The 144179-nt window shown below is 33.6% G+C and overlaps 6 protein-coding genes and 1 pseudogene across 10 annotated transcripts; 3 read left to right on the top strand and 4 right to left on the bottom strand.

The window, feature by feature from the left end:
• Window positions 1-2081: 2081 nt before the first annotated feature.
• LOC117919899 lies at window positions 2082-5833 on the top strand (annotated as a pseudogene).
• A 1395-nt stretch (window positions 5834-7228) lies between these two features.
• Window positions 7229-45600, bottom strand: LOC117919898 (RNA helicase aquarius-like). 3 transcript variants are annotated; one of them, XM_034837186.1, is made up of 15 exons: window positions 45049-45600; window positions 44480-44572; window positions 43114-43176; window positions 36847-36933; window positions 36588-36740; window positions 36328-36488; window positions 25197-25431; window positions 24932-25042; window positions 19885-20943; window positions 19504-19767; window positions 11942-12127; window positions 10654-11805; window positions 9842-10192; window positions 7729-8106; window positions 7229-7624 (listed from the first exon to the last, which is right to left on the bottom strand). In XM_034837186.1, the coding sequence occupies exons 1-14, from the start codon at window positions 45454-45456 to the stop codon at window positions 7771-7773; spliced, it is 4659 nt and encodes a 1552-aa protein (XP_034693077.1). In that variant the 5' UTR covers window positions 45457-45600; the 3' UTR covers window positions 7229-7624; window positions 7729-7770. The 3 variants fall into 3 exon arrangements, with proteins under 3 accessions (XP_034693077.1, XP_034693076.1, XP_034693075.1); XM_034837185.1 differs by having other exon boundaries at window positions 7723-8106; XM_034837184.1 differs by having other exon boundaries at window positions 7229-8106.
• An 8104-nt stretch (window positions 45601-53704) lies between these two features.
• On the top strand, window positions 53705-75897 carry LOC117921325 (protein DETOXIFICATION 24-like). 3 transcript variants are annotated; one of them, XM_034839192.1, is made up of 11 exons: window positions 53705-53837; window positions 53981-54075; window positions 55363-55612; window positions 71513-72054; window positions 72618-72704; window positions 72794-72850; window positions 72947-73185; window positions 73368-73486; window positions 73656-73742; window positions 73921-74054; window positions 75200-75897. In XM_034839192.1, the coding sequence occupies exons 3-10, from the start codon at window positions 55367-55369 to the stop codon at window positions 73999-74001; spliced, it is 1458 nt and encodes a 485-aa protein (XP_034695083.1). In that variant the 5' UTR covers window positions 53705-53837; window positions 53981-54075; window positions 55363-55366; the 3' UTR covers window positions 74002-74054; window positions 75200-75897. The 3 variants fall into 3 exon arrangements, with proteins under 3 accessions (XP_034695083.1, XP_034695084.1, XP_034695082.1); XM_034839193.1 differs by having other exon boundaries at window positions 53981-54040; XM_034839191.1 differs by lacking the exon at window positions 53705-53837 and having other exon boundaries at window positions 53844-54040.
• Window positions 75898-85154: 9257 nt separating this feature from the next.
• Window positions 85155-85836, bottom strand: LOC117920993 (mini zinc finger protein 2-like). Its single transcript, XM_034838730.1, has one exon. It carries the CDS (start codon window positions 85828-85830, stop codon window positions 85387-85389), a length of 444 nt encoding a protein of 147 aa, XP_034694621.1. The 5' UTR covers window positions 85831-85836; the 3' UTR covers window positions 85155-85386.
• An 11311-nt stretch (window positions 85837-97147) lies between these two features.
• Window positions 97148-102356, bottom strand: LOC117919906 (probable arabinosyltransferase ARAD1). Its single transcript, XM_034837207.1, has 2 exons — window positions 100691-102356; window positions 97148-98078 (listed from the first exon to the last, which is right to left on the bottom strand). The coding sequence occupies exons 1-2, from the start codon at window positions 101600-101602 to the stop codon at window positions 97524-97526; spliced, it is 1467 nt and encodes a 488-aa protein (XP_034693098.1). The 5' UTR covers window positions 101603-102356; the 3' UTR covers window positions 97148-97523.
• An 18594-nt stretch (window positions 102357-120950) lies between these two features.
• LOC117921026 (protein DETOXIFICATION 24-like) lies at window positions 120951-130565 on the bottom strand. The gene is given in 10 exon segments (XM_034838778.1): window positions 120951-121095; window positions 121266-121352; window positions 121559-121677; window positions 121809-122027; window positions 122030-122046; window positions 122145-122201; window positions 122294-122380; window positions 126952-127493; window positions 128907-129153; window positions 130482-130565. Coding segments are annotated over 9 exon segments (1452 nt in total). The 5' UTR covers window positions 129150-129153; window positions 130482-130565; the 3' UTR covers window positions 120951-121014.
• An 11409-nt stretch (window positions 130566-141974) lies between these two features.
• Window positions 141975-143511, top strand: LOC117921252. The gene is made up of 8 exons (XM_034839094.1): window positions 141975-142140; window positions 142227-142311; window positions 142424-142501; window positions 142611-142718; window positions 142811-142942; window positions 143026-143129; window positions 143237-143312; window positions 143421-143511. The coding sequence occupies exons 1-8, from the start codon at window positions 142025-142027 to the stop codon at window positions 143508-143510; spliced, it is 789 nt and encodes a 262-aa protein (XP_034694985.1). The 5' UTR covers window positions 141975-142024; the 3' UTR covers window position 143511.
• The last annotated feature ends 668 nt before the right edge of the window (window positions 143512-144179 follow it).

Raw genomic sequence — 144179 nt, forward strand, 5'->3', positions numbered from 1 at the left:
CATAAGCTTGTTGAATTACACTCCTCTGCAAAACACGAGTTAATAGATGATATAGAGAATAGAGAGAGTTCAGCATTAATTGAAATAGAAACTTAGAAGCAACTATGATTCTAGAAACAAAAATTCAAAAAGAAAAGCTTAGTGTAATAAAATCAAAACTCGTGGATTTTTCTCCACAATCTTTGTTTGTTGTTTTAATCATATATTCTTCAGTTTGTTAAGGGTCCCACTAATCCATTTCTTTTTATCTAGATAAGTACCAAGATGCTATGCTCCAATTAATGGATGGCTTGATTCTTGTCCTCATTCCTGGATTAGGTAAATTGGTAGAACCAACAACTCAAAACCAGACCTGTTTAGGACCCACTAGGAGGAGAGGATGATCATGGTGTTGGAGAATGGTAGTGAATGATGCAAGGATAAGGCTGTTTTAGCAAAATCTCACCTTATTGCAGTGCAGGGGTCTGCTAGCACAAGAGTAGTGCATGTATATTTACTGTTGAGAACCCATTAACTTATCTTTAGGTGAAACTTATGTCTATGGCTTTCTTTCTCTGGTTCTTTTTCTTTGTTTTACCTTCTTTGATGCTATGTAACCCGATACACAAACAACCAATCTTTCCTTAACCCAAAATTTGTTCCTACAAACCTACTCTTCCATTGTAAACACCCTCACTTTTAACTCAACACCTCAATTCCACTATTTCCCTCCTGTCCAGATATTTCAGCAAGCATTTTTCTCTTTGTTTTAGCTCTTGAGGTATCTTAAAGCATTGCCAATCTAATTCTACATTCCCTCGATAAACCATAAAAACCATAGCTCTAGTCCACCACTATTTGATTTAAGTTAGCTACTATAAGGTCCCCCCTGCATCAGTACTTGGCATTGAAACAGAAGCATATGGTTGAAAGTTGAAAATAGACACAACTAAGAGGTGGGTTTTCCCTTTTCTTTGCAAAAATAACTGTGAATGACCAAGATGTTTATTGAGCTTGGTTGGGGTAGATTTTATCCACACAAATATAGAAAGGAGAAAATAATAAATATTAACTGAAAATTTAAACACATGATGGAGCCACGTGAAGAACAGGGTAGAGTCCATTTGGCATAAAAAAAAGTGATAGTAGAATAAGTTTACCCATAAGGGTTACAGCCCTCTAGCAGTTCTCAAAATAGTTTTTTCTTGTTATTCTAGAAATACTTAAAAATTTAAACAAGTCAATTATGTGAGGAGAAAAATATGCTCTATAGTAGATGACTTTTAGGGAAACTTGAAGCTTGTGGTTTTTGAAAATCAGAAGATTCACTTATAGAGGCTGAATTGAAGTGTGAAGCTTATGGTGTTTGACCCACTCTATTGAATCAATCAAAGCTCATATAGGACTATGGAATGAAATCGAATTATAAATGAAAACCCCTTCTTCCTACTAATTATGAGCAACCTTCATATAGTGGGAAGGTTTTTTTCTTAAACAAGGAAAAGAGTCAGTTGAATCAATCAGTCGATTTATTTGGAGGCGGGTGTGAGAAAATGAAGCCCAACTTGCTGCCTGTTACAAACTGAGGCTACAAATGGAGATTTTGCTAGAAATCATAGCCATCCACAGACAGGCTAATGTGTATAAGCTTGCACTCCAAGCTGAAGTATCAATCAAACCTCATTCCTCTATGTTGTTTTGGGTTTCAAGACAATGGGTCGAAGAAATCTCCACTGGAAGAGAATTTTTGCAGAACAAGCTACTGGTTTATTGCAACCTCATTGAAATTTAAAATCCCAGCTTATTACAGTGCTACTGAACTTGTCACATGTTAATTGCATTTCTCAGCTGCATATTACATTAGTGTCAATTTGTGTCATTTGAACGTTGATAGAGATTCTATGATGAAACTCAACCAATAATTTTTGTGATGATTTAAGGCAACAAATGCATTTAGATGATTTGAAGGAATAGGGACAGAAAATGTATCATCTTTGCATATTAAATTCATCTTGAATTTAAAAATATTATGAACTAAAAGCTGAAAGCCCAATTCTTACTTGATATATATCTTCCCTTTGTTGTGTTCTTATAACAGGATCATGGATAACAATATGAAAGAAAGACTTTTGAGTTTGGAAGCAGAAGGTGCAACTGATTTAACGGAAGAATCTGGGAAGAGTTGAAGAAGACATGGAGGATTGCATTTCCTTAAATTTTATTTAGAGTTTCATCTCATGGAACACTGGTTGTGGCACATTCATTTGCTGGTCACATTAGTGAACTTGATCTCACTGCATATGCTCTTTCACAAACCATCCTTGTATGTTTGGCCTATGGGATATTGGTATGCTCTTTAGTTGTACTTCTTGTTCCTTTCATCAATAGTATAATTGCGAATTGGTAGCTTATTCTTTCAATTTCAAATCACACCCTAAAACTTAAGTAATGACGATAAGACCACTTATTTGGAAGTCTATAACTTGCAAATTGTTAAAAATAGAGATTTTATTTTATTTTCCAATGGCTTGTGTAGAAACTATGCATACTGAATTTATGAAATTTTCTATGCAAATAGTAATATTACCTCAAATGAGATATGCATTTTGATACTAGTCTAACTTCTAAAATATATTGTCACAAACAATTAACTCGACATGCATATCCTCATATAACATTTTCTTTTCTATTGCAGCTGGGCATGTCAAGTGCAACTGAAACTCTATGCAGGCAAGCATTTGGAGCAAAGCAATATCACATGATGGGTATATACTTGCAACGATCGTGGATTGTTGATGCTGTTGTTGCCACAATTTTGACCTGTTTATTCATCTTTGAGACTCCCCTGTTCGAACTACTTGGCCAGGAAGAGGAGGTAGCAATAGCTGCAGGAAATTTCTCTCTGTGGTTCATTCCCATTCTCTACTTTTATGTTTTTCCCTCGACCATCCATATGTATTTACAAGCTCAACTCAAGAACATGATTGTTGGATGGTTATCTGCTTCCTCATTTGTGCTTCCTGTGTTGTTGCCCTGGATCTTTGTGATCAAACTGAATTTAGGGGTTCCTGGAGCATTGGGTGCAATGATAATATCCACATGGTCAATGGTCATTGGAGAGTTAGTGTACATTTTTGGAGGCTGGTGTCCTAAAACATGGAGAGGATTCACCACTGCTGCCTTCACTGACATACCGCCTGTGGTAAAGCTCTCAATATCCTCTGGTTTTATGCTCTGGTAACACCAAATCCTCAACATTTTAGTTTACATACTTCATTTTTCCCCTCTCGAGACAGATATGCTTTGTTATCATTAACAAGGGATCATTCTTAGTATAAATGTATATCTGGTAACGATTTCAAGTGAATACAAACTAAGGAGACAACATTTCAGAGAAAAGCAAACATGTAGAAAATGCTTTAGAACAGGTGCCCAGGATGGAGCGGCAGATATGTTTTGGTTGTGTTTTGTTTTCACTTCAACTTTTTTCAATTTAACCTTTCTAGTTATATAGATCTGGAAGAAGCCTCTAGGCCATATTGAACAACAGGAATCAGTCCTAGAGCCAGTTAGGGAATTTTAACATGACCAATTCAGGAAATCCTAGAAGTTTTCATATGCCCCAGGATAACTCCTTTGCAAAGTCTATTCTTGTAAATCCTATAAGATGCATTTCAAAGAAGAAAATGCTTTATGATGAAAGCTTTGTTATTTGGACAACCAAGTTTGTGTTATTAGCAAATTATCCGGAAGGAAGCATCCTGGCCTTGTCTGCCTAGCATGTGTGTGGGCTTTACAACAATGATGCTACAGATCCTGTAATTCCCACCAAATCAAAAGTTGCAGCCATTAGAAGTTGCAGGTAAGAGGATGATCCTTTTGGATATTTGGCAGCCCTATTTGCTCCCCACACATCCAAACTTTGAGGGAAGTTTGATCATTAGTGTTTCCAAATGGAAGTATTGTTTGCATATCAAGCCTGAGTTAGCTTTCATTGCAATTGTCATGGAGCCTGTCCTAACTTTAGGTAGATTCAGTGATGACATAGACTGGACATATAGCCAATATACTCGTCTTTGAGGTTAAAAAACTATGTATGCTCATAAATATCATGCACTCAACACAAGCATGCAGGAGCTCACACACATAACTTGAATGAAGTCTTAAAACTAATAGGGAATCCACTTATTCTGGAGCCTATTGCACCAAAGTACATGGAACCAAATTCTGAACATTCAGTTCTACTTTACAAGGGGCGTTGAAAAACCCTCAAATGTTTAAAAAAGAACAAAAAATTATTTCTCATTCATCCTTAGCTCTGAGAGGTGCAACACCATTTATGATAGCACACACTAATTATGGTATGTATTTAAATCTTAACAGCTTGGAGTTATGGTACTATGCTAGTGTACTCTTATTGGCTGGATATCTGAAAAATACATTGGTTGCAATATCTGCCTTCTCTATTTGGTAAGTTTTATTCAATTTCTTGTTATTCACATTTTCATTTCTCCTTTTCAAGAAAATTGCATTTATTTTGATGACTTTGCAGCATCAATATTTATGCATGGGAGTTGATGTTAGCCCTTGGCTTCCCAGGTGCAGCATGGTATGGCTTTTATTAACAGAATAACTCGCCTTCTTTCTCTCTAGCGGTGGAATCACTTTTCTTCCTCTTAAGATAAATTTCTATGTTTGTATTTGTATAGTGTAAGGGTATCAAATGAGCTGGGGAGAGAAAATGCTGCAGCTGTAAACTTTTTTGTTAATGTCATCCTAAGTACTTCAACTCTTATTGGAGCATTCTTCTTGATTCTATGTTTGGTCTTTGGTCATGATATTGCATACTTGTTCACGAGCAATGATGAAGTAGCAGAAACTGTTTCAAGTCTCTCCGTCCTCCTTGCTTTCTCAATGTTGCTTAATAGCGTTCAGCTGGCACTCATAGGCAAGTGTTTCCTTCTCTAGTATAACAATACTAGCTACTGTTTCCACATTGCTTACACACTATATTGACCAAAGAACTTCATCTCCATTCTAAAATAACCAGAAAACATGCTCTTTTCTTACAAATATAAGGACATTCCCCAAATTCATTTTGATCTTTAATTTCTTCTCAGCAGGGGTAGCTGTAGGTGCTGGTTGGCAAAGCTTGGTTGCATTTGTCAATCTCGGCTGCTATTACGTTATTGGGGTTCCATTTGGAGCCTTGCTTGCGTATGTGGCCGATCTTTCAGTTAGGCTAAGGAGATTCATGTCTAAATATCGGCCTTTGAAATTTTGCATGTCAAGTTATAGAGCAGTAATGACAGTCTACCAATGAGTAGATTCTTGGACTTCATCCAAAATAATCAACCTGATTTTATTTCTATGTGGCATTCCTACATTGAATACGTCCACAAAATCTTTATGATGCCATTTGTAGAGCACAAAGTAGGGTTGTATGCTTCTACATTTTTACTTATTTCGGTATTTAAGCAGAATTTCTTCTTTGTTTTTAAAGGCTATGTGGATTGGAATGCTGTGTGGAGTGGGCATGCAAACCCTTGCACTTACCTACATCACATGGAGAACTAACTGGGATGCTCAGTCAAAGATTTTTATTATAGAACTAGTGCATCAATACTGTGATTTTGCCTCAATGGCTTGAGGGCCATGTACCATTCAATAACAAGTACTGGTTCTTCTTGTAGGTTGAAAAGGCATCAGAACGTCCTAAGTAGGTGGTTCTTGCAGTCTTCAGAAGAATCTCATGGGAGCTCCCATCAATTCTGAAAAAATCAATGAAGGATATGGGAGAAGAGACTAAATGAGAAGTTGCAGGGAAAGTTATGTGGAATATGAGATTAAATAATTTGGGTATAATTAGATTTTATTTTATTTTATTTTATTTTCTTATTATCATCATTTTTTATTCTTTTTACCATTTGCTCAAGATTTTGATTATTGGAAGGATAACTTGTTTGTAGAGAGTTGATTAATATAGCTTGGAAGCAGTAGTGTCATTTTGGATACACTTTGGCTAAGATTGGTTCCGGGAAATTTGAGGAAAAATGTGAGGGAAAGAAAATAGAGAGTAAAAGTGGAAAGAAATAAAAAGCGAAGGAATATAAAATATATATTAAAAGTAATAAATTATTTTTATATGGTTCTTTAAACTCGTTTAACTTGTTTTTTTTTTTCATGATATTAAAATTAAATAATTTCAAATTGCATACATTTCTAATTAATTTTAATTATATTTGATTTTTTTTTTTTTTTTTTTTTTTTAATGGTGAAACCAAACATAAGAAACTTCTTGTATTCAGCTTGATATAAATGGACTGTAGATGCATACACATTTGATAAGGAAGGACCTTACATTGGGCAAGTTCAAGACCCTGTGGTGAACAGAAATGACGGGAAGCTCATTCATGACCTTGCCTACTATTGGGCCCATTATACACCTATTTATGCTCAAGCTGACTATGATATCAAGGCTCTATTTGGCAACTATTTTTAATAACATATTTTTATTTTTTTAAATAAAAAAATTTTAAAAACATGTATAATAATCAAAAACTGTTTCTGTTTTCTATTTTCTATTATAAAAAAACAAAAAACATGATATTTTCAACGAACTTATTTTAATTGTTTTCAGTTATTTTTTTAAAACTGCTTTAAAGAATAATTATATAAACATATATAATGATTAAAACTAAAGCTATGGACATAATATTTATTTTTAGAACATATTTAAAATATTAAAAATAGGTTAAAAACAATTTTAGGTTCTCAAACAGATTTTTATTATACAAAATATCAAATAACAGTTTTCAAAAACTATTTTTTTAAAACTATTTTAAAAACAATTACCAAACAAAACCTAATATTTTATTTTTCAACCCTTTACTATGCATTGAAAAACTATTGAAAGAAATGTATTATAAATTCATTTATTAAAATATGAATTTATTATTAATTTATTAATATATGATAATTACTAGTTCAATGTAAAATATTATATTCTTATTTTTTTATAAAATATAAAAATTATATTTTAAATATAAATTTATTATAAATTATTGAATTGATAATTAATGTATTAATCTTATTTATATCAAAAAAATATTAATTAATATTATAAATATATGAGTCATCAATTTAAAATAAAACCCATATTTTAAAATTAATTAAGCATTAACATTACATAAAAAGAAATTAATTTTTTTTCATTATATTTTTTTGTACAATATATAAAGATGTTAAATGAATTAAAATAGTTATTATTATTCAAGAGACCATTGAAAATTATGTGGTGATTTTTCTGATCTGGCGATTTTTCTTTTCAATTATTTTGATGTGATCAAAGTGGATTTGAACCTGAGACAAAAGGTCAGTCAAATCTCAAATATTACAAGATTTCTCATGCCGGATCAGTAACACGGCTGCTGGCTTTCATCTCTTTCTCCCATGGAGAGGAATGTGGATCTTTGCATTCGTCATTCCTTAAGCACAGCCACAACATGCATAAATGACACTTCCATTTTCCTCTCTTTCCCACAAGATGAAATTGGAAACTAGCTTCAAAACTCTTGGCCCTGGAATGTTGGTCCTGATGCCTTCAACCGAAGATCAGTAATGACTGTCCTTTCTCGTTTACCACCTAAGTAGTTCAAAAACTTGGATTAGAACTGAGCCAAGAACTCTTCCATGACTTAGCATCAGCCAATATATAGATGCATTGGGGCCCAAAATTCTTACACTCACACTCTGAGAAGAATCGTTCTTCTGGGCTCAACCCATCTGATACTACTCCATTCTGTTTTCATCATGTGAACTGCTTTCAACTGGTGCACCTCCCCTGTCCCCATTCATATCTGTTTTTTCCTTCAAATTGTTCTCAGGTGATGAATCCCCATCCTGACTGTTTTCATGGATTTTCATTTCTGTAGCTTCCCCTGATTTGCTTTCAGGAGGCAAGTCCCCATTTGCATCATGTGAATCGGCAGGCCTATCAGTGTCCATGGGCTGGTGTTGGGATGTTGAATTCAGCTGACTGTTTTGCTCCTCCCATCCACCCAGGGATGGTGCTACTTGTCCTGAATGAGCCGAAAACTGATCAAATTGATGGCCCATTACCCGCGCCTGGGGATCAAGGAAAGACCAGTTGTATTAACTTCAGAATTCAGTGAATAATAAAGATAAAAAAAAATATTACTAGATATAAGGCCATCCATTAGGCATCTAAACTGAGCACAAATTCAATAAATTCTCAACAACCTTGGCCTGTTGCCTGATCAAATACAAATGAAAGACGAGGCTTGGATAGGCTTCCTCTAAAGAATGGGATTAGCCTCACTCCCACATTTGTATCATTTTTTACTAGAGGATAATAAGAATATAGAGAAGTTCTAATTACATCATTCACAAATAGACAAAGATTTGACGATGTTGTATTCATAACCAAAAAAAAAAAAAATCCATGTCAGATTTTATTTTGGTGAATGTCATTAACACATGAAAAACCATGATCAATCCCAAGATTCTCAACAAACCAAAATCCTCCAAAACATTTATTTTGAAGTTTTCATGCAAAATATGGTTAAAACAATTGTTTTAAATCTTCAGCTAAACCAAAATAAAATAAATGGATTCACTTGAAAAAGGTGAAAAATGAAAACAAAAAAAGAAGACCAACAAAACAAACAGAATGGAAAGTAAACAACAGGCATGGAAGATTATAAGATTATGCTTATTGACATGTGTTCCCATCAACAACAGATACATTGTACAAAAGCAAGCACTGCCTTGTGCTTTCAGAGTGATGAAGAATAGAAAGCATTTGAAACTGGACAAATGAGAATTCAAAGCCTCCTGGTAAAAGGACAGTTCAGACTAAAGAAAGATACAAGACAACAAGAGCAAAATCATATTTCACTTGTAAAAAAAAAATATATATATATATATTTCACTTAAGGAGCTGAGAAGCCCTTTTCTCCTAGGGTGGCTCAACTCCAGGATGCAGGAATGGATTATATTTCAAGGGTAAGATATTTTAGTTCACCCATAAGAGCCAGAGATCTTCATAGTATAAAATGAAGGAACCAGGAGACTAAAACTCAAACCCACCTCCGAGACCTACTTAATACATGAGGTAAGGCCTGCATCATATTTGGGGCACAGGAACCTCATAAGCAACACAATTTTTAAGAACAATCCTCTGTTGTTGAAGCACATAACTAGAGGCCTCGCTTCAACTCATAATTTTTAAAGACAAGTGAGAAAGCTTTTTATCATGCAAGGCAAGGCATTAAACAATAAAACATATCAGTATCATAATTTATCCAATTTATTTAAGCATAAAATCAGAAATATAGAAATAAAAGGGTACCAAGAGGAAAATATAAATTAGGATCTATGTACTGAGTGTACTGAGTGCATTTTCTACCACATTGTGCTTCCTCAACCTCAATGTTTCAATCTAAGCTCCATAAACAAATTATCCATTTGAATCTCCAAGAACTTTCTGAAGGCCAGAAAGCAACATGAAACTCATTCAAATGTCAATTCATCATAGACTTTTAGTAGTCCGCACATACATTCACTCACAAGGCAAGTTCCAAGATTTGAGGCACATAGCTAATGAGAACCATACACCTAGGGGTAGCCTCAAATTTAGGCCTCAAAATTGAGCCTCCTTGCATTCACCTTGGACAATGATCCCTCATAAGCCTTTTAAATTTCTGCCCCAAAATGGAATGTGATTTTCAACATACTGCAACCCACCAAAAAAGCTAAGCTACACTTTCAAACAAAGTTTGCTCCCAATATGCGCAAATTCCAAAATTATGCAATAACCAAGAAGTCAAGAAAGGCATACCTGATACACCTGATGCATTTTGAAATTAACAATGCCACCCATCTCTTCAACACCACTGACAAGCTGGACTAATCCAGGATCGGCAACATGACGATCTGTAAATGATGTAGTTTCATTCAAATTTAGGGCAAGATGATCTGGTCTTTGAAGCAGAAGTTGAAATGTAGGCTGCAGTTCATAGCATTGTTCAAACAGAGAACGACGGCAAAACACATAGAGACCAAGTCGAGCACGAGACATGGCAACAACCAGTCTTCTAACATCACGAAGGTGACCCACAAAGCGAGTACGAACAAGAGACAGTAAGATAAAATCATTTTGCTGACCTTGAAACTTATCAACTGTAGTAACCTGTAAAGAAAAAATCAATCAACTAAGTGATGTGATTATAGCCATGACACATGCCTTTATTGAAAATAAAGGAATGCACAGGAAATGGTTCCTGCAGATTCTACTGCCCTAGTACTGTACACAAGCTAAATAAAAATCAGAACACCATCAGTGGAACCCAACAGAGCTCATGTTGGCCTTTCTTCAAACTGAGCAGAAGAACCCGCCATAAGGTAGTCAAACATTTAATGATGGGCAGAAAGTAATTCAACATGGATGGGTGGGCTAATTCAATCAGGTTTGCAGTTGTGCAAACAAGATCTCATAAATGGGATTTTCAATTGACAATTCCAACTATAATTCTTCTGTTCATTAAAAAGGTGTATGTTGCAAAACCTGAATGAGTGAATAGCCTGAGCAATGAAATTGATGATTACTGCAAATTTAAATGTAGAAAGTGTACAACCATCTCAATAATTTACCTTGCTGGGAGGACCTATGAAATCATATGGAATGCATCGTCTGTTGATAACATCACGTATCAGCAGTTTCTGGCCATTGTAAGTTGTCAGGATGGATATCTTACTTGCAGGGTACCCTAGTAACCGCATATACATATAGACACTGACAACATATTCAGCCTCTCCCTCATTTTGATAAAACCAAGGAGAAGGGGCAGTTTCACCTTTCCCAAGGTAATCAGGGACATCAATTAACTGATAATCATAGGAGAATCCAGCATTTGCTTTATGGAAAATACCTGCCTCCTTTACATATGGAAGGTCCCCCAGTTCTCTGTACCTCCAATTGTAAAGTTGAGCAATACTTGGCCTGGCTCTACCCTGGGCATTAAGCTCAATATATGGAATACCTAGACGGACAAACCTGGTAAACAAACTTTGATCCATGTGACTATACTTTTGGAAAGCCATATTCTTGACAACAGGAGGCAACTGGTGATGATCACCAATCAATATGCAGCGTTTAAGCCGCGCATACCCATCTTCCTGTCTTTGAAGCAACATTGGAATGAAAGTTTCAATCTCTAATATTTGGGCACTTTCTTCCATCAACAAATTATCATACTTGAATCCTAACTGAAGAAAATCTTTCCTCTTCAAAGCAGCATGGGTACAAGTCATTGCTACAATTTTTGCCTGCTTCGTCATTAGATAATTCGCTCGATCAGCTGTCGACTTGAGCAATTCAAATGCCCTACACTCTTCAAGCTCTTGGAACATGATTTTAAGATGGCGGAAGCAACCCTTTGCTGCACGCATGTCTTTTTCAAAGGACTCACCCATGAAAACTGGCTGAGTGTTGGAAAAGAACTCCTTGAAGGGAAAACGATCTTGGACAAATGTTGGTTTGTCCTCGTTACCAGAACAAGCAGCAAGGAACTGTTCCCAGTGTGAATAGACATGAAGCAACCAAAAATATCCAGCAGTTTCACAAGTATAACCTACATCCTCAGGAAGCTGGAGAGATCTTGCAAGCCTTTCTACTTCACTAAGTAGTTCCAACCGTCGAACAAGCATAGCATTAACACGTCCTTGACGGCTAAAGTCAAGATCAGTCGCAAGTTCTTGTTCTCCTTGACCCAGTCGAAGAAGATAGCGAGCAGGCACATCCCTCTGACATAGTAAACATATAAATGCTTTAGGAACTTGATTCTAACTGGAGAAGCATTAAAAGTTTCTTCTTCAATTGTAAAAATAAAAATAATAATAACAATATCATCTTCAAGTAATTAAACTTAATGCCTCATACCTGCATTATCTTCTCAAAAAGATCATTCAAAGCCTGATTTGAATGAGTGATTATTAATGTTCTCTGAGAAGGGCAATTGTGATAAAGAACATTCAAGATCTGCACAGCAGTGTCAGTCTTTCCTGTACCAGGTGGACCCACAACCATTGTTAAGCCAGGCTGAATACCTGAATTGATTGCTACAATCTGCATAGCAGACACATTAAGGTAAATAGTAAAAAAGACAAAGTCAATAGCAATGAACATTTTCCCTCCCATTCAAAAATGTAACTTTCACAATCCATAAACTGCCGTCCACAAGACATACTAGCTAGCTAGCTATATTCACACAAACACCAACAGCTATGTTGAATAGAAATCAGAAATATAATTAAAATAGTTTTAACTAAAACATCCCTTTGTTTCCAATGTTTACAAAGATATTTATCACAAGACATTTAGCACTGTGGTACTTTCTATAAAATAATCGCACAACCTTCCAATTCCATGACACTTTCTTTTAGGCTGAAGTGCTGCTGACTTCCAAGTGAGGATATCAAGATCATATAAAAGTAGAAAATTACCACTAATATAAGTATGATCTCATCAATATTTATGCAATACATTTATGATCACATCAACTGGAGGTTGTTGCCATCAGTTCTTAACAAGATGAAATTTGATTAAAAAAAATAATGGATAGTGTTAGCCCAAGGGTTCTCCTAATCTTGCTTTGATGATAACAAACCATGGTTAAGTTGCTAATCATTTTGAATTATAAAGAATTTCATGCATTACTTTGAAAATTCATCAAAGGAACCAATATATGCAAGATCAAGACATATGGAAGACCCTTTAATCATAGGAAACATATGTAAGTTGAATGCATGGGTGCATTTAGGATTTCCATATCTTTTCATGCATCTTTAAAAACTCAGTTTATACATTAAAGTTATATTTCCATTAAAACCTAAGTTTTATCAAATTAACCTTAGGCAAATCATTTCAAAGTTGGCATACTCATTGACCTAAAGACATTGCCTTAAGTGTTAGAAGTAAAAAGAATAGAAAAATATAGGTTTTCGGGCCAAAAATGGTGAACCGATCGAGGCATTGGTCAACCAGCTCAACTGGTTATACCTTCCCAGTTGAGGTTCGGTTAAGAGATGCAAAAATAGCCTTTCATTCCCGGTCGATGGCTATGCCTTCCCGATTGAAGCCTAACAGTTACCTGTCATGCATTTATTGCCCAACGGCTAGTCAACCGGTCGATCCCCAGCTCGACCGATCGAGGCTGCTTTTTAGCATTTTGGCTCCTAAGGCTAGAAACTTATAAATTGAGAGTTCCATTTCATTTATGAGTATAAGAACACTTGCATTTATTTGTTTAACTACTTTTTCTTGACTCAAAAGCTCTCATTCTTTCCTTGGTACATTAAATCTCCACTTGCATATTCCTTAGGGCACCCTTGTCATTCATCCTAACATTTGAGTTGTATTTGAGCCCTTGTTGAGCTAGGTTGAGAGATTTAAATTTGTTGTTTGAGTGTTAGAAGCTTCAAGTGAGTAGAAACTTCAAGAGATTGTGTAAAAGTTCATTGAAGTCGGAATCCAAGTGTAAAGGTGTTAGAAGCTTGGTTGAAACTTCAAGTATAGTAAAACCTTCACTTGATTAGGAGCTTGAGGAGAGTGGACATAGGCAAAGGGCGTTGAACCACTATAAAATCTGAGTTTGCTCTCTCTAACCTTGTCTCTTTATATTCGTCCTTCTTTTGCTTAAATTTATTTTGTTTGAAAAAAAAATTAAAAACCCAATCGACCCCCCCTCTTGGGTGTTTTCCCTATTAAGATCAATCTTTATTTTCTCAAATAGGATGGACTAAATGGTGCACTTCTTCTGCAAAGTTTATGTGATTGTTAATTACAACATTTCTGGTTTGTTCCAAAACTCTAAGGTTTGAGGCAAGGGGACTTTCTATCTCCCTATTTATTTATAGTAGCGATGGAGGCCCTTAATTGTCTCCTTAAGAGGGCTAGAAAGGGAAATTACCTCTCGAGAGTAAGGATGAGTAGGAGAAGTGGTGAAAGGGAAGAGGTGTCCCATTTGTTGTTTGCGAATGATACTCTCATTTGATGAGGCTTCCCAAGATCAAATGGTCCATTTATGTTAGGGGCTAATGTTGTTTGAAGTTATATTACGGCTAAAAATTAACTTAGAAAAGAGTGAGTTGATTCCAATTGAAAGAGTGAAGAATGTAGTGGAGTTGGCCTTTGAACTAGGGTGTAGAGTAGGAGAGCTTCCATCTACCTACATGGGTCTTTCCTTGAGTGCACCTTTTGGATCAATAGCAACCTAGGATGCGATGGAAGAGTGGTTTCGCAAAAGTTTGTCAATGTGAAAAAGACAATATATCTATAAAGGGGGAAAGCTTACATAATCAGAAGCACATCATTTAATCAACCCATATACTTTGTCTTTGTTTAGTATTCCAAGGAAAGTCAGATTGAGGCTTGAAAAGATTCAAAGAGATTTCCTTTGAGGAAAAGAGGTTTTAGAGAAAAAATTGCACCTAGAAAAGTAGTTAATTCTCTACATAGAGAATGGTACAAGAGGATTAGGCATAAGATGTCTTTCTTCGCTTAATAAGGTTCTTTTGTGCAAGTGGAGTTGGCAATATGCAAGTAAAAGGGGAGCTTTTGAAAACAACCCATAACTAGTGAGCGGTTCTTTCGAGTGGGAAGCAAGGGAGAAAGATGGAGGGTGGCAGTCTTGTGAAGTGAGAGATTGGTATGGGATCGTGCTATGGAAAGTTATTAGGAAGGATTGAGACACCTTTTATGGTAGAACTTCCTTTTGAGAGTAATGGAAGGAGGGCGAAGTTTTGGAAAGATAAATGATGTGGAGATGAGCCCTTGTGAATATCTTTCTCATCTTTACATGCCTTAACCACATCAAAAGGGCTAGGGTGGCAGTTTTATGGCACCACACAAGTGAGAGGGTCATTGAAACTCTTGTTATTCTAAACATTTGAATGATTGGGAGTTGGACATTGTAGAAGAATTATTTTCCAAGTTACAAGGAATGTCAATGAATAATGAGGGGGAGGAAAAGGTGGCATGAATAGACTCGAGGAATGATAATTTTTCAGTAAGGGGCTTCAAATAAAATGAGGGGCTTCCATTCCCTTTTTTATGGGTGTAATTTGGCATCCATGGGTGCCATTTAAAGCAAGTTTCTTCACCTTGGAAGCTAGTTGAGGAAAGGTGTTGACCCTAAATCAACTTCAAAGGAGAGGGTAGTTGTTACTTAATAGATGTTTTCTTTGTAAAATTGAAGAACAATCCATTAATCACATCCTTCTTTGTTTGATCATGGGGAGGACTCAGATAAGGGTTTGAAAAGTTCTTTCTTTTAAAGGCTTGAGGACATGTTGGTTATTACTTTTAAAGGCTTGGGGAACTCATTAAGAGGCAAGACACTTTGGCAAATTGTTTGCCTTACTTTGATTTGGATGGTGTGGCAAGAGAGAAACAATAGGATCTTTGAGGATAAAAGGAGAACGGAAGAGATGTTATGGGATTTGATTCGGTTTTATTCTTCTCTATGGGCTTCTTGTACTGAAGCTTTTAGAGGAGTTCCTCTAAATGTTTTACAACTCAACTGGATTGCGGTTTACGCTTCAAAAGTTTGAAGATTGTTGGGGTTTCTCTTTGTTTTTAGAGTTCTATTGTTGGGAGTTTTCTTCTTTGTTCAATTTGTGTAGGAAGGACCTCTCATCCTTCCCTTGGTTTTTTCTCTTTCTTTTGTTTCTTTTATCTCTCCTGTATCTGTTCTTCTATTAATATATTCTTCTTCATTTCTAATCCAAAAAAAAAAAAAAAAGTTCTTTCTTTTAGTAATCTTTTTTTTTTTTATAGGTAAATCAACAAGATATAATAAAAGTGTTTGTCGAAATGAGCAACAAAGCACACACGGAGTAAATAGAAAAGGCCAAAAGGCAAGGAAGGGAAAAGAAAAGAAGAACAAATACCCACCATCCTAACATAAAAACAAAAAATAAAAAATAAAAACTGCTCAATCAACCCCCAAAGAAAAAACCCTACCAAGGACCAAAAAATGAAGGTGTCCAACTATGCCCCTGAACCGTTAAACCCTAGCACCCCTCCCCTTCCTCCTTCCAATGGACAGTGAGCAATTGCAGTTGATCGAGAACTCTAGATTGATGAAGCCAAGGGTTTACTCTTTCCCCTTAACACCCCAATTTCCTAAGAAGAGAATAAAGCTCCTTCTCATAACCCTCGACTGGCACCCCTAATCAAAATGTTTAAACCACAATATCATCCAGCAACCTCAATCAGTAGTATTGAAAACCAGGAAAAAAAAAAAAAAAAAAGGGTTCCCTCTGGTAACACACTGAAAAGTTCTTTCTTTAGTTCCTTACATTGTAAAAGACCATTAACACACAAGAGGACTAATGAGTTGGGTCTTATTCTTCAAAGAAATCGCAATACAGTACCTGTGGGTTCAATCATACAGAGGGCAAACCTGAAGAAAGTGACCAGAGTCCAGAACAACAACTTTTAAACCTTACAAGTAAATTACAATCAGACATTAGATAAGGAATAATTAGCAGATTATCTTAAAAGAAACTATAAGGCACTTATCTTCAAATATAATTTTTTTCTCATGTTTGATAGGTTTTTATGTTTAATCTTTTTGAGGAGTTAGTAGGAGATTATCATGATTGAGAAGATAGCACTTTTTGGTCAGTTTAGCTGTCTCTCATAAGGAGCTGGTTTGTATTTCTAGGCCCCAATTTGACTGTCATGGTGGTTTCCAGTTTACTATCAGAGTTGTTCTGGTGTAGCAGTCATGGAAGCGCTTCACACCCTCTTTCCCTCTCCAACTTCAATAAAATCTACCATTTAGTAGAAGCGATGCCTAAACAAGGACAGTCAGATACCTACAATAATATAAAATTAAAGTTTGATTTTAATTCATTTAAAGAAATCATAGCATAGTATTTTTTTTCTTCTCCCTCTTTTGGTAAGAACAAAAAAAATTATGAATTCTAATCATATAGAGGTACAAAAATACAATGTGCAGAATATTCACTTTAGAAAACAAGCAAACCGAATGGGAATTATGGTATCATAGAGAATAGGAAATTCTTAATAAATGACTAAAGTTTAACAATTTAACTAACAAATAATTCAAAAGAGAAACTGCAGATGCTAACCCCAAATAGTTGAAGGCATCACTCATTTGAATAGATTAAAATTTAAAGCTAATTCCAACCTTTTAGATGCTGTGTTGATAGCCAATGAAGTGGTGGATGAGAAAAGAAGGTCAGGGGAGGAAGGAATTGTTTTCAAAATCGATTTTGAGAAGGCCTATGATCATGTGGATTGGGGCTTCTTAGATCATGTGCTTCAAAGGAAGGGGTTCAGCCAGAAATGGAGATCGTGGATAAGGGGCTGTTTGTCTTCTTCTAGTTTTGCAATCCTAGTTAATGGGAATGCAAAGGGTTGGGTTAAGGCTTCTAGAGGTTTGAGACAAGGAGACCCTCTCTCTCCTTTCCTTTTTACTTTAGTGGCAGATGTTCTAAGTAGATTGTTGTTTAGAGCAGAGGAAACTGGGATTACTGAGGGTTTTTCTGTGGGGAGGGATAGGACAAGAGTGTCTTTGTTACAATTTGCAGATGACACTATCTTTTTCTCTAAAGCCTCTGTGGAACATCTTCAAAACCTCAAGATTATCCTTTTGGTTTTCGGGCAAGTTTCTGGTTTAAAAATCAACTTAGAGAAAAGCACCATTGTTGGTATTAACACTAGGCAGGAGCTATTGTCTAGTCTGGCTTCGGTTTTTGATTGCAGAGTGTCTGAGTGGCCTTTATCTTATTTAGGTCTTCCTTTGGGAGGGAACCCAAAGACAATAGGCTTTTGGGACCCAGTGGTTGAGAGAATTTCGAGAAGGTTGGATGGTTGGAAAAAGGCCTATTTGTCTTTGAGAGGGAGGATTACTTTAATTCAGTCTTGTTTGTCTCACATCCCTAGTTACTTCCTCTCCCTATTTAAAATCCCAGCCTCACTTGCTTCAAAGATTGAGAAGATGCAAAGGAATTTTTTGTGGTCTGGGGCAGGGGAAGGGAAGAAAGATTATCTTGTCAAATGGGAGGTTGTTAGCAGACCAAAGGAGTTGGGAGGTTTGGGTTTTGGGAAGATTTCTTTGAGAAATATTGCTCTCTTAGGGAAATGGCTTTGGAGGTTCCCTAGAGAAAGGAGTGGTCTTTGGCATAAGGTTATAGTGAGTATATATGGGACACATCCTAATGGATGGGACGCCAACATGGTGGTTAAATGGTCACACAGATGTCCTTGGAAGGCTATTGCTCAAGTTTTCGAGGAATTTTCCCCTTTTGTTCGCCTAGTGGTGGGCAATGGGGAGAGAATTCGCTTTTGGGAAGATCTTTGGTGGGGTAACCAATCTTTGTGCTCGCAATTTGCTGATCTTTATAGAGTTATTTCTGTAAAAAACTTCACTGTTTCAAATGTCCTTGGCAATTCCTTTCCATTGGCTTGGAATTTAAATTTTCGCCGCAATCTTACCGATTCAGAAATTGATCTCCTTCAGAGATTAATGTCCTCCCTCAGTTCAGTGCGTTTCTCTCCTTCTTTGGCAGATTCTAGAGCGTGGTCTTTGTCTTCTTCAGGCTTGTTTTCAGTGAAATCTTTTTTCTTGGCCTTGTCAAAAGTCTCTAATCCTATTTTGTTCCTTCCGGCCAAGTTTTTGTGGAGTTCAAAAGCCCCTTCAAAGGTTAAGGCACTGGCTTGGTTAGTAGCTCATGGGAAGGTGAACACCAATGACAAGTTGCAGTTGAGAAGACCCTACAAGTCCCTCTGTCCTCAATGGTGCATTCTTTGCAAAGGAAATGGAGAGTCGATTGATCACCTTTTTCTTCATTGTCCTGTTACCATTAGACTCTGGAACAAGTTGTTCAAGCTAGCTGGGCTGGTGTGGGCCCCTCCAAGGAGGTTTGTGGACATGTTGGTTATTGCTTTTAAAGGCTTGGGAAACTCCTTAAGAGGCAAGACTCTTTGGCAAGTTGCTTGCCTTACTTTGGTTTGGATAGTGTGGCAAGAGCGAAACAATAGGATTTTTGAGGATAAGGGGAGATCGGAAGAGACGTTATGGGATTTGATTTTGTTCTATTCCTCTCTTTGGGCTTCTTGTTCTGCAGCTTTTAGAGGAGTTCCTTTAAATATGTTACAACTCAACTGGAGTGAGGTTTGCGCTTCAAAAGTTTGAGTTTAGGGGGGTTTCTCTTTGTTTTTAGCTAATGTTGGGGGTTTTTATGTTGTTCAGTTTGTGTAGGAAGGACCTCTCATCCTTCTAGTGGTTTCTTTTGTTTCTTTTTTCTTTCTTTCTCCTGTATCTTTCCTTCTATTAATATATTTCTCTTCGTTTCTGATCAAAAAAAAAAAAAAAAGACACCAAAAATAATAATACACAGATATACACAGAATAAAATCCCTCCAAAATATATGAAGTAAATATTATGGATAAAAGAGTTGTCTTGCACCTGTGTGGGCGTAAATCTGACAGAGTTCTGTTTGGGCTGATCTTGAGGATAAGGACCTGGGTCAGGAGGAATATATGCCTCAACAATAAGCTTTTCCTGCTCAGAACCAGCATCCGCCATACTGACATCATTCATTGAAGCTGTAGAGGACTTTTTATTCCCTGGAAGAGCGTGGATGTTTCCTTTCAGCGTTCTGGGGAGCCTAATTCGAAAAGGGGGCCTCGGATGCAAATTTTCAGTACCATCCGGATTTATGAATTGAACCTTAAGAAATACAGCGAAAAGTTATAAGATTACCATTTTTACAGTTCATGAAATTGTGGAAGATACAAGCAAACATAAGTAACTTCACAAAATCAAAAACGTCAAAATAAGATCAACCTGATAATCCGAAAAACTCTCTCTCAAATGGTCCGCATCAAGGAAAGTATCTTTGAAATCCACCGTCTCCAGAAGATCAGGCATATTTGTCCACTGAGCTGCAGATGGATTCCCATAACCGAGAAATATGTTGTGCAACCAGTCAGGAACAATACAAGTTTCATTCATAAGATCTCTTATGGATTCCAAAATGGCTTTGAAATTGTTTTCCTTGGGCTTCCTCCTCATCAATATATTGAATGTCCCATATACATCTTCTGCATCTTTCTCTGCAATATCACCGACATCCATGTGATATTGTGCCGTATCTAGAGCAACAGTCACAGTTCTCAGTTCACCTTTTGGAGGCTTCCATTCATCTCGTTTAATTCTCCCAGTGAAATCATTCATAAGAGTTCCTTCCTCATCACGGATCTCGATAACTTCACATCCACGTACAAATTGAAGACCAAGCCTTTGGGGTACACTAGCCTTTGCAGCTTCTTCTGCACTTAATGGCTCAAAGGAAGGACGAATAGAGAGTAGAAACAAAACATCATGCTCTTTAAGGGCATTCCATTCTGATCTCATTCGCGCTTTATAACTGGAAATACTGAAAGTAACTGCTGCAGTCACAGATGATGGCTTGACTTCTCCAATGTTTGGTTGCTTAACTTCAGTAATTTTAAATTCTCTAATTGGCACAGCCATCCTTGACCAACCACGAAAAGCAGTTTCTCCTTCATGATTGATGTAGGCAAGGAGATGGGGTACAGCCTCCTGAATATCTTCACGAATCTCATATGTTGATTCAAGACGGAAGAGATTGAAATTTCTCAGAAGATAATCGTGAAGCGTTAGAAATTGTAGATTAAGTTTTGGGAGAGCCAGACACCCTTCCCCAGAGTAGTTGATACTTGGTACAAGGCTTTCATCCCACATGATCTGCTCATTCGGATAAAGTGGAAGAGCATTTATAGCTTCTTTTTGAGACTGTTGCTTCTCAAAAAAGGATACCATGACCTCAATAAGAAAATCAACCCTTTCTGACCAGGGATCTTCCATTGACACCAATTTTAGCTGAAAGAAGGGGAAAATATCAACCAAGAGAATTTAAAATATGCTGAGTTTACATGTTACAACAATAAATTCACATACATGAACATATGGGCAAAGGGACAAAGAGAGGCAGGGATGAGAAGTAAGGGGACGAACAAAGCAAAAGGAAAAATAAAAAAAGAAATCATGATAGCCGGCAATTTTGCAGAAGATTTTGTGACACAATTCATAAGTAGACCTTTTATAAGCAAATAATGCAAATATATTAAAAAGCACCAAAAGATAACGCTCCAAAGTACATAGGATGTATACAAATAGCACCTAAAAGCACTTCAAACAAAAGAGAACACAAAAAACAACTACCTCCCCTAACAAGAACTCAACCAATCTATAAAATCTAATAAAGACAGAACCTATATCTATGTACATCTTCACCCATGAAAACAAATTTTTAAGAAAAGAGTTGTTCAAATCTTAATCTAAATGCTCCCCATTAGAAAATGACCTTTGATTCCTTTCTATTCATACAGTCCAAAAGATACACAAAAGGAGCAGTTGTCAAAATCTTCTTGTGTCTTTTACCCACAAAGAGACCATACCACCCTAAGAGAGACTCTTTAATAGTAGTAGCTTGCACGTAATGACTACCAAAAAGAGCAAACAACTGCCAAAGGACCCTGACCTTGGCATAACGGAGGAGGATGTGATCTTTGGATTCTTCCATGTCTTTAAAACATCTATTGACCAATGACCACCCTCTTTTCTGAAGCTGATCTATTATCAAAACCTTTCCCAAACTAGCCTCCCATGCAAAAAAACTTACTTTAGAAGGCACCCGAGAGTTCCAAATTACACTCATTGGAAAGGAAATTGATCCCCTGGTTCCAATATGGCATATAAATACTTAACTAAAAACTTGTTGTTTTTGAAGTTCATCCACACCACCTTGTCTTCCCCTGCACTATCAACCACATCTCCTTGTAACCTTGAAAATAAATACTCTACAATGTCCAATTCCCAATTATTTAAAGGTCTAGACAAAATAAAGGTTCCAATGACGTCCCTCCCCTGTTTGAACCCATAGATCCACAACCCACACCTCTTTGAAACAACTAAGGCATATAAAGAAGGGAATGAAATACACAACGATTCATCCTAGCACCATTTATCCTTCCAAAACTTCACCCTCCACTCATCACCCACCACAAATGAAGAACTACAGCAGAAGTTATTCCACTCCTTCCTAATAAATTTCCAAAGCTTGACCCCATACCCAACTCTCACTTAATGAGACCATCATCCTCCCTCTTCCTCCTCATATTTTCCACTAATGATCTGATTCCAAAAGGCTCCTCTTTTAGTTTCATACCGCCAATTCCATTTGCACAAAAGTGCCTTGAAGCCTAATACCTAACCACCTCCCCCCCTCCTTTTTTCTCCCTTTCTTTACTCTTCTCCATGGACATTGTCAACCACTTCATAAGATGCATCTTTATCTCCAACGCACCACCTCACTAAAGGAAATCCCTTTAAATTTTCTCTAGCCTCAATATGACTTTCCTCAAAATACTAATAAAGACAAAAAAAAATATATAATAAGTACTTTTGATCAACGTAAGCCTCCCCCAATTAGAGATGTATTGCCTTTTTCACATTGAGTCTTTTGCAAAACCTCTCTTCCATTGTCACTGATCTAAAGGGAGCACCTAGAGATAGACCTAGGTAAGTAGATGGAAGTTTGCCTCCTTTGCACCCTAACTCTAAAACATGATCCACTCTACCAATTGGAATCAGCTCACACTTATCCAAGTTAATTCTCAACCTTAATAAAGCTTCAAACCACATGAACAACCAGCTTAAATGAACCATATAATCTTAAGAAGCCTCTCAAAAAACAAGAGTGTCGTTTGCAAACAACAAATAAGACACCTCCTCCCCTTTACCACCTCTCCCCCCACCCTAACTCTCATAAGATAACCACCCTCCTTAGCTCTCTTGAGGTAAGGGCCTCCATTACAACAACAAATAAATGGGGAGACAAAGGGTCCCCTTTCCTCAAACCTCTAGAGCTTTGGAAGAAACTTGAAGGGGTGCCATTAACAATCATTGAAAACCTTGTAAAGGATAGCACCATTTATTCCATCCTACCCATTTCCAACCAAAATTCATCTTTTCAAGAACTAAGATCAAGAAATTCTAATTAACAGGATACACCTTTTCAATATCTAAATTGCACAAGATTCCACATGCATTGATCTTCAACATAGTCTATGGTCTCATTTGCTATTAGCACCACATCAAGAATCCGTCTACCCTCTAAAAAAGCTTTTTGCAACTTGGAGATCACACTGCCAAATTAAAAAAGAAGAGCCTTAGAGATTTTCTAAGCCATTAACAATCACGAAAAACCTTGCAAAGGATAGCACCATTTATTCTGTCCTACCCGTTTTTAACCAAAATTCATCTTTTCAAGAACAGAGATCAAGAATTCCAAATAATAGAGTCATATGCCTTTTCAATGTCCAACTTACACAAGACTCCACATGCATTGCTCTGCAACATAGAGTTTAGCGTCACAAGATGCTTCAAATGACCCTCCTCATGGGCTTATATAGGAGGTGAGAAGCTTTTAGAGACCATTGGAGACATCTACACTTAGCTACAAAGTGGAAGAGTATGGAAGCTTCTAGAGAGGGCTAGAGATGTCCACACATCTCTACACTTGGCTATGAGAGGAGTCCAAGGCTTTCTAGAGAATTCTAGAGATCTCTTGTATATTCTTGTACATAGGCTTGTACATAGAACTGTCTAGGGTGTTCTAGAATCTCCTTGATTTGTAAGGAACCCCCCAAGGTTCCAGAAACTTCCTAAGGTGCCTATAAATAGGTGAGGCCCTCATTTGGCCAAGGCACCACCCAAAAACCACCCAAATCACTTCCTAACAAGTAAATGAGTTCCCAAAGCACTTGTAAAGCTTCCTTTAAGCAATAAAGCTTCCATTCTTTAAGTGTTGCCTACTACACCCTCTAAAACTTCTAAGTCGAGTGCATCTTAGCGTAGCAAACTAAGCATCGGGAGTAAGGCTGACTTAGCAAGATCAAGTGTCTTAACTTGTCTAAGTATTGCACGAGCTTAGGAAAAAACTATGTCTGTGACATTACGGTCTCATTTTCTATTAGCACCGCATTAAGAATTTGTCTTACCCTCTACAAAAGCATTCTACAACTTGGAGATCACACTGCCAAACTAAAAAAGAAGAGCCTAGGGGATTCTCTGAGCAGCATTTTTAAGGAAGTCCTACCCACCATCAATTATCAAACAAACAATTGTCGTCTCAAAATGCAAAAACTGGGGTATGAATAACCCAATACCCTTCCAAGAAAGACTCTCAATATTAGACCACCCCTTAAATCCCAAAAGCAAATTCTTGGAACCAACTAATAACAGAGATGACAAAAGAGGAAACTAGATTCTAGTGACTCGTACAACTGTTCTAGTATGTCAACCACCAAACAAAATCCTGCACTTCGTAAAAAGGTTGTCCATACACCACTTGCAAGAAAACTACATTGCATACCTACTCACCGTCATACTTTTACAAGTTCATTTAGTCTTAGGATAATGGAACATAATGAGTGACTGGACAAGGTTTATATATGTTTAGGTAAGAGAATACAAGCATGAGTGTACACGCCCCCTATATTTGTTAATGCCCATATTTAGTTTAAGAGAGAAGAGAATCAATTCTTAAAAGAGTAATCATTCAGCAATAAAATACATTTGCATTAGTTACACACTGCACATAAATAAAAACCTCAGAATGAAATAATCAAGAAAAAAATGCTAGAAAATAAAAGCATAGCAAGGTTAATAAAAATCAATTTTGAATCATACCTAAGAAACACCTATATAAACAAAAAATAAAAGATCTATTACAGCAAAACAGAAGGATCTGATTTCAAAATGTTAGCACTTTAAAATAAACCTGTCAATCAGTCAGTTTACAGACCTTACAGCAGACCAAGTCTTTTAACTCTTCAGGAGAAAGTACAGACAACCTCTTTGAGAGATCAGCACGCCTATGAATTCCACCAATATTGGCCAGTGCAAGTTCTCGCAACTACAAGGACCAATGAGAATGGCAATTGAGACACAAATTAAAATGAAAAAAATATATATATTTAAATTGTTCCAATTCATGAATTGTATTTTAATCAAGGAGCAGCTCTTTTCAAGTGAATATCTTTGTAAATAACTCCTACTAATGAACATACCTTGGGAATCTTCTTAAACGCAAGTAACTGGAAAGACTGGAGACGGTCATAATGAGATTGAAGTACCTCATCATCATTCAGTTGTGTTCCTACATGATCATTAATCTCAAAACCTTCATAGAACTGAAGCAAGTCAACCAATTGTGCAAAGAGTTTCCCCTTTTCATGAGTATAAAGAGCACTCAAATGACATTTGGCAACCACAGCCACATCTGATACAATAGGTCTCAGATATCTGTATGAAAATGAGAAAAAGGAATTAAAAAACAAAACAAACCTGACTATTAAGAAAGAGAAGGGAAAAGGAGGGCAGAAAGCATCCCTTGATCATTGTGGATAGGAAACATCCATCTTTTTTTAGTATGAAAGCATTTAATAACTTTTGGCAACAACTAAATCAACCAAATCACAAATGAATCATCAGGAATGTTTATCATTTCCAAAAGGAAGTGGAAGGGAGAAAAGGACAGCAAACATCCCTTCACAATTTCAGGTAATTCACCTAAAATTTGTCTTACGCTTGCTTCTTCGTTTTCACAAAATATACTTCTAATGGAAATTTTTTGGGCTAACTAGATGGACACAATAAATTTTCCCCAAACCTCATGACAATACGTGAACTGTGTTAAAGAGATCCTTCATGTATCATATCACATATCACATGCTTTTTCACATATTGAAAAATATATAGATAAAAAGTTTATATATGCATAGAAATGTGAAATGCATGTCTATTGCAAAGAGTGGTTAAAAGATGATGACATTCAACATCAATGTCATTCTCTAACACACTTACATAGTATCATTATCAATTTTAATTGAAGAAACAAAGAAGAAAAAGAACCAAAATAATGACTCTTGGCTCAAGTAGCAAGGGATTGCAGTGGGAAGGTGGAAGTTCAATGTTATGTATCAAAAAAATTACATATCAAAGAAAACAGAAAATAAAAATAAAAATAAATCACAATTTAATGGTCTAATCTCAAACAAACATCAAATTCTCAGACTTGTGTCTGCTCAGGCATAGAAACACATGGTGAAAAATGAAATTGGACAAGCAGTTTCATGGAGAAAGAAACTAGAAATTTTGGAAGATGGAAAAGGGAACCCTACAAAATTTCAATTTCAATAGAAAGAAACTAAGAGTTCATGTCAACTGAGGTGATCAGAAGTTGAGAGTGTGTTGGTGAAGTGAAGACCCATTGATGCAAGGGGGCATCAGAAAGTGCTGCAGTTTTCTGGGACAGCAGAATTTTGGAGATGCTGGAGATGGAAACAGGGGCTTTCTCTCTAAAATGAAGGTTCAGAAACTGTGAAGATGGTGTTTGTTCGGTTTTTTCAGGTGTTTATGACCAGGATACTGAAAGAAAGTTCTTTCTCTTTTAAGAGTTAAGAGCTATTAGAAGTTTATGGGATGACCATTGTGCATTGGAGGGCACTTCAATACAGAGCAGATTGCCCCATGACCACAATAATGGTGAACAAAGCCTTGCTTGGCAAATGGATATAGAGATTTGCTTGTGATAAGGAAAATCTCTGGAAGCGGGTGATTTTGGCGAAATATGGGCAAAAAGGTCTTGGTTGGAGGACAAAGAAGGCTATTGGGGCGTTTGGAGTAGGGGTTTGGAAGGAGATCTTAAAGGAAACTGATTGGTGCTGGGATAATATGGTGTTCATAGTTGGAAATGGCACCAAAATCAGATTCTAGACTGATCATTGGTGCAGATGTACAACCCTGTCCCAAAGCTTCCCTCATCTTTTTGCCATGGCTCTGTACATAGGAACGCAACGGTGGAGGAGATGTGGGACCAGAATTTCGGTCAAGGAGGATGGAATCTAAGATTTCTTAGGGATTTTAATGACTGGGAATTGGATATGGTAGGTAACTTGCTCCATGTATTGAGGGGTCGCAAGCTTACCTTGGAAGAAGACTCAATCTCTTGAAAGGGAGGAAGAAACGGGCAGTTCAGAGTCAAGGAAGCGTACAGCTCATTGGTCAACCCCATTGTCACCGCCTTCCCGAAAAATTGCATTTTGGTGGATAGAGTTCCAACCAAAATTGCGTTCTTCGCTTGGGAGGCTACGTGGGGGAAGGTACTTACTCTAGACAAGCTCCAGAAAAGAGGGTGGCAGCTCCCTAATTGTTGCTTTTTGTGTGGTTGTGAAGAAGAAACTGTAAATCATATTTTTATACACTGTACAGTGGTCAGAGTTCTATGGAATATCGTCCTTGTTTTGTTTGGTGTTCAGTGGGTCTTTCCAGAAACTGTAAAAAAAGTCTTAATTAGCTGGAGGAGCCCTTTTGTAGGGAAAAAAAAGGAAAAAGATATGGAAGTCCATCCCGTTGTACATTTTTTGGACGGTTTGGAATGAGAGGAATAGACTAGCCTTTAGGGGGGATGTGTTAGCACTTCAGAAACTCAAAAATTCTTTTGTTTGTAATTTATGGAGTTAGGCAAGATTGTATATTGGAGAGGAGTCGCTCTCCCTTATAGGCTTTTTGGAGTGATTAACTTCCAATTAAGGGCTGGTGAGGTTTTTTGGCTTTATTTCTTCTTATATGTGAGGTCTTAGCTGCCTTGTATACTCCCTGCATGTTTTGTGGCTTTTTTGCCTCTTGTTATACAATTCTTGTTTATCTATCAAAAAAAAAACAATAAGAAGCTCAAGTAACTCTATTGAGGATTGCAATTTGATTGATCTCCTGATTGGTTGGCAGTTTACCTAGAATGGTGACCAAGATGGTCAAGTTCTGTCCCGTCTTGATTGTTTCATTATTTCTTTAGATTGGGAAGATCAGTTTCCAATGTGATTCAGAGCATTTTGCCAAGGCTCATTACCCTATCCTCTTGATATTGGAGGCTTGAAAGAAGGAAAATATCCCTTCAGATTTGAGAACATACAACTTAAGGAGGAAGGGTTCAAGGAGTTAGTGGTTGATTGGTAGTGTAGCTATGACTTGGGGAGTCTGCTATATACCATGATGGGTGCCACCACTTGTGTCATAATGCGTGACTAATGATTTAAAAGGCTAAAGGTGATTTTGAGGCATTTTGCCAAAATGAGGCAAGGCATAAGCCTAAAGGCAGAATGAGGCATCAACTAATAAAATTATCAAAAATAAAATATAAAAAATACTCAGAGTCAAAAGAAAATTGAATAATAATAAAATTGTAAAAAAAATAAAAAAAAAACTCAAAGTCAGAAGAAAATTGAATAATAAAAAAGACAAACTTCATAATGATAAAATTAATTATTTGTCATTATTAATAGTTTCTAATTTAATTTAATTTTCTCTTGTATAAAATTTAGCTCCCATGGTTTCATCAAATAAATTTTCAGCATTATTGTCTAGTAAGATCCTCTAAGGTCCCCATTAGTGACAATATCCACCCATTCTTCTTCGTCATCCACCAATTGCAATGGTAATTTTTCTTATCTATCAATGATAAGATAATGATTATATATGAGATTAAACACTAGGACAATCAACAATTTCCCTATTCTTTCTTCTCAATCACTCTTTTTCTATTTCATTTAAAAGGTTAATTGGAAGTCAACTAAACCCTTATTTCATTAAAGGTTCGAGCAAGTTGAGATCAAATACAAAAATCATGAAATCTATATCAAAAGCACACAAAAGTATATAGAACCCATTAAAATTCATTGAATATCAAGGCATAAACCTCTAATAGAATGTATACTAAAAGTCCATAGAGACGAAAAACCCTTTGAGATTTAGGCTTCAACAACCTTGAGGCTATAGCCTCAAACCTGTAAGCCTCGACAGGGTGAGGCATAAGCCTCAATTACCCTAAGGCTATAGTCTCAAGCCTAATTCGTAGAGCCTTATCTTAAGGCTATAACCTCAAGGTTTTTGTAGAGTCTTGCCTCAAGGCATAAGCCTCAATAGCCTTTTAAAACACTGTGTAATACATGTCACAACATGTGTCATAACTTGTGCCATGACCCACGTTGTAATGTGTCACACATGCCACAATCTGTGCCATGACTCATGTCATAGCCCATGTCATAACCCTTGCCACAACTCGTGTCATGGCCCATACCATGATATAATGCCGCAGCTCATGCCATGATGTGTGGTTTGCAAGCAAACCTGAAGAGAGTGGCCTAGAAACTCTTAAAGAGGATATGATGCAATGAAGAAGGAAGTATTTGGTAATATTGCTATCCACAAAGTTGGTGCTTTGGACTCCATAAGTACATTGGACGAAAAAGAAACAAAGGGTGGCTTATCTCTTCATAAGCAGGAAACCAGAAATTCAAGAATTAAAAAACCCAACAAGCTGGCTGTGACGGAAGAAACATCTTGAAGACAAAAATCTCATGCCCTTTATCTGAAGGAAATAGGTAGAAACACCAGATTTTTTTTCAAAAGGTGGTCCATGCTCCATAGAAAATCCAACTTCATAGGCAGAATGACGATTGAGGGCTCTTGGTGTTCTGATGACTGTTGGATATTTTTTTAGATAATTAAGATTATCCAAATCAGTTGAAGAAGTTTGAATTAATTCAAACTATCCAAACAGATTTGGATATTTGAGTTAATTTGAATTATTTTAAATTTGTTTTATCCATAGAGTAGTTAGAGATTAATTCAAATTAACCTCCTAGTTTTTAGGATGTTTCTGGTTTCCTAAAATAAAGGACTTAGATAATACCTAAGTCTATAAATTAGTTTGTAATTCAGTTCAATAAAATATACAAGCAGTGTTTGAGGTTTTCTTCCTACTGCGTGGAAACATGGTATCAAAGCAGGCTGTGTAGTTGAAGAAAATACCATGGTAAAAACTACCATGACAGGGACAAGCAAGGGCAACGACTCAAAGGTGTCTTCGAAACCTTCTCAGTCAGCCTCTACAATTGTCCCCATTGCTATTGATCACTCATCCGTTCAAATAACTACTCATAAGCTTAATGACAAAAATTTCCTTTAATGGTCGAGGGCTGCTCAAATGGTTATTCACAGATGCAGGAAGATTGGGTATCTCCATAGCACAATACAGAAGCCAAAGGAGACTGATCCTACGTTTCATACCTGGGATGCCAACAACTCAATTGTTATGGCATGGCTTGTGAACTCAATGGAAGAAAACATGGGCGAAAATTACGTGTATTACTCAACTACAAAGGAGCTTTGGGACGCTGTAAATCGTGCTTTTTCAAACCTTGAAAACTCAACTCAAATGTTCAAACTAAGAAACAAAGTTCGAAATCTGAGACAAGGTGATATGGATGTAATATAGTACTTCAATATTTTCAACAAATTGTGGCAAGAAATAGATATATTTAATGATTGTGTGTGGAGTTCTGCCGAGGATGGTGAAAGATACAAGAAAATGGTCGATAAAGAACGAATATTTGATTTCCTTGCTGGACTTAACAAGGAGTTGGATGAGGTTTGAGGACAACTGCTTGGAACAAAACCACTACCCTCAATTGATGAGATTTTTGCAGAAGTGAGGAGAGAAGAGTGTTGTAAACGTGTCATGCTTCGAGAACAGAAACCACTACCCACATCAGACAACTCAACCCTAGCTGTTCATGGTTCAAACTCGGCAAGCAAAGGAGATTCTCACAGCAATCAGAGGGGAAATCGGCTATGGTGCGATCACTATCAACATTCCCATCATACCCACAACACTTGCTGGAAAATACATGGAAAACCAACAATTGGAAGGAGAGAGTCAACAAATCTGGTCCAAAAGGTTATCAGACTGCAACAAAACCGAGTCCTAAGCCAAACGATAGCAAAGTTAGTGTTTCTCTTACTAAGGAACAAATGGAACAGCTCTACAAATTGTTGACACCAACATCATTGCCAAATAATTCGAGTACATCACTATTAGCTCAAAAAGGTACTTTTCATTTGCTTTGAATGGTGTTACACAAAGACAAGAATCATGGATTATTGATTTGGGTGCAACAGATCACATGACAGGATGTGCAAATTTGTTTTCAACTTATACATCCAGTCTAAGAAATTTTAAGGTTAAAATTGCAAATGGTTCCCTATCAACGGTTGCAAGCATGGGTACAATCAAGATTGGCCCAAATTTGATTCTCCGTTCTGTACTACATGTTCCAAATTTGACTTGCAACCTACTGTCTATTAGTAAACTTACACGAGATCTTAACTGTGTTGCAAAATTCTCACACTCTACATGTACCTTTCAGGACTTGACTATGGAGAGGACGATTGGCAATGCCAGGGAACACGAAGGACTATACTATCTTAAGAAAGAAGACTTCATAAATAAACAAGCTCAAACAATTGGTTGTAAAGCTTCTAGTTTGTCTAGAAAACAAGAACTAATGTTGTGGCATTGTAGGCTAAGCCACCCCAATTTTCCTTATCTAAAAGATTTGTTTTCTTCCATGTTCAAGAAAAATGATTTGTTTCAATGTGAAGTTTGTCTAACAAATCATTTTTCTTGAACATGGAAGAAAACAAATCTTTTAGATAAGGAAAATTGGGGTGGCTTAGCCTACAATGCCACAACATTAGTTCTTGTTTTCTAGACAAACTAGAAGCTTTACAACCGATTGTTTGAGCTTGTTTATTTATGAAGTCTTCTTTCTCAAGATAGTATAGTCCTCCGTGTTCCCTAGCATTGCCAATCGTCCTCTCCATAGTCAAGTCCTAAAAGGTACATGTAGAGTGTGAGAATTTTGCAACACAGTTAAGATCTCATATAAGTTTACTAATAGACAGTAGGTTGCAAGTCAAATTTGGAACCTGTTTTCCTTATCTAAAAGATTTTCCTTATCTAAAAGATTTGTTTTCTTCCATGTTCAAGAAAAATGTTTTGTTTCAATGTGAAGTTTGTCAATTAGCAAAACACCAACGTTCTGTTTTTCCTTCTCATCCATACAAACCTTCGAAACATTTTGCCTTGATTTATAGCAATCTTTGGGGTCCTTCCAGAGTTCATATTGTCACCGAAAAAAATGGTTTGTGATTTTTATTGATGACCACACCAAGGTTTGTTGAGTTTACTTGCTAAAATACAAATCAGAAACTAAACAAACATTTAAAATTTTTCATCTAATGGTCCAAAACCAGTTTAACTCAAAAATACAAGTTTTTCGTACCAATAATGGAGGTGAATACTTTAATACAATTTTGGGAAAATATTTGTTACAAAATGGGATCATACACCAGAGTTATTGTAGTCACAGTCCCCAACAAAATGGGATTGCCGAACGGAAAAATCACCATCTTCTTGAAGTAGCCCGTTCCATAATGTTCACCGCCAATGTACCTAAAACCTTTTGGGGGGATGCAATTCTTACGGCCTGTTATTTGATCAACCGTATGCCTTCTCGAGTTTTGGAATTCCAAGCACCTTTAAAAAACTTTCAATCTTGTTTCCCACATACACGAACCTTCACCTCTCTTCCACTAAAAATATTCGGTTGTACCTCATTTATCCCACATTCATGACCCTACCCGTAGCAAATTGGAACCTAGAGCACTTAAGTGTGTATTTCTTGGTTATTCTACCACTCAAAAGGGATATCGATGTTATTGTCCAGAAAAACGAAAATATTTTGTCTCTATGGATGTTACATTTTTTGAAAATCAACCCTTTTACACCAAAAATTACCTTCAGAGGGAGAACTTAGGTGAAGAAATTTTTTGGAATGTTACGCTACCTTCTGTTCCACCTTCTACAGGTATACCAGCACCCTTGCCTTTTGTTCCACCTTCTGCAGGTATACCAACATCACCAAATCAATCAGAAACACTGCCTTCTGTTCCATCTTCTGTAGGTATACCAGCATCACCACAATCCTTAAATCGACCAGAAACTCCAGAAATTCCAAAGCTGCTGATACCATAACCTGAACCACCACCAAATTCACTGTCCAGTCCACAAATCAGCTTACCTGAGTCTTCCAGTCCATCCCGGCCAATGATGACTATGCACAACAAACCCTCAACATCAACGACAAGGGGAGATTTGCAGCTACAACCTGAGTTACGTGTTTATTCACGGAGAAATATTTCAAAAGGAGTAGAGAATTCGGTGAACCTTCAACATGGTCACTTGTCTAAACCGAATTCAGGTATACATTCATCCCCTACAAACCTTAATATCGATGAGCTTGATGTACCCATAGCATTGAGGAAAAGTGTGAGAACCTGCACTCAACACCCAATGTCAAATTTTGTCTCATATGATCATTTATCACCTTCTCTTCAAGCTTTAGCAACTAATCTAGCAGGTGTTGATATTCGGAGAACAATACAAGAAGCTTTGAAGGAACCAAAGTGGAAAAAGGCAGTTGAAGACGAAATACATGCTCTTGAAAAAAAATGAAACATGGGATTTGGAAAAAAAAAGCCTGAAGGAAAAATTCCAGTATGTTGCAAGTGGGTGTTCACAGTAAAATACAATTCGGATGGATCGATTGAACGGTACAAGGCAAGGCTAGTTGCAAAAGGATTCACTCAAATGTATGGGGTGGACTATCAAGAGACATTCGCACTTGTAGCTAAGCTAAACACCATCCGGGTCTTGCTTTCTCTAGCAACAAACAATGATTGGCAGCTTCAACAATTAGATGTAAAGAATGCCTTCCTTAACTATGATCTAGAAGAAGAGGTATATATGGAATTACCACCAGGTTTTGATGTGGCAAGGAAAGATGGAAAGGTGTGTAAACTGAAAAAATCTCTTTACGGACTGAAACAATCACCAAGGGCCTGGTTCAATCGATTTACTAAGACAATCAAACAAATGGGGTACAAACAAGCTCAAACGGACCATACCGTGTTTTACAAACACAAAGATGGTAAGATCATAGTTCTCCTTGTTTATGTCAATGATATCATCCTTATAGGAGATGACAAACAGGAGATGGAAGATTTAAAGGAGAAATTGGAAAGGGAATTTGAGATAAAAGACCTTGGATTGATGAGGTACTTTCTCGGCATGGAAGTGGCTAGATATCAGAAAGGTATATATGTTTCTCAAAGAAAGTATACCTTGGATCTTTTAAAGGAAACCAGAATGATGAGGTGCAAACTGGTTGATACTCCAATGGATCCGAATTTAAAATTGACAGAATTCCAAAACAGCAGCCTAGTAGATAAAGAAACGTACCAACGTTTAGTGGAGAGGCTCATTTATCTCTCTCACACTAGACCTGATATTGTGTTTTCAGTTAGCGTGGTGAGTCAATTCATGCATACACCATACGAGGAACATATGGAGGCTATGTACCGAATTCTAAAATATCTCAAAGGGACGGTTGGAAAAGGTTTATACTTCGCGAAAAATGAAGCAAAAACAGTAGAAGCTTATACGGATGCCGATTGGGCAGGTTCAGTGGACGATAGGCGATCAACTTCTAGATATTGTACCTTTGTATGGGGAAACTTGGTAACTTGGAGAAGCAAAAAACAAAATGTCATGGCTAGAAGCAACACGGAAGCTGAGTTTAGAGCTGTTGCTCAAGGCATATGCGAGTTACTTTGGTTAAAACTGCTGTTGGAAGAGTTAAAAGTTACATCACATCAGCCAATGAAGATCTACTACAATAATAAAGCTGCCATAAACATATCTCATAACCCCATTCATCATGACTAAACGAAGCATGTTGAAGTAAACCGTCATTCCATCAAAGAGAAACTGGAAGAAGGAACCATCTGCATGATGTACATTCCATCCGCACAGCAAGCAGCAGATCTGCTAACAAAGGCCCTTGAAAAACCAGCATTTGAGAAGCTATGAGACAAGCTGGGACTACTTAATATTTTTGTCCCAGCTTCAGGGGGAGTCGTGGAGATTTTTTCAGATAATTGAGATTATCTAAATCAGATTATCAGATGAAAAAGTTTGAATTAATTCAAACTATCCAAACAGCTTTGGATACTTGAGTTAATTTGAATTATTTTAAATTTGTTTTATCCATAGAGTAGTTAGATATTAATTCAAATTAATCTCCTAGTTTTTAGGATGTTTCTGGTTTCCTAAAATTGAGGACTTAGATAATACCTAAGTCTATAAATCAGCTTGTAAATCAGTTCAATAAAATATACGAGCAGTGTTTGAGGTTTTCTTCCTACTGCCTGGAAACAATGACGACGAGTTGAAGAAGGGAATTGTTCATTTCTTCAAGTGGCTTTCTTCTAAGCCAAGGAAGAGGATTGGCATTGAGAGGGGGATCTCAAGTTGTTGGGGGGAGAGGACAGCAGTGGTTTGGAAAGGCCATTCTGTGAAGATAAAAGTTTGCAAGGCACTTGATGAGTTCATTGGGGACAAAGCTCCATGCACAGATGGATTTACCCTAGCAATTTGGCAAAACTGTTGGGGTGTTATTCAGACAGATATTCTGGATTTTTTGCATGAGTTCTACTCTCATGGTACTTCTAAGACGAGTTTGAACGCCACATTCCTGGTGCCAATCACTAAGAAAGATGGTAGGAAAAAATTAAATATTTCAGATTTATCACTTTGTTGGCAGTTTTATACAAGCTATTGGCAAAGATTCTGGAAAATAAGCTCAAAAAAGTAGTAGACAATGTGACTTCCGAGTACCAAAAAGCCTTTTGAAGAGTACGCAAATTATACACGCCATACTCCTTGACAATGGGCCATTGACTGAAAAGTCAAAAGTTCGAGGTCCAGTGTGATTTCTACCTTGGACATTAACAAGGCCTATGTCCTATGATTTTTAATTTGGCATTTCCTGTTTTCAGTTTTAGAGTTAATGGGCTTTAGTCAAAATGGGTAAATTGGATAGATTAAATGTATTCATTTCCTGATAAAAAGGATATTGTGCAGAGGCAAAGAGCCAATTCCTGACATGAATTTAAGATCACAAACTGTACAATAAAGCAACATAGCACCTATTATTTCTACTTCTACAGCAAATTTGTAAACTAAGCATCTGGGCTACACAATGTAATAGGAAAGAAAATAAAAAGGAAAAGAGGAAGAAGACAAGGTGTTACCCTTTTTTCAAACTATAAGCTTATATCCAATTAAAACCAAACTTACCATCCATGTCAATGCATACGACTGAAATCAAATAAAAATAGAATTTGCCAACTCGAAAAGCTAGAATAGAAGATCAAAATTTGGGCATGCAATTATACCTTCTTGTCGGCAATTGGCTCAGCAAATCAATAAGAAATTCCATAAATCTCTCACAATACAATATGCAGGCATCATTAACTTTTTCAAAACCAATAGCATCAACAAGTTCATTATCTTCATCATCACCATGGCTATGGGAAAAAACCTTGGAATCTAATACCTGGTAACATAAGAAAACTTGATGGAACAACTTTTTGAAATCTAGTGTACTTGGGATAATAGCCAAAACAACTACTTTTTAGTTTAGCAAGAAAGGTACCTCCAGAAACTCTTCAATGATGTTTCTCAAAAACTTTGCTTCAAGCATAGTTGAGGGGTCAAAAGGGTCTCCTTGTTTCATGGCCTCTTTAGCCTCTCTTTTAATCATCCTTTTCCATTTCTTGATCAAATCTGTATTAAGACAAAGCTCCATCTACAAATAAGACAAGCAAATCATACACCAAATTCAAAAGAAAAGGTCCAAAAATAATTTCTTCTACTTTGAAGGCAGAGGGAAAAAAAAAACATAAAGACCCTACCTGGAATCGACCATATGACAGACTAAGCCAGGACTGCAAACTTGCTAATCTCAGGACAGTCTCGCTCACAATCTCATCTTCCAAACTCTGTTACATAAAGTTTTCAAAAGCATTATAAAATGAAAAAAATGAAACAAATGAACTAACAAAAAAGATCTCACGTACTTTGACAAAATTACCTGACCATCAGGAAGAATGAAATAAAATAAAAAATTGTTGATAGAGTCAAATTCATCTATACATAACACATGGACGACGCATTGAAGCTCTCATTGTTGGCGGTTCACCCCACAAGCACTGACAAGGCACTCATGGCAGAAGCAACAACGCACCTTAGTTTTCCTTGGCTCTCTACCTCTTCATTCAAAAATTGAGCAGCTTTGTTTTCTCTTTCTAGGGATGGTCTTGGTTTGAAGGGATGTAAGTTGGGCAGTAAAGTTGCTCACTTAGGAGAGGGTAGTGGCCCTTTAACGATGGTTTTGGTGGATGACACCTTAATGGAGTTTGAAGAGGTTGAGGCAAGGCCAAAAGAAGCTGCAGTGAGTGCGACAGCTAAGGAAGAGAGGGAACGTCTTGGTTTGGTTTCAAGGGAGGAGGCGTGTCTGAAGGATTAGTCCTCAAGCAACTTAAAGCTTACAACAACAGGTTGGGCATGCCTACGATAGGTTTCAAGGCTAAGATTTTGGCTCTCCTTCGTAAAAATGAAAGTTTGAAAAGAGGTGAGGGACCAAGAGGGTGGGAAGAGGAGGAAAAATAGTCCTTCAAAAATTAAAAGGTAATCAAAGAAGTTAGAATGTTTTATGAATTATGAGGGAGCAGAAGGAAACCAATCAGAAAGTGGCAAAGGAGAGTGGGAAATTGTTGCAATTGGTAGATTTTTTTTTATAAGTAAAACGGGTGTTGTATTAAAGAAAAGGTATACATGACGTATACATAAACAAAAACCAATAGGGGTGATAACACAACCGCACCCCTACGGGGAAACTAACCAATCCACAAAATCTATCAAAGAAGTAATGTTATCCCCCATGTACATTCTAATCCAATCCCAAAATAAGTATAAAAAAGAACTTTCAAAAGTTTGATCTAAGCATTCCTTATCCTCAAAAGCTCTCCTATTTCGTTCCCTCCAAATGGACCAAAAAATGCAAAGAGGAGCAACTTTCCAAGCCTTTTTCCTTTTCTTGCCAACTGGGACACCATTCCAACTTAGAAGCACCCCCCTCATCGAAGAATGCATCAATCCTTAATCTCCAAGGAAACCAAGGTATCCAAAGTACCTGAAACGTTGGAGTAGCTATGCAACCTCCGAATAAGGCATCAACCTCCTCTAACTCCCAATCATTGAATTGTCTAATAAACCTCGGTCCTCAACTACCCCCATCCCAAACATCTACCACCCAAGCATCCTTAAAGGAAGCTATAGCCTAAAGACCCGAGAACTCATCCCTCAAAGACATATCCCCGCACCATCTATCTTTCCATAATTTTACCCGATTCCCCGAACCAACCTAAAACCTTGTTTTATCTTTGAAGTCCTCCCACCCATTTCTAATTGACTTCATACTCCTACACCATACCTCCTTCTCACCTCCTTGGTGCACCCCCCCCCCCCCCCCCCAAAAAAAAAAAAAAACAGCCTGAATCCCATACTTACCAACAATTACCCGTTTCCAAAGAGGGTTCCTTTCCTTCACAAATCTCCAAAACCATTTACCCAACAGAGCCTTATTGAAGACCATCTAGGCTTTGATTAGAGGGACTAATGTCAAAGTCAAGAAGAAGACTATCTAGGCTTTGATTAGATTGCAGAAAATGGACTTGGTATGCTAGTAAGAAGATTGATTAGGGAATATTGATTTTTAGGTCTTTATGGCATTGGTTTTGTTTTGAAGGATGGTTTGTTGATGCTTTTTTCCTTTTGCTTGCCTTTTCGTGCTATTTGTTACTTTTTGTGTACTTTGATGGGCCTTTTCCCAGCACTTTTAATTTATGTGCTCATTTACCAATCAAATAAATAAATACACACACACACACATATATATATATATGTATATATATATATATATATATATTTTGATAAGTAAAAGAAGTATATTAAACAAAAAGAGGAAACACCAAAAATCGGTGCCCTCTAAGTATACAAGGAGTATACACACCACCTTCCCTAACTAGGAGCCTATCCAGTCTACAAAACTTACAAGAGAAGAATGACTCTCTGTTAAGGAACCCCTGACCCAAAACCAAAGATTACATACAAAAGAATATTTCAACCTTTGAAGCGAAAGATCCTCATCCCCAAATGCTAACCTATTTCTCTCCTTCCAAACTGACCAAAAAATACATAAAGGCGCCATTTGCTAAGCCTTCTTGCGTCTTTTTCCCACAAACCCTCCATTCCACCCAAGAAGGGTTGTCTTCAATGTACACGAGAGAGTCCAAGATATTCCAAAAAGAGAGAAAAGGAGGTTCCATAGGACCCTCGTCTTGACACAATGCAGTAGGAGATGATCCACTGTTTCTTCTTCAGATAAACAAAGAAAGCACCTATTTGCCAAAGAGAACCCCCTCCTTTGAAGTTGCTTCTGTGTTAAAACTTTACCCCAAGAAGCCTCCCAAGCAAAGAAAGCTACCTTGGGAGGCACTCTTGCCCTCCAAATTCTTTCACTAGGGAACAAAGAAAGGCCCCCCGGCTCCATCATAGAATAAAGGGATCTAACAGAGAAAGCCCCATCATTTGAAGCTGTCCATATCACTCTATCTTCCTCCTCCCTTTGAACCCTGAAAGCTTGGGTCTTCTGCAACAACCGCTCCAACAAATCAATCTCCCAATCATTAAAGGCCCTTGCAAAGAGAGGAGTCCAACCAGCCCCATCACCAACAGGATTCCACACCTTCGAAACCCAAGCATTCTTCGACATGGACATGGAAAAAAGAGATGGGAAGGACTCACAAAGAGGCCCATCACCACACCACTTGTCTTTCCAAAATTTCACTTTTTGCCCATTACCCAGATGGAAAGCTACCCTGCCATCTAACAACCCCCACTTCTTCCTAATTGCTTTCCAAAGCCCAACTCCGTTTCTTCCCATCACATCCCGAGTATACCAGCCGCCCTCCTCTACGCCATACTTGAGGCTAATTACACTTCTCCACAACGCCTCTCTCTCATTAGCAAACCTCCAATTCCACTTACCCAAAAGGGCATTATTCATCAAAGATAAATTTCTCACCCCTAGTCCACCTTTTTTTTTCTCCAAGCAAACCAAGTTCCATCTTACAAGGTGAGGTTTATAGGCTAAAGATCCCCCACCCTACAGAAAATCTCTCTGAATTTTCTCCAATCTCAACCTCACTTTTCTAGGCAAATGAAAGAGAGACATCAAATAAATAGGCATACTAGACATGGTGCTTCTAATTAGGGTGAGTCTTCCCCCTTTAGATATGTATTGCCTCTTCCACATAGCAAGCCTTCTACGAAAACGCTCTTCAACCCCATCCCACACCGCCAAAGAATTGAAAGCTGCCCCTAGGGGCATTCCCAAATAACTAGAAGGAATCCCTCCCACTTTACACCCCAACTCCAAAGTCAAACCCTCTATATTTTGCACCCTTCCAACTGGGATCATCTCACTCTTCTCTAAGTTAATCCTCAAACCCGAACACGCCTCAAACCACATGAGAAGCCAACTTAGATAAGTCATCTCGTCTGAAGACTCCTCACAAAAAACCAACGTATCATCCGCAAACAATAAATGCGATATATGCGTCCCCTCACCCCTCCCACCACTCACCTTCCACCCAGATAAGTAGCCCCCACTAATATATATTCACTGCTTTGCATACTTCCAAGGCTTGGAAGGTTGTTTTGTGGTGCTTGTTATGGACCATTTAGAGGGAGAGAAATAGGAGAGCTTTTGATAATTGTGAAAGCATGGACCAAACTATTAAAAAAAAAATTCTTGTATCTTTTTTGCAATTGGGTTAAGAGTATATATTGAGGATGGTTCTTTGTCATTGATAGACCTTGTGTCTTTGTTGGTTGCTAGTTTTTGTGTCTTCGCACCTCCTTTATTTGTCATTTGATTGCTTTGTATACGTCATGTATACCTTCTTGTTTTTCCATTTAATACAATCTTTACTTACCTAAAAAATACACTTCCAAGAAGAAATCAAACCCTTGGATCACTGATTCATGGGCCTCAAATTATCATGATAGGTTTGTCGAATTTATCTCTTCCTATGTTCTATGTTCCATGTTGAAGTCGTTAAAAAATATAAATGATTGATAGATCTTTATCCTATTGCTAGAAGGGTATCTATATCTATTCATAGAATGAAAATACCTAACTCTAAATTTTGTTTTGCATGTCCAAAACCTGTCTTGCAATCTTTTTTTTAATTAACAAACTTACTCCATTACTCAGGACCTAAATTGTGTAGCTAAAATTTTTCCCACTCACAATAAATTTTTTAAAAACTATGCATGGGAATTAGGCATGATAATGCTAAAGAGATTGACAGCCTGCATATCTTTGAGGAACCTAAAGCAATGGGAATTCTATCTCAAGTTCACCTATGCGGGAAAAAAGATTATTATGGTTAGGATATTCAAGTTTTTTTTTTTTTTTTTGATAGGTAAATTAAGAGAATATATAAAAGGTTAGGATATCTAGGTTTTGCTTACCTAAAGTTGTTGTTTATATTGTTATAAGTCAATTTATGCACTTACCAAAAATTGTTGTTCCTCTTGTTATAAGTCAGTTTATGCGCTTATATAAAGTTCATTACAAAATCACCAAATGAGAATCACATGAATGTTGCTTTTAACATCTTGAGATACTTGAAGGAAACCCTAGAAAAGGGACTTCTATTCTTTAAAAGAAATCATTTGAAAGTAAAAGGTGATGATTGAGTTTTTCTATTTTTTTGATAAGTGTGATGATTGAGCAAGTTTTGAAACTAATAGGAGATATGTCTAGATGTTGAATGTTTGTTGGAGGCAATTTAGTAAGTTAGAGAAGAAAAAACAATATGTTGTTGCTAGATCAAGTGTTAAAGTGGAATTCAAGTCTATGGCACATAGAATTTGTGAATCAATGTGGCCAAGGTCACTAAAGATTGTGATAATAAAATTGCTATCAACCTTGCTCACAACTTTATCCAATATGATAGAACTAAACACCTTGAACCAGACCGACACTACTTTATTAAAGAAAAGCTAGAAAATGGCTTAACTTGTATGTGATTTGTCTCAACACAACACTTTATTAGGTGTTGGTGTTTGTCTAGGATTGTTGTTTGCGGCCCTCAAGACATGCACGCACAAATCTCTGTTTTTTCTCATTCTATCCCCTAGACCTATGTCCAATATAGAATGTCTAAAGTGCTTAGTCACTAAAATATAAGGCAGCAAGAAACAAATTCTAAGAGTCTAGGGCAAGTCATAAGGAACTAAACTTTTTTCTCACATATCTAATATCCAATCCTTCTCATGTCGTGTTAACCATGGGTAATTCAAATATTTTGAAGTGTTCATATATCATAGATAATTTATGAAATCTCCTTTTGGATAAACAAGCATTTATGAGAATTCATCTCATTAGCACACTCAAACTAAAAATTTCACTCCTTTTTATTTGGCAATAGTCTTGTCTTATACATAACATATCTAGCCTCTCAAATTCAAATATAATCAACTTTTTTCTCTCCATGGCAGCTAATTTTTGCTCTGTTTGGTGATCAGTAGGTGATGCCACCTTCAGTCACTGAAGCCCTTCTTAGCTAGCATGGAGCTTTTGTAGGGAAGAAAAGGAAGAAGGCCTAGAAAACAGCTCCTTTTTGCTTATTTTGAACCTTATGGAAAGAAAGTAATCAGAGAGTCTTTGAAAATTCCATAATAACGGACCAAGCAATTACACGAACCTTTATGTACATGTTTTTGGAATGTGTCAGGGTGCATTTAGGTTTTTGCTTGTTGTCATTATTTGATTTTATTGTTTGATTGGGCTGTAAGTGAGGCAAGGGTGTTGGGTTTATTGTATCCCCCTCTTTTTTAGCCTTAGGTGCCTAGTATACATCATGTTTACTTTTGAACGCCCTTTGCTAGGCACTTTTAATACAACCATTTTTACCTATCAAAAAAAAAGTTTGATTATAATCATCGAATTTTATAGGGATGTTGTATAAATAGACCTATCAATCAAATTACTAATAAAGACAAAACATACAACAAATATGTGATTCTAATAACTTGTCTCACCATACCTGAAAGGCATTAATCATGAAAAGCAAGTAATTGGTCTTCTCTGCTATACTTAAGCTCCTTCCCTAACAAACCACAAGATAGGAAATTTAGTAATACATTAATGCCACTTCAAATATTAAATAAGCACCAAACCATTCCATTAGACAATATGGTTGGAATAATAACAAGAATTTTCTCCCTTTTTGCCAAAAAGGGGCTAAGCAAAGGAATTGGATTAACAAGCGCACATAAAAAAGGAGCACAACTCAAGGGCATAGAAAGCACACAGAGTGAGAAAAAAAATATAGAATAGAAAAAACAACAACCAACACCAGAAAAATTAGGGTATCATCAATGGCAAGATTCGATCCCGGGACCATGTGCCTCTTACTGTGACTACACCTCCCAACATTTGCCTTAACCAACTAGGCTACCCTAGCAAGCTAGGAACTTTAATGATAAATCATACATCCTTCTTACGACATGGAATGTTTACTCATCCAAGCCTTAGTGCCTTTAGAGAAAACTTCTTGCCTTGTAAAACACATATAGGATTGCACCATTTATAGTAAATAGAAGTCTATTCATGCATGAAAATAATGGTGTAGATGGCAATCTTATAAATGATTATAGGTTTAAACCAAAATCTACAAGGCAATATTTAGGATTAAGGCTATATTGAGTCAATCTTATAATTAGCTAATCAAAATGGAAATTCTAGAGGGCATAGGAATGTGAAGATGGCTACACTAATCATAGAAAAATATTGGTGTGACACCAAATTTGAAAGGTCTATTTTGAGTGCATGTCTGGCAAAAGCATAAATTCATTGGTTGGTATAACTCAACAAGATAAGTACATTAAGGAGCCGGAATTGCCAGTTTACAAAAGAAAAGCATCATGGCAATGTTTTTTCCCTATTTGGACTTGAACCTGGAACCTCCCACAAACCCTCCCAACCCTTTACCACTTCAGCCAAGCCTCAAGGGCATCATGACGATGTTCTTTGCTTGATTAAGTTTCATTAAGTAGCCAAATAACACAACTTAGGCACAAAAAATCCAAAAAAAAAAAAAACAAATCCAATAAGGAAAAGCCAAATCCAGACGTGGGTCAATTCTCTGAATGATTTAACTTGACAACAGCACCAATGTTGTTTTGTTTTAATACAGCAATAATGTCTTTCATGCTATTGTTATCAAGGAAATTCTATTTTAGTTGTAAACTAAACATCGGCACAAGACTTCCTATTAGTAAGTATTACACTGCACTGTCACTCAATTTTGGCAATTATTTGCAGCGATGTAGTAATTCCAGTACTGTTGAGACAAAAGAAGAAACTGTTTCCTCTGATTAATAAGTAAACCAAAGAAACAAGAAACAAACCTGCTCCTTAAGCCGAAGAACCTTCTCAATGAAGGCCTTGAACACATCCTTTCTATCATAAAAGCAAATCCAAGCAGCCACGTTCTCTCGAAACTGCAAATTATAGGGAAGCAATTCATAAATTACATACTTCTAGTTTCTCAAAAACCAGGCAGAGCATAATTAATTATATTTTTCATAGTCCATATTCAAAGTAAATACATACGAAAAAACCTAATTCTTTAATTGTTATTTCCTATTTCTTCCCCCTGTTTTCTCCCTAACAAAAATACCCTAAAAGAACTACTTCCCTCTTTAAGCCACATTTTTCAGTTTCCATCATCGTCAGAGCAAGAATTTCAATATCTTTACTTCTCGGGATTCCTTTCTCCACATTTTCTCAGAAACCAAACAATGGCACGTTCCAACCAAAAAAAAAAAAAACAAAACAAAAAAACCTAAAAGATTTTGTTTTCCAAGTTTGAAAGAACCCAGCATATGAATTCACAACCTCCATTTTATCTTGTTTTCCTACATTTCCTGGCAACCAAACAGACCTAAAAATTTCAAAACCAGAGCAAAGCCCGTACCTTCTCGTTCACCATGAGTATCATCGACATCACATGCTCAAATGACGCCGTTTCAGGATCGAAATTAGGCCACAAGTAATTCTCCAGATACTGACTCACTTCCAAAATCATAACCCTCTGCAAAGGCACAGTTTTGCGTCCGCCTGAGACCACCAGCTCCGTCTCGTAAATCTCCTTCACCAGCTTAGGGTCGAAAGGCTTCTTGGGCTTCGAGTCTTCGCCCGCTTTGGACCAGTTGGCCTCTGCTATCTTGGTGAGCCTATCACGCTGGATTTCGAGAAGAGTTATGGTGTTGGGGATAGCTGAGCCGGTTTTGGGCTCGGCTACTTGGTTAGCTGACTCAACTGGGTACTCGGCGACCCTATGGCGCTTGAAGTCGTAAGCTCCTGTTCCGTACACCTTCGTCATTGCGAGGTAACAATTAGGGTTAGGGTCTTATGAGGAAAACAGAGGTCATGGAACAAGGTGAATTTGGAGAATTAGGGTTTGGATTGGGCTACTAGGATTTTGCAGAAACTGTAATAAACCCTGGAAAAATGCATGACTAACCAGTGTGAGAGTCAGGGGTGAAGATACTACATATACTTGCACTTATTTAGACAAAATCATAAAAATAATATATTTTTTAAATATAAAAAATCTCGTTAAAATAAAAATGATAATTAATAATTAATATTTACCAAAATTAAAAAAAAATTAATATTTATCAATTGCAAATGTTAATAATGATAAAATTAATATTTATCAAATATATGAAATTAGATATAATTTTTTTTAATTTAAACTATTGTTTTTATTTGATTAATGATAAAATTAATATTTATTGAATATATAAAATTGAGATATAAGTTTTTTAAATTTAAATTATTATTTTTATTTTAAAAGAATAAGTATATATATATATATATATATATATAATAAAATTTGTACGTATAAACTTTGATTTATTTATATTCAAGAAAAAACAAATATATCAGTACACTCTTTTAAGATATTTTATAATAAAATATATATAGAATTCTCTTATTTTATCTCTTAAACCTATTTTTTTCTTTTATTTTTTAAATAATTTCTTTATTTATATAGAATTATAGATAAAGATAAATTAATTTCAAAGTTTAAATAATTATTTCAATTTAATTTTTATGTTTTTTTAAATTTAAAACTTAATTTTCTAATTATAGTAAAATTGAATTCATTTTTTTGGTGTTTATAAAAACACTTATTTCCATACCTAATTTTAATATTTTAATGAAAAAAATTTGTTAATAAAGTATAATTTCTTTTTATTTTAATTTAGTAAAGTTAAAAATCCAATGTTATCATTTTTAGTTTTTAAAAAACAACAAATTAATTTGTCTAATGAACTTCAAGCATAAAAACAGAAATAATTAATGTCTAATTTATCGCAAAAAATTGAACATAAAAACACATAAATTTAACATAAAACCATAGAAATTTAATATAAAAACACATAAATTTGAAAATAACTTTTGTATTAAAAATATACCTTGAATATAAGAGAGTTGTTGATTACAGGTTTGTTGATAACAAAAAGATGATTACAAAGAGAGGAATACAAAGGACTAGATTTATTGAAGGAGGAGATTACAAAAGCAAGAGAGAGAACTTTAGAACACTCTATACTTAGCACTCTTGAGCTCTGCCTTGAAATGACGGTGGCTTCTCTATTTATAGATGAAAAAATCGGATTTGAGTCGGACTTGAGACTTGCATGCTTGAACAAATTTTGAAATCTACCACAAAGTGTTGAGACAGCTGAAACCTGATTAAATGAAGTCTTCTATAAGGAAGAGACAACTTCTTCAAGTAGAAAAGAAATTTTCTTTTCACACGTTGATTTTTACTATTTGACTATTCAATCACTATTTGACACTATTCACTACTATTTAAATAGTTTTTTTTTTACTGGATAAATACAGGGAGACAATTGTACAGATATACAGTTGTATAAAAGATTCTTGAGATCTTTTATCTAGATTGACCCATAGGTCCTTCGTAAATGATTAACTCAAGGTCTACATATTATTTCTAAGATTTGAGAATCATTTGTGAACCTTTATACAAAAGACTTAAGAAAAATGCACCTGCATAGATTGAGTATCATACTAATTTAGTCAAAGAAATTAAATAAAGAGTCAAACATTTACCATGCATTAACATCCTTCATCCCAATGCATTGCTCATTGTAGAATCAAATGCATCTAATTTAGGTTATGGAGGCATATTAAAGTAAAAATATAACAATCAAGTGTACATAGTTAGATATCATTCAGGGATCTGGTTAGGCGCTCAAATAAATTATTTGACTGTCAAAAAAGAAGTTTTATCTATTCAAAATATCTTTTAAGGCTCTCAATTTTGTGTCTAAAAAAAAGCTGAAGGTCCCAATAAAATTTAAACTCCCCCACCACATCTTCATTTGGTCTTTGAACCCCTCCTCCTCCAACCACATGTTCTCAAATCTGAAAAGGGAAGGTTTACTCTTCATACCTCCACCTTCTAGAAGAATGGGAAAGTGATCAGAAACTGGTTTGAGTAGGACCCCTTGCACAACCCCATTAAACATATTGTCTTAGTTATCTGTCAGTAAGAACCAGTCAAGCCTAAAATGGGATTGGTTATTCAACCCACCTCTCCAGGTAAAAGAACCCTCCAACAAAGGAAAGTCCCTCAGCTCCAAATCCTTTACTACTTCTGAAAATCTTCTCATTGATGCAGAAAGCCCACCTCTCATTTGGATATTTGACCATATTGAAATCATCTCCCACACACCAGGGGTCACTCTATAAACCTTTTATAGACCCAAACTCTTCCCAAAAGTCCTCTTTATCCCTATTGCACACTGGCCCATACACACCACAGAACACCCACACTAATCCATCCACACAATTTTTAAATCGACACAAAATTGAGAATTCTCCTTCTTCCAAATCAACCAATTCAACCATTCTGTTATCCTAAAACACTATAATACCTCCAATCGCACCCCTAAAATTGACTACTCTCTAGCCTAGATGTCTTCCCACCCCAAGACTATGAACAAGCCTTGTATTCATTTCCTTAATTTTAGTTTCCTATAGACAAACCACATCTACTCTTTGGGATTTTATGACTGACTTAATGACATTTCTTTTATCTCTGTCATTTTCCCCTCTGACATTCCATGATAAAATCCTTATCTTCATTTGCATCCCGACCTAGAAGCCCCTCTAGAAATATTTACATTGGTAACCACCCTAGTTTTTTTTTTTTTTTTTTTTATAGCTTATTGTCCACTCTAATTTCTTTAGTTCCCTACTAGACTTTGAAACAGATAATTTCATCTTTCTAGACGCCCCATCCTGGCTCTTATAATCAATTCTCCCCTTCATTCTCCTCAATAAGTACAAAATTTCCTCTTTAAACCCTTCCGTCAACATACCGAGGCATCAACTGAACTTCGCAAGACAGCTAGAGCTCCACTCTTCATCCCGTCCCCCTCTTCCAGTTGAAAGGCCATCCTTTCTGCTATTGGACTAGCAAAACTCGATCCAATTGGAACAAGTGCTAGCTTAGACGCGCTCTCATTGCCACTCGAATCCTAAAGAGGCTCTTTCCTACCATTGAGGGCAAAAAAATCTTCAATTAGCACTGTTCGTAGATGAACCCGACCCATCGCGCCTTTCGTTGACCCTTTCGATCCACTAGAAGCCATCTCCAACCCCCATAAAGCCTCGTCGGGCCCCAAGAAAGGAGTAGAAGAAGAAGAACCCTAAAGCCCCAAAGAAGAAAAAGAGAGGTTGTGTACAACGGGATACTTGGATGCTTCATCCAATAGTGCCTCATCAGTGAGCTTCAATTGGCCAGGAATCGATTCCCCAACGTTGACTTCTTCAATGGCTAGGAGCTCCTACTCCAACCCCATAACACCCCCGATGAGCTTAGTGGAAGCCTTAGAAAAGAAATACCTCCCAAAAAGGCTCAGGGATGGCTTATTTAAAATGGGCCTAACAGGCCTCTTAACGCTCTCTCCCAAGCTCGCGCCCATAGACCTGAAGGGTTTTGGGCCCTCAGCCTAACCTGCTCCACCACTTGATTTCGTCCAATCGCTACCTTTAAAAACCTCCTAGCCAATTGTCTTAGGCCCAGACTCAATCGTAGTTGAGTCCACATTAGGATCTTTAGTCGACCTACCCCCTACACCCGCTGTAGTCCTAAGCCTTCTACCACACTCAACCTACTCATTTGACCTTCATTTCTAATTTTCAAATTGAAACTTCTGCACGCTATCACCCACGCGTGCACCACCCTTACCTTCGTCTATAACCTCACGTCCATCTCTTTTAAGTAGGACAGACCTCGACATTACTTGAGACACCCGAGAAAGAGCTTCCCACCACAGACTAATCACCCAACAAGTATTTCCAGCCACCACCTGCAAAGACCCTGGCATGTTCTTCCCGGAGGTTCTTACCAAGATCCGAGCCCACTGCAACTAAGAAAAGAAAGTTGTTTCCTCATCAACAAATATAAACCCTCCACAGCTCTTTCCAATTCTCTTGAACACCTTTTTACTCCAAAGATGAAAAGGAAGTCCTACCACCCTCACCCAAACTTTCTTAGCATGACTATCATTCCAAAAACACCCCACTTCAGGTCCCCATCTTTGCAAGAGAAACTCTCTTTCCTTAAAGCGTCTACTGCCCCTTAAAAATACCAAATCAACTTCACATTTATTTTCAAACTCAAACAACATAAGGGCCCTACCCAACCTGGAGATTTTTAAACCTCCCTTTAGAAACCAACTTTCAAACGCCCACCCCTTCAAGGATGACAGTAGGGGAACGAATTCAAAATTATCACCAAAACAGCCAACCAAGCATCGACTTAGTTGCTTTTCCCTACAAAGCAGTTCTTGGTCCCCTAAATGCACCCATAAGGACTTTCTTGGTTCTCCTGACTTCTCTCTTGCTACTTCTACAAATGTTCCTAACCCTTTCCTATTCCTTTGACACTACACCCCTCATTTTCAGAGGGGGGAACACCTAGATAAACTTTACTAAAAGTTGGAGTGGAAACTCTTAGGGCCCTTAACTTCTTAGCCAACAGAAACCAACCCCCTACTAAGCCTTTTCCTTCTAGAAGTATGAGACAATACTTCTTAGCTTCCACATCTCTCACTAAACAGAGTAGAAACCTACCAGCCTCATTTGAACAACACTCCAGCCTAAACTTTCTTCCTTCTTCTTCCCAAATTTTCAGATGCCTCGAACTTGACTTTCCCCTACACCAAGCTTCCACACCTTCCAACAGAAAGCTTAAGCGATTTTCTCTAAATCTTATCCAAGAGAAAAAGTCTTTGCTCTTTTCCAAAATAATCCCTCTCGGTTTACCTCGAACCACTTCAATGGATATTTCAAATGTCTTGGATTCTACTGGAAACCAACACTTACCACATTTCAAAACTCCTCCCCCTGAAGCACTTTCCATCACTTTGATCACAAACGTCTATTTTATAAATATATATAGACTAAAACTCATCATATAAACATAATATTAAAATAATGTTTTAAAAAACAAATTAATCATAATTTTTTTATAATTTAATGAAAATTTTTCATCTAATTGATTACCAAAAATATAAAATTATTGTGATAATTTTCTGATATTATTAATATATTAATTAAATATTAAAAATTATTCATATATAATTATTTATTTTATATCATTTAATACAATTGAATTAAATGAATTATAATTTTAATATTAAATATATTTTTAAATTAGACATATTACAATCAAATATCATAATATTATTGTTGAATAATATTTGACATAATTTAATAATAAATATACACTTATGAAATTCATATTTTTTATCGAGACATACAATATTATTTTCAAATATAAGAAATTATATCATACATGTATCAATTTCTTGAACAAAACAATTTTAAAATATTTATCATACTTCTAATTTTATTTTTAAGAGTTTTTCTTACATTTTTATAAGTTCTAATCAATTTTAAATCCATCAATATTTTATATCAAAATATTCGTTGATATATCTGTAAAATAGAAGTATCGATATATTCGTAATTACCATTAATTTCATCCTTGGTTATTTACATGGTTAGGAACTAAGATGTCAATGGTGACGTCATGGAATATGTGATGTAACTCTTTTCCATCGATCAATTGAAAACCAAAAGTTTCCCATAAATTAATAATCTTCATTTTATTAGTTTGCTATGTATAAATGTCTTGCAGCTAAGAGTCTAGTATTTGGATAAACCTAGAAATTCAAATTTAGAATGAATATTTGCTGTCATCTTAATGTTTGATAATAATAGGATTATAGGAACGTAAAAGAAAAATAAATAAATAAATTGATAATAATACCTTGGACATATTTTAAAATAAATTTTTTATTTTCATTTATTAGAATTTTTTATTTATTTTTTGTTACTAAATAATAAGATTGGAAAAAATAGTCTTCTATGGGATGAAGGGAGATGGGACTTGATGTATGAAATCCAAGAGTAAAAAAGTAATTTTAAACAATTTTATATTTTTTTTATGGGATGAATGAATTATTACTAGTTACTTGCAATGAATAGAGATCTTACTTATAAGTGAGATTTGATTTCTATCAGAATCATTTTTTATTTTATTCCGAACTTCATTAAATTTATTTAAACATTGGAATGAGGGAGGAATGGAGCGAAATGTTTATTCTCACTCCTCATTTCCACATACCAAACACCCTTTTTCTGTATATAGTTTTAGGAAGTTTACAAATAATTTAGTCTTTTGGCCAAAAAATATAAACAAATAAAAGATAAAAAGAACTCTTACAACCAGTGTAACCCCTTAGTTCCATTTTGCAAGAGGACACTTGCTACCTTATTTATTCATTGGATTTATGAAACAAAAGATTTTGAAAATCACATTTTCTAGGTATGTGTAGTTTTTGGAATGAGGGAGAGTAAGGGTTTGTTTGATAACTATTTTCGAAAATGATTTTCAATTTTTTAAATAGAAAAAAAACATATTTTATAATATAAAAAAATAGAAAACAAGGGTTTGTTTAGTAACCATTTTCAAAAATAGTTCTAAAAAATAGTTTTTAAGAACAGTTTTTAAAATCTATTATATGATGTTTTGTAAAACAAAAGTCTATTTCAAAATTTAAAATGTTTTTAATGTTTTAAATATTTTTAAAATATTTTTTGTGTGGTGTAATAGAAAACTCAAAATAGTTTTTTGTTGTCAAACGAGTTTTCCAAGTTTTTTGTTTTGAAAAATAAAAAACTGTTTTAAAAAATAGTTGCCAAACAGACCCCAATTTTCCGCTCTTAAAAATGAAGAACATAGGTGTTTTCGAATAACATCTTTTAATTATTTTTATTCGTTTTATGAGATCTCTATAAAAAATAATAATTATACAAATATAAAAAATGATTAAAAATAACACACTGCATATAAAAAGTTATTTTTAAAACATAGAAAATAAGTTAAAAATATTTATGAGCTTCTAAAGAAATATTTATTCTACAAAACATTTTAGAGCGATTTTCAAACAAAATTAACCAAAAAAAGTCTAATACTGATAATTAAGTAATGGTTATAACCATATTTTTCAAATCATTTAGAGTTCTTTGTGTCAAACCAACACCAATATTTTTTTCAATTTCTTTCTGTATTCAATGTTTATATTCCTTGTTAAAAAATAGGAAGCTCCAACCAATGGTTTGATAATTAAAATATTTGTAATGTTTTGGTTTAGAAAGAAAAACATGAAAATAGATTATAAATATAATATATTATATTTTGGGTCATATTATGGTTCGGAACTATACTTTTTCAACTCTTATTTATTTATATCATAATCTCATTTAATTGTACTTTTATAGATTAATCCCATTTTTTTTATATCTTCATCTAATAGTGTAAATTTTACAACGTATGTTCAGGAATTGGATTTGGAGTTCGGACGTGTCATGATTTCTTTAAAATTGTATAGGGTATTTTAGATATTCTAATTTGTATATAAAATAAAAATATAAATCGAAAAGTTTAAGATGATGAAGAGATATTTATCAATTTTTTTTATAAAAATTATTGAATAAAGACATAAATAATGAAGAGTCGGTTTAAACAAACAATTTTCTGTCAAATGAAACTCTGATACTATATCTAACAATCAATTTTTTTAAAAGCCGAGGCTTGTATGATTTAAATTCATAATGAATATTATGCTTTTTAAGAATGCTAACCATGACTCGAATCCTCATTGGAATCGGGTCATGACTTTCGGTTAGGAATATATCAATTCCATATTTTAACCACCCTTTATTATAACACCACAACCCACTATTTGTTATACTTTTCAGTGCATGGCTAGGGACTAAGATGTCAGTAGTGACGTCATAGCATTAGTGATTGTGATACTTTTTAATCGATCAATTGAAAACCAGCAGTTTGCCGTGAATTAATAATCTCCATTTCTTTGGTTTTTTTGTGTAAATGTCTAGCAGCTAACAGTCAACAGTCAAAAGCCAAATCTTCCAGGCAAGGAAAGATTATTAATTCTACCAATCATTCAATATAATCTAGTCCACTGGCTCGCCATTCCATGGAAGTGGCATCCAGAATTCAAGGTCTAACCAACTCCGCTCCTTATAGATCACTTTCATCACATCTACTTTTGACCCATCAACCAAATCTATTGCGGTTAGTGTTTTTCCTATAAGAATTCTTGGTGTAGAAGATCACATAGAGAGGTACTTCAGAAGGAAGATTTTAGAATCATTTCCATTTCCCTCTCTGCTAGCTATCTTTTCCTTTCTTCTCCTTCCCAGCTTGCTGTTTATTCTTGCTAATTTTCTTCTCTTTTCTCTTGATTTCTCATTCTCCCGGCCACAAGGAAAATTTTTCACGGCATTGGAAGGAGACGGTTCAAGTTTGCACCAAGCACATAATAGAGGTGAGAAGGATTGAATCCAGCTATCATATAAGAGGGTAAAGAAGTTTTTTAACTCTTGCAGTCACTGTCACTTCTTAGTTCCATTTTGCAAGAGACTTACAGTTGCTACTTCATTTATTTGTTGGATTTATGAAAGAAAATATTTTCAAAGTCAGATTTTCTGGATGACCCAGATGGTACATATAGTTTTTGGAATGAGGATGAGTAAGTAATAAAAAGAACTTTGCAGTCAGTGTCTATCTTTAGGACTATTTTGCAGGAGCTTTTGCATACTTGCTTCTCTTTTTGTTGGATTTAGGACAGGAAAACGATGTGTTCACTTTTCAGCACCATTTTACTAGTTCTTCTGACTCACTTTTGGTTTCTATTAATTAGTACTACCCAGTTTACTTTTGATCCAACACTCCTCTCCTTTGGTTGTGGGCCTCAGCAGCCTCACACATGGCCACGCCTCACCTAACAGTGGCAGTAGAGGGAGGCACCATCTATGAATAGGCAATTTTATTCTCTTAAGTTGTCGATGCGGGCCAGCTTTTGTTTACAATCTTAAACTAACCCAAGTGCACAAGTTTGTCATGGGAAGGCAATGCCATTGAACCATATATGGATTATTGTTTTAAATGTATATAGAATTATTTTTATATACATGTACATATCTTTTATACATTATAATATTATATATATATATATATATTATAAATTAATTAAAATATTATTATAAATAAATTAATTTTAATTATCTTTTAATATTAATGTGTTCTTAAATTAGTATATTATTGCCTAATGTTACAATATATATATATATATATATATATATATATATATATATATATATGTGTGTGTGTATGTGTATTCTTATTTATTTTATTATTTTTGAATTTTTTCAAGCATTTTCACGAGTTTTGATCAATTTTTGTCTCATCGATTTTTTTAGTAAAAATATTCACCAATATTTTTCGATATATTCGTAAAATCCAATGACTAATATATCCGTGATTATTGATGTTTTCATCCTTGTCACTACTAATTAATGAAAGAAAATGTTTTCAATATCTTTATTATTATTTTTATTATTATTAATGATAGCCATGGTCAATGCAGCTTGTTGAATAAATAGTCACCAAGTTTGTGTTATAGGACATAATATGCATATTGAATCCAAATTTTGCAAACTTAAGTTTTTGATAAAATTGGTTGTTTAATGTAGTATCAAACTTAGTTTGATTCTCTTTCTCCACACTTGAACTTATAAAGTTATTATAGAATTTTGAAGCTCAATTCAATTTGATTCTCTTTCTTCTTTTCATGTTCTTATGAATTAGGATTATGGATAACAATATAGAAGAAAGGCTTCTTGGTTCAGAAGCAGAAGGCGAAAGAGATTTGAGGGCAAAAATTTGGGAAGAATCAAAGATGACATGGAGGATTGCATTTCCTTCTATATTGTTTAGGGTAACATCATTTGGAACACTGGTTGTGACACAAGTATTTATTGGTCGTATTAGTCAGCTTGATCTCGCGGCATATGCACTTGTACAAACCATCCTTATACGCTTTGTAAATGGGATATTGGTAAGCTCTTTCAAATACTCTATGTACTTATTTTTATTGTAGCGTAGTCGCATGCTGGTAGCTTATTATTCCTATTTTATATTTTGTCCTATTGTTCCAAATATCATAAAATTCCTTATAAATTTTGTATATATGCTCGTTTTCTTATTAACTTGACTTATTTATAAGTATACTAAATGGTGGAAATTCGATAAAAAGAGTCAGAGTTGATGAAACGATTATTTCATTAGTTTATCATCTATCTAGCTATTTTTTTTTTCTTAAAAAAAAAAAATCTTTTTTGCTTTCTAAATTGTAATGAAGTAGCCATCTTGTTTCTGAGTTTTTCTTATGGAGTTTATTCTTAAAGGTAAATATGTAAGGATGAATGAAATTTGATGAAGTTTGAACATTGGAGGGAATGACTTGAAACGGTTTTGTGTGAGGGACTAAGACATAGGGTATATTAGTAGCATTAGTAAGAAAATGACCTAGGCAAATTTCACAATTATGTCCTTTTCGTTTTTATTGTGTACAATTGAATTTAGTACAATCTTAATTAAAAGGATTTACTATAGCTTTGATGATAACCTCATGGTAAATAGCATAAAATTAACGGATTAAATAACCTAAATTCTTGATGGTTAAATCTTCTAGTTTCACACCTTATTGTTCCATAAAGACAATATGTTTGCTTTGTGACCTACTATTACAACTTTAAATCTAGAAGACTCATATGTACGTATTCTAGCAATTTCTTCCTCGTAAGCGATTTGTGACATAATATCCACCATCTCATATGGGCATGACATGATCATTCATCTCATTGCTCATAAGATACTAAACTCTACATAGTTCCAACTAGGAATTCACTTTGATACCATCTACCATGACCCTTTTGTTGAGTTATGTAGCCTAATTATATTGTACACCCTTCCCCATGACCACAAATTGACCTGTTGCACTATGTTACATGCCTATTGCAATTCATTGCATGTATGTTGAGTTTTAAGAGGTATTTTAGGTATTCAACGCATGTATTAATCTACTATAATTTTCACATTATATAAGGATTATTAAGGCAACCATTTTTCTATAAGAGGAAAAATAGAGAAGAGACAATTAGTTGTAAGGCCTGAGATCATCTTATATTTTTCTTTCTGATCATAATGGAAAATCTATAGTGACAGAGTGGACATAGTTCTCACATTGAGGGCTAACCACTATAAATCACGTGTTTGCTCTATCTATAGGGTTAACCACTATTAATCATGTGTTTGTTTGTTTGTTTGTTTTATAAATAGGGACTTTCTCTTAAGAAATGGTATCAACGCCACATTTAACTAAGAGTAATGGTCGGAGAAGATGGATCTAGGCCTAATATTGACAAGTTCAATGGTATGGATTTTAGATTTTGGAGAATGCAAATAAAAAATTGTCTTTAGTAAAAAGTTGCATCCCTTATTCTTGGAATCAATGTCGAGCACAAATTAGAGTCTCATTGATAAACAAGTGTTTGGAGTCATTTGATTGACACTATCAAAGAACATGGCAATTAATATGGTGAAAGAGAAAATTACAAGGGGCTAATGGAGGTCTTGTCTAACATTTATGAGAAGCCTTTTGCAAATAACAAGGTACATCTCTTGAAAAAATTATTAAATTTGAAGATGGGAGAATGTGCTAATGGCAAAATATCTAAATGAATTTAACATGATTGTTAATCAATTATCCTCAATTGAAATCAATTTCGAAGATGAAGTTTGAGCTCAAAATTCTTTAGATATCACTACCAAATAGTTAAGAGCCTAAGGGAGCAATGGTTGATAATTGTATGGATTCTCAAGTATTTATGAGGTACTATAGATTTAGCCCTATATTTCAGGAAATTGGACTTGGGTCTACAATGCTAAGTTAATGTTGATATAGTTAGTGATAATGATAGCATGAAGAGTAATACTGGGTATGTATACATGATTTATGGTATAGTAGTTAGTTAGATCTTAAAGCTACAAAAGATTATTACTCTCTATACTATTGAGGAAGAATATGTTATTGTGATTGAAACTAGTAGGAATTAGTATGGTTAAAAAGTTTCTTGGAGGAGTCATGTCAAAAAGATGGGAAAAACACTTTGAAAAGGTGAATCTCAACAGTAGTGGAATACACCGAGAAATAGGGGTGAAGGAGAGGTGGGTGAATAGGTGTTTTGACTAATTAAACAAAATCTCAACTCAAATGAGCAAACCTTAAAACTTTTTGAATGTTTTTATTTTCTTCACACAGTCTCAAAAATACAAATTATAAATCACATGCATATATGAATGCAACAACACTTCCCAACAATATTAAAATGTAGTTCACATGCACATGATCTAGCACTCCCACACTCAAATCAACTTAAAATGATTAAAACAAGATCAATATACCTCAAAATGTCAATGATCAACAATTAGAAACAACTTCAATGATGGTTCATAGCCATTTCTCTTCATCATTTGATCAAATAGTAGAAAATCAAAATTATAATAAATTGGTGAAACCAAAAACTAATGTTAAGAAGAGAAAGAGAGACAATGAGACACCATAAATTTATGTGGAAAATCTTCGAAAAGATAAAAAACCACGGGCTTACTACTGATCGAAAATATCCAATATGAAGAATAAAAACCGAATACAAGGTTTTACCTAGCTCAAGTCAACCAATTCTTCCCGGACTACTAGACTAGTACCTTCACTTTCAGCTTCTCACCTTCTTCTTCCAAAGCACACTTGGAGTCTACACCAAGTTCGATCTCGACATCTTCTTGAATTCACAAAAGAAAAAAAATGGATTTTTGCACAAAACTAAGAGAATGAGAGATGAATGTTTCAGAAATCAACCCATGTTCATTTTCAAAAAATCCATTTAAAAAAAATTCTTAAGAAAATTGGATGGATTTTCTTTGTAGGTAAATACCCTTAAAATGGTGAGGAAAGAAAGACTCTTTCACGGCTGTTGTAGTCACCACCTCTAGAAATTGGAGAAATTTGATTTTAAATGAGAATGAAAACCTTAATCCATGGGCTGAAAATGGATATTAAAAATAAGTTAGCTAGATCGATCTGTCCCTGCACCTGGATCGATTTAGAAACAAGGGAACAAAAGCCTTACACCAAAAATATTTCTCCCAGTTTTCTTAACACATTTAAAGATGAAAAAAAAAAATCTGGATTGATTTATATTCAATCACCACACACTCGGTTACATACCTTGGCCTCTTAGCAAAGTCTTAATCTTCAAAGGTCAAGTAGTCCAAAAAGGGATTGGTAAACCCTAGTTAGGGGACACTTAGGAATTTTGTCCGGAATTGCCAACCTATATAAACACTCATAATCTCTTAATTTGGCAATTTTAGGACAAAAACCTTTACAACACGAATGAGTGCAAGTAAGTAAACCCCACCCAACTCTCATACAAGACCACTCATACACTCAAAATCTTACCAAAGCTACTATAATACCTACAAATGAATCTCAAGAAAAACATTAATAGCACCTATACATATTACCAAGACACTTTCACAAGTTTCAAATGAATTGACATAGAAATATCCACATATATCCACAAAAATCACTTGTCTAAAGATAGTCAATATGCATTCATGAGTTCAAAACCATGTCAAATATCCATAGATATATACAAAAAAAAGGTGATCATGATCAACATATCAAATATCTAAAGCAACAAAACACAAAGAAACTATCATGATCAACTACATGTTATAACAATATCCACGTAAAATGTAAAATGTCTTCCATTATTTGTCCCAAAAGGAGACAAAGATCACTTAAGAGTTGTCCAAAACAAGCAAAGTATATAAAACTAGCAAACTGAACATGATATCAAAAGGAAGTTGTCCAAAAAGATAACTAGCAGCTACACGGCTAAGTTAGAAGCTTGTGGACAAAGTCTTCAAGATCTTGCAATTGATCCATGTTGCATAGCATTTGTCCATCAATTAGTGAGAAGTCTCTCTCCATATGAGATTGGAGTTGAGAAATCTATTCATACAACAAGGTGGGTTGTATAGAAATTTTCTCATCCAATGCATCAAACTTAGCACAAAGTTGAGTTTAGACACTTGAATCTGAGTCACCTTCACCAATTTGGATCTTAGCTCTACGATGACACACATTCTTCTTAGAACTAAGGGCACCCTCAATCCGTCTCCGACTTCAATTCCAAGATGAGGTATCAATGGGACCCATTGGTTTGAGAAATGAAGAATGTACAAGAAATTCCACCCAACTCTTTGGCAAATTTTTGTGATTAAAATGCTAAAGGAAAGAACCTTCTTTTTAGACACGAAAGGATCTCCTTGACCAATCATCTCATCTAAGATGCAAGATACTAGGTTGATGGGTTCCTAATGAAGAATACAGGACAAGATAATGCAACCCTTCTTACAAATATCTGCTCGATAAGAAGATGGATAAACAGAGAATGTCAGAAAGGTCGCCAACACCTATGCAATATGAGATATGCTACTAATGTGTACAATTGAGACTAGCTGAACTCAAACCTCTCGCCATAAGTCAATAGACACTCTATCCAATAGCTAAGAGGTGAATTCCAATTCACTCATAAAGGGTGCTTCAACCAATAGGATGCCTAAGACTTCAGTAATCACCTTTGGAGTGACTTTAACAACAATTCCAAAGAAATTTGACTTTAGGTAGGACTCATCCAAGTCGAATAAAACATTCGAACAATAGGAGCACACACAGTCCTAGTGAAGCCTGCAAGATGAATCCAACCTAGTTCTACAAACAGTGTTGGAATTGGTGTGTCAAGAAATGATTTTAGATGAAGTCGTTTCTTAACAACAAGAGACCTCTGATGATAAACCTTAGTGTATAAGTCTCTACATAATTGTTCCAAGAAAGCATTGAAAGGAATCCTATCTATGGAAGTTTTCGCAGGAGCCTTAGGGATACTAGGAGTCTGAATTGGTGGATTGATGGGTAAATTCTCATCTCGAGCACCTTTTGGGGTCTTAGAGGATGACCCTTTAACTAGGGCCTTGTTTCCACGACCTTTCAGAGGTATAGTTTTGAAAACACGTACTCTAAAGACCAGTAGAGTAGGAAGACCCGATGCCCATTCAAACCCTTGCTGGAAAGCTTGAGTAGAAACCTAATATAGACACACAAGACTAGTGGAGGATGACAAACCTGTATACAGAGAAGTAGTGGTTGCCAAAAAAAAAAAGATCCTGTAACGGAAAAGACACAACCACAAGAAGAAGAACACACAAAAATGGTGTCAGCAACAACAGATGGAGCACCAACTGACAACAAATGCCGGAACACAGGCTGATGAAAGTAGTTAGATTGAACGTGTTGTTTTGAACAATGGTCTCAAGGGTAGATTGCGATTTTTGGCTGTGACAATAGGATGTAATCCTGTGGCAGGACGCTGAAAAGATGCTAACCGCAAGTGAGACGCACAGTTTGGCAACAAAAGGTGAAAAAGATGTGTTGTGCAAATGATGGAAATGACGTGTTGTGAGATAATTCTAGCGAAAAAGATCGAAAATGGCAAAAAGAAAACACCACCAACAAGATAAGGAGCATAGTGTGCTAGCTGTGCAAACTGCTATTAACTTAAGAAGATTCCGATGGAAATGACTGAAAAAGAAAAGCTGGCAATGGCCGGAAAGGAGATCCGATGACACTCGACATAGAAAAGCATAAAAACTAGAGTGATGAGTTGTGTTGAACAGAAATGGCAGAGAGCTTCGACAATGATATTTTTGCCAAAAGTGATCGGAATGAAGAACTAGTGGTGATAGCTAGAGAGGATGTGCAAAAATGAATGATATCTTCTCTAGAAGAAATGACTTAGGGCTTTTTAGAGAAATGAAAGAAAAAAAAAATGCAATTTTGGGGATTTTGACTTTTTCACCTTTAAACCATATGAGTATAATCAGTTAGGGACAAAAATTGAATTTTTCACAAATGCATAAGTGGTATCGATCTTGGTGGATCGATCAAGCTTTCAATCGTGAGCTCTTAGTTATACACAATCACATAGGTTTGAACATGCCAAATTTGAAAGAAAAAAAGGCTAAGTGTGTGAAAAATAAGGAATAAATGGTATCAATCTTGGTGGATCGATCCAGGATTTGTTCAAGGGCTCTCGGTCACAAGATTGTGCACATAGTGGATCGATCCACAAATTTAGTAAATCAATCGACACCCTATTGAAAAACGACTTAGGCAAAAACTGACGAAAAATCATAAGAAACACACCAACAAGCTTTCCAAAAATTGAAAATTGATCCACCAAAGTTGATATACAATAGGATGACATACTTATCTTTCAATCAATGAGTTAGAATTGATTCATATTGAACAAAAATGCTTCAAAGAACTTAACAATAGACAAAATTAATAAACATAGAGATTGAAGAACCTTTCAAATTTATCAAATGAATTAGTAAAAAACAAATGATTATCAACACTCTAACAAGTAAACTTAAGCTCAAAGAAGACTTACTCATGACACTATAAAACAGTGAGAATGTTAATTTCTTTCCACTTATGAACATATATCTATCCATGAGGCAAAAATCATTTTCAAGATAATATTCCAAGAAGTCAATTTGCACCTCTCTTGGCTGGATTTCTATTTAACTCGACCCATTTACACCCCTTTAACAAAGTTCATACCTCATTTTCTTTTCACATTTAGCATTAAAAGAAATACAAAGATATAGACTTTACCCTTAAGATCTATTTTTTTTTTTTTTTTTGACTTGAGGATCTCTAAGGATGCCTTTACAATGTAACAACATAAGATATATCCTACTATTGCAATGAAGGCTTTTTAATTCTTGAAACATTGCCAATGAGCCATAACCATTCCGAGAAACTTCATATTTCTTTCTTTTATTTTCTTTTCCATTTTTTTTATACTTAATTTCAAAGAGAGGGCAAACAATCAAGGAATGATCATCTCAACCACTCAAGGAATTTCCGGGTGACTTTTCTCACTCTTTAATGCTCATTAAATAGGTATAAGTTTACATTTAGACTTTAAAGAGCATTATTCACCATTTATGCAATCACAAGGTTCAACCATGAGCTTTTACTCACTTAAAAGAAATGAAGCTAACCTTTTGTGGTTTATCTAATCAAATAAAAATAGCAAGGATTCCATATCATGTTTATCAATCAAGCCATGTAGATAAAGACATCTTGAAGCTTTTAAGATCATTAAGAGTCAATCTAACTTTTAAAGAAAAGAATAAGCATGTCACTCTCATGAATTTAGCAATTTTTGAAAATTTATGAAAAATGGAGAAAATATTGAACCAAAACATAAAGAACATCAACTTGATGACATTTAGGAACTTGGGAACACAACTAGGACTCAAAGATATGCAAGAAGATGTCCAAGATAAGTTCTAGAGGAAGTTAGTTGAGTGTACATAAGCCTATGGATCTTCTAAGCGATTCAAACCTAGACACATCCAAAGGTTTAGTGAGAATATCAACAATTTGACTCTCTATTGGAACATATTCCAAGGAAACAATTTTGTCTTCAACTAAATCACAATAAAGTGATGTCTAATGTCAATGTGTTTTGTTCTAGAGTGAAAAATAGGGTTCTTGGAGATGTTGATGGCACTAGTATTGTCACAAAACACAATCATGGTTCATTGGTCAATTCCATAGTTTTTCAACATTTGCTTGATCTATAGAAGTTGAGAGCAACAACTTCCGACAATAATGTATACAACTTCAACTATTGAGAGTGAAATAGAGTTTTGTTTCTTACTAATCCAAGCAACCAAGCAATTTCCTATATGAAAACAACCACTTGAAGTGTTTTTCCTATCATCCACATTTCAAGACCAATCAACATTAGTGTAACAAGCTACATCAGAATGAGTGTCAAATGAATACCAAAGGCCTAGCTATAAAATACCAGCAATGTACCTAATAACGGGCTTAAAAGCTATGAAATGAGATTACTTAGGACATGCTTGATACCTAGCACACGCTCCAACACTAAAAGCTACGTTCGGTCTACTAGCAATGAAGTATAAGAGGCTACCAATCATGCTCCTATACAATGTTTCCTCTACTCCTTTTCCAAATTCATCCTTACTTAGCTTTAGATTGGTAGGCATTGGTGTCCTAAAGTGTTTGGCCGACTCAAGTCCAAACTTCTTACCAAGTTCCCTAGCATAATTGGATTGGGATAAGAAAATCCCATTCTTGAGTTGTTTCACTTGGAAACCAAGAAAGTAGGTCAATTCCCCTACCATGCTCATTTCAAACTCACTTTTCATCTCTTTGGAAAAATCTAAAGCACACTCACTGGAGATAGACCCAAAAACTATGTCATCCACATAGATTTGTGACTTCGGTCATTCAATTGGAAATGCTTTCTTGGAAACCACTATGATGAGGGACATTTGAATCCCTCTTGAACACTCTCTTGCCTCCTTGTAACAACCTATTTCTCAAAGTGAATGATTCATTCATTAGGTTGGTCAACTTTCTTTGAAAACTCTCAAACATCCTAGCATAACATCTATCAATGGTGTGTCCCATTTTAGTGCAATGAGTGCAATGAAGTTTCAGTTTAGAGAGAGTTTTCTTAGGGAACACTCCTTCACAAGGCTTGACAAAAATTGTTTTACCACTATTAGGAGTGGTAGTTTCATCAACAAAACCTAATCCTCTTTTGTCAAATCATTTTCTTCCTAAATTGATCAAATCACTTAGTCTTTTAGAGCTAAGGTGTGACTCATTTTTCCTAAGACTCAACTCATTCTTAAACACTTGATTTTCACTCTTCAATTCATCACACATTTTCTTTATGTCAAAGTGTTAATTCTCAAGAAAGAAAATCTTATCAAGCAAAGACTTTTTTTCTATCTTTAAGGTTTTAATCTCATTGATTAAACTATTTTTAGAAGCCTTCCACTCAACTTGTTCCTATTTGAGACATAAGCACTCCTTATACCAAGTCTCATATTCAAAGTCAAAACTCATCTCATCACCATCGGTCACTTGACTCACAAGACTCACTAAGAACCTCTTTCTTGAGTGGTTCCTCAATGACACTTGCCACAAAGCCTTTGAAATTAGCATATTCATCACTTGCATTAGATTTTCTTTCACTTGATTGACATGATTCTGTGTCATGACTTGTGTGGCTTTCTTTCCTTTTTGCTTTGAGGAACATTCGGTGGCATAGTGCCTCTTTCCCCCACACTTGAAGCACTCAACCTCAAGGTCCTTTTTAACACTCTTGTCTTTCTTTTTATCTTTTACATTTGATTTTCCCATTGAATTGTTCCATGTTTTAGCATCTTCCTTGGACTTCTTCTTATATTTCCTGAACTTCATGTATTTTTTTTTTATTTTTTCTAGCAAATCTAGCAACTTCTCTATCCAACATTTTCTCATCACCCTCACCTTTGAAACCTAAGGACTCCTCTTTAATGGCATTCAAGGCAATGCCCTTTGATTTACTAGGTGATCTAAGAGTCATTTCAAAGGTTTGGAGTGAACCGAAAAGTTCATCTACTTTCAAGGAATCCAGATCCTTGGACTCTTCAATGGCGGTGACTTTTGCTCTAAGTCTCTTCAGAAGATATCTTAGAATTTTTCTAACCACTTTGGAGTTAGGAATGGACTCACCTAGATTAAAGCTAGAATTCACAATGTCCATCAATTTTGCATGAAACTCTTCAAAGTTCTCATGATCTTCCATCATAATTGTCTCAAACCTAGAGGTCAACATTTGAAGTTTGGGCAGTTTCACGACATTAGTTCCTTCATAAGTCACTTCGATGATATCCCAAGCCTCCTTAGCCGAAGTACATGTGGCTATCCTACGGAATTCATCTATGCTAATGACATTAAAGATGGGATACATGGATCTAGCATTGTTCTCACTAGCTTCATTATCACCTCTATTGCATTCCAACTTAGGCTTGATAATACTAGTTGGTCTACCTTCTCTATCCAACACCTTAGGTGGAGACCAACCAAATTCAACAACATTCCAAATTTTTTCACTTTACATTTTGAGAAAATATTGCATTCTCGCTTTCCAATGAGAATATTTTTTTTTCCAGTTAAGAATGGTGGTCTCCCAATGAAAGCTACCCTTAATGAGGTTTCATAATTGAGATTCAAGGATCAAAAATGATTTTTGCTTTTAAAAACCTGCTTTGATACCAATTGAAAATGTGAATCTCAATAGTGGAATACACCTAGAGAGGGGGAGGGAGGAGGGTGAATAGGTGTTTTGACCAATTAAACAAAATCTCAACGTAAATTAGCAAACCTTAAAACTTTTTGAATGTTTTTCTTCTCTTCACACAGTCTCAGAAACAAAAATTATAAATCACATGCATATATGAATGCAAATAATATTAAAATGTAGTTCATATGCACATGATCCAACACTCTCAAACTCAAATCAACTTAAATTAAATTATGATAAAAACGAGATCAATATACCTCAAAATGTCAATGATCAACAATTAGAAACAATTTCAAAGATGAGTCATAGCCATTTATTTTCATCATTCAATCAAATAATAGACAATCAAAATTATAATAAATTGCTGAAACTAAAAACTTATGTTAAGAAGAGAAAGAGAGATAATGAGATACCATAAATTTACGTGAAAAATCTCTGAAGAGATAAAAAACCAAGGGCCTACAACTGATTGAAAACATCCACTATGAGGAATAAAAACCGAATATAAGATTTTACCTAACTCAAGTAAACCAATCCTTCCCGGACTACTTGACTAGTACCTTCATTTTCAACTTCTGACCTTCTTCTTCTAAAGCACACTTGGAGTTCGCACCAAACTCAATCATGGTCTTTTCTTGAATTCGCACCAAACCCATGCATACCTAGAATAGTCATCAACCATCACCAAAATGTATTTCTTGCAAACTAAACTCTCAGTTCTCATTGTTCTCATTAGGTCCATGTGTAAGAGTTCTAAAGGTTTAAAGGTCAAAATTTCATCAACTCTCCTATGTGTACTCTTAGTTTGTTTTCCCTTTTGACAAGTACCACAAATAGGATTAGAGGGTTTTCCAATCTTAGGAATCCCTTTGATGACTTCATTATTAGCAACCTTCATCAAGTCATGGTAGTTTAGATGACCCAACCTACGGTGCCACAAATCGATTGATTCAACTTTTGAACTACCACACACAAGGTAAGAAGAAGAAGAGATAGAAGGATTTTGACAAACAACATAACAATTATCTAAAGTTCTCAAACCAATCATCACACAATTTCCATTCAAATCAAACACTTTATATAAATTTTGTGAATATTGAACATTGAACTTCTTGTCACATATTTGACTAATGCTAATCAAGTTAGCTTTCAATCCTTCCACATACAAGATTTCTCCAATGCTAATCATATTTGACTTTTTTTTTTCTCTCTTTAAGGTTTTAATCTCATTGATTAAACTTTTTTAGAAGTCTTCCTAATTCGTCCCCATTGTAGTCATGCCATTTGATTCTGGATCAAACAGGTGTAATCAACAAAATTTATAAAACCTAAATCACCTCACACTAGGGTAGCATAACTAATAAAGTATAGTGGCTCTAGGATCTTCCACAGTGATGGGTTTTCATCGTACAATTGACTTAATGAAGGAAATAAAATGATGTTTTTTCTTATGAAAATGGAATTGTGGTTGCAAAGATTGATTTTAAGTTAAGCAAAAACAATAAGTGAAATTAACTACAAAGAAAAGGTCTCTTGGAGCTTTAGGTCACTAGGATCGAGTTCCTTAGGCAAAGGGGGAGATTCCGGATCTTCTCCTCGCGTTGGGGATAATAACATAAAGGATGGTTATCTCCCGAACTGGTTTTATATTTAGCAATTAAGATTTGATCCAAAGGTTTCATGGAAAATGATAGTTGCTTCCCATTAATGGATTCAAACACTAAAGATTCTTACCTTGAACCACCTTCCAATGGCTCGTAAATGATAACTAATAGACATCCATGGATCTAACAATAAGCATCCATGGAATCCGAAAAGCTTACCAAGTATTGGCCATTCAAGGTGCTTTTAAGGGATTTAAAACTAAACCTTAAAATAAAAACCATTAATGGTGAACAACTACTTTCATTTAAAGTAAGGACAACTTCTATCTTTGCATTCAGATCCTTCACCTAGCTTCCCTCACTCCAAGAAACGTAAAACATAGCCACTCATCCCTTGAGAAATCATCCTCAGAGGTTGTTTGGCTAGAAAGAAAAGTGAAAACAAAATGAGAAGGAAAGACAGAGCAAAAGCTCTGTATATTTCTTACTACGGGAATTTTACAAGTGTTTAATGAAAAACATTCATTCTCTCTCTCTCTATCTCTCCCCTTATATATAAGCTACCTAAAAGATATATAAAAAGATATAAAAGAAAATATCTAGGTTGGTCACAAGGAGAAACTAGGAAATTACACAAAATATCTGAAGATAAAAATCTAACGGAGTCGGTGCACAGGAAGATTTCACATACCATGCGAAATTTGGCATGGTGTGCGAAATCCTTTGGCTGCCTCAAGTGGTTTCGCATGGTGTGCGAAATTTCGCACAGCCATGCGAAAATGCTAGTAGTTGGATTTTTTCCTCTGGTTTTCTTCCTTGCATCTTTGATTGGCTTGGAAAATGGCTATGAAGTGCTCCAAAGCTTGGATTCTTCATGTATTTGAGCTTCAACTTGTATTGCCATGGATTTCACAAAATTCTCCCTCATTCTTGGCTTGTTTCAATGATCAAATAGCTACCAAAAACACCAAAACTTGTCAAAAACTTATTAGTAACCCTTGCTAGGTTCCTTAATGTGTTAATTGAGTTAAAAGGTATTAACTACTACTCAAAAGTATTTAAAACAGTCAGTTTCAAGCTATAAAAGAGTACTTTTTGAGTAGTAATCACTTCCACTCAACTTGTTCCTGTTTGAGACTTAAGCACTCCTTATACAAAGTCTCATATGCAAAGTCAAAACTCATCTCATCACCATCGGAGTCACTTGACTCACAAGACTCACTAAGAACCTTTTTCTTGAGTGGTTCCTCAATGACACTTGCCATAAAGGCTTTGAAATTAGCGCATTCATCACTTGCATTGGATTTTCTTTCACTTGATTGATATGATTCTATGTCACTCCAAGTGACTTGTATGGCTTTCTTTCCTTTTTGCTTTGAGGAACATTCGGTGGCATAGTGCTCATTTCCCCCACACTTGAAGCACTCAACTTCAAGGTCCTTTTTAACACTCTTGTCTTTCTTTTTATCTTTTACATTTGATTTTTCCCATTGAATTGTTCCATGTTTTAGCATCTTCCTTGGACTTCTTCTTATATTTCCTGAACTTCATGTATTTTTTGAATTTTCTAGCAAATCTAGCAACTTCTCCATCCAACATTTTCTCATCACCCTCACCTTTGAAACCTAAGGACTTCTCTTTAATGGCATTCAAGGCAATGTCCTTTGATTTACTAGGTGATCTAAGAGTCATTTCAAAGGTTTGGAGTGAACCGAAAAGTTCATCTACTTTCAAGGAATCCAGATCCTTGGACTCTTCAATGGCGGTGACTTTTACTCTAAATCTCTTCGGAAGATATCTTAGAATTTTTCTAACCACTTTGGAGTTAGGAATGGACTCACCTAGATTAAAGCTAGAATTCACAATGTCCATCAATTTTGCATGAAACTCTCCAAAGTTCTCATGATCTTCCATCCTAATTGTCTCAAACTTAGAGGTCAACATTTGAAGTTTGGGCAGTTTCACGACATTAGTTCCTTCATAAGTCACTTCGATGATATCCTAAACCTCCTTAGCCGAAGTACATGTGGCTATCCTATGAAATTCATCTATGCTAATGACATTAAAGATGAGATACATGGATCTAACATTGTTCTCACTAGCTTCATTATCACCTCTATCGCATTCCAACTTAGGCTTGATAACATTAGTTGGTCTACCTTCTCTATCCAACACCTTAGGTGGAGACCAACCAAATTCAACAGCATTTCAAATTTTTTCACTTTACATTTTGAGAAAATATTGCATTCTCACTTTCCAATGAGAATATTTTTTTCCAGTTAAGAATGGTGGTCTCCCAATGGAAGCTACCATTAATGAGGTTTCATAATTGAGATTCAAGGATCAAAAATGATTTTTGTTTTTAAAAACCTGCTCTTATACCAATTGAAAATGTGAATCTCAATAGTGGAATACACCTAGAGAGGGGGAGGGGGGAGGGTGAATAGGTGTTTTGACCAATTAAACAAAATCTCAACATCAATTAGCAAACCTTAAAACTTTTTGAATGTTTTTATTCTCTTCACACAGTCTCAAAAACATAAATTATAAATCACATGCATATATGAATGCAAATAATTAATATTAAAATGCAGTTCATATGCACATGATCCAACACTCTCAAACTCAAATCAACTTAAACTAAATTATGATAAAAATGAGATCAATATACCTCAAAATGTCAATGATCAACAATCAGAAACAATTTCAAAGATGATTCATAGCCATTTATTTTCATCATTCAATCAAATAGTAGACAATCAAAATTATAATAAATTGCTGAAACTAAAAACTTATGCTAAGAAGAGAAAGAGAGATAATGAGATACCATAAATTTACGTGAAAAATCTCTGAAAAGATAAAAAACCAAAGGTCTAAAACCGATTGAAAATATCCACTATGAAGAATAAAAACCGAATATAAGGTTTTACCTAACTCAAGTCAACCAATCCTTCCCGGATTACTTGACTAGTACCTTCATTTTCAACTTCTGACCTTCTTCTTCCAGAGCACACTTGGATTTCGCACCAAGCTCAATCATGGTCTCTTCTTGAATTCGCACAAGAAGAAAATGGGTTTTTGAGCAAAACCAAGAGAATCAGAGATGAATGTTTTATAAATCAACCCATGTTCATTTTCATAAAATCTATTAAAAAAAAATTCTTGGAAAACTTGGATGAATTTTCTTCGTAGGCAAACACCCTTAAAATGGTGAGGAAAGAAAGACTTTCTCACAGCTGCTGCAGCCACCACCTCTAGAAATGGGAGAAATTTGATTTTAAATGAGAATAAAAGCCCTTAATTCAATGGCTGAAAATTCATATTAAAAACATGTTAGTTGGATCGATCTGCCCTTGCACCTGGATCGATCCAAAAACAGGGGAACAAAAGCCTTGCACCAAAAATATTTCTCCCAACTTTCTTAACTCATTTAAAGATGAAAAAAAAAAACAGGGTTGATTCACATTTAATCACCACACACTCAGCTACATACCTTGGCCTCTTAGCAAAATCTTAATCTTCAAAGGTCAAGTAGTCCGAAGAGGGATTGGTAAAACGAGTTAGGGGACACTTAGAAATTTTTTCTGAAATTGCCAACCTAGCTAAACACTCACACACTTTATATTGTAATAATTAGAGTGTTGTTCACTTAGCAAAGAATCTTGTTTATCATACCAAGAGAAAGCATAAATAGATTCGATATCATTACATACAACCAGTTTTAGAAGGTAGAGTTTTGGTTCTTGAGAAGATTTAAGTATGTCAAAATCAAAACTAATATGATAATGAGAAGTAGTAGAGAAGTTGAAGTTTTGTTCAACTTCAATTGAATTTGTCACTCAAGGAATGAGGAGTTGCTGGCTATAGGAGCCATTTAGTGGTGGCTTACTCTCTAAGTATGAAATTATTGAATTGTGTGGAGCTTAATTATACTACTCTTTCCCATGATTGCACATTGACCTATTGTGTTATGTTGCGCGTGAGTTCCTAATAGAATACCTTTTATTTCATTCATTCATTCATTCTTCTTTTTTATTATAGGTGGGCATGTCTAGTGCAACCGAAACTCTTTGTGGCCAAGCATTTGGAGCAAAGCAGTATCATATGTTAGGAATATACTTGCAACGCTCATGGATTGTTGATGCTACTACTGCAACAATTTTGACTCCTCTCTTCATCTTTTCAGCTCCCATATTCAAATTACTTGGTCAGGAAGAGGACATAGCTATAGCTACTGAAAATATTTCTCTATGGTTCCTTCCCTATCTCTACTATATGGTTTTTAGCAGGAGCATCCAAATGTATTTGCAAGCTCAGCTCAAGAACATGATTGTGGGATGGCTATCTACTTTCTCATTTGTGCTTCATGTGTTCTTGTCTTGGCTCTTTGTGATTGTATTAAAGTTTGAGATTCCTGGAGCAATGGTTGCATTGAACATATCTAGTTGGTCAATGGTCATTGGAGCATTTGTGTATGTGTTTGGAGGTTGGTGCCCTAAAACATGGAGAGGATTCACTACTGTAGCCTTCACTGACCTATTGCCTGTGGTAAAGCTCTCAATATCATCTGGTGTGATGCTTTGGTAACCACTGATCACCATACATTTTAGTTTACTTGCTATAATATATTTTTCTCTCTTGCTACATATATGCTTTGTTCTTATAAATAAGAATGATAGGAAATATACATTCATTTGGTAATGATTTCAAGTGAATACTGCCGAAAAAAATGGTCTTCTTGCTGCTAAATTTTCTATTATGTTCTTATAAAGATGATGATCTCAAGTGAGTACTACAAACAAGGTCATATTTTCAAGCAATAAATATACTAAAGATAATTTTTAAAAGGTGATAGAGATGGAAAGGTAGATCATGCACATTCTTGTCATGACATGGGAGAAAACATATGTTCTGGATATATCTAATATCGAATTTCCACCTTGTTGGATCAATGACTTTGATAACCTAGATTAGATAATAGGAAACAAGATTAGAACCTACTACAAAATTCACCTGTGCAATATTTTGAACCGATATGCATTGAAAGTGCTAATGCACTTTCCAATATGAAACTCATTGTTTGCACAACAAAAAATCTCATTCATTTTTAGTGCTAATCTGCAATATTTTTCCTTATCTTCAACAGCTTACAGTTGTGGTATTATGCTATTCTACTATTATTGGCTGGATATCTGAAAAATGCAACAGTTTCCATATCTGCTTTCTCCATTTGGTGAGGCTTTAACCAATTTCTTGATCTTATTTATGTATGCAACATTACTTTTTCTTGAAGGAATTACATTTAAGTTAATGACTTTGCAGTCTCAATATCAATACATGGGAAATGATGTTAACCCTTGGCTTCCTGGGTGCCACTAGGTTTGTCTTCTATTACCAATTAACACCACACACCTGCTTCCTCTAGCAATGGAGTAGCCTATTTCCTTCTAAAAAAAATTATCTTTGTGTTTGCAGTGTGCGGGTATCAAATGAGCTGGGAAGAGGAAATTCTAAAGCTGCAAAATTTGCTATTAAATACATCTTAAGTACTTCAATTTGTATTGGAGTAGTCTTCTGGATTTTGTGTTTAGTCTTTGGTCATGATATTGGATATTTGTTTACAAGCAATGAAGAAGTAGCAGAAACTGTTTCAAGTCTCTCCGTCCTTCTCGCTTTCTCAATCTTGCTTAATAGTGTTCAACCTGTACTCTCAGGCAAGTACTTCTTCGTTTGAGTGTAAAATATTTTGTTCTTATTCCGTGATGCTTACATTCATGATGGATCAAGTCAAGAGCTTCATCTTAATAGTCAAGTAAATATCAAACCATATATTCATGCACACATAAAAAGTTTCCCAAATTTCTGTTTCTCTAATCTTAAAATTCCTTCCTAGCAGGGGTGGCCATAGGGTCTGGTTGGCAGAGCAAGGTTGCATATGTAAATATTGGTAGCTATTATATCATTGGGGTTCCATTAGGAGTTTTGCTTGGCTATGTGGCCCATCTTTCAGTCAAGGTAAGAAGCCGATTTGATGGATTAGCAGTGGTGGAATCCACACTGCATCTAATTAGCTTGAGAGTTTCCTTAGTTCCAAGTATTTATATCTCTCATGAGGGCATTTAAGGTGTCCCAATGTATAGACAATGAAAAATCACTTGCATAATTTCTTCTTTGATTTTTACAGGGAATGTGGAGTGGAATGATATGTGGAGTGGTAGTGCAAGGAATGTTGCTAACTTATATGATATGGAAAACCGATTGGGATGAGCAGGTAGATGAAAGAAGAGAAATGGAGTTGTATAGTAACTAATATCTTACAGTTTTCGCATCGATATTGTCATATGCCTTGATGCCTTCGAATCAAATTAATTGATGTGAAAGAATTCAATTTTGATATGGATTGAAGGGTCATGTATCATTTTATAACAATCGCTCATTTCTTCTTACAGGTTAGAAAAGCATCAGAACGTCTCAATAGGTGGTTCTTGAAGCCTTCAGAGGAATCTAATGAAGGCCCCTCTCAAGCCTAAAAGTAGTGAAGAGGAAGAAAGAGATTAAATGACAAGAAGTTGCCTTAAAAACTGTAAGCAAAATACTGATTTTAGATAGAATGCTTGATGACACTAATTCCTAACCTTGTAATGAGCGTAGTGCTATTCACTTCTCAGTTTTTTTTTTTTTTTTTAAAGTTTTATCAGACTTGATTTCTGATTAATTAATTCAGTATTTAAATCTCATACATGTGTTTCCATTGAGAGTTTAGAGCTATGTTCAGTTCCTAGAAAATTTGAAGGAAAATGCAAGGGAGAGAAGATATAAAGATAAAGTAGAATGAAAGAAAAGTGAAAAAAAAAAAAATTTAAGTCAGTAAATCATTTTTACGTGTTATTTCAAACTCATTTAATTTATTTTAACTCTTTAATGTGAAGATTAAATAATTTGAAAATGTATGAATTTTTAATTAATTTTAATTATATTTTTTTCTTTAATATTTTTCATAGTATAACTAAATATGAAAATCATTTTCGATCCCTAAGCATTTTTTTATTTCTTTAGAATATTTCGAAAATCAAACATAGTCTAGATTTTTTAACTCTCAATAGATCATGGAATCACAGTAGCAGTTTTGCATACATGCGGATATTAATGTTATATATGGTACCACTTCAGTATAATACCAAAATTAAACTCTTAGATCGATTCTTAGATGATTGTAAAGGGTCAACCTTAGTTCTACAAATATTAATAATTCATCAGATATGCATACTGCTTGATCGTTAAGAACATTTTGGATTCATTTGATCAACGGTAGAATACCGTTTTAATTCAATTTTTCACTCTACTTCTAACCAATCCAAACTAAATAATTAGTTAGAGAAATATCTATAACCGAACCAAACCAAATTAATCTCTCTCACTAAACCAAACCAATCCATATGATGATGAATTATGCTGGGTTAGTTATGTGAATTCTCACAGTAAGATAGGCCAATTCAATTCTTAATTCCATTTATCAGTATGGATAATATACACTGAGCATAGGCTTTATAGGAAAGGATAATGAGCCAAAAAATGGTAGAAATATATAAGCAGTAACTTGTGCTTAACTGTTAGATGATGGATTGCATAGTTGACTCATGATTTGTGCATATTGATTTTCCTCCTAATTCTCTTGAAATGCTACTTGATATGTTCCTTAACCAGAGATGTCTATGGATTGATTTGTAGGATTGTCATTCTCAACATGCTCCCTCAAACTAGCCTGAGCGTGGACACCTAGTTTGCTTTTGAATGCTTGGAAGGTATCCTTGGCTAATGGCTTTCTAAAGATGTCAACAGGGATGCATCATACCGTGTGATAAGATTGCCCATTACAACTTTTTTACCTTTCGAAATGATAGTTTAGCTTAATGTGCTTTGATCGCACATGAAAGATCAGGTTAACTGACATATGAAGTGCACTAATGTTGTCAAAACAACTATGGTGGTTGTACTAATATAACTCCAATGTCACAAAGAAGGAAGGTTAGCCATGTTATTTTAGCTGTTGTGGAGGCCTTGCATCAATATTTGACTTCAAATCCAGATCGGGATATGATGGTGTATTTCTTTGAACACCAAGAAATGTAGTACACATAATCTAGTGGTACTTCTTCATGTGGTAGGGCAACCAACCTAATCAAAGAGTAGTAGGATTTTGAGCAATACAATGAATACCAAAATTTTGTGTCATTTAGGTATCTTAGGATACACTTTATTGGCTTTAGATGAATGAAAGTAAAGTTGCTAAAAAAAATGGGAAACTTTTGTTGACTACGTAAATGATATCAGGCCCTATAAAGGTGATCAGGTATTAGAGCCCCTACATTGCTGTAAGAAATTGTTGCATCTACAGTTTATGAATCACAGGGATGAACTTTATCTTTTATTATCATTGGTGTAGCAAGGGTAGAACTTTCAAGTATTTAAGTTTTGTGAAGCAAATTATACATGTACTTTTGTTAAGGTATAGGAACACACTACTGGCAAAAGGCTTTACTTCCACTCCAAGAAAATAGAACAGTGATCCAAGGTCCTTGATTGCAAAATCTTAGCCAAGCTTTGCAATTAAAATTTCAACAAAATCATCATTATTTCTTGTAAGAAGAACATCATCCACATATATGAGAATGACAGTGGTAATCTCATTAGGACGATAGACAAAGCGTAAAGCATCGGATTTGCTACAATGGAAGCCAAGTTGAAGTAGATATTGAGAGAGTTAATTGAACCAATCATGAGGTGCTTACCTTAGTCCATAGAGCGATCTTTTAAGTAAGCAACATAGTCTTTGTTTGGTGGAATCAATGAATCCTAACAATTACTCCATGCAGACAGTTTCCTTAAAGTTTCCATGTAAGAATGTGTTTTTGACATGGAGTTGTCTTTTCTTCCAATTGAATGATAGGGGAAAAACAATTATTAGCCAAATAATAGTTAGTCAAACTATAGGATTGAAGGTTTCATCATACTTGATTCCAAAGATTTATGCGAATCCTTTTGTGACCAAGCGAACCTTAATATGATCAATGGTTGCATCCTTCTTAGTTTTAATACGATAAACTCATCACTTTGAGCCTACAATGTTAATTCTAAGAGGTTTAGGCGCTAGCTGTCATGTTGCATAGCTTCTACCCAGAGTGGATCTTTCAAGGCTCATTTGAGAGTCTTTGGTTTAGTTAGAGAAGATGAGAAAGGCCTTTTAGTAGCAATAGCTGCATAGCCTTGCAAAAATGAGGGTGCTTTGCACAGCTGGCCAAGAGAATGGCTGAAGACTTGACTCTAAGCTTTCCATGATTGGTGATTGACTTTCCATATTTTGTGGTTACAGTATGACATGATTAGATGGTGTCTTAAATGGTAGCTCAATATAGAATTCTCTCATCTGCTCATGATCAGATTGAGTATATGGCAATTGTGCTGAGCTTTCCATGAATAAAAATGGATTTCCATATATTTTGGCTGAAGTGTGGTGTGTTTGGAAGATAGAGGCATATTAGTATGAAATGAGACTGTAAGTCCAATCTCAATTTGTTCATGTTTTCACTCTACTACCACATTTTGTTAGGGAGTATTTCCCGAACAAGAAATGCATAATCAATGCCACAAATTTGAATATGATCAATGAAGCTGTTGGAGTTGAACTCTCCACCCCATCACATTGGAAAATCTTGATCTTTCAATCAAATTAGTTTTCAACAAAGCTCTTAACACTTGATGAAGCAATCAAGGAAATTATAGTTTCACTTTAAAGGTATATCTATGTGAATTTGTTAAATTGTCAATAAAGATTGCTTAATACCGAAAGCCTTGATTTGAAATTATAGGAGTTAGCCTAAAAGATCTCAATGTATCTTTTAATAGGAGATTCCAAGTTTTTATTGTTATTTTTTAAATGTAGTCTACAACTTTTACCCATTTGGCAGCTAATACTTAGGTTTTGCTATCTAATGAGAAACATCAATAATATTTTTCCCTTTAAATAAAGATAACAACCTTGAGTTAGGGTGTCTAAATCGTCTATGCCAAATTGTATAAAAGAAGCCTCCTTTCTTTATTATGCTCAGGAGGACTCCACCAAAGGCATATAATTGCCCTATTTTATGAGCCCTCACAATTATTCTTTGGTTTTTATCCTTAACATCAAAGATGCAAAAATTATTTGATGTAAACTTTCCAACATGAGAGATTAGTAAGGCATTTCAATCACCCATAAAAATCATATCATTGCCTTTGCAAGGTTCTAGGGAGAACAATTGTCTGCATCATTGTCTAATTGTGTAATAGCTCATGAATCAACAAAAAATAATGGATCACTTTCATCCTTAAACTTAAGAGCAACAAAGGTTTGTGGAAATCCTCTAACTTGTATGAATGATCAATCCTGTACAAACAATTGATGGCAAAGTGACTAGTTTTTCCACATATCTGGCAAGTAGTTTTACCAACATTGGAGTTATTTAGGTGCTATTGTGGCTAATTTTCTTGCTTAAGCAAGAGTGTTTTGGTAGTTATTGTGAGAGTTGAAATGCCTTCTTCGTCCATTTTTTTCTTAGCCTTTTTGGATAAAGAAGACGTGAGAATCATGGATGTACATCTTTTTTTTCCTCACACTATGACACTATAGTCATTCATGGCCTGAGAGACAAAACAAGTTGGTTAAATGATGGATACGTATCCTTTGTAACAAGGACTCTTTAATTGAACGAGAGCCCTTCTTGAATCCCATCAACATGTTCTTCAAGTTTCCTTCATTTTCAATGGTGATAAGAAGTTGTTGTTCAAGTGAGATCCATAAATCAAAGAAAGTTCTTGGTTCTTCAATACGAGTAAATCTTTTTCCCTAGTTTCAAGGAGCCATGAAGTTAGAAGCCCATTGTTGGTTATCCAAGTTTGATAATGAGAGTTTATACTTTTTTTTTTCATCCATGATTTCTTCAACTGGTTTTTCATTCAGAGCAATGTCATAGTAGATACCATGGTTGTGAATTGGTAGAAGCTTAATTTGATAAGAATCAAGCATGAACATTGGTGGAAGGATTATAGGTTGAGCTCGGGTTTTTGCTTTGACAGGGAAGAGAGATGAATACATGGTACTTTGGTTTGTAGGTATAAACTTTGATACCATGTGAATTCTCATAACACTGATTCAATTCTTGATTCCTTTGATCAAATACATTGAGATAGGCCTTATAGGAAAGGGAATTGCATCTATCAATGAGTAAAAAGATAAGAAAAAGATAGGTAGTAACTTGTGCTTAATTGTTAGAGGATGGATTACAGTTGACTATGATTTGTGCATATTAATTTTCCTCTTGATTTTCTTGAGAAACTTCTTGATATGTTTCTTAACCAGAGACATTTGTGGTTTGATTTGTAGGACTATTATTCTTGAGAAGTCAATCGATTAGACTTAAGCCTATTATGCATATTTTCTTTTAATCTTGGCCTTTCTATTTTTTCTTTAAAAAATTCAAGAGTGGTGTTTGATCTTTCTAATTTTTTAAACTCAATCCAAAATATTATTTTATCAGGTACCCATATTACTTTCTCAACCTAGCAAATCAAAAAATATAACTTTTTAGGACTATTTCATAAGTTTCAAAAAAAAAAGAAAATAGAAAAAAATGTAATATGCAACAATGTAAACTCATAGACCTAAATGACTTAAAAACAACACCAAAATATTTAATTAGGGAATTGGATTGGCTTAGGTGGGAAATTTTTTTGCCCTCAAACCTAACCAAAATAATTGGTTAGACAAAAATTCTAACTAAATTAACCAAATTGAACAAGGGTTCTTCTTATATAAACATGTACATGAGCAAAGCTTTGTATTTTGATTTGGCTCGTTCTTCGAAAAAATTTCCACCCTTATTTCTATTTCATCTTCCTATGCTTATTTTACTCGAAAGATTATAATGGTTATGAGACCAAGAAAGGGCACTGCTAGTCATCATCTTCAATAAGCTCACAAAAAGTTATAGTCTGAAGGGGAAATTTAGAAAAACAAATGACATGGTTTAAAGAAATTCCATATATTGAAACTACCTACATTAAATGATGAATTTTGAATGAAGATGATTGAAGGTATGAAAAGGTAAAGACACTAGATGTGTTGCATATTCCATATGAAACAAGACATGGTAAGTTTCTCCAAAGTAAGAGGTGGATCATTGGTATGACGGTGAAAATGTTTCAAGATGTTGAGATTCTTCGAGGCTCATTTGCTGGAACTTTTCTTTGGAAAATATTTTGGAGATGCATTTAGGCTATGTTTATTTCTTGAGAAATTTGAGAAAAAAATATGAAAGTAAAAAATAAAAGGAAAACTTGAGGAAAATTCATAAAAATTTTCTTTTTTGATCGTTCATGGGAAAGTTATAGAAAAAAATTATATCATTAAGGAATTCAATTTTAATAAATTTTCCTAATATTTAAAAAAATTGAGTAAGAGACCTCATTGATCCCACCTACTCAAGTTTCTTAGTAATCAATCTTTAGTCAATCTTGAGTCCATATCAGTGCATTCCATCCTACCAAGCTAGCTTCACACCAAACTCTCTCTATGTAGAGTCATACCACCAAGTTCCATTGCATCAAACTACTTGAAGTCACATGGAGATGTTAATCAATAAATAGCTTTTCACCTATTTCATCTCATTATCACATCAAAATCATGTAAACACCACACAAAACAAGTCGAGTTAAGATAAATCTTGAGAAAATAAACCAAATAGGAAATAAACTTCTCTTAAGCTTTTACAAAACTTGGATTATAATGAGTAATTCAAAAATACCTCAAAAATGGTGTAGCAACCCAAAATATGTCAGATGTTAAGCACCATCACTACCACACAAGCTAAGTTCAAGAAAAAAAAAAAAAACCAACTAATATTAACAAGAGATGGTTTCATCTAGGCAAACATCACTACTGGCCAATTGAATTGACAAGCGTGACAAGTAAAATTTTATAGTTAGAAAAGCCAAAGGAGACTTTGCCTACTTCACCCAAACTGACCCATGTTGCTTAAATGAAACAACTAAGCCACCTAAGCAAATTGCACTAAGAGAGTGTTTAGTAAATCAATTTAATGACTTAAAATACCTTAACATCAATTTAATTTATTAAGTAGATTAAGAATATTTAGTAAAATAACTTAACATCACAAACTTAAAGTTAAAAATAACCTTAAGTATTAAGTCAAAATAGTTAACTTATTATTGATTTCAAATCTTTTTTCTTTTATTTGCTCACATCTAATGAGACTATATTTAACAACCATGACTCCACATCCATGACTTATTTTTTATAATAATATTTTATGGTTATCTTATGTATTTACAATACTTTAAGTATGAATGTTTAATTTATTGTTTAAGATTAATGAAAATAAATATTAGTTAAAATTAATAATGATAAATATTAATTACAACAAATGGGGATAAATATGCCAATTTGATAACTTAGCATAAATTTTAAGTTAATTTTACCAAACAACCTTAATACATAGAGTAAAATTTAAGTAGTAAGTTTCAAGTCAACAACTTAAAAAATAATTTGACTCAAAGTCAACTTAAGTCATTAAATAATAAGTATTGAACTTTACCAAACATCCTCTAAGTGAGAGAAAAAATAGACTTTTTTCAAAGAAAACCTGGATCTCTGTGTTCCCTATGCCTGGATTAGGTTAGGTACATGTGAATCTTTCCTAAACTTCTAGTAGCCATAAGATGGAACAACCTTCCAAGCATGAGAAACTTCCAACATTATAGTTTCTAGATAAAAAAAAAAAAAATGAAGTCTAACTAAGATCATAAGTTCCATTATGAAGGTTGAAATTTAAGGAATCTTAGTCACATACTTGTGCTTCACCACAACAAGTCCTATGAACCAAACACAAGCCTTTTGATATGATCAAGGAGGAATTCACTTAAATCATCTAATTGTGAGGATCCAAAAGAAAGCAATTAGATCGAGTTGATCTATCATTATGGTGGTTACTACTTATGTCAACTGAAGCCCTTTTGGTATAAATCCCTGACCTGATCCTAAAGCTACAAGCATAGAATCAGAGCCATGTTGGCAAGTTAAGCTTGAGAGAAGGAATCTTAATCAATTTCTACTATTAAAGTTCACTTTCCTTTTTTTGTTAGTTTCTAATATACATCCCTCTTTTACTTGTAAAAATCATTTTTTTAGAACTTCCAACCAACACTTACATCTCAAAAACTCATGCCTCTAGAATGATTAATTTAAAATTTCCTATGGAGATGACCAAACCGCTATACAGTTGTTCTTTTTATTTTTAGTTCAAAAACTAAAAGTTTCAATGATAAATCTAGTTTAAAACTTTTTTATAACTTTCATTGCAAAACTCATTTTCTTTAATTTATTTAAAATAGAACTTGGAAAACCAAGCTTATACTTGGAACAACCCTCCAAGCATAGGATTCCAAAGCACCTAATTTATATTCTCGATACCAAACTAAGTGAATTCTAAGAAGTTTTCCAACTAAAAAATAAATGACTCCTTAAGGACTCGTAGAAGGACTAAAATTTCACCTAGGAAATTGAGGAAAGTAATAAAATGAGGTAAAATTAGGAATTCCTAAGCGACACTCTTTTTACAAAAAAAAAAAAAAAAATCTCGACTAGATCAACACCAACTTTATACCAAAAGATGTTTCAAAATTTGGTTCTAATTTGGCTAAAGCTTAGGAAATTAATGTGAGACTCTATAACCCTTTAGGCTTTGCTTAGGTTTTAAAGCTTTATACCTATGGATTCGTTTTGTGATAATCAATCCAATATCCATATTAATTGAAATACATTGTTTTATGAAAGGATCCAAACATATTAAAGTTGATTGTTCATTTATTCGAGAAAATATGCAAGCCTATATCTTACAAACCCATCGTTTACACAATGACCATCAACTTGATGATATATTCACTAAAAGCCTACCCAATTCAATATAATTTCATGAGAACTTGTCCAAGTTATTCTCAATCAATATCTAGGCTCCTACCCGAAGGAGAGCATTGATGACAATGAAGGAAGAAAGATTAGCTTATTTCATGAACATTTCTATATAGAATTTGGAATATTTCTTTGGTTAATTGTATTGAGAGCCTTCCCCTATGATGTATTATGTTCTTTTGAACTTTTCTTACATATAAAGGTTTATCATAATTAGGATTCTTCCCATATTCGCAGTTGTGTTTTGTTATTTTTGGGTTTTTTGATAAGCATCCATCAGTAAATCTCTCTTCTTCATTTTGTAAATTTAGGCACATTTGTGATTTATTTTGATCTTTCACCAACTAATTTTATGTGAGAAAAACTATTCAAAAAAGCTAGATTGAGATAAAGGGAAGGGAAAAGGAGAAGTCAAGAGAGAGGCCCATAGAAAGAGACTATTTGAAAGGATAGCTTGAGGAGAAGAAAGAGACCATTCAAACCCTCAACTTATTAGAGGCCTCTCTTTCTTGGATAATAAAGACATTTATAATGCTTTTAGCTCTTATCATGGATTGGGCATCTTAAAATAAGTCAACCATTGTTTTTCATCTAAGACCAATACTTTTATATTTTGAGAACAAGAAAAAACACATAGTTTAAAAGGAAAATAAGAAGATTATTGTTTGTTAAACAAAAATACTACAATTATTCTTCGTGCACCATAGTTGTTCTTTGTTGATGATATCATTATCTTTTAAGAAAAGTTAGATATTAAGGATTTGTTTGAGAATGCTTTCAAACATTTCTCAAAAAGTAATTCTTAAGAATAGTTTTTAAAAACAAATTTATGATATTTTCTAAAACAAAAGTTTGTTTGGGAACTTGAAATGTTCTCAATTAATTTGTTTTGTGTATTTATAATTTTTTTAAATAACTTTTATCTATAATACTTTATTTTCAATCATTCTCCAAATTTGTAGAATTATTTTTTTTTAAATAGCGTTTTCAAAACTAATTCTAACCAAAAAAATGTTTTCTGTCAAAAAAATTACCAAACACATTTTCAAATATGAAAACATTTCACAAACATGCTCTAAATATTTGGGAATCTTGAAGTATTTTTTAAGGAATTGAGATTGCTCATTCAACAAAGAATTATTTCTAAATCAAGGAAAATATGGTTTGGACCTCCTAAAGGAAATATGACATTTAGGTGTGAAGTTTACCAAAATACGAACTAAAAATTGCAAACTCAGTCTTGATAGCGAACCATTGGAGAATAGTAGTCAATTCCAAAGGCCGGTTGGTAAGTTAATTTGCTTGATCGGTATTCACCCACATATCACTCACATGGTCAGCTTAGTCAAGTTTAATTATACATGACCCAAAAAATATTGATATAAATGTTTTTAGTAGAAACCTTCAATGTTTGAAGGTTTCACCAAGTTGAGGCATTTGGATGTCAAAAAATGGTCATATATACTAATATTGTGGGATATATAGATGCAAATTTGGTTGGAAGTCCAATGGCTAGTTGTGCTACTAGGTATTGTATCAATGTTGGTTGTAATCGTATTATTTAAAAAAGCAAATTAAAAAGCAAATGTTGCCCAATCAAGTGCAAAAGTTGAATATGGAGCAATGGCTGCCATGATTAATAAGTTGTCTTTGCTTAGGGTTTAAAGCTTATATACCTATGGATTTGTTTTGTTATTATCAATCTAATATCCATATTAATTGAAATTCATTATTTCATGAGAGAACCAAACATATTTTAGTATATTGTTACTTTATTCGAGAAAATATGCAGACCTATATCTGACAAACCCATCATTCACACAATGACCATCAACTTGCTAATATATTTACTAAAAGTCTACCTTCAATGAAATTTCATGAGAACCGCCCATAGCTAAAGAGGAGTATTGATGATAATGAAGGATGATGGATTGATGCTTATTTTATGAACATTTATATGTAGAATTTGGAATATTTTTGTAGTTAATTGTATTGAGGGCCTTCCCCTATAATGTACTATGTTCTTTGAAACTTTTCTTATATTTTAAAGTTTATTATAATTAGGATTCTTCCCATATGAGGTTATGCTTTGTTATTTTTGGAAATTTTTTCATAAGCATCTATTAGTAAATTTCTCTTCTTCATCTTGTAAATATAGGCACATTTTGTGATTTATTTTGATCTTCACCAACTGATTTTGTGTGAGAAGCTATTCAAAAAAATTAGATTGAGATAAAGGGAGGGGAAAGAAGAAGTAAAGAGAAAGGCCCTTAGAAAGAGACTATTCAAAAGGCTAGTTTGAGTGAGGAGGAGAGAAAGAGACCATTCAAACTCTCTACTTCTTAGAGGCCTTTTTCTTTCTTGGATAATATAGACATTTATAATGCTTTTGGCTCTTGCTTATCATGGATTGGGCATCTCAAAGCAAGTCAACCATTGTTTTTCATCTAAGACTAATACTTTTCTATTTTGAAGAAGAAAAAACACATATTTAAAAGGGAAAATAAGAACATTATTCTTTGTTAAACAAAATACTACAATTATTGGAAAATCAATCCAATTCTTACATTGCAACTCAAATTGATTTCCCACACATTACATCCTCCCATCTATTACCCAATCCATATAATCCTAAAACAACAATCAAAACAAGTTGAAGGCAATATAAAATCATAAATTTTATCACTTCAATACTATGACAAACAATGATCTAGATCTCCTCTCTTTCATAAACATTCTAAAATTTGCAAGAAAAGCTAGAGATGTTATATGAATCGGATGCCAATATTTCATTGACAGCCACATTCAAAGACACCCACATATAATTTAGACCTCACAACAAGATGACATGAACATTACTGGTATATAACTAGTGAATTAAGCTCCAGCCAAGTCATTTCAGAGTGGTAGATATTGAAGAACAGTCACAAAAGCATTCACTCTCAACCTCCTTTCTATGGAAGTTCCTGTGGCAACTGCAAGCAGCACACTTGAATGAGGCACTGGTTCCTTCTTCTCCGGCAGCCATGAATTCTCTGCAGCCATCTACAGCATAGCCGCCGATACTTGCCGCATGGTTTTTCCTGCATTCTTTGTATATGACATTCTTCTCCTTGTACGACAAAGCTTTCTCAGGGAAGACCGCCGCGTTCTTTTGCTCCTTGTGCTTCTTGTCCTTCAGATCATGACTGAGTTGAAGGGTCTTCTGGTCTTGTTCTTCAACAAACATGGAGGGAGATGACATGCCAGACCTTCTGTTAGATGGGCTATAATGACGAGTTGTTGCAAAAGAGTTTCTCATGGATGGAGAGAAAAAAGATGAGTGAGAAAGCTTCATTCATGGCCTCCTTTTGGTAGATTTAAATAAAGGCTTGTAGAATGAAATGGTAGGTTTTTTTGTTGCTGGCTAGTTAATACTTAATAATGCCACCCCACTTTTCAAAAAGGGATATGATTAAGAATGGTGGTACTCATGTAGGGTACATGCTTGTATCATCCTCTAATATTCATTCTAGATATTTCCATTTTTCACAACTCATGTAATTACTTATGACTAGCAACTCATGCTTATGTAAGTCTTAGTATCACCACTCCATTATTTTTCAAAATGGGAAATAATTCTAGAAGGTGACATATACATGCTCGTGAAATCATTCATTGATTTGAAAATTTTTCATTTTTGAATTGGATTATGTTTGGTTATGAAAAAGTACTAAAAAAGGAATAAGAAAATGTTAAAAGAAAATAATTTTCTCATGTTTGGTTTATCTATGGAAAATATGAAAAAAAAAAATCAAATATGATTAAAATTAGTTAAATTTTCATATTTTTAAATTATTTAATCTTTATAGAGAAGAAACAAAAAATGTAAAATGAGTTTGAGGTGATATATAAAAATAATTTATTGACTTTAAATCTAGTTTTTATTTTTCTTCATATTTTCTTTTCTTCTCATTTTTCTCTATATTTCCTTTTTTTTACATCTTCTCTCAAATTTTATGGGAACCAAACATTTCTTTAATGTCCACTACGAATGTGTAACTCAATTTAAAAGCTAAAAATTTGTACGATACTTAACTAGCAGACGGGGACAGAAGGGGGGCCACTACCCCCCAACTTGGAACAAAAGAATTATAGGTAACATTAAAACCCCCAAAGTCTCATGCGTACTCTTTTTTTTTCCTATCTTCTCTCTTCAATTACTAAGACCACCAATACACTGTACTTATCTTCTCTTCCGGTTAGGAGGAGATCATATTATTACCACCACTAGGAGTTGTTATGCTAAAGACACCATAACTCAAATTTTTTCTTCCAATAATTGATTGATATTTCGTATTTGATGTATTGGACAATCAGGTTTAGATACTTTAAAATTTCATATTATTTCTATTTTAAACTATATATATTATTGACATTGTAAAAAATTGTTAGCATGTATTAGAGTTCAGATATATAATCATAGCAAACAAAATAAGTACAGCAAAAATCACATGCACTTACCGATGGCCCCTCACCCAAACTTTAAACTCAACGTCGGTCACTAGTTATGAGCTTGTATTGTCTTTTAGGCACAAACACTTTTGACCCATTGTCACCTTAATTGCAAACTAATTGTGGTTCACAACATACACATCCTATATATGATGGAAATTAAAACCATTTTTATCTTCAAGGAGATTTATATAAGTAGATATATAAATAGTAATTCTAAGTAATGTCTAGAGTCAACCATGAATCACCCTACCCATTGGGAGACAAAAATGTCAATGAAAGAAAAATGAATGAAACCCTCTACTTATATAAATGAAACATATTATTTATAAATAATATGTTTGAAAAATAAAAAGGAAGTGATGGTAAAAAAATGTCATCTAATGGCCATCTCCTTCTCTTCTTTGTTGGCATGTTTAGTGAAGAGAATTCTAAGATGTAGACAAGTCAAATCCCTTAACTCCCTTCACGTGAAGTTTTATTATTAATGGGACTCATCTACCACCTCTCCTAGTTGCATAACTTCATCCTATAGATTTTGGTTTGTAATTTTATGGTAATAAGTAACCAACTCTGACTACTAGAAGAAAAAAAAAATTAGAAAAAGAAAAGGGAAAAATGCTTGTGCTATATTTGAACACGACTGGTAATAACTTTGACAAAGTTGGAGGAGGAGACATTGAGCTTGAGGCACACATTAAATGATACTAGTTTCATCCGGCTATTTATTAGGTCTCCCACACCTCTATGTGTAGAAACTTTCCTTCCCAAATGATACTGTTCATTGTCAATAACTGCTTGAAATTATGAAGCCCAACTGTCCAAACTATGTGGAGTAATTGTTGGGTTTTCAATATTTTAAATTTTAAAAAAAAGCTTTTTATTTCTTTTTAACATTCCAAATAAATATTTCGAATGTATATACATACACCAATACATACATGTATATATATATATAATTTGAGGTCTAAATGTAAATAATTAATTCAAATTAAAGACAGGTTTAGTTAAAGAAAGAAAGTTTTTTTAGGAGGAATTGTGTAACATCCAAAAAATTATTATTTACATTTCGTTTATAAATCAATCATTAAAACAGGTTTGGTTAAAGAAATTAAGTTTTTTACGAGGAATTGTGTAACATCCCAAAAATTATTAGTTACATTTCATTTATAAATCAACCACATAGTAAAATTAAAACACTCAAAAAATTATTAAACATAACTTATTTAATTTCCAAATACCTTAATTACTCCTACAACCATATAACAACCTCAAATTAAGTTCACTTATTTGTGTCCCCTTTATTAATGTTAACCACATTACACTTTATTGCATAAAATACTATTATTGTTCATCCCCACTAATTTATCACTGAATTTTAATTGAATTTATTTGTTTGTCTCCATTATAAATCTTTTTTAAATCATATCTATACTAAATAAAATAAAATAGGATAATCCCCAAAACTATATTTACTATGCTATTAAGAGAAATCACAAATTTGTCTTACCTTAATAAAATATTTATTTATGTCTAACTGAAACCAGTTACAAACATTGTTTTAATGGAAGAATATTGATAATATTGGTAAGACACTTTTATGTATCGGTCATACTAATTGATTTAATTTGGGTAAAGGATTTTAATCCTTATGTTATAATTTAAAAAAAAAATCACTCATTTAGCCATCTGGGTGTTACCTTGTGGGAGAAATATATAGATTTTTTTTAGATATATTAAGAGTATTATATATAAGTAAGAAAATTCCATAAATAGTTCAACAATAGGTTGTTAAGGTAAATTGTATATTTGAGCTTTTCCTAATGAAAAAATATATATATTCCTAAAAATTTCTTTTAAAAAAATAACTAGAATAGATGGACAAAAATGACATATCAATTAAAGAGAAATGGGAGGTTGTAATGTACACAAGACAAGTAAAAAGAAGAAAGAAGAAAAAAAGAGAGAATATAATTACAAAATAGTGATAAAGGAAAGAGAATAAAAAATAAGAGTTGAATAAAATTTTAGAATTATCATATTTTTTGTCAAAAACAAATTAAAATCCTAGGTATAATCACAATGGTAAGATAACATTTTTAAAAAATTTATGTTCCTTCTTATGATCTCACAATAAATGAGTAATGAGTACTAATAGTAATATTATTGTCACTATACTTCGATTCATTGAAAATATAAAAATTTTAAGGTTGGGTTTCCCAAAAAAAAAAATGAAGGGAAATGTGAGGAAAGAAAATAAAAAGAGAAAGTAAAAAGAAAGAAAATAAAAAGAAAATAAAAAATAGATTTAAATTCAAAAAATTATCTTTATATATTTCTTCAAATGCATTGCACTTATTTCCCAATATTATATAAAAGATTAAACAACTTAAAAATATATAAATTTTTTTTTTATCAATTTCAATGATATTTGATTTTTTTTTTTTTTTTGTATTTTTTATGATGACACCAAACATGAAAATATCATTTTTCTTAATTTTTTTTTTCTTTCTTTTGTATTTTTTTTTTAGGAATCAAACATAGTCTAAGTTAATATATATATATATATATATATAAAATCTCACACAAAAAAAATGACAAAAATCACTATAAAATATAAAAACTTGAAACAAAACCTCAAATTTATTAGTAAATATAAGGTTTAATTTCATTCACTTAGGTTTCGCCTAAATACATCTAACCCCTGTAGATTTGAAATTTCATCAACTTTCAATGAGATAATTTTATGAAAAATTAAAGATACATTGAGACATTACTAATTTTTTTAATTTTAAATTGCATTAACTCATAAAATGATTAATAAAAATGGTTATTATGACATGTTTTTCCTCAATGATTATAATAATTCACTAAACATAAGTATTATTAAGGTTTTATATCTAATATTAACTAATTTTATTTTACTCTTTCTATTAATAAAGGTTGTCCTTTCCCTCATAAATAAATTTCCAACTCTACATCTACATTCAAACAACACCAATTTTTAGAGCATGTTTGACAGTAATTTTAAAAAACATTTTTAATCTTTCTTATACTTCAAAAATAAAAACTTTCAAGTGTTAAAAAATGTTATAAAATCACAATCAAACATAATCTTAAGCACTTTAACCCATAAAATGATTAATAAAATGAAAAATCATAGCAATTTTTTCCTCAAATAAATAAGCTTTTTTTTTTTTTTTTTCCTACATGGAATCTCAAAATCTTATAGTTTTGTCAACCCATGAGAGACAGAATTAGAAAGCTTCTAAGCACAAGCTTTCATGAAATAAAAAGCCAGCTACTTTGTAGGGTTATAATCAAAGACATTACCATTTTCATTTAAGAAAGGAAGAGTTTGGTTGAAGAAAGGGACTTGGCAAGACACTGAAATTGACTATAGATATGAAGTACCAGCTACTTCGGGGACTTTCTTTTTGCACACCCAACCCTAACCGGAGGTGTCCCAACTCAAATTTATTTCCATGCATCATACTTGATGTTTTCATTTTATACTTGGTCAAAACAAAAAATAAAAAATAAAAAAATCATGAATATAAAAAATAAAAATAAAAATAAAAATCAAGCATATATATATATATAGAGAGAGAGAGAGAGTAATGATTAGATTACTAGCATTAACCGTTAACAAGTTATTCAATTAGTAAGCTATTTTTAATAATTAGAAAACTAAATGTCAATATTGGAGGAGTCCCGACTCAAATTTATTTCCTTACATCATACTTGATATTCTCATTTTGTACTTAGTCATAAAAAAAATGCATAAATATCATAATGTTTAATTTATTGGCATTAATTGTAATTGAGTTTATATAAATATATATATATATATATATATATATATATATATATGAATTCGGGACTTTCTTTTTGTACAATAAATAAAAACATGCATATCATAATGCTTAACTTACTAGCATTAATTGATATTGAGTTAATCAATTAATAAGCTTTAACTTATATGAGATGGAAATCTAGTTGTTCAAACTTTTGTACTAATTACTAATATTAAAAGATTAATATATGACTTTGTGACTTTCTTTTTATAATGTCTTAACCCTAATTTTTATGTCACAACTCAAATTTATTTCTTTCCATCATACTTGATATCGTCATTTTCTTAACTTAGTAACAAAAAAAATGCATATCATATATATCTGTGTGTGTGATTTTTATTTATTTTTACAATATCCAACCCTAATTGGAGGTATAGCAACTCAAATTAATTTTTTCTTATTTAGACAAAAAAAAAAAAAAAAAAAAAAAAACAAGCAAACAAATGCATGCATATCATAATGCTAAACTTACTGGTATTAATTGGTATTGATTAATCAATTAATAAGCTTAACTTGACAGGATAGGAAACTAGTTGTTCAAACTTTTATACTAATTATTAACATTAAAAGCTAATATATGAGTATGGGAATTTTTCTTTTTGTAGAATATATAACCCTAATATGAGGTGTCAAAATCAAATAATCTGTTAGATTAATTTTTTTGTAATTAATCTATAATTTGGGTCACACATGTAAATAATTAAAATGTGTGTGCTATCATTTAATTAAGCCTAAATATAGTGATCTAATTAATAATTGATTAATTGGCTTAAGGGTATAATTGTCATGAGATTATTGTGTAGATACCATTAGATAATTATTATTTTTATGAGGGGCAGAAATATAATTGTGATAAAATTAAAACTGCCCTAGCAGTTTATAAATAGGGTTATGGTCCCCATTCTACCACTACGCATTTCAATTTCCGAAAATCCTCTCAGAAAGAAATTGACACAGAATCTAGTGGCCAGAATTGGAAGACCATCTCAAAGGGTTTTCTTCCTATAAGGTTTCTCCTTCAATGGATTCAGGTATGTTTCCGCTATTATTTTTCTACTCATTTTTTAATCAGGAGATTCCAGTATATATGAAATTAGGGTATTCATCTTGGTTGATTTTAACAAGACTATTCCAGTATATATGAAATTACGGTATTCATCTTGGTTGAGTAATAACATAATCAACTTATATTCTCACTTTACATTTAATCAAAAAGGAAAAAAAAAAAGAAAAAAGAAAAAAAAATTATGCATTCATAACTGATCACTCCTAAATATTTATGCCAAAGTGTGGTTTCCAAAGTAGAGGAAGTCAATTATAACTTTAAAAATTTTGGTGAGCTGACCTTGGAATGCAAGGAAAATGGAAAGGTTTGGAAGATGAATGATAAACTTTGAGACAAATTATTTCTTTCAATTGATTGAGAATGAGGTTGATGAATTTTGTGCAAAATAAGAGAAAAACCAAATGAACTTGAACTAAAATTTGTCTTAACAAAATTTAATAACACGCTGAGAATAGGGAAATCCTTTGAGCTCCTTTCTTACCATAAAAATAAAAGTAATCATTCAAACTTTTGTATTACTTATTCATATTAAAAGCTTAAAATAAGAATGTGAGACTTTCTTTTTGTACGACAACCCAAATTTATTTCCTTGCATCATACTTGATATTCTTATTTGGTACTAAATCATTAATTAACCAAGCATGTCATAATTCTTAACTTACTAGCATTAATTCATACTGAGTTAGTCAATTAATAAACTTAACTTGGCAAATGGAAATCAAGTTGTTCAAACTTTTGTACTAATTACTAATATTAAAAGCTTAATATATGACTTTGTGACTTTCTTTTTCTACAATGTCTAACCCTAACCGGAGATGTCACAACTCAAATTTATTTCCTTCCATCATACTTGATATTATCATTCTCTACCTAGTAACAAATATATATATATATATCATATATAATGCTTAACTTGCTAGCATTAATTAGCAGTGGCGAAGCCAACATTTTGCTTCAGAGCAACCTTTAATAGTCTATACAAATTTAGTACCTAGACACTTTTTCCTAAATTAGACTAACATTGGATTTTAGTGTAGTTGTCAAAGTCTCACATGGCTAAGGGGGGGTTGTTGGTCTAGGCTTGAATCTCCTCATTGCAATTAAAAAGGATTTTCTTTCTCCACATTTTCAAGGGGGGTAGTTGCAGCCAGGTCTTAGCTGGCTCCGCCAATGTTAATTAGTATTGACTTAATTAATTAATAAGCTTAACTTGATGTATGTACTATTTTCTTTTTGTATAATATCTAACATTAATTGGAGGTACAACAACTCAAATTAATTATTTCCTTGCATCATACATAATATTCTCACTTTGTAATTAGTCAAAAAAAAAAAAAAAAACAAACAAATGCATGCATATCATCATGCTAAACTTACTAGTATTAAATGGTATTAAGTTGATCAATTAATGTGCTTAACATGATAAGAAACCAGTTGTTCAAACTTTGTTACTAACTATTAACATTAAAAGCCAACTATATGACTTCAGGAATTTTTCTTTTTTTTAGAATATATAACCCTAATATTAGGTGCACAACTTAAGAATTAACTTATATCCTCACATTGTATTTAGTCAAAAAAAAAAAAAAACAAATAAGAAAATTATGCATGTCATAATGAACCACTTCTAAATGTGTATGTCAATGTGCAAAATGCAAGGGAAATCGAAAGGTTTGGAAGATAAATGATAAATTTGAATTTTGCATAAGCTGGGGGGGGGGGGGGGGGGAACAAATAAACTTAAAATAAAATTTGTCTAAACATAATCGGTTCGTTCTTACTATAGTTCTCCTAGCTAGAATATTTTGATTAATAAAAGCACAATTTACTTGACCCAATGCCTCTAACTTGTTAATTAAACTTTCTTGTAAAATACTTAAAGCTTCCACTACCTATTTGCTTGCCAAATCGTAATATTAAGGGTTCAATAATGATTGTCTCAAGTCAAAATAGTTTTATCATTAAGTACTAGAAATACCTTGGATCCCTAAACTTCAATTTCCAAACATCAAGGGATGACATTCTCACTAAAAATGGAGAGGTCCAAATTCCGAGTTGATTAAATCAATAATCACCTAAATTAGAGGATTATTTTAAGGGTAAAATGAAGGACCTAAGGGTCCCCCTTCTTGGGCTACCACTTAAAAGATATATATGGAAAAAAAAATAAAACTAGATTTAAGAATAAAAACATAGCATGAGAAAATAAACATTGAGACCCAAAATTCAAATCCAACAATGCATTAATCCAAGCCTTAAAAATGAGAACATTCAATTACAATTGAAGGAAATGAGTTTAGAATATTGCAAAGCAACTAAACATACAGAACATGATTCAACCTAAACTCCAGCTGCCACAAGGTCTCCTCCCTAAAGTTCTCTGTAAGGGAGAAGAAGCCTAAGGACAGCTGCAAAAATCCCTTTTATAGGTACTCTAATCATGCCCTAGATGGTGTATCATGTGGAGGCATCAAGATATGAAATGGAAGATCCAATGGTCGCTTAGAGTAGTCTAAAAAAAGTGGGCCTCATGTGTCCTCGAATCATCAGCGAAAAGTGGTGGTAACATTAGAGAAAATAGCAGCACCATGGGATATGGCACCACCCTAGCATCACTTTCTCCGGTGACTCACCTCGCTCATTACTAAAAGTGGTGGCAATTTCAGTTGTCGTACCATTGTTGCGCGCACCAATTTGGAATCAATCCACCTAAAAGTTCCTCAGCTTTTCAAGACCTTCTATGCTCTACAACAATCTTTCCTAATTTATTCCCTTATGCAAATGACATCCAATTTTTTTTTTTTTTTTTTTTGTCTAAGTAGGACAATACCTTTGATCTTCATGAGACTTTGATCCTTCAGTTCAACCCATACCATACTCTTGCATTCAGGATGACCCAAGAGGTTCCTAAGATTATCATTATTCATGAAAATAGTTGTAAACATCAACACATAACGGGGAATGTAAAAAAACCGAGCATTCGCAAGGTAGCATATAATTGATTAGTTTAGAAGTGTGTTTAATGCATAAATCAAGTTTAAGATATGATTTTTATCCTTATTACCATACAAGCTATGACATCAATTAATAATGCTTGATATTACTACCATTAAGTTACATGAAGTTAATACTAACAACTTATCGACTTAAAAGAAAAAAACCTACTATTAGCAAATCTTACCATATGCAAAGCTCTATCTCAAGGATTCTCCTATGCAAGATTGACTCCATGATTTCGTTTATTTTCTCCAAGTCATTGTTTTAACTTTTGTACTAATTTTAACATCAAGTTAAGAGCTTAATATATGACTTTTATAAATTAAGTTCAAAAAGTTCATGCATAAAATGTAATGTTTACTGTTATTAACATCAAGTTAATTAATTAGTAAATTTAATTTGAATTGCTAAGAACTAGATGTCAATTTTTTTTTTTTTTTTGTATGTAATTGATCTATTATTGACATTAGAAGCTTAAGATATGACTTATAGGTCTAAATGGAGGTGTCACAACTCTTTTTTTTTTTTTTTTCCATTATTGCATCATACTTGTTAGCCTAAAACAAGCATACATATTATAACGGTTGACATTAATTGCATTAATTGATATTGAATTTTTCAATAGGTAGATAAAAAATAGTCAATAATTAAGCTTAATTTTTGAAAAAGTAAAATACATACTTAAAATAATAAAATTGAATTTATTTTTTTAAGGAAAATGATCACTATTTGGTTTATAATAATAGTCTTGAATTTGGGTTTTTAGGTGTGAGACCCTAAGCTAGGCCTATCTCTAGCTTGGGTCAACCCAAAATCATGCCAATCCCTCAAAGCCCAAGCCCATTTGTTGTTGGGCTCAACCCAATTGTTTTTGTCCTCAATCACCTATATATGCTTCTCTTTGGATTATGCATGGGAAAAATATATGATGATACCTTAGAAGCCTAATCCAAAAAAGAAGCTTTAGAAGTTAAGATAATACTTCAAGCATTCTCCAAGAAACCTATGAAAAGAGTAGTAGGCACCATACATGAAAAAAAAAATGTCAAAAAACAAATAGGAAAAATTGCAAAGAGAAAGAATAAAATTTATATTTTTTATAATATTATTAGTTTTTTAAGATATTGTAAAAAAATAATAGACTATTTTTCATATTTTAATAGTTTTCAAGATTAAAATTATAAGGATATGTTTGATTGTCCGGATATAGCATGAGATAGGATAAAACTATTTTATTTCATCACTTGTCCTATCTTATGTTAATCCAAACATGAGATGGGATTAAAAGTATGATATATGATCCAAAACTAAGATGTAAGATGTGCACATCTCATGTATTATAAATTTATTTTTTTATCATTTTATTTTATTATATACTTATTTTGTAAAATAAATTTTTTTATTATAAAATTAAATTTATGTTTAAATTTTTTAAAAAAATTATAAAATAAATTTTAAAATAATGTATTATTATTATTATTATTATTATATATTGAATAATTTAATAAAAAATAATTTATAAAATTTAAATATTTTAACTATGAATATTATTAAATATAAGAGAAATTTCATATATTTTTTAAATAAAAAATATTATAATACAATATAATTTTTATTTTAAACATTAAAAAATAATATATATTCCATTTTATCTTTTTTATTCACGTTACAAATTAAATATAAATATAACATAACATATCACATTACATATGTTATATTAAGATATCATATTTATTGGATTTAATACCCAAAAATATCATATTAAGATATCATCCATTAAAGTTATAAAAATATTAATCGTTATATTAAAATAAAGATAATTAATCTTTTTACATGAAATAAAATATTTTAATCTTTTCAAATGAAAAAGTTGTAATTGGATGTATAAAAGGTAAAAAAAAAAAATAACATAAATGTAATAGCTCTTTTTTTTCTTTTTTCTTTTTTCTTTTTTCTTTTTTTTTGCCATTTATCTTTGCTTTTTTAAATAAATTATAGGTGTGAAATAATAAAACTACCCTCTTGATCAACCTTTCAACCTAGCCCATCCAAACCTAAATCATCTTCATCAGTTCCATTCTACCTGTTTGTTTGTTTGTTTGTTTTTTGTTCCCTTCTTCCTTCCTTTCTCTTTCCCTTCATTTTCTTCTTCAAAGTTTTCTTCCTACCCAATTTTGTTTTTAATACTAAAACCTGTCCTATTAGAAGCAAGGCAAGTTCCTGAAAATACACCCCATGAATAAGCCCTGAAGAAGAGCATTTTTCTATTATTATTCCTCCTTTTCCCATTACTTTTTCCCCCACAACTTTCATAGATTCAAATATATACACATTGGAGAGATACCAACAAAAAGCAAGCTAAATGAACCAACCATGGGGTAAATTTCCTTCAATGAGAAATGTAAGCCAAGTGCCTAACACATCACTCCCTTTCTCTCTCTTTTGCCCCATTTTCTTCCCTAGTTTACAAAAACATTACCATATAAGGACCTTCAAAATCTGCAGTGGGACACATTGCAGTTCTCACCTTCGTTAGCAGAAGAAACTAAATGTAGTATATGTACCTCACATCAAAAGCTATAGAAAACTGCAGTCCCACTTCCCTTCATGGCTTCTTCACCAAAAATTTTTTGGCAATTGCATTGAGTTTAGCACTCTTTCCCTACCAACAGAAGTCCTGGAAAATCGCCTCGACTTGTGTAACTTCATTCTGATGGCAGGAACCTTTCGTGTGATAGCCTGCCATATCATTTGCACTGCGTCACCTTCCTTTGATGGGTACTGAAACTCAAAGAAGTTCTCGACTTCTTTCAACCTCCTCCACATCCTGGTCCATTCATCCTTCTTGATGCTCCTTATGAGTTTTACGAGGAACTTGTCCTTGAGAGCATCTGATGTGCGAACAAATATGCAGAACTGCGAGTAGTCAAGGACATCCTCATAGGGGAGCTCAATCTCGTCACTGATTATGACTGGGACACAGTGGCTGGCAATGGCATCAAAGAGGCGGTTTGATGAGGGGGTGTCACCAGCTATGTTGAGGCAGAATTTTGAGGAGTGCATTCCCTGGCTGGCCTTGTTGATGCCATTCCCTTGTGTATTTCCAAATGCAAAATGCACATCTTTTTCATCTTTTAGAAGGTAAAATAACTCTTGTCGGATGAACCCACCCTGAAAATAAGAAAACTGTAAGAATCATACTGGAAGAAGATAAAAAGAAAACCAAAGAGGCAAAGAATAGAGAAGGAAACAAGAGGAGAAAAGGCTTTACAGAAGATAAAATGTAGATAATGTATTATTGATTGGATCACAGAGGAGTCCAACAAATAATATTCCTTTCGAACTTATATAAATTAGTATCATGAACAGTCAAAGGGAGAGAGATATGGAGGACTGCATAACGCAAGCAAATGAAACAGGAGATATCTCAGCAAATTGGAGAAATAAACAGTCTTTAACTCTATCCAGGGATTGGCTTATGTGTGGTGGATAGACAAAGGGTCATGCTAATCCTGGAAGTGTTGGTTCTGAAAGTGAGGAACACTGACATGGAGCAAGAAAAGTCAGTTATAATTCAAATCAGCAAGAGCTCAATAAAGAAAAGCTCATTCACATGCTCAAGTCACAATAGTGTACATCCTACTGTCATCTTCCTCATCTTTGAAACAGAGTAAATCTTGTCTCATGGGGATAGGATTTCAATTGAATGTCCCATCAGGAATAATAAATAGAGAATGTAGATAATTTACTCTACTCTTTATGTAAGAACTAAGGAAACGTTCAGATTTGCCAACTTCACTGCAGAATAACCTTACTAGCCACATTATAGAACTATGAGATACAGTAAACCTAAGAAATGAAGATAGCATATAACAGACATGTTTGATCTTATGGTTAGGAGATTGAAAGGGAAGCTATTTACTTATGAAGGTGATTAATAGAAAGGTTCAGAGAGAAGAAAAACCTGTGAACAGTTTTTATTTAATTAAAGCATTGATCGACCCACTAGAGAGAAAATGTGTTGGATTTTAGAAAAAAAGGAATGAGCAGGCAATAGATGCATTGATGCACTGAAGGGCATATATGGTGGACCAATGACTGGAATGAGCACAATTGGTGGAGAAACAAAAGAATATTCAATCATGATAGGCTTACATCAAGAGTCAACTTTGAGCCCTTACCTTCTTCCATTACTATGCTATTTTCTGGTGACATTCTTGCAATTGGGAAGTAGATTTTTGGGAGAAACCTTAGGATCTCAAGATTTTATAATTAATAGGGTAGAAATAGAGAGAGGCTAGACATAGTATCAATTGAGAATAAGAAATAGAGCAACAAATAAATGCCATAGAGAGAAGCTAGACATAGTATCAAATTGAGTATAAGATGAGGGAAAATAGTTTAACATGTTTCAAACAGGTGAAAAAAGGACATTGACGGATGTGCTACTGAGAAAGAAACAATCATTCAATTTGAAGGTGCTTAAAGGATAATGGGGAAAACCAAAAGAGCTTGGGTTGAGATGGTGAGAAAAGTGAGATAGTCTAATTTGGTAGAGGACATGATCACAGGTGGATTTATTAGCAAAACAGCCAAACTCAAAAACTTGTGGTTTAAGGGTTTTACAGAAAATTTAGCTCCAGAGAGACCAAGTAATAGTTTAAGTAAAGTCCATAACCTGTAAGAAATTATGAAGAAAGCAGACAAATTATGTTCAAACATCGAAGGAATTAGGAATTAGTATAGATTTCACGATGCAAAGCACAAACGCAAGCATATACACCAAATGCATTGGACACTACCCAAAACCTCTGTAACTGCAAATTGAAGATAGCATTATGGTGGGATGCATCCAATGGGTGCATGAGGTTTATGCCAAATTTGGAGCAGCAAAGGATCTAGGTTAGTCTATTGTATATATTGCAAAATGCATCACATTAAGAAAGGGCTCAGATAGGCTGAAGACTAAATTACAAAGGATTTTGTTTGCAAGGAAACACAAGCATAGATATTACAAGTGTCCATTAGATGAGGTAAACTTCGTTAAAATGCCATGACCTCATTTACCAATAAAAGAATAAAAAACAAATAAAACAGGACACCAAACAAAGTAATAGGTCTTAAGTAAGCAATACTTGATAGCATAATCTATAGGATTGAGAAGAGACGTGAGGTTTTAAGCTATATGTCTCACTAATGCATGAAGAGAACTATGCCAACAAAATCGATGACAACAAAACTAAAGTGAATTCAAGCATCAAATGAATATACACCCAATGCTAACAGAGGCTGCACCCAGAACCTAAAATCCTCACCATTCTTTTAACCACCCCATTTGATATACAAATTAAAACTTAGCTTTCAAATACTCATATCTTCAATTGGGAGTAGGTCATAGACGTTAATCCTCGACATAGTACAATACTTGTACCAAAGCTATTTTGAATTGAACATGTAGCAAATAGCTATATTAGGGAATATTATCTAATCTACTTGAGCCTTCTTAAATGGAAGTTTCAAAGATAATTAGATGATAGTATAGCTCAGTTCTCTAGACAACAAGGATAAGAGCAAATGCAAATCAATATAACTGCATGCATGGAAGCCGGGAACTGCAAACAAGGAACAAGTGATATGGTTCTTCATAATGAGTATTTTTTATAATAGATTAGACAGGTTAGTCGGGATCAGGTGAGAGCAGAATCACTAGAAAATCCAACCATTTCACTTCTTCCTATAAAAACTGGAAGAAACAAGGAGAACAAGAAAGGATGATATCTTACATCTTTTCTGTAGATGGCTCCTTGAAAGTACAACAAGGTTGGACGGCTATCAAAATCGGATGTGTCATTGATGAAGCTTTTTATTACGTGTTTGTAAGGTGCAATCACATCCTTTCCGACATTTGCTATATTTGGGGGATACCTTCCAAAATCCGAAAGTATGAATATTGCTGGCCACAGCTTCATCCTTGCATCTAACATGCTATTGGGGTGGTGGGCCATAATTATATGGTCCCGTCCTTCCGACCGAATCCATTCCTCTTGGGCAGTTAAAAACTTCACCAACTTATCTTGTAGCAGATTGTTTGCATTCTTCTTTTGGCGTCCCTTGAACTTGCCAAAATGGTTATAGCTTAATGAGGAAAAGAATGGAACAAATATAACATCAGCTTCACTCGAATTATGCACTCTTATAGCAGTACGAGCATTCTGATTTTCAGGAAATTCTGAAGAGAGGAGATCCAAGGTAAGCCAATACTCTATGCTGTGTTGCAAGTTTAACCCACCAGGGTAAAGAGGGAATTTGGTTCGAATATCAGGCCAAACACTTTCTCCAGCGGGTGCCCAATCCAAGAGCCCAAAATGAAACTCTGCCGGCAAATCATACATAAAAACCTTAAGAACCGGATAGTTTGAACCACATTTCACAGAATTTTTCCCTTCAAGTGCTTTTTCTTCACTCTCAATTGAGGGTTCAATGTCATTTTGATTCTGAGATTCAGAATTACCGTTATCAGTCACAGCAAAGAGCTTAGAATTGGGCAGCAAACTATGGTCAATGAAGCGAGGGCGGCCCGTGGACCGCAGCACAGATAACCAAGATAGTATGAACAAAATGGATGCTACTGAAAACAAACATAGCAAAGAATTTCGGGTAACAAATCCAAGCGGCGAGGCGTTCCTCTCTGCCATTGCAAAACTAATTGAATCTTCAATTAAATCAATAATATCTATTCTGGAATCTCATATCTAGCTTCCAAACAAAGATCATTCCTTCTAAGAACATACACCAAAACAAGCATTTGACAGTTAACATCAAGATTAACTATAAGCCAACCAGACCCATTTGCAGATTAAAGGAGAGAAAACAAAAACCACACAACCCATTCATCATCCATCAAATCCAACTAAATTCCAACACAAAAAGAATTGAAATTCAGCATGTAATCTCCACAAAACTTGAAAACATGAGACACCCAATAGCCCAAACAACCTCTACAACAATCCCACTGCAGAAAACAGATTCAAAATGGAGCCACAACCCGTGAATCTCTCAACAGATCTTCACCCAAAACCACACCATTCCTTCTCTTTTTTCTCACTTCCTCTGCATTTTCTTCCACCCACAAACAAAACCCAGCTGCACAACGACCTCAAAATGGAAAGCAACACAAACCCAGATAAAATCAGATCAAAAATGAAAAGCCCCACCAAGGAAACGCCAGAAAAGGTGCAGACAAAAACAATGCTGGACGGAGAATGGAAAGAGGATAGGTGCTGAATGTGGTGATGAAATGGATGTCACAGGAAAATGAGGGGGTACCGCGGAGGAAAGACAAGGGAGAGAGGAGGGAAGTGGAGGTTGATTCAACACCTTTGCTCTGCAAAATCTGTGAAGGAAGTGGGCGTGGGAATAGGAGGCTTTCTGTAGAAGCGGGCTCCTCGCACTTTGTTGTGGACTTCCGGTGGCTTCTGCTTGTTTTTTTTCCAATGACTTTTTTTTTTTTTCTTTTTCTTTTTTTCCAAATTTTCTATTTTTTGTATTTATAATTTATTAGTCAATAAAATTATTAAGCCCTCCATCATTATCATAAAGGAGAAAAATAAAAGAATATTTCTGATAATTAACAAATATTCCTTCTTTGTTTATTTTTATCATTTATTATGAGATATAAAATAATTGATATTAAAAAATTATAAAAATAAATTATATTTCTCATGATATTTATCTTTTTCAAATTATATGAAAAATGATAAAAATAATAATAATTATTACATATTTAATTTTTTAAAAAATTTTATATTGAAATGAAATAGGATATTCATTAGAAAGATATTTAAATTAAAGACAAGTGCATGGAAATGCCCTTTTTCCTTTATTTGTTTGAATATTTTTTCCTTCAAGGAAGTGATATGAAAAAAAAAAAATTATAAAATCAAAATAAAACATATAATTTTCCCTTTTTTTTGGACTTATCTTGAGGTGGACCACAACTAACTTTAGTTATTTATTTATTTAAAATATATATATATATATATATAGAGAGAGAGAGAGAGAGAGAGAGAGAGAGAGATGGTATGCAGGATTTGGGGTAGGATGGATTCAATATGTTCTAAAGTCTTTTAAGAAGCCAACCAATTGTCCTATATTTTTGGTCTTTTCAATTTGACTTAAAGAGAATCAAAAAGAAAAAATATATATTTTATAATATATTGCTATTGACCTTTCTAGTAATTAAATGGTATAATTAATTTTAAAAAAGGAATATGACCTAAAATACATAAAGGAAAAAAAAAAGTATGATAATGATATAAAAAAAATATTAGGTATAAAAAAAATGATCAAGTATGAATAATATAATCAACATATAAAATTATTAATAATAAAAGGTTTGTTTGACAACGAGAACTTTTTACTTTTCATAATAAACACAAAAAATAAAAAAATTTGACTTGGTAACACAAAAAAATTATTTAATTTTTTTATTTTTAAAAACAAAAAACATACTATTTTCATAAAACATCTTTTAATTATTTTAAGTTATTTTCATTTATTTTTTAGAACTGTTTTAAAAAATAATTATATAAACATGTAAAATAATTAAAAATAAAATAGTAGATATAAAAATTATTTTTAAAACATATTTTTTTTAGCAATAATTTTAAAATTTTTATATAATACTTAATTTTTGTAATAAACAAAAACAATTCTTAATATTAAAAATCAGTTCTAACACTTTCAAAAGCATTCCCAAATGGGTTAGAAATAGTTTAGAAGTTATTTTTAAAACGTTAAAAGCATTTTCTAATTGATAGAATTCCCTCCTTTTTTTATATAAAAAATTAGATTGTGTAGTAAAAGTTTAGAAAATACTTTTCAAATTGAATCATTCTAAATAGTTTTTTTTACTTAGTCAAGTGTGCAAAAAGCACTTTTTGGTGTTGTAACTCTTTATAAAAAATACTTGTAAAACCTTTTAAATTTTATATAAAAATATTAATTATTTTAATAAAAGTGACTTTTTTATTGGTATAAAAAATATTATCTATTTTTAATAAAAATGACTTTTTTATTTATATAAAAAAAATATGATTATCTTTAATAAAAGTGACTTTTTAAATTTATATAAAAAATATTAATTATTTTGTGAGACAAAGTCATTTTCTCAACTTCAAAATCTTTTAATTTACAATATTACTTTTCTTTATTTGTTGTTGTTTGCTAATAAAAGATGAAAGACAGAGTGATTTTGTCTCTTTTGGATATTTATCTACATGGAAAAACAAAGGCAAAGAAATTTTAATATTCTTTTTAAAATCACACAAAATAATATGACTATTTTGATTGCTGGATTGGTTGTCATTCTTCAAAATGATGTTTAAAAAAAAAACAATTGATGTTCGTTTGGCAATTGTTTTTTAGAACAATTTTTTGTTCTTGCAACAAAAAAAAAAAAAAAGAAAATACATTTGATAATCAAAAAATCATTTTTTGTTTTTTGTTTTTAAAAGCAGAAAATGAGGTATTTTTAAAAAACATTTTTTTTAGTTATATTTACTTGTTTTTTTTATGAGAGCTTTAAAAAATAATTATACAAATATGTAGAATAATTAAAAATAAAGCACTAGATATAAAATTTATTTTTGAAACATATTTAAAAATATTAAGAATAGGTTAACAACATTTCAAATTCTCAAATGGAGTTTTGTTCTTAAAAATATTATAGAATGGTTTTTAAAAACTGTTTTTTAAAACTATTTTTGAAAACATTTATCAAACAGGACAATAAATTTTTTATACAAAAAAAAAAATAAAAAAGATGAAGAAAAAAAAGGATTTATTTGATAATATTCTCCAAAATAGTTTTTAAAAAAGAGTTTTTGAGAATAATTTTCAATTATTTGTAAAAGTAAAATTATGTTTGAGAATTCAAATATGGAAAAAATATAATTATATAAAAGTTTTCAAAATATTTTTTAATTATTTCTGAAAACACTTTAAAAAAATTATTTGAAAACAGGTAAATTTTATTTTAAAATATAACTCATTTTGAAAATAAATTTTTTTAAAAATATTTTTGCAAATGTATCTTTTAAATTTAGAAAACTATTTTCTACCCTGCCTTTAAAACAAACCCTCCAAACAAAGGAAACAAAAGAATTTTGCTTGGAAGCCATGAAACCAACCAAACAAATAAAGAGACCAGCTGGTGCAATTTCACCCAATTTCAAGCTTAGCTTTGAAGCCATTAATGCCCATGTGTTCAATACCTGAGAAGAAGTACTGCCACATCAATTAATAGAAGAGACCTCAGAAAATGGACTGACCCTAAATTTATGGACATGTCAAATATTTAAAGCTTGTGGACCATACCTTGTAAGAAAAATAAATGAATAAATAACAAGTTCCCCTAGTAGTCTGTGTAGATGTGTCCCAACCCAAACTAGTAATTAAAAAAGTGACCAAACCCATATCGTATTTCAATCAAATAAGTGTCATATTCTTGTGAAATGTGCCACCAAATCATAAATTTGGAGGCTATACTATGGTTTGAAGATAGATATATATATATATATATATATATATATATATATATATATATATATATATCTATACACCATTGGAGGTTGGCAATAATTTTGGGAAGTATTTTTAGCTTTTTTAATTCTTAAATTTTTTTATTTTTAAGTATTAAAAAAATTATAAACATTTTTCAGAATCATTCTCAAACGCACTTTAAGGGGTATGACATGTCTGGTAACAAAAACAATTTTGAAAAATAATTTTTTGAAAATTGTTTTTTAATGTTTTGTAAATAAAAGTCTGCTTGAAAATCAGAAATGTTTTTAATCTATTTTTAATATTTTAAATATATTTTAAAAATAATGTTTATATTTAATGCTTTATTTTTAATCATTCAATATGTTAGCCTAATTATTTTTAAAATAACCCTAAAAAACCAAATGAAAATAACTAAAACAATTAAAAGATATTATTTGAAAATATCATATTTTTTGTTCTTAAGAACAAAAAAATGGAAAATAATTTTTGAATTATTAATTTTTTTAGATAATAAAAAATTGTTCTAAAAATTAGTTGCGAAATAGCCTATACTATTTTTTTATTTTAATCTAAAAATCATTTTTTTTAGAAGAAAAATCAAGTATTTGACAAAATTATAACACTTTTAAAATTTTGAAAAAAAATAATCACTTATAGTGTTTCAATTCTCCTAATAACATTTAAGAATTACTCTCAATAAAAATACTATCAAACATACTCAAAGAATCCATTTAACAGCACTTTTAGAAAACACTTATATCATTATAAGGGTTTTTGAAGAGAAATCAAATATTTAGAAAAATTTTAAAAATATTTTTAAAAAGTTGAAAAATCTTTGGTATGACTTCATGGAGAAGCACTTAATAGATTATTATCCTAAAAACATTTTCACAAAAACTCCCACTAAAAATATTTTAAATAAAAATACTATTAAATGCATTCAAACTTGTCAATAGAATTTATCCATAGAAATAATTGAATTTTATTCTCAAAAATTATTTATTTTAAATACTATTTAAAGAAAATAAATAAAAAATAAAAAAAGGAAAGAAAACATTGGAAGAAAGTCTTTCAAGCATCCAAGTTGGTGAGCTAGAATTGCACCAACTTTGAAAGAAAGAGAATCATGGACCCACAAAACCTTCCAAGATCCATAAACACCAACAAGTGGTTTGAATTAGGTCTGTAAACTTCAATAAAGATTTGAATCGAGTGGCTATAAAGTTCACCAAACGCATGAAGAAGATATGAGAAAAGAAACATGCATATAAATTTTTTTTAAATAATTATAAAAATACAAAATAAATAAGACTCATACCACCATATGAGAATTCAAGTCAAAATATCAAATAAAAGTAGTTCAATTTTTTTTGTCATCATCTAGGAAATATATATTTTACCCAAATCTGCTTCCATAATAGTACGAAATAATAGTATCATTGGAGTAGATTCACGAGTTACTTTAAATACAAGAAGTCGAGTAAGTGGATTGGTTCAAGCATAGAGAAAAAAATTATTGAACTTAAAATCTTTTTTGGAGGTATTCAATTTCCTAGAGAGACAAATAAGATATCACAACACATTAGAATCTTAATACGCTAGGAATAAGAAAAAAATTTGAAGAAATCAAAAGAATTGAAAATTTGGATCTATGTCCAAGGGATTACATCTACCAAAATTACTTAATTGCCCTCAACACTAATCCTAAATATTTTCAAATAAAGATTTAAATATCCACATATAATAGTGAAATTATGTTTATGAGGGCAAAATAGTAAAAATATATATTTCATTCAATTTACTTGTATTAAACACTTCAAACATGATTAATTTTAATTTTATTTCCTATGTTTTAATTTTGGTATGCAACGTTTTAATGACAGTTTGGTAAAATAAAAATATTGATAATCATCCTAATGTCATGCTCGAGTTGCTTACAAATCATACAAAACTCATCGGAGCCTTATACACCTCGTGTAGTTAGTACATTTACCTTATATAGTTAGTGTAACACACTTGTATAATAGTGTAAATTTCATGCATATGCATAAATAATGTATCAACATAGGTGTGTAAACCATGTTTTCAATGGTTTGGTTCAAAAAAGAGCAAAAGAGTTGAAAACAAATTTTTTTTCTTCAAATATCATTAGTGAAGTATTTGAATTATCATGTGTTAGTTAAATAAAGTGTATGACAAAGGAATGTGTGACATGAGAGTTTGCAGTTCTTAGGTGATAAGAAAAATAAGACAAAGGGCATCCATGTAGACTACTTGTATAGTTAATATATTTTCCTTGTATAGTTAGTGTAACACCCTTATACAATGATGCAAATTCCATACACATGCATATGTACAAAAGACAATTTTATACACCATTTGTATAGTTAGTACATTTTCCTTATATTGTTAGTGTAACACTTTTGTACAGTAATGTAAATTCCATACACATGCATAAATAGTATGTTCACATCGATGTGTGAACCATATCTCTAATGGTTTAGTTTAGAAAATAGTGAAAAACTTAAAAACAAAAATTTTCCCCAAACATTATTAGTGGGGTAAGTATTTAAATTGTCATGTATCAATTAACTAAAGTGCATGAAATGAATGTATGATAAAGGAATGTGTAACATGAGAGTGCAATCCTTGGGTAACAAAAAAAATAAAAGGAGTGCTTCAAAATTGATTGAAATTTTGTGTAAAAGGTAACCTTATATACCTTTTGTACAGCTAGGATATTTTTCTTGTATAGTTAGTATAACATTTTTGTATAGTATTACATAAATAATATGTCCACATAGATGCGTGAATCATGTCTCCAATGATTTGGTTCGGAAGAAGGTCAAAGACTTAAAAACAATTTTTTTCCCCAAACATAATTAATAGGATAAGTATTTGAATTGTTATGTGTTAATTAAATAAAGTGTATAAGATAAATGTGTGATGAAGGAATATGTGACATGAGGTGTGCACTCCTTGGGTGATAAGAAAAAAAATGAGTGATTCAAAATTGATTGAATTTTTGCACAAAAAGCATCCCTTATACACCTCTTGTATAGTTAGTATATTGGTCTTGTACAATCATTGTAATACCCTTTTATAGTTATGTAAATTTCATTCACATGCATAAATTATGTCCACATAGGTGTATGAACCATATTTCCATTAGTTTAATTTTGAAAATGGTGGAAAACTTAAAAACAAAATTCGATATTAATAAAATTTTAAACCTTTTGAATGATTATTATATCCTCATACTTGAGTTTTTATATTCATAATTTAAAAAAAAAAAAAAAAAAAGTGATGTCATACTATTGAATAATTTTAATAGGTAAATTATTTGATTCTAAATATGTGGAAACTAATTGCAAAATAACCTAAAGATTGAGCTGAAGATGTTTATTTAATCATAAAAATATAAATAAAAGATATATTAAAAATTAGAATTTAGCCATAATTTATTTATTTATTTTTTCAATGTGGAAGAAAAGAAGATCAAAAAAGAAAAATACCTTTTTGTATTTGGTTTGCTTTTCAAATTCTATTATATATTAATATACCTTTTTATATTATTTGTTTCAAGTTTAAGTTTAAGTGTTTATTTAACCCCAAAAAAATAAAAAATAAAATAAATAATAATAATAATAATAAACCAATTTTGCTTTGAAAACCATGACACCAACCAAATAAAGAGAAATTGTAGGTAGAGTTTCAAATTTTCACCCAACTGTTTTAACTTGGCTTTAAAGCTAACCACCATTCACCCTTTGAGTTCAATTCCTTAGAAGAAGTACGACTCCCACATCAGTTAATGGTAAGCAATCAAAATTAAATATAGACATCAGAAAATGGACTGACTCAAAATTTAAGGACATGGAAAATATTCAAAGCTTGTAGACCATACTTTATAAGAAAATTAAATAAACAAATATATAGCAAGTTCTCACAGTGGTTTGTGGAGATGTGTGCCAATACAAACTTGTAATTAAACAACTCACCAAATTCAAAACCACCCTTTTCACCATATCAAAAATATATCACTGATTAGATTCTGTCTGTCGTCTAGATAGGATTTTATTATTTTTTATTTTATATTAAATATATTTAATATTATAATTAAAGTTAAAAATAATTTTAAATATTAATTTATTCTTAATTTCAAATATAGTTTATCTCGATACTAATAAGAGAATATTTTACAACCCTTCCACATCCAAAAAATTATGATATACCATACAAAATTGATAGAAATGTGAAAAAAAATGGAGACTAATGTAGAAAAATATGGATTATTTTTGGACTTGTATTTATTTTTTTTCTTTTGTAATATTTTTTTTAGAATATGGTGATATATTCTCTCACAATCATGAATAAATATGGTTGATTCAACCACGTTAAAATTGCTTCTACCGACATGATGATATCATCAAAGGAACCATTAATGTAATCAAGATATAAAAATTTACAACTTCGATATACAACTAATTAGCTGAGATTAGCTTCTAACAAGCCAAGTTTAGGTGATGTAAGGATGGGAAAGGAATCAAACCTTGAGCCATCATATTTAAATAATAACAATAATAATAATAATAATAATAATAATAATAATAAACTAACCTTAGAAATTTGTGCAAAGGTGACCAATTACTAGATTAAGAAATAATTAATAATGTAACCAAACCACCCTATAATTTTATAAAATATATAGGGATGTGACAAAGAGCTCAATTTTACCAAAGATCCTTATTATTTATTTATTTATTTATTTTTAATTTTATCTATATATATATATATATATATATATATATATATATATATATATATATATATATATACTTATTTTATTTTATTTATCACCTTTTTAAAAAATTTTAAAAATAAATTGATCAAATCTAATAAGTCTATCTTCAATTCAAGATTTGAGTTCATGATCTAGCTCACATGGGGCATTGTTTAAAAATCCAATGATTTTTATTTTTATTTTTTTAATTCTTTAGTGGATTATTTAAAATCGAAAGAATCAGAATCCCATGAATTTTTTTATGGACAAACAGTATATTCTTTTCTAATTATTGAAATTTTTTATGAAAAAATCTAGAAAGAAAATTCGAAATTTGTGATAAAAGTATTGATAAATATTCAAGCCAAATGCGATTCCAATAGGTTGGATCATATTAATATTCAATCCAAAAATAAATCATATATACTCGAACTTAATTTGTAATTCGAGTTGTCTAGTATGAATTCAACCCAAATTTATAAGTCTATAAATTTCAAGGTAAAGAAAAAAAATGTATGAATTAATTTTAGGTTGATCGTGTTAAGTGGGTTACATGGATTAGTTAATACTCAATTTGGGCCAGAGTTGTATAACATCAACCCAAGCCCAACCCAAATTGTAAAAATGGTTATTCAAGCCCATCCAAAATCTGATTGGATGGGGCTCAGCCCATCCAAGTTGTTTGTTTGTTTAGAGGGAAATGCTTGAATATTGATTCCTCTTGCAGTATTATTTCCCTTATTTTTCAAGATTTTTCTTTCAGCTCTTTCTAAAAAAGAACTTAATTTTTATAGCATTATTTGAATTTCTTTTTTTAAATTTTTTGGACAATACATTTATGTTAATATCATAATTTTAGTTTTTATTTTTGTATTTATTATTAATTAAAAAATATTTCAAATGTTATTTTTTTTACCTATTCTTTGGGAAACTACTAAATTTTTTAGTCAATCCGATAATATTTTTATTTGAAATGTTTTTAATGAAAGTATTTTCTCATAAAGCATTTTTTTTTAAAATCACATTTTTCTCCTTAAAACACTACAAGTGATTTAAGAAAATCCTAATGAGCTATTCAAATTTTAAAAAACAATCCAAACACGACAATGAATGGGAATGGAATTGATTTTCTATTCCTACCTTTTATTCTTAGGTTCCAAACATGACCTAAACATTATGTTTTATTATAGAACGTCCTCAGAACTAAACCATTTCCACCTATCCCTTTGAGCATAGCTTGGTTTAGTTTTGTATCTTTTCGGGTGTTCTATCGACAAGTTAAAGAAACATAACTTAGAGTGCATTTGGTATTGATTTTAGGAAGTATTTTTAACGTTTCTAAGACTTGAAAAAGTATTAAAAGAATTATAAGCACTTTTTAAAATCACTATCAAACACTCTTATTCTAATATGATATCAAAGCTATGATTAACTAGATGTCTCGAGTTTGAGTCTTTCATATGGCTTATCTCCCCACGTGCAAAGCTTTTAGAAAATGTGGTAGCTTAACATGCCCAATAAAGAAAGTACTTTCACAATTTAAACAAAATTGTTCTCACAATTTCTCCATAATCATTTTATTTTTGCTTGGATTGAACTTTTCTTTTGCTCCATGCTTAGAATAAGCAACAATTTAGAGCTTGGAAAAGGTTCAAAGCCCAGAAAACCGATAAATCTAGGTTTAAGATCAGGGTTTAAAAAATCGGCCGAGTCCGGTACAACTCGACCAAGTCGTATTGGCCTCAACGTCGACCGCAACGAGTCTGATACCAGATACAATTTATACCTAGACTCGACCTTGAATCGGTTGGACTCGGATGACTCGATCGATATTCCGAGTTAACTCAGTCGATTTGAAAAAAAAAAAACCAATCAACAAGAATCAAAATTTTCAAAGAAATCAGAGATTCCTCTGCAAAAGAAAACCCGTGAAAATTTGAAACAAACCCGTGACCCTTCAAAAGCCTTTAAAAAGAGACACAATTGAAGAATAACTTACTTAACCCTAAATCCACCATTATCGAAGTGTAGATTTTTCATCTTCGGTGCATTGTTAGTGCCGCAACAGTGATTGGATGCAGGCAAAGCAACTCTCCTCCCTCAGATTGTAACCCTCCTTCCTCCGATAGTCCGATTGTGGTTGTATGATAGTAGTGGAATTTTTAACTTTACCTTATTTAAATGCCTGTTGAACCTCAAAACAGTCTCAAAACTAACTACCAAACTCCACCAGAAAACTCCTCAACTGCACCAAATAACAGTCCCATTTGTTATTATGTTATGGCTTAACTAATGTACTTATAATTTGTTAGTTAGTTATCTCATTTTCAAGATGTGTATAAATAGGTTGTAATAGTGTAGAAAATATATGGAATGATAAGAAACCTTCCTGCAATATCCAGTTTCTTATATAGTATCAGAGCTTCGTCCATACTCATCACCCAGATTTTCTTTTAGCTAAATCCATGGCCAATTCCATCCAAAGTTCTAATCCGCAACAATTCCATGGTCTAGAAGTCATCTCATCACAGCAGCCTAACACGATTCAGTCACTACACATGTTGAATCATCCTCTTCCTGTTAAGCTGGATAGAAACAACTACGTTCTTTGGAAAACTCAAATGGAGAACTTCATATATGCAAATGGATTCGAAGAATACATTGAAGGACTCAAACCTTGTCTTCCCTAGATGATTGCAACAGGTGAAGTGATTACTACTCAAAAAGTGTTATTTGATAACTTGTAATTAACTCTTTTAAACACTTTTGAGTAGTAGTTATTACCTTTTAACCCAATTAACATATTAAGGACCTTTGCAATCAATTTTAATCAAATTATATTAAGTTTTGGTGATTTTGTTAGTAAATTGATCACCAAAGCAATCCAAGATTGAGGAGAGTTATTTGGAATCCATGGCAAAGCAATGGAAAGCTCAGAAACATGAAGAACCGAAGCTTTGAAGTCTTTTGCCATAAGCAAATCCAGAATGCAAGGAGTGTGGGATCCTCCCTAAAAAATGCCACGTGGCTCTCTCTCCCTTGCACACGCAGACGGTCCCCTTTGCGACGCGCGACATAGCTCATTCCACCCGGGGAAGAATTCTGTCCGGCCGACGTTCCACTTTCTCCGGATATCTCACATCCGGAATTCTGACCGGCCGACGTTCCACCTTCTTCGGATATCTCACATTCGGAATTCTGTCCGGCCGACGTTCCACCTTCTCCAGATATTTCACATCTGGCGCCTGAGGCTGGATGGGAGAGGAGGGCGTTTCAACTTCCCCGGTCAGACATGTCTGGATCCTCTGATAGCGCTTACCCGGTTAGACATGCACAACTGTAGTGTTCTCCCGAAGCTTCCCGATATGTGCGACCGACATTTTGAGATATTTTTCTTTAGATATTTGATGTTTAAATCCCCAAACTCTCCTTGTAACCCACCTATCATAGGATTCCTTAGTCTTTAAGTAAGAACAAAGGGGTGAATAACCTCTTATATATAGTTTGTAATTTCCTTTACACAAGAATATAGATAAAATATGTAATCCGACGGGAAGGAAATAATATAATTTACAAAGCACTTGCTCTGTTTTTCATATATATTTTTGTTTTCTCATTCTTTTTCTTTCTAGCCAATCAAACTCTGAGGATTTTTCCTCAAAGGATGAGAGGTTAGGCTCTTTGTCTCTTGGAGTGAAGAAATCCGGGTAAGTTTCCTCATGTATAAATTAGAAGTTTTGTTGTTTTAGTTTTTAATGAAGAGAAAGTTTGACCCGTTAATGGTGTTTATCTTTTTAGTTAACTTAAAACATCTTTAAATCACCTGGGCCAACACTTGGTAAGGCAAGTGATCTCCATCCAGTGAGATGCACTTGTTTATCTCTTGCGAGCCTTTGAGAGGTGGTTTAGAGGTAGGATTTTCTAGAATAGCCAACACTTGGTAAGCTTTTGGACTCTAAGGAAACATCCATTAATTATCTCTTGCAAGCTTTTGACGGGTAATCCAAGGTTAAGGATCACATTGAATGGCAAATTCTAGGTAAGAGGCACAAGCCATTACAAGGTGCATCAGTGAGAGGGATTTAGTGTTTGAACCCATTAAAGGGAAGCATCTGTACCACACCGGTTAGAGAATTAACTATATGTTAATTTTCTAATGCGAGAAAAAGATACAAGTGACCGGAACTCTCCTTTTTGTATGAGGAATCCGAGCCTAGTGATCTAAAATCCAAGAAACACTTTTCTTTGTAATTAAAATCAATTACTATTATTTTTGGTTAGCTTAAAACCAATCATTTTTCAAACATCTTTATGTTTTCTTTTAAAGCTAACCTTGAAATGAAAAGGCACCAATTCAGCTTTGGATTAATATCAATTGTGGAGTGAAAACCCATTCTAGTGAACGACCCTAGAGCCACTATGCTATGCTAGCTAAGGCTATCCTAGTACATGGTGTAATAGGTTATAAATTTTGTTGATTACTCCCTGAGGACCAAAATCAAGGGATACCAGCTGGACACGAATCAGCTGAGACACCAATTGGGAACGAATCATGAAGTTTACCCAGATTTTCTCACCTGGCGGCGTTTCAATCGCATGATCCTGAGTTGGATCTTTTCTTCTCTTACTCCCAAGATTATAGAACAGATAATTGGATACCAAACATCCAATACAGCTTGGGTAGCTCTTGAGAAAATCTTCTCAACTTCATCCAAAGCCAGAATAATGCAACTCCGACTTGCATTTCAACAACCCGGAAAGGATCTCTACCCATCATGGAATATATCCTAAAAATGAAGACAATCACAGATAGTCTTGCTGCCATTGGAAAACCTGTGGCTGAACGTGATCAAATCTTGCAACTTCTTGCTGGTCTCAGAGCTGATTATAATCTTATTGTAGCTTCTTTAATAGCTTGTGAAGATAATCTTACACTACATTCAGTACATAGCATTTTACTCTCACATGAACAAAGACTTCATTTCCAAAATTCTACAGCAGAAGATGAAGTCATTTCAGCACATATAACTACTCAAGATCATCCTCAACCATCCAGAAAATACCATACTAGGAAACCTGGCTCTTCTTTTAATAGTTAGAATTCATTTCATCACCAACAAAACAGAAGACGTCTGAATGCTCATGGACAAAATCAGCGCACACATCAATCTAGTGGTAGACCCCAATGCCAACTTTGTGGCAAATATGGGCATACAGTAATTTCTTGTTATCATAGATTTGACATTAATTTCCAAGGACCAGATATCTTACCTACAAACCCTACCAAAGTTTCATCAAATGTACCAATCAACACCAACAAAATGCAAGCAATGGTAGCTTCCTCTTCTTCAGTCTTCAATGATTCCTGGTTTCTTGACACCAGCGCCGCTCATCATCTATCCCACAATGAGGGTCAACTCTCCAACATACAACCCTATCAAGGCAAGGACCAAGTCATGGTTGGAAATGGTAAGCAATTGCCCATCTCCAGTATTGGTTCCAAATACTTTCATTTCTCTCATAAATCTTTTCAACTTCAATATGTATTTCATGTCCCTCAACTCATCACAAACCTTATCAGTGTGTCTAAGTTTTGTACTGACAATAACTTCTTTTTTAAATTTCATCCCAATATCTATCTCATTAAGGACAAAACTACAAAGCAGATTCTCCACCAAGGCACAACTGAACGAGGTCTATACAAGTTTCCTAGCACTTCTTGTCACAGTTCAGTATCATCTTCATACAATCACTCAACGTTTATTGCTCAACCAAAAAATGAATTCTCCAAGTGGCATAACAAACTTGGACATCCAACTCCACTAATCTTGAAACAAATTCTTGCTTCTTGTAATATTCCTTGTAATACAAATACAAAACAAATTTGTTGTGCATGTCAGTTGGCCAAAAGCCACAAGCTATCTTTCTCTTCATCTACCTCTAAGGCTTCTCATCCTTTTGCACTAGTTCACTCAAATTTATGGGGTCCTGCTCCCATTCTTTCCACAACAGGTGCTCGTTATTTTCTTCTATTTGTAGATGATTTTTCAAGATTTGCTTGGATATATGTTTTGCATTCTAAAGATCGAGTGTCTTCTATATTTCTTAAATTTAAAGCTTTAGTTGAAACTCAATTTAACCTATCCATTAAAAACCTCCAATCTGACAATGGAGGAGAATTCAAAGCTCTTGCTCCTCATCTTGCTAAACATGGGATTCATCATCAATTCTCATGCCCATACACTTCGGAACAAAATGGACGAGCTGAAAGAAAAATAAGACACATTGTTGAGACTGGCCTAGCTCTTCTTAACACTACTTCCCTACCTTTAAAATTCTGGACTTATGCATTTCAAACAACAGTCCATCTCATCAATTGTATGCCCACTCCAACCCTTCAACATATATCTCCATTTCAAATTCTCTTCCATAAACTTCCAGACTACAGATTTTCAAAACTTTTGGTTGTCTTTGTTACCCATATTTACGACCATATCCATCCAATAAACTCCTTCACTGCTCAGCTTCATGTATCTTCCTTGGTTACAATTTGTCCCACAAAGTTTATTTGTGTCTTCATCATTCCAGCAATAGAATTTACATCACTAGGCATGTAATATTTGATGAGTCCAATTTCCCTTTTCATTCATCTACTTCTCTTCCATCGTCTTCAACATCTTTCCAACCAGTTATTACCCTAACAGTTCCAGTTCCTCTTCATTCTTCACAACTAATTCCCTCACTATCCTCAGTTTCCTCTCCACCAACGTCCCATAATTCTACATCTTATATCCCCATTCCTCCTATAATTCAAGTCCCATTCTCTAATTCATCCACCTCCAATTCTATTTCCACTTTCCACAAGACCAATTGTCATCCCATGCTAACTCGATCCAAAACTGGAACACTCAAGAAAAAGACATTTACCGTCTTTGCTCCAGCCGAACCACGTACAGTCAAGCAAGCCTTACAAGACCCTCATTGGAGCCAAGCAATGGAGGTTGAGTACATAGCTTTACTAAAAAAAAATACCTAGACTTTGGTTCCACCTCCTCCACATGGAAATGTTATCGGCTGCAAATGGGTTTTTAAACTTAAATACAAACCAAATGGAAGCATTGACCACTATAAGGCTCGACTTGTTGCCAAAGGCTTCAATCAAACTCCAAGAGTTAATTATTTTGAAACCTTTAGCCCAGTGGTTAAGCCTTCAACCATTCGTATTGTTCTCTCTCTTGCACTATCTTTTCAGTGGCCAATACGGCAACTAAACATTCAAAACGCCTTCCTCAATGGAGATTTCCAATAGCAAGTGTACATGCATCAACCTCCTGGCTTTATGAACACCCAAAACCCGTCTCATGTATGTTGTCTTCACAAGGCGCTTTATGGACTCAAACAAGCTCCCCGAGCGTGGTTCACTAAGCTCAGCTCCTATCTACTCACATTTGGTTTTCAAAATTCCCAGGCTGATACCTCGCTCTTTTTTCATCACACAGCTATAGATTTACTCATTATACTCATTTATGTTGATGACATTCTCATCATCGGGAGCAGCACAACTCAAGTCTTCTCCTTCATCAAACACCTCAGCAACACATTTGCTCTTCGTGATCTCGAGAATCTTAACTATTTTTTGGGAGTTGAAGTCACTTCTCAGTCAGATTCTCTTCATCTTAGTCAACAAAAATATATACAAGACTTGTTACATAGAACTGATATGGTTAATGCCAAACCAATACGCACACTTGGAGCTCTCGGGCAGCAACTTTCTCTTGTTGATGGAGATCCTCTTCCAGATGCCTCCTTATATAGAAGCATTGTTGGAGCACTTCGATACGTTACCATCACCCGTCCAAACCTTGCATTTGTTGTAAATAAAGCATGCCAATTCATGGCGCACCCAACCACAACCCATTGGAATGCAGTTAAACGAATTCTACGCTATCTCAAAAGCACCTCCTCTCATGGTCTTTCATTACACGCCTCCTTATCCTTTGAACTCTAAGGCTACACTGATGTCGACTAGGCATCATCCCCAGATGATCGTCATAGTACCGGAGGATACTGCATATTTTTTGGACCAAATCTCATTTCTTGGTCTTCCACTAAACAAAAGGTAGTCTCCCATAGTAGCACTGAATCAGAATATCGAGCTCTTGTTTCCCTCACAACTGAAATTACATGGGTGCAAGCATTATTAAAAGAACTTTGTATCTCTCAAACAACTGTCCCTTTGCTCTGGTGTGATAATCAAAGTGCTGCAGCCTTAGCGGCCAACCCTATTTCTCATGCACATTCCAAACATGTGGAATTAGATTTTCATTTCATTCATGATAAGGTTCTACGTTAAGAAATTCAAATTCAATATATCCTCTCCACAGATCAAGTAGTTGACATCTTCACTAAGCATTTACCAAGCTCACAGTTCATCACTCTCCGTACAAAACTCTCTATGGTTCCTCGCCCTATGAGCTTGCGGAGGAATGTTGAACCTCAAAACAGTCTCAAAACTAACTACCAAACTCCACCAGAAAACTCCTCAACTGCACCAGATAACAGTCCCATTTGTTATTCTGTTATGGCTTAACTAATGTACTTATAATTTGTTAGTTAGTTATCTCATCTTCAAGATGTGTATAAATAGGTTGTAATAGTGTAGAAAATATATGGAATGATAAGAAACCTTCCTGCAATATCCAGTTTCTTATAATGCCATAGTCAAGATTATATTTTTAAAGTAATAAATCAAAATACCCCTACACTTACCTTATTTAAATCAACACACCCACATTGCTATAATCACACTAGATTATATTTTTAATTTACTGAATCTAATTATATAAATTAGTAAATTAATTTTGCTGGTTAATTTGATTCATAATTTGATATTATATTAAAAAAGTTACATAATTTGAATCAATTAAAAATATATTTAAAATTTGATTTACCTTATTATGTTGAGATTATATTTTTAATTTATTAAATTATGTATTTTTTATTTTATAATATTAAATTGATTTACATGTATTTAAATTGGTAAAATTAGGAAATTCATGTATGCAATGTAAAGTAATGTTTAGATGTAATGTTATGTAATTGAAGAATTGGAAAATAATATTTATATAAAATTGGAGAATTCATAATGATAATATTATGATGATATTAAATATATTTATATGTAATGTTTTTATTTTATATAGAGATTATATTTTTAATTTAATAAATTATGTGATTTTTTTATCTTATAATATTAAATTGGTTCACTAAATTCTTTTTGTATGGTATAGAAATATAAAATACATTTATATGGTACAAATATTGTATTTTTAATTTATGTTTTTATCTTATAATATTACAAAATTAAATTACATTAGAAAATTAATAATTATTTAAAACAAAATTTTTATTTCAAATAATCATAAATGATTTAATAATACTAAATGAAGGGTATGTATTTACATGGTATAGAAAAATTACATTTATATTTGAATTAATTTTACTTCATTATATCATATAGATTTTTTATTTTATAATATTCTACAATTAAATTACAATAGTAAATGAATAATTATCAAAACAATAAATTGGTTCACTAAATTAATTTTGTATGGTATAAAAATATAAAATACATTTATATGGTATAGATATTCTATATTTGAATCAATTTTACTTCATTATATCATGTAGATTTTTTATTTTATAATATTGTACAATTAAATTACAATAGGAAATCAATAATTATCAAAACAAACTCTTTTAAAAGAATTTTTTTTTTTTTATAAAAATATTCATTTATTTAACTATTATTTATTTTAATTAAAAAAAAACATATAAATAAGTGGAAAACAAAATATGATGAACTTAGGTGAGATCGTGTTTGTTACTTTTTTAGTATAATTTATTTTTATATGGTAACAATATAAAACATATAAGTGAGTGGAAAATTGAATATTATAATTCTTATATAAATGTGTTTATATATATTTAATTTGAAAAGTAAGTTGTTTTCCTTTTATACATGGTTAGGTTAAAATTTCAAAATGGCTTCAAAACATTATATTGGTTGAGAGCATGCATGACATGTAGGTGGCAGTAGAAGAACCACGAAATGTAAATATTGTGGGAAAGTTATACATGGTGGTATAACAAGATTAAAGCAACACATCGCACATATATCCGGACAAGTGGAAGGATGTCCACGTGTGCCAGTAGAAGTGTCACATAGTGTTAGACAACATATGTCTGATACTTCAAAATTAAAGAAAAAAAAAAAACGACTTTTAAGTTCCTTAAATAAAGAAAATTTCTATAAAATTGATGAAGGTGATTCTAATGATGAAATTGAGGAAGTTGCTATGGCTAATTTTAAAAGAAGACAAATGAAACAAGCAATAAAAGAAAGTCGTCGAATTGTTTAAGGAGGTAGACAAGAGCATCAGAAAGATGGTAGTTCCTCGCAACCTTCTAATGTTGGGATTAAGCGCGGACTGACATGTAGCTTCAATGTAAGAGAGCTAGCATACCTCCAAAAGGAATTGATTCCTACATGTTCCCATCAAAGCATAAATCAATAAAAAGCTTGTTTTCTACTGAAGGCGTGAGGAAAGTGGGTAAAGCTATTTTTAAAAGCGTTTTAATCAGACTCAAGCTGGCTTTTTATTTGATCAATATTCTAAATTCTAGCAAATGTTCTTCTCATAAATCCATTTCTTCCTCCATATTCAAAGCCGAGAATAGTGATATTGTTCATTATCCTCAAGCTTGAAAAGTGCTCTGGTTAGACTCCTCTGGAGACTGCAACGACCACTTATTCAAACGATCTGATGCCTTCTTAACCTATAAAAAGAAATCCCAATGTGTTATTAAACAGTTTATGGCTCTTTAATTATTACCAATATCAAGTTCTTTCATGTTTCATATAAGTTGCTTAGGCAGATAATATCATCAATGTACTAGTTGTTCTATAATAGCAAACTCGACGATTTCATATTTGTTCTTGTGTCTACTTGGTCATCCCAGTCAGTTCTCCATGTCATATACATGAGCACAAGTGTTTGTGCTCCTACTCCACACAGCATTCCAATCCACATACCCTGTAAAATCAAAGAAGAAATCCCCGAAGACACAGCAAATTCAGAATCTAGAAGCGCATTTGTTTTGTTCATACTATTTGAGTCACATCTATCAAAACGATCGCATGGATTTGGAAATGGTTTTTCAACCATTGTTGTCTCAAAAACATATTAAAAAATGTTGTGTTTAATTAAAAAAAAAAAGACTCAAGGATGCAACATCGTACCCGAACTGAAAGATCAGCTACATAAGCAAGCAAAACTCCTAATGGAATCCCAATGACATAGTAGCAACCAACATTGACAATTGCAACCACTGCTTGCCAACCACCACCTATAGCCACACCTGCTAAGAAGAATAGAAAGATTGAAAAGAGAGAAGATATTGATACATGTATATGTTTTCTATTATCGAAACAAGCTGAAATTCTTATACTCTGTACAATTAATGTCCGAAAAGTAACTAAAAGTACTTGCCTGTGAGTACTGGCTGAACACTATTAAGAAAGATTGAAAATGCGAAAAGCACAGAGAGACTTGAAACCATTTCTACTACTTCCTGATCACTTGTAAATAAGTATGCAATATCATGACCAAAGACTAAACACAAAATCCAGAAGAACACTCCAATACAAATTGAAGTACTTAGGACGACTTTTATAGAGAATTTTGCAGCTTTGGCATTTCCTCTCCCAGCTCATTTGATACCCGCACGCTACATAGATAAAAATATAAAAGAGTTCTATTTAACGAAGTAAAAGAGTCCATTATAGGGTTGAATAAGGCAACTGGTTCTAGTAATAGAAGCCATACCAGGAGCCAGAGAGGAAGCCAAGTGGTATCATAAACTCCCATGCATTAATATTGAGACTGCAATGTCATTACCAGCAATTTGCCTAGTAAAGTGAGATACAAATGTGCCTACACGCACACACAAAAGAAAGGTTTGGATAAAATCTCACCAGATAGAGAAGGCAGATATGGCAACCGATGCATTTTTCAAATATCCAGCCAATAAGAGTATGATAGCATTGTACCATAACTCTAAGCTATTAAAGATTAGGAAGAAAAAAAGAAATAATTAGGATGAGATAATTGTCATAAATGCACATGTATTAAGAATGAGATAATCATTAGCACCAGAGATGATTTTCAATTTCTTTATTCTTTGACAAATGTTAAGATACCAACTTTCCTAAAAGCTTAAGATGTCAGGATATGGGTTTGACACTATATGAATTTATGTAATTTGACTGAACTAAATTTATCGAAAACCCACAAACTTACAGCAATAAAAACATAAAATAATTGAGATGTATTCTTTCTCTTTTTTTTTTTAATCATTTTCTCAAGTAAATTTAGATTTAAAATTTTCTAATGAATCCTTATTCGAAAAGGAAACCAACAACATAGGAATCATTTAAGTTGAATAAGACATAAATTTGAAATAAATCCTCAATTTCAAAACCAAAGCAAAGTGTCTACTATATGTACATGTATTAAGAATGTGCACTTTGATGTGCAAGGCGTGTATAGATGTGAGTACTGTAATGGTGCTTCTAAAGACTACGATCTTGCAACATGGCAACAAAATGATGTTGTTGAATGCATGAATAGAACTATTCTGGACATGGAAAGACTACAGGGATTCATGCTAAATTACCTAAACAATTCTAGGTATAGGCTATGAGTAATGCAACTTATTTGATCCGTGTAGGGTTTTTGGTTCCTTTGGACACCAGAGGATGCATGGACTGGCAACAAGGCAAACTTTAAGACATTTTGAAAATTTTTGGTTCTCTCTCATCTTTACACCGATTCTAAGGATAGGAATAAGCATGATCCTAAGTCTCAAATGTGTCTTTTTATTGAATATGGAATTTGATGCTGTTTTGGTTATGGGTTTTGGAATGCTGAAAATTGAAAAATCATTAGAATGATGTGATATTCAATGAATCTTCCATGTATAAAGACCGAACAGAACAACAAGACCACAATAAAAAATGTTGAATTTGTAAAGACCTGGCGAGATATCTAGTGGGGATGTCCAAAAACCTTAAGACGGAGAATTTAGAGGTAGAATCTCAGATTCCTCACTATAAGAAGATCGTCAAAAGTTAGCGAAACCGGGCCTGATTTTCAGCTTTTTTACATTATCTTTTGCTAATTGACAATGCTGAGCAGCACCGTACAAGGAAGCCCTGCAAATTGAAACTAGGGAAAAGAGCATGGAGAAAGCTATGGATGATGGTATGAAATCTTAATTAACAGGAAGAAAATATTGACTGGTATGAAAATTTTTGTCATTTTGTTAAGATTTCTACTAATATGATTGCGGACTTAAGTCTACATGTTTTTACATAGTCTCCAGGCACTGGTACAAAAATTTTGATGGTGTCATATCTTGTAATGTCTTAAGTAAATGTCAAGACCTTTATAAATGATGTATTTAACAGTAAACATCTTAGCATATTGACTTCAATCATTTACCTAAATCATGATAAGCTCTATCATCATAAATTTTTGATGATCTGAAAGTGGAACACTAAATTTCAAGTTCCTCTCTTACCCAAAAAGGTTGTACCTTGATCCAGCAACCGATTTCCATTGATACATCACCTCAAGGCTAATGGAAAGTTCTATGACTTCCTGGGAGATAAAGCCAACATTATCTAGTTTCTGAAACCTCGCCGTAATAATATAAAGACTTAAACCATCTAGCTTAAGCTTCTCTCAGACCTTCAAGAGGATCATATGCACTTTTGCGCAAGCATATGATGTCCCTGATTTGAGTCCTTGGTTGACCCAATAAACAGTTCTTGGAGGAGTTATGCATTCATGGTTTGTCTCTGATCCTCCTGAGAAGGGCTAGTGGGTTTCCTTATTAAACAATGTCGTATATGTCCCTCTATGATATCTTAGGATGCTCTCGTTCCCCATCTCAACAAGATTGCTACGTTTTATCCTTCCTATGGGAGAAGGGATCCACTTGAATACCGGTTTTCTATCTGTAGCCTCATTCCTCACAAAATGCAACCTAATCTTCCATTAGCATAGAGAGGAACCAGCCAAACAGAGCTCAAGATGGATACCCAATCTCATAACTCTTCACGGCATGCATATTACTAAAAAAATTCCAGCATTTCAATGGGTGCAAACCACCCACGAAGTGGTAAAGAAAGTGCATTTCTAAAATATACAACTGCTTTTCCTACTGAAAACCAAAAAGGGTAATACCAGGATTCTAAGCATATCATTTGATATCACTGAGGAAGTAATAGTGGAAGAAAATAATCTCAGCCAAATGGAATAAGAGATGAAGAAAGAAACAAGAAAAATCAATTGAAATCTGCCCACTGGCCTTGGACATACAAAATATCCAAAAAAAAAATGGAACTTTGCCGAAACTACTGGAATGAAGAGGAATCATTAGTATTACTGTATTAGCCTTGCTACTTGCTACCAATCAAGCTGGAGGTTTATTTATGAAGGGAACTTTGGCTTCAAAATTGTTATGGTTGGAGAAAAGATGATAAGGGTAATCATTCTATTGGAAGAAAAATAAAGCAATCTTTGGAGCAAAAGCTACATTCATCCAACACCTGTCATCCAATATGGACATACATAAATAGAAACGATATAACTCCTTGAGTTTTGTAGATCCTCTTGGAAGCACCCACTCCGTCTAAGAGATCTCTTCAAAGTCAAACAAAAGCAAGGATCCCCCGAAGACTGAGATCTTCACCCCTCCTTTTAAAGACCAAAGGTTTGTCACCACATTTTCCAATGAACATAAATCTAGAAATGGGCCTGAATCCTCTCCAAATCACCCTACCAAAAATAACTTCCCAACTACTTCTCCCTACTTTTCACCTCATTCTCCCCCAATTGTAGCCAAAAGGCTTCCCCAACCATGCCCAGATCCTTCCTAACCACCTCTGCATAAGTTCCACTAACAGTCCCCTCCTTTTGAGTTCTCCTTGCCTTTACAGGGGAAACCACTCCCCTAATCTCTACTGAGGGGATGACTCCTAGACTACGAAGCTTCTCTGTCGAAACTGCCCACCCCCTATGGAAGCCCCTCCCTTCAAGAAAGATCAACGAAAACCTCTTCACCTCCTCAGTCACCACCGAACAAAATAAATACCTCCCTGCCCCATTCAACCGATGCTCCAACTTCAACTTCCTCCCGCCCTCCCCCCATGCTTTACTCCACCTCACCAAGTCTTCATCTTTGCAGCAAGTCTCCACCCCTTCCAACAAGCAGCATAAGCTCAAATCCCCAAACCTAATCTAAGTTGAAAAACCTCTCCCACTTTCCTCAATAATCCTTCTCAACTTCCCCCCACCACTTCTACCAAAAGATCGAAGGACTTTGAGTCCACTACAAACCAACACCGACCTCCCCTCACCAACATTTCTCCCTCACCGAAGTTTCATCTTCTGGATCCCAAACAGCCAACTTCTTGTGTATGTTGCTTTCCTACATGTGTGCGTAGTTTTTAGATTTGCTTCAGAATTAAAACTAGGCTCTAGGATGAAAAAGAACTAGTTTTGGTCTTTGTGTCCTGGTTCAAAGTTTCCCTCCCATATATGTTGTGAATAAGGCTCCTTCTATAGCCACAATCCCTACTGCCCCCAGTCCTTGAGTCATCATGGGAATCCTTGGCACTAGCTAGGGATGAATGATTAATTGTGTTATATGCTTTTGGAAATGGGCTTCTATCTTGCATGGGTTCAGTTATGAGTGTCGGATGAGGGTCTACGTATAAGTATTCAATCCTTCACCATTCAAATTTTAGGATACAGGGACTCGGCTAAAAGGATCCAAAAAATGGGAATGGGTATCGGGGCACGACATAATAAAAAAAAAAATCAATTAAAAAAATAGAATTGAAGATATCCATTTTAAAATTTTCATATTTTCCCTCTAATCCTTTTTCTTTTCCGCTTATCCCTAAATGTTCTTACCAAAATTTACTTTTTAGCTAAATCTTTTTATATATATAATATAATTATTACTAAGAAAATTGAAAGAATAAAAAGACATTAATTAAAAAATCAAACTGTCACACCTAAATTAAAATACAGATATCCAACAAAGATCTGATACCTACATCTATGTCACATCATGTCATGTTGATAGGTGTACATTAAGTGAAATTGAAGGATCTAGATATCATAGATGAGCTCTCTATTGGTCTTTAGCACCCTAAGTTATAGGAACATCTAGGTGAAACCCACAACCCTAACAAGTTCAAGATCTAATTCCTCTTATTTAACCTAGCTTACAGACCTAGGTTATTGAAAATGTTTATTCCAAAAAGGTGGAAGCCAATATGAAACATAACCAAAATATATGTTTTTCTACCATGCCTTGGCACGAATATGAAGATCTTCCTTTCCATCCTTGATATCTATTTTTTTAAAAGAATTTCCAATATATCTTTTTTCTCCTTTGAAATTTTATATCCTTAGTTTTTAGGATTCAATTGAAATGGCTATTAGACAAATTTATTTTCTTAAAAATGACATCTTCATGAGAAGCAAAGCATATAAATTGGAAGAGAGGAAAAACATAGCAATTAAGTAAACTAAAAAATTGTTGATCAGGAGTTACCAAAGCATAAAACCGGAAGAAATTGAGAGCTTTACTACAGGCAGTATGTCACTGAAGGCAGCTTTGCTGAACCCACTCCATGTTTGAGGGCACCAACCTCCGAAGATGTATATAAACTGTCCAATGATCATTGACCAACTGGATATGATCAATGCACCCATTGCTCCAGGAATCCCTAAGTTCAGTTTGATCACAAAGATCCAGGACAACAACACATGAAGCACAAATGAGGAAGCAGACAACCATCCAATAATCATGTTCTTGAGTTGAGCTTGTAGATACATCTGGATGGTCATGCTAAAAACAAAGTAGTAGAGAATGGGAAGGAGCCAGAGAGAGAAATTTCCAGCAGCTATTGCTATGTCATCTTCCTGGCCAAGTAATTTGAATAGGGGGGTCGCAAAAATTATGATAGGGGATAAAATTGTGGCAACAACAAGATCAACAATCCATGATCGTTGCAAGTATATACCCATCATATGGTATTGCTTTGCTCCAAACGCTTGCCCACAGAGAGTTTCAGTTGCACTAGACATGCCCATCTGCAATAGAAAAACATAGAAGAAAGGAGTTCTATCATGATTTGTATGTAAGAGCTAATTAATTGTCCGTTTATGACAAGTTATTTTAGAAGATAGACTAACATCAGAATTCATTTCTCAATGGGGATAATATTTATTGCAAATAAAGATAATTTTATCAATTCAATATGCATAGTTTCCACAAATTCAAGGGCCTGTCCCTTCTGAAATAAATAAATAAAATTTCTATTCCAACAATTCTACAAGTTATAGCATTTAGGCTGAGTTTCCCCTTTTTTGGTTAATGAGAATTGGTAGTCACATAGGCATGCTAGAAACATTGAAAAGCAGAGGTTGTTAGTAACAGGACAAGACCCAGTACATAGTAATCCAACCTCAAAGATAGGTGTGTAGCCAATACTTACCATCACCTACCAATAGTCACATGCAGCAATCCATAAGACAAGATTGTCCTAATCTGCATATGCCAAGACTTATCACCGTGTGAGACAAGATGGTGATCTTGACCATAGGAATAATACTGGTGATAGTGGTATGCTGATTGTGATGCAAGAAATGCTAGTAACAATGGTAGTTAAATGTAGGTGGTGGTGGTCATGGTAAAATAGGAACTAGAAACAATGGTTGAATTCTTAGGTCCAACCCCCAAAACTGTGTCGATTTTATCATATATGACATATGGCCGCTAGGATTGACTTGCAAAGAGCTGTTTCATGTAACTTTCCTTCATCTTGGCAGGAATTAAGTAGAACATTGAAAAAGGGTGAGATGAAAACCAGTGAAATGGGGAGTTCAAGATTTGGTCATGATGTCAGTCAGAGCTACAAACTTGTGATATTCAGGATCAGGAGGAAGAAGGAATCTGGAAAAGGTTTAAGTTTTTCTATGTATTCATTTACGTGAGTCCAAAAACAAGAGTATGATAACAACTCTGACATAATACAGCAATTACTCTAACAAAATTGATCCTAAAATTTAACAACAATAGTTTACAAAGTTAAAAGCTTTAAAATGAAGTGCATTGACTTTACAAAGACTACTGAAAAAGCCCATATCTTAGACCCTCAAATGAAATGTTTCCAGTCATTCCTTTCCTTAGTCGAATTTAATAACATTTGCTTTAAAAATGAGTTCCAGCAACTAACCATGAATGTACAAAAGGTTAATATACTTAAATATCACACCTCAGAAAACAAAGCAAATATGCACAGCACCACTTCTTGTTTTTTCTGTGCATTTTCTGTTTTGAATTCTTTTACTTCAAAAAGTGAACTAACAATTTAAAGTCAATTGAGAATCCGGCCAGTTGATAAGATGGTGACAACAAACTGTAGAGGGCGTTTTTCTGCCATTAATATCATTTCATTCCATGTCAAAAAATAGAAGGAATATATAATACAAGTAAGTGCTTACCACTATCCCATTTACAAAACGTATAATGACGTTTAGCGTAAGTGCATATCCAGAGAGATCTAGACTAATGTGACCAACAAATGACTGTGTCACAACCAGCATGCCATAGCTTGTCACTCTAGTTAATATTGCAGGAAATGCAACCCTCCACATCTTCTTTGATTCATCCCAAATCCTCCCTTTCAGATTACTTGTACTATCAGCTTCTGAACTCAGACGCCTCTCTTCCATATTATTATCCATAATCCTGTAATAGAAACATGATAAGGGAAATAATCTCAGTTCATATGCTTCCAGACTCTATAACCTCATTGTAGAGGGATCACCACAATAAGTTCTTGGGAGGTTCATCATAGAATCTCCATCACCATTCAATCAAACAAAAATAACAATCTTCATATTATGAACTTATCAAGTGAAACCAACACATGACAAGTTGAAAAGCGCTCTAATAATCTGGAATTTCAAAAGTTGAATAAGGTTGTAATACAAAAGCAGTTGGTAATGTAAAAAATTCCCTTTTTATTTGATTAAAAGGCCATTCAGTTTCAGTTGCAAGACACCAGTGATTCATTCAAGAAAATGTACCACCTTAGTCATCGATGAATATGATTTTGAACACATTTTCTTTCATCAATCTAACAAAAAAGAAGCAACTAGCTCTATCCTTGTTGTTTTCAGTTGGTGGAAACCTGCAATTGTGGAAGCTAAAGCTAGTACATTCTTGCAAATCCCACAAGTGGATAGCGAGAGATTTATTGGCTGTACAAATCTGACCAACCCAGCAGTTCTCTTGATGAACTATATTTACTATCTGGGTCATCAATAAATATGATTTTCAACACATTTTCTTTCCAACAAAATAGAAGAAAAGGGGGGTGTCTTTTTATAAATAAAAAATACAAAAATGAGTAGGTAGAACTTGTAAAGTGTTGCAGAATTGTTGTACAATTGACATCAAGTGCAAGAGGTTTTTTCCAGTTCAAAGATTGTCAAAAAGGCAGATTTACTAGCAATATAAACCAGAAACAATCCTCTCCAATCCAGTGAGTGATTCAAGAAGCTATACCATCTAGGTCATAACAAATAGAAGACTTTGAACACATTCTCCTTCATCAATCAACCAAAAGAGACCCAGCGAGTTGTGTCTTCCTTCTTTTTACTTAAATCATCAAAACCAGAAGTAAGACCCAACCCTGGTCCTAGAAGTGACACGTATTGCAAGAGTTTGTTCAGTTCCAATCTAGTCAAAAGCAAGACCAACCTTAGTAGAACAAGTGCAGTTCATATGTCTTGTCGTTACCTTTATTATAGTTTTGGTTCAACCCAATCAGTGTCGAGAGAGGCTTAAGTTAGACTCTACAGTCTCCTTTCAACCATGGGGGAGAAAGGGCACTATATAAAAGATGAACACTATATACACTTCGGAATTTCCACAAACAGCATGCCAACTCAAAACAACCCATTGCTCAATAAACTATATAAACCATCTGGGTCATCAAAAAACATGAATTTGAGCACCATTTTCTTTCATAAAATCTTGCAAAAAGCTCATACAACTTATCATATTCTCACCTGTATTATACTGCTGGTGCAACCCAATATTGGACATGGACAGAAGCTGAATGGTTTGAGTCTTGTATGCTTCTCCCTGCAACTTTGGAGGAGGAAAGGCACTCTTGATGATGAGCTCAATATTTTGACGAAGCCCATTGAATATCATTGGGAAGCCGGTTGGGACCAAACACCCAGGAGAGTTTTTCCTCTTTACTTTCATTTATTTTATTTTTTTTAATAAGTTGGATTTTTTTTTTAATTAATTTTGAGAGCAATTCAAGAGAAGAAAATGAAATCCGTGAAGAAAGTGGAACCCAAACTCCATCTAATATGCATGATGTTGAGTTGGTTGCTACTGTGCTTTCTCATTGACTTTCAGTTGGAAACTGAAAGTTTTAGGGAAAATGTGAGGGAAAGAGAGGGTGAGAAAAAGTATAGAAAAGGAAGAAAAAGTGAAAGAAAATGAAAAATAGGTTTAAATTAATAAATTATTTTTATTATTTATTTTATATTCATTTCACTTATTTAACCCTTTTATATAAAGATTAAATAATTTAAAAATATATGACTTTCTCATTAATTTTACCTATATTCCACTTTTTTTTGTATTTTTTATGGTAAAACCAAGCAAGAAATACTTCTATCATACACCTTTTCCCTAAAATTTCCACAAAATACGAAGGTTATGTTTGGTCCTAGAAAATTTGAGGAAAATAAGGGAAAGAAAATAAAAGGAAAAGTAAAAAAAAGAAAAACAATCAAAGTAAAGAAAAATAAAAAATAGATTTAAAGTCAATAAATTACTTTTATATGTTATTTCAAACTCATTTTACTTATTTAACTCTTTGATATGAAGATTAGACTATGTTTAATTCCCAAAAAAATTGAGGAAAAATACAAGGGAAATAAAATATAAAGGAAAAATAGAAGAAAAGAAAAAATAAAATAAAATAAAAAATAGATTAAAAGTCGATAAATTATTTTTATTTTTTATTTCAAACTCATTTTACTTATTTTAATTCATTGATATAAAGATTAAATAATTTAAAAATATATAAGTTTTTAACTAATTTTAATTATATTTAACTTTCTTTTATATTTTTCATAGGACAACCAAACATGAAAAAATAATTTGTTTACATTTTTTTTCCTTCCTTGGTATTTTCTACGAACCAAACATAACCTAAATAATTTTAAAATATATAAATTTCTAATTAATCATAATTATATTTGAATTTTTGATATTTTCTATAGGACAATCAAATATAAGAAAATTATTTTTCTTAATATTTTTTTCTTTTATTAGTATTTTCTAGAAATCAAACATAATTTAAGATTACGTTTGGTTCAAGGAAAAATTAAGGGAAAATGTTAGGGAAAGAAAAAAAAAAGAGAAAAAGATAATGAAAAGAAGAAGTGAAGGAAAATAAAAAATAAAAAATAAATTTAAAGTTAATAAATTATTTTTAATTACTACTTCAAACTCATTTTACTTATTTTAATTTTTTTATATGAAGATTAAATAATTTAAAAAATACATAAATTTTTAATTAATTTTCATTATACTTAAGTTTTTTTAGTTTTTGCTATCAGATAACTAAATAAAAGAAAATCATTTTTCTAAGGTTATGTTTAATTCCAACAAATTTAAGGGAAAATATGAGAAAAAGAAAATAGAGAGGAAAGTAGAAGGAAAGAAAAAATGAAGGAAAATAAAAAATAGGTTCAAAGTCAATAAATTATTTTTACATATTTCTTCAAACTTATTTCACTTATTTTCCTCCATGATTAAATAATTTTAAAATGCATAAATTTTGAAATAATTTTAATTATATTTCATTTTCTTTCGTATATTCTATAGTGAAACCAAATATAAGAAAACTATTTTCCTTAGCATTTTTTTTTTCCTTAATATTTTCCTGGAAAGAAAATAAAAGCTCAACACCGAAGTACGTATGATTTAAAGATAAAAGAATAAAAGAAAAAATAAAAAGTATTAACATAGATGGTTTACTCTTTGAACAACTTTTCTTCATTGTGGAATTTCAGCCACAATGAAATTAAAAGTCATTGGCAATGGGCCTAAAAAGATTTGTTTGTCTCTCTATTACTTGGAAAAGAATCAAATAAAGTATTAGCCGAGGCTAAGCATGTAATTAGAAAAAGGGTGAAATGACTGCGATTGTGTCCATGGTTTTCGTGGGTTATGTAGTATATTTTTAGTTTATATTAATATTAAAATATTTAATAATTTTAATTTTATTAATATTTTATAATATATTGCTATTGACCTTTCTAGTAATTAAATGGTATAATTATTTTTTTTATCTTATAATTAATTAAAAAAAAAAGGAATATGACCTCAAATACAAAAAAGAAAAAAAAAAGTATAATAATGATATAAAAAAAAATATTAGGTATAAAAAATGTGATCAAGTATGAATAATGTAATCAACATACAAAATTATTGGTAATAAAGGGTTGATTTGACACCGGTTTTTGAAAACTTTTTGTTTCTTCATAATAAAAACAAAACAAAAAAACAAAAAAATACGTTTAGCCAAAAAAAAACTCTTTCATGTTTTACGTTATTAAAAAAAACCATGATATTTTTATAAAACATATTTTAGTTATTTTCAATTGTTTTCATTTATTTTTTTTAAATTATTTTTAAAAATAATTATATAACATGTAGAATGATTAAAAATAAAGTATTAGATATAAAAATTATTTTTAAAACATATTCTTCTTAGCAATAATTTTTAAAATTTTATATAATACTTAATTTTTGTATTAATTAAAAAAAATCTTAGTATTAAAAATCACTTCTAACACTTTCAAAAAATTCACAAATGGGTTAGAAATAGTTTAAAACAAACTTTTTTTTCTTCAACTATCACTAGTGAAATATTTGAATTGTCATGTATGAGTTAAATAAAGTGCATGACATGAGTGTATGACAAAGGAATGTGTGACATGAGAGTTCGCAGTTCTTAGATGATAATAAAAATAAAAAGAGTATTTTAAAATTTATTGAAATCCTACACAAGAGGCAGCCATGTACACCACTTGTACAGTTAATACATTTTCCTTGTATAGTTGGTATAACACCCTTATACGATAGTGCAAATTCCGTACACATATGCATATGTACAAAAGGCAATCTTGTACATCATTTGTATAATTAGTACATTTTTCTTATATAATTAGTGTAACACTTCTATATAGTAATGTAAATTCTATACACATGCATAAATAATATGTTCACATAGATGTGTAAATCATGTCTGCAATGGTTTATTTCAGAAAATAGTGAAAACAAATTTTTTTCCCAAATATTATTAGTGGGGTAAGTCTTTGAATTGACATATATCAATTAACTAAAATGCATGAGATAAATGTGTGATAAAGGAATGTGTGACATGAGAGTGCAATCCTTGGATAACAAGAAAAATAAAAGGAGTGCTTCAAAATTGATTGAAATTTTGCGCAAAAGGCAACCTTGTATACCTTTTGTACAACTAGTATGTTTTCCTTATATAATTAATATAACATTTTTATATAGTGGTATAAATTTCATACAAATGCATAAATAATATGTCCACATAGATGTGTGAACCATGTCTTCAATGATTTGGTTCGGAAGAAGGTTAAAGACTTAAAAACAATTTTTTTTCCCTAAGCAGCATTAATAGGATAAGTATTTGAATTGTCATGTGTCAATTAAATAAAGTATAAGATGAATGTGATGAATGTGCGATGAAGGAATATGTGACATGAGGTGTGCAGTCCTTAGGTGACAAGAAAAAAAATGAGTGATTCAAAATTGATTGAATTTCTATACAAAAGGCAGCCCTTATACACATCTTGTATAGTTAGTACATTTATCTTATATAATTAGTGTAATAACCTTTTATAGTCGTTTAAATTTCATCCACATATATAAATTATGTCCACATATATATATGAATCATATTTCCATTAATTTAATTTAGAAAATGGTGAAAGACTTAAAAACAAAATTTGATATTAATGAAACTTTAAACCTTTTGAATGATTATTATATCCTCGTACTTGAGTTTTTATATTCATAAATTTTAAAGAAAAAAAAAAGTGATGTCATAGTATTGAATAATTTTAACAGGTAAATTATTTGATTCTAAATATGCGAAAACTAATCACAAAATGACCTAAAGATTGAGATGAAGATGTTTATTTAGTCATAAAAATATAAATAAAAGATATATTAAAAATTAGAATTCAGCCAAAATTTATTTATTTATTTTTGCAATGTGGAAGAAAAGAAGATCAAAAAAGAAAAACACCTTTTTGTATTTGGTTTGCTTTTCAAATTCTATTATATATTAATATACCTTTTTATATTATTTGTTTCAAGTTTAAGTGTTTATTTAACCCCAAAAAAAAAATTAAATAAAAAATAAATAAATAACCAATTTTGCTTTGAAAACCATGAGACCAACCAAATAAGGACATGCCAAATATTCAAAGCTTCTGGACCGTACTTTATATAAGAAAATTAAATAAATAAATAGCAAGTTCTCACTGTGGTTTGTGGAGATGTGTGCCTATACAGACTTGTAGTTAAACAACTCACCAAATTCAATGAAATAGGAAATGAGGTATATTTGTGAACCCCAGGCCTCATGGGGGAACGTGACAAGCCAATGTGGCTTACAGATCTGAAATTTAGGGGTTAATTTAAGGGAGAATTGTGTTTTGGGCCCAGCTAGGCCCAAAAATTAACAAATGGTCCATGGATGTATCAGAATTAAGCCCAACACCCAGACAAAGTCTCAAAATTGAGAAGAAGGCTATACAATTTATAATAAGCCGAAAATGCCCTTTGGCTGGCTAATGTAAAAAAAAAAACAAAATCCACGTTGGATTTGCAAATCGTTTTCCCCAAAATTGAGAGGCGTTTTCACATTCCTGAGTGTCTCCCTCGTTCCCGCCCAAAGAATGCCCTAATCATCTCTTCATCTTCATCTGGAGTTTGCCGACCATCCGATTTTAGGTGTAGACGGTGGAGTTTTTCATCTCTGTCAATCCATTGATCTCGACGATCACCACCGGATTTGGTTCCGTGGCGAAGTAGTTGATAGTAGGTTCAGCAATTTCAGTTTATGATTCATTTCGGCTATCCCGACCATTTCATTTCAGCCCAAATACATTGCCCTAATTTATCTGGCGATTTCAGTGTGCCATTAATCCCCACCGTGGTGTCGTCCCGTGCTGAGCATTGAGGAGGGAGCTTCTCTGACCATCAGGTAAAGTAGTATTTTTTTGTAAGCTTAAAGCTTAAACCCCGTAAGTGGCTGTAAGACATGGCGTGGGTTATGGCGTTTTTAAGACATGGCTTACAGTTTGAAATAGTGAGGATCCTCATGGGCTAATTGCATCTGCATGTTGTGTATCAAAAAAGTTTTTGTTTAGATGATTATGTTTGTGTTCGATTTATATGATTGATAGCCTTGACATGGAAAAATCACTTCTTTTTTATAAACTGTGATCTCACCATGATTCACTTGTTTCTCCATCAATATGAGAACCCTCGATTGCCATTCATGATAATTGTGATGATGAAGACGACATAAAAAAATATTTTGATTTTCCTTGCATTGTACTTGGTTCACTTATTTTTGTTTGGTTTAGCATTGCATATTGAATTGAAAAGTTAGTTTTATAGGTGCAATTTTATTCTAATATATGATAAGTAAATGCAAATAGATTTTCTTGTTGCAAACATATTTTTCGTCCTTTCGTTCAAATTATATCATTGAGCATTATATTTACTTCCTCGTGTGGCAGTCTAGTTTAGTATGCTAGTTCGCCTGTTACCTATTTTCGAAAAAAACCCAAGTTCTTTGAACCCTATAGTATGAGATATTGTGGGATACCTAGTATGTGTAGATAGATTATCATTTCGAACTTCATGAAATCTGTAGCTAACATGAATATAAATGCGAGCCTTAATTCTAAGGCAGTTTAACGAGCCTTAATTCTAATTTTGAAATCCAAAATTAAGGGAGTCAATACATAAGAAACCAATTAAGGGATTTGTCCTTGAAATCCAGAATGGTTTCCAACAATCATTGTAGTGGCCAAATACCTCTTTCCATGTTTACTATTCACAATTGCTAAATATCAAACGCATGCAACTCAATATTATTTTCAGCATACAATTGAACCGAATTGAAATTAAGTTAAATTTGAAGTTGTCTATAAGTATGAGCCAAAACACTAATGACATTGGCATGATCTGTCCATTTATAAGTCTGAAAAGTAATTGTGATGTTCCTATTGGATCTAGAGGGTCATAGCAATCTGCAAAAACAGAGAAAGAGTCGACCAACCAGTTAAAATAGAATAAGTGAAGTAACATTTGGAAAAGTATATGCATAAATGATGCATGATAATCTGGACATGGCGACTAGTAATAGTGTGAAGTTCAAAGCAAAAGGGCAGATGAGAAAATATGAAGGCCATTTTCTATAAGACACATAATTGTTTGGTCTATAATATGATATTTGTGCTATGTTTGTATAGGTTAATGGACGCAAGTAATAGGATATATTGTTACATTTTCGTGGGTGGCAAACTTGTCAAAAAAATGATGGGCAATGGAATACTTGGGTGGAAGAAGCAAAGGTATTCACATATATAAAGGAATGGCATTTGAAGAATTCACAAAAAAATCATAGAGAAATTCGACATTTCCCTTGACGTGATGAAGATGCACTACACGCTGAAGTTCAATCCCAGAGTCATCCAAGATTTAGAAGATGAGGATGATTTGGATAACGTGGTTTCCCACAGTGATGACTTTGCAAATGTATACCTAGTAGACTTACCCTCTGTGGAAGCCATTGAAGCAAATATCCCGAATTCACAGTTGCCATTTCGGTAATGACTTTAACATCAATGTTTATTTAAAATGTTGTGAATATCAATTTTACGCATCACGTAGTCTAATTATGTTAATATATGTCAATGCAGAGATCCACCTATCACGTTCCCGTCCTCTAATGCATCATGCGATCCAATTCCTCAAACTATGATGCTATCAAGAGGTTTTGCGTCGCGTTGTGCAGATACTGAGTACATCCCTTTGGAATCGATTCGTTTTCGTGAGGCAATATTAGGGTCGGGACATACATTTAAAAATGCCGAGGAGTTTCGCAATGCAATTTACCAGATGTCATTAGGTGGGAGGTTTGAATACAAGTACAAGAAAAATTCCCCTACGCATATGTCTGTCAAGTGTTCGGTTGATGGTTGTCCTTGGAAGATAACAGCTCACGCTGTCGAGGGAAATGTCATCTTGCGAGTTCATACTTACCAAGTGAATCATAATCATATAGCTCAGGATGAGTGTTCATCTAAGGTGAAGGTTTCTTCAAAGAGAGGTGCGGTTGTTGTTGAAGATGTGTTTAGAACCACTCCAGACTATCTTCCCCGTCAAATTTGTAAGGATTTTGAACGTGATCATGGGGTTCAATTGACATATAACCAAGCATGGCACCTTAAAGAGAAGGCAAAAGAGCGCATATATGGAGTACCACGCGACTCTTACACGTTTCTCCCTTGGTTATGCCATAGGCTAAGAGAAATAAACCCGGGCACAATTGCGGAGTACACTTCCCAAGAAGGTCACTTCATGCAATTGTTCATTGCCCATGCATTTTCAATTCAAGGGTTCATCATGGGGTGTCGACCTGTATTGGCTATTGATTCTTGCCACCTAAGCGGTCCATATAAGGGAGCTCTTTTGTCTGCCATTGCATATGATGCAGATGATGGAATGTTCCCGCTAGCCCTTGGTGTGGTAAGTTCAGAAAATTATGAGGACTGGTATTGGTTTTTGGATAAATTAAAGGGGTATTAGATGGTAAAGAAGTTGTTATTATATCAGATAGACATCAGGGAATCTTGCGTAGTGTTTCGGAGTTGTTTGGGACAGGAAATCATGCATATTGTTATCGCCATGTTAAGGAAAACTTTTCTAGCTTCTTCAATAAGCAAAACATTCGAGGAAAGAAAGGGAAAGAAGATGCTTTGCTACTTTTGGACAGCATTGCGTATGCTAGGTTGGAAATAGACTACAATGAGGCATTTGAAAAACTTGTGCGCTTCAATGAGAACCTAGCAAAATGGGTTGCGGAAAACAATCCCGAACATTGGGCAATGTCAAAGTTTGTTAAAAAGCGATGGGATATAATGACAACTAACATTGCAGAGGCGTTCAATGCGTGGTTAAGAGAAGAGCGTCACCAAACAATTTATACTTTATTGTTAATGCACATGGATAAACTTGTAGCCATGTTGGACACCCATATGCGTGCTACACAAAAGTGGAAGAGCGTGGTCGGACCGAAAACTGAAGAGAAGTTAATGTCAAATATCGTGAGGTCTGGTCCGATTAGTGTGCTACCCTATTTGGGAGGGACGTTTAAGGTGTTTACTGGAGAGGTTTATTTGGTTGTCGATATGAATCAACGTACGTGTACTTGCATGACATGGCAAATGTCCGGTTTGCCATGTGCACACGTATGTGCTGTCATCCGCACACTGAGACACGACGTGTATGACTATATTGACCCATGTTTTCATGTCTCCATGCAAGATTTGATTTACTCGGGTCAGTTTCAACCATTACCAACACACAACATGCCGAAACTTTGTGACGATGGGAGTTTGCAAGATTGCGCGGGCAACACCTTTCCTGCTTTCCAACCCCCTCATGTGAGACGTCCTCCAGGAAGACCCCGACAAAGGCGCATTGAATCACAGTTTTCTCATAAGAGAGCAATTCATTGCTCTCGATGCAATGGAATAGGTCACAACCGCTCTAAATGTAATAATCCGTTGCCGTGACATTTGCATTTTATTTGGTTGTACAATTTCCTCTTTCTGTATCATTCCATATATTCTGTTGTATGGTATATGGTATGGGGTTGTTGATTCTCGTTTTTATGTATTGCCCTATTTATAGGCACCATGCACTTTTGTTGGAATTTTTCTTATTTAGAGTTGCTTTCAGTAACCAACTTAATTGAAAGTGCACTTTCAATGTGGTTTCTTTTTAGTTGTTATTTAATTCCATCTATGTGTCTACATTATCGAGCATTTCTTATTTGGAGCCTCATTAAGGATGACAATTTCTGTTACATTATTTTACGTATAGGGGTGACAAATTTTTTTTTTCAATAAAGCGAGACTTCCCCTATATTTATTTCCAAGTTGTGAATTAGTCCTCTTATCGCATTATGTTCTTGTTGCACCTATTTCAATGTCCCATCAATTTCTAAGACGTCATAAAAATTGTCTTTCAATTGTCTGAATAGATATACTTGTTACACACGTTGTCCATATGGTTATTATCTACTAATTATATGGTTGCTGGTTGATAATCGATCATACACGTGTTTGCTTCCAAACTTAAGCGTTTTCCTAAAATTCATATTGTTATGTATTAATTTATTTTTCCTTACAACTATGATTATGGAACACCATTACCAAATTAATCAAACATATTAATGTCGAAATAGTCAATTGACCTTTCCCTTTATTATTAGTTTCCCCAGGTCATCAATAACTGCTATAACACCCATTTCCAGGTGCCCTTATTCCAAGGTTGAAGCTACAACAATCATTTCCATTCTTCTATGCCACTACTGAGGTGATGCATTCTTTCTTGTTTTTAAATATTGATAACTTATTAGGATATTTCATATTTTGATCAACTACAACCTATAGTTTTTTTTATGTTAAAGATTGAATTACATAAACATCCAATTGTAAATTATGAACCACATGAATATGTTTGTTGTTCATTCAATTTATTGCTTTATCACTACGTTTACATATTCCTATGATGTTAATTTTTTCTTATATATAATTCATGTGTAAACTACTAATGCCCTCCAACCATTTCAATGCAGTCCACCAGATTTCACACGTGTTCATCTTCAAGTTTCTAAACTATGCAACAGGCTCCCTGCTGATAAATTGACGTGGTTCGAGACCTTCAGTTGGAGGTCTCTTCACTTAAATTGCAAGGAGATACGGCATAACATCTTATATGGCTGATTGCCATTTTAACGTTGGGTTCAGACGCATACATTACACCGACAAAAGATGATCTGACAGCTGCTGATGTCGGCCTTGTCTTGGCCTCCCGACGACTGACGATTCTACAGATTGCTACTACCCCGTCTGGTCATCCGTTCGTACCCTCAACACATGTGAGGAGAGACTCCTCAACTTACCTATTGGGGAGGAGTTCGTAGATGCTTCATTTACTACACGTGCGACGCTATTAGCCCCCACCTCAAGGATTGATGGATGCCGAAACTTGGGCATACCATCCATGAAGATGGTTTCAGAAATGATGTTAATTGGGCCAATTTGTTTTGACCAGCTTGTGGAGGGTATAAGACGATTTAAGCAAGGGAACAGCGTCTGGGTTCATGGTTGCATTCTTTTCCTCCAGGTATTGGCCTTCTTTAACATTCATTAATTGGTAAATTTGAATTTGTTACATCAGTACCAACAAGTACGAATTATACATATGTTTATTTCCATTGTGCAGCTCCATTATGTAATAAATTCAAAATTCCTTCCGTTCCTGTTCCGATGACAGCGCCCCTACTCTCAGCATGGTCAATAGTTGCTAAAGGAGCGCTTATCTGCTGAGATCAGTGAGTTTGGGAGTTTTGGACATGGCCAGGTAGTCATTTATTCGGCATGAAGTTTGTTATATATTGATTTACATGCATTTTGAATACCTCCAATGTTTCTATGTTCTTACCATGCGTGATGTTCTCATAATGTAGGCGTTTGATGAATCGTCACCGCCTCGTACACATGTCGAGGATGACAGTCGACCGACAAGTAGTCAAGTACGACAAGTAGTCAAGTACCGACAAGTAGTGATGTACGCTAAAACTACTTGTTACTTTACGCATTCAATCCATCTGAATCACATTACAATTTGTTATCATTGCTATATTGTTAATAACTTCTAATCAATTTCTTATAAATTTGCCTATGCCAATTCTTAACATGTGACAGAAATCTTGGAAAATACTATGCTGCCGAACGCGCAATACATTCTTATCAAAAGGGCATTCAGCAGCAGCTTGGCATCATGCGTGGTCTGATCCATAGATTGGATGCGCGAAGAGAAAGAAGTGTACATTCCCCTCCTGCTGGTCACTCAGGCTATGCAGCGGATGACTTTCCCGAGGCCGCGCATGATTCACCCTCTGCCCCATATGACATGCCATTCCATTGCACCGAAGAAGTACCAGACACTCCTATTCGGCATCCACCTATTATTGGTAACATTTTGGGCCACATTCATTACTGCATTAGTGCGTACAAAATATGTCAAATTGTACTGGGTTCAGTTAACTAATCTGTTTATACTCCAAACAAACAGCCGATGACGAAGTAGTCATCATAGACCCCTTACCTTGCGTTCTATGACTGTGGCCCCCCGATCCCATAGCATTGGGAGGCAACGGAGAGTGCGTCGGATGGCTCCGAATCTATTGTCACCATTCATAGCGCAGGCACAAACCCGCCATTCTGCCATCAAGATGGACCTAAAAGAGGCAGCTGCAACTGTATTTAATGGGGACTTGGACCCAAGGCATGTTACATCATATACTACGCCAATTTCAAGTGTTTCCACATGCAACAAATCGTATTACCCTAACATATATGTTTTGTTGGCAGCGAGGAGCTTGTTGCAATGCATGACACAAGTTTAACCAGAGGCAACCTCGCGTCTTTCCAGGGAGACTGTTGGATTGGCAATGATGTTAATATTTCAATTTGTCCACTAGTTTGCATTTTTTTAATTTTATGTGATGTAACATCTTCTCATTAGTCAATCTGAATATTGATTACATTTTAATCATTTCTTCTTTTAGGTCGTTGATGCATTTTGCCGAATGTTGCAATTCGACGATCAATCAAGGACAAAACTATTTCTCTCCCCCTACATAGCTGTAATGAATGCTTTTAATTGCCACTACAGCTGAATTTCCCTTGTTCTGATAACATGTCCACACGTTTACACATGTTTCCATGCATTAAGTACTTTCATCTCATATACAGGAAATGGTGATGCGTTCCAACGCAAAACATTTGACGCACGATGCAATTATTGCGCGTTTCGATCCATATATGTATGCCTTTGATGGTTCGTATCAGAATGTTACTCAGGTCAGACTTGCATTCCAATGTTTTATGTTTCTTCACTTCTGATCTCCTTCACCCATTATATGTTCTAATCCATTGTATGTGGCATCATGCAGGTCTACTTACCGGTCCTTTTCAAAAACCATTGGACACTTTATGTCTATGACCTACATAACAAACGAATCCAGCTCTTGGATTCTCGGCCTGGAAGAAAAAGGAGTTGTATGAGTGGAATACAACAAAATTTGGTAATGTACCTTCTACTCCCCAATATTTGTTGCATTGTACATCATATTGTAAGTTTGAATGTCAATTACTTTGCTTGTTTAAGGCCAAGGTTGTTCTATGGCTTGTTGCCAACAAGAAAGAAATGGTTGCTGTAGACTTGAACATGTACAGTTTTGTCATGCCAGACGTACCATGCCAACCAAATGAGTTAGTGTTTACCACAATTATGTTTAATTTGATTTCATAGCATTTTCCACATATTATACTTCCCATGTCACGCATATTAAGTTCTTACACATTACTCTTTGTGTTAGCAATGACTGCGGCGTTTTTATTATGAAATTCATGGACAACTGGTCCAATGGGGGACTCTCCAAATCCATCGATGTGGTATGTACATATAGGCTTTCGCTATGACATCATTTATATAAAAATTGCATTGCATCGGCAACTTATTTAACCTTTCCTTATATGTCTTTTAAACATGAATGAGTGCAGGCCAAGATTAAGAAGTATAGATTGAAGCTACTGGGCAGATTATTGCTTTCATCACAGAATGCACATCGGCATCGATTTATGGCAGTTTGAGTTACACTTTTCATAGGATGTGACGAGGATTGTAAAGATGAGTGTACATTCTACAGGAAAAACTAACTCCTCCCATTGTATTGTGAATATTATGGTTTATATATTTAATGAAGGTTATGATGAAGTCGCATTTTCCCTCACTCTCTCAAAACATCTAATAAAGGTTCTTATTTTGTTTTTTGTTTTTTTTCTTGTTTCTTTTCTCTTTGTGATTATTGACGTACCATTTCTATTATAGCTCTTGTCGAACTTGAGATTCAAGTTGGTATGGGTGATGGTGAAGTATCAACATGGATTAGAAATGTAGACAGTTCTTCACAATCCAAAACTACACATAGTATTTATTTTTAGTTATATGATATATTATTTTAGCAAAATACGAAAATAATAAAAATAACTTTAAACCTTTTTTAGTTTGTAATTATATAGATTAATTAGTTTATACTTAAAGATATTTAATTTTCAATATTTTTATTTCATAATGACAATTACATTTTTACATATTCTAAAATGATTATTTAAGTTTTAATCAACAACTTAAATATAATTTAACTTAAAATCAATTTAAATCATTAAGTAATAAGTATTAAATTTTACCAAATAACCACTCACTATTTTAATAAAATTTGGTATTATGAAATTTGTTAAATATAAAATAATAATTGATTA

The sequence above is a fragment of the Vitis riparia genome, chromosome 8, assembly GCF_004353265.1.
Source record: "Vitis riparia cultivar Riparia Gloire de Montpellier isolate 1030 chromosome 8, EGFV_Vit.rip_1.0, whole genome shotgun sequence".
Taxonomy (NCBI): Eukaryota; Viridiplantae; Streptophyta; class Magnoliopsida; order Vitales; family Vitaceae; genus Vitis; species Vitis riparia.

What these genes read in the sequence shown, in the direction of transcription:
- LOC117919898 (XM_034837186.1), bottom strand. Translation starts at nt 45,456, where the DNA reads ATGACGAAGGTGTACGGAACAGGAGCTTACGACTTCAAGCGCCATAGG. An exon ending in AAGACTTGGTCTGCTGTAAG is followed by an intron (nt 20,944 to 24,931) that starts GTCTGTAAACTG and finishes CCCTTCTTTCAG; the next exon opens with CTAAAATTGGTGTCAATGGA. An exon ending in TCAGATTTACGCCCACACAG is followed by an intron (nt 12,128 to 19,503) that starts GTGCAAGACAAC and finishes TCTGCTATGCAG; the next exon opens with ATTGTAGCAATCAATTCAGG.
- LOC117921325 (XM_034839192.1), top strand. Translation starts at nt 55,367, where the DNA reads ATGGATAACAATATAGAAGAAAGGCTTCTTGGTTCAGAAGCAGAAGGC. An exon ending in ATATCTGCTTTCTCCATTTG is followed by an intron (nt 72,705 to 72,793) that starts GTGAGGCTTTAA and finishes ATGACTTTGCAG; the next exon opens with TCTCAATATCAATACATGGG. An exon ending in AAACCGATTGGGATGAGCAG is followed by an intron (nt 73,743 to 73,920) that starts GTAGATGAAAGA and finishes TTCTTCTTACAG; the next exon opens with GTTAGAAAAGCATCAGAACG.
- LOC117920993 (XM_034838730.1), bottom strand. Translation starts at nt 85,830, where the DNA reads ATGAAGCTTTCTCACTCATCTTTTTTCTCTCCATCCATGAGAAACTCT.
- LOC117919906 (XM_034837207.1), bottom strand. Translation starts at nt 101,602, where the DNA reads ATGGCAGAGAGGAACGCCTCGCCGCTTGGATTTGTTACCCGAAATTCT. An exon ending in GAGCCATCTACAGAAAAGAT is followed by an intron (nt 98,079 to 100,690) that starts GTAAGATATCAT and finishes TCTTATTTTCAG; the next exon opens with GGTGGGTTCATCCGACAAGA.
- LOC117921252 (XM_034839094.1), top strand. Translation starts at nt 142,025, where the DNA reads ATGGCTCCGAATCTATTGTCACCATTCATAGCGCAGGCACAAACCCGC. An exon ending in AATGGGGACTTGGACCCAAG is followed by an intron (nt 142,141 to 142,226) that starts GCATGTTACATC and finishes TTTTGTTGGCAG; the next exon opens with CGAGGAGCTTGTTGCAATGC. An exon ending in ACTGTTGGATTGGCAATGAT is followed by an intron (nt 142,312 to 142,423) that starts GTTAATATTTCA and finishes TTCTTCTTTTAG; the next exon opens with GTCGTTGATGCATTTTGCCG.